Source organism: Mastigoproctus giganteus, chromosome 9 (genome assembly GCF_048544385.1).
Source record: "Mastigoproctus giganteus isolate SK-2022 chromosome 9, ASM4854438v1, whole genome shotgun sequence".
NCBI classification, from domain to species: domain Eukaryota; kingdom Metazoa; phylum Arthropoda; class Arachnida; order Uropygi; family Thelyphonidae; genus Mastigoproctus; species Mastigoproctus giganteus.
This window is the reverse complement of record NC_143583.1, coordinates 214,234,890-214,379,068: the sequence shown is the minus strand read 5'-3', so window position 1 is coordinate 214,379,068 and position 144,179 is coordinate 214,234,890. Positions and strand designations below refer to the sequence as shown.

The window sequence follows — 144,179 nt, the reverse complement described above, 5'->3', positions numbered from 1 at the left end:
CAACTTATCATGCTTTCATCTTTAATATAAATACCATATTGAAACGTTCCCAAATTTATGAGAAATTTCTGGCAAAGAAAATAAAGAACATAGCAAAGACATCTATGTATTAACAGTAGAAGTGGTTGAATCACATTCGGCTACTTGATATCAACGGTTAACTGTTTATAACCCTTCTTGGATAGCTGTGAAACTGAATAATTATTAATCATTCACATTCCCACATGAGCAATTCTTTAAGGAAGGGGATTCCAGAAGTTTATCAAACTCTAACGGGGAGCTAAATGATTTTGTGATAACTATAAAGAAAAGGGAAGATAAATTGTTGAAGCTAAACATAAAAAAAGGCTCCTGTGGTTAATGGAATCTATACAATTGTCAGCAGTAATTCCAGATGAACACACCAGCTGTGTGGTTCTATACTCAGTTTAGTGGAAAATGAAAAAGACGTGAGGGGGGGGTGCAGTCATATATGAAGTTCTCTCAGCAGTGCAGTGCAGGAGGTTTATCAATGATATAGAAAAATTTTACTAGTATGGATAGAGAAGTGAAGAATGACATCAACGCTTAACTTACTCAATCCATTGAAGGCCTTAAACAGCTCAATAAGGTCTTCCCGTAGGTGCCTCTCCAGAAGCTATAATTTGCAGAATTAAAGCCTTTTTTGGTAATAATATCCTTTTGTTCACTTCACAAATTTGGTCTCACATCCTTCCCAAAGTGTATATTTCTCAAAAACCAATCTAACCATTGTCTTGTACAGAGTGATTATTACAGAGTGACCCTTCATGAACTTCATAATTCGTGTTTGGAACCACGAACTATCAGTTGATTATCTTCAGAAATTGATCTTGTCAATGCCTCGATAGTGTGCTGCTGTCATCAGGGCCGGTGGCGGTTCAACTAAATATTAGTTTGCACCTGGTGAACTTTTCATTTTGTTTTTCCATTTAAAATGATAAACTAAAGCAAATTGAGGGCTTCTGATAACATTTCAGCCACAATTGTCGTGTTTACCAAAACTATTATATAAAGATTTAAAATGCTCATTTTGGAATATTTTGAGAGCACCTGTCAAATATTACTTAGCTTTGCCTTAACTATTAATAAATATCTTTTGTTTAAATTTCTATTCGTGATGTTAGTCATTAATGTAACATACCGTCCCGAAAAAGGGTTAGAAATGTGAAATTCCTAGGTGATGCACTTTCTTTGAACACCGGTGTAAGTTAAAATAGCTCACAGGGTTAGTTAAACATAATTTTCCTTTAACAAAACCAGGTTTCCAGGTATTCAGAATGCCCTTTCAATCTAAATGTCCCTGATTTAACTCTTAATCGTTGTCTCTAAAATTTTTCTACCACCGAATTCAGACTATCTGATCTGTTCTTACTGATTTCCCTCTTAGAACCGCCTTTATGTATTGGTGATACGTTGCCACTTCTCCAATCCAAAGGAATCTCTCCCGAGTTTAGTGATTGCTCTCATATTTAACTTCATGGTTCAGCGCAATCTCTGGTCGTCCTCCTTAGAATTACTGAGTATATGCCGTTAACTCCAGGAGTCTTACTTGCTTTCCCAGTTGCAACTTTTTGCGTTCCTTGGCCTTTAAAATTTACTATTTCAGCTAACAATGGGTATTCTGTATTACGTATCCCTTCTTCGAATATTACAGAACACATTGAAATATTCAATATTTCAGTTATTGGCTAGATTCCGATTGGATGAGTTTCTCGCCCGTTTTGTTTTCTGACGGAAAACTTGGTGAGAGCTGTAAGATAAAAAAAAAAAAAAAAAAAAAAAAGATATTCCCTTTCATTTTTTTTTTTTTCTTCTTCGGGGTATCATTCGAAGTTGGAATTAAATCATTCTGATCATCTTTGGATAACCTGTATATACATAAATTTAAATTCATAAATTCATTAAAAACATAAATCAGACATTCTCTCAGATATGCCAGACAAGCTGTTCTTGCTGCCTGGGAGTCTAAAACGCTGATGGAACTGATATTCGGGTGACACTCAAGTCAAGTGGACCCAATTTCGGCGAAGTCCGGACGGTCTATGACAGCCAAATCCTCTGCTTGCACCTTCACGATGGTGGGACTGTTAGTAATCCTGGGTATAACCTCCATGCACAAGTACATGGTGGGTGACCACCCAGGTGTGAACCAACGTAAGCTGGGGTCGAGGTGTGGCGCCCACACCACATGGAGGAACGCAGCCCCTCTATGTCACCAGGCAGTACTAGGTGGTAGATGACTCTCATCAACCGGTGAAATACCACCACTTTGCTTATTGGAGGCTTGAAGTGGTGGAACCCATCTTTCTCTAGAGCTAAGTTCCGGCCAACCCTTCCCTATCTCTTCCATCATGCAGTATGATTGATGACTTTTGAGGTTATGATGAATGTCGTGGCAAGATCCAATATTCCTTACATTTCGAGGGTACAGCTCTAAAACGGTGTTCGCAGGCCGGCCGCTAGATAGTACACCGGGCCAAACCTATTGGTAACTCTCTAGGAGGCTTCCGGATCAGCTAGTGTATAATCTTGCTACCTGTACTCTGCCAGATAGTGCTGGAGGGAGTCCGAGCAGTGTGTATTCAGGGAGCATTGTCGAGGCCACTTTGTGTCAAGGATCTGGGTATATTCTTACCATGTGTAAGCCCTATCCAAAAATTTCATTACTTCATCCAGCATGTCCCACCCACTTTTTATTACTATTGAATACACCATGAATTGTCAAACTAATAGAGAAATGTCATCTGCGAAAAGATCTAAACCTCCCAAGCACTTCCTAATTCATTTCACAAATATACGTGGTCTCAATTCTAATCTCAACGACGTCCATTTCCACTTGCAATCTGCCAAACCCCATGTACTTTTTCTGACAGAATTTCAGTTATCAGTTGATTCAACTACTGCTCATCTCAGATGCCCAAATTATTCGCTGTATGATCCCTTTTTCCTCAAAGGTGGTACTTGTGCATATGTCCGTTCTGATATTCCCTGTCAGAGACTTGGCAATTTAGAATCTTTTCTCTTTGATCTTCTCTGGCTTAAAATCTCTCTACCTCATTGTGACAAATTCATCTGTTGTGTCTACCGTTCTCCCAACTCCACTAATCACTTGGAGCTCTTTGACTTCCTCTCTTTGCAACTTGACTTTCTCCAGTCCAACTTTCCTAACAGTGAGGTAATTTTCCTTGGTGATTTTAACGTTCACAACTCCAGCTGGCTTCCGTTTTCTAGTCACACCGACCCAGCAGGTCGAGATGCTGAGGCTTTTGCAATTACTAATGACCTAGCACAGATTGTTCATTTACCTACAAGAATACCGGACAATCCTAATCATACAGCCAATACGCTTGATCTTTTTCTCACAAACAACCCTTCTAAGTACGCGGTTGAAGTGAGAGGTCCTTTAGGCACTTCAGATCACAACTTGGTGATTGTCTCTTCTCCAATGGAACCTTTATCTCATGGGTATTCCCAACCTCGTATTGTTTGGCATTACAAGAATGCAAAATGGGATGACCTGCGAGACTTCTTTTCTTCTTTTCCTTGGTCTGATTACTGTTTCAAAACTTCTGATGTCAACGTTTGTTCAGATCGTGTCAGTGAAATTATTCTTGCAGGAATGGAATCCTTTATCCCACACTCCACTTTAAAATCTCGTCCCTTATCTAAACCTTGGTTTTCCAATAAATGTGCTAAGGCTGTCCAAGAGAAGAATGTTGCATATCGTAATTGGCTTGTCTCTAATTCTTCAGTTTCATTTTCTGCCTACACCAAAACTCGCAACAATTGTAAAGCAGTTATTAATCAGTCCAAACTAGAGTTTGAACAGGCTAAGAGTAGAAAACTTGCTTCTTTCCCTAATGGTCTCTTGCCAAAGCTATTGGCCGCAACTTTTGCCCATCTCTGCTCCCACCTCTGTCCAAACCAGATGGTTCTGTTGTCACTTCAGCCAAGGATAAAGCTGACCTGCTAGCATCCCATTTTTCTTCCAGCTCTTGTATTAATGATCTTGGTAAAACACCTCCCACCATTCCTAACACGCTCCATTCAATGCCTCCTGTGGTCTTCCGTCAAAAGGATATCAGAAGGATTTTGATGAATCTTGATGCTAAGAAAGCTCCAGGTCCTGATGGTATTTCTCCAGTTGTTCTCAAAACCTGTGCTCCTGAACTTACTCCTATTCTTTCCCACCTTTTTTCACATTTTTATTTCAAAGGTGTTTTTCCTTCTGCTTGGAAATTTGCTCATATCCAGCCAGTTCCTAAAAAGGGTGACAAATCCCTCCTATCCAATTATAGTCCCATTGCAATTACTTCTACTCTTTCTAAAGTAATGGAGAAATCAATTAACCGCCAAGTCCTAAACTACCTAGAAACCTTCCGTCTGATCAACCATCGCCAGTATGGATTCCGTCAGTGTCGATCCACTGGTGATATTCTGGCTTATGTTACCCATTTATGGACTAATTCAATGGAAAGGTTCGGTGAAACACAAGTAGTTGCTCTTGACATCTCAAAGGCCTTTGATCGTGTTTGGCATAAAGGTCTTCTAAACAAGCTTCCATCTTATGGTTTGCCAAATGTTTTTAGTAATTGGTTATCCAGTTTTCTCTCTGATCGCTCACTGAGGGTGATGGTAGATGGCTCTCTGTCTTCTAACTTCTCCACTAATGCCGGTGTCCCCCAAGGTTCAGTTCTTTCCCCCACTCTTTTCCTCTTGTATATCAATGACCTTCTTCCATTGACTGGACATCCTATCCATAGTTTTGCCGATGATAGCACATTGCATTCAACTTTCCATTTTGAGAAACCTTGTCCTGCTCAATCAGCTTCAAGTTCTCGAAAATCTGCTGCCAATTCCTTAAATGCCGATCTTCAGGTAATTCTCCAGTGGGGCAAAGACAACTTAGTTGATTTCAACCCTTCTAAAACTCAGTCTTGTCTTATATCTCGCAAAAAGGATTCTTCTGCTCCTATGCTTATCTTTAGTGACACTCCAATTTCTAGGCAAAAGGATATATCTCTTTTGGGGATTACCCTGACTTCTAATCTCTCTTGGCACAAGCACATTACAAATATTGCTTCCTCTGCATCTAAAAAACTTGGTTTTCTCTTTCGCTCTCGGCGTTACTTTTCTTCCAAACAGCTGCTCGCTCTGTATAAATCGCAAATCCGCCCTGGCATGGAATATTGTTCCCACATCTGGGGGTGGTGCCCCCAAAACCTCTCTCAGGCTTCTTGATTCCATTCAGAAGAGGGCAATTAGGTTAATTAATGATTCATCTCTAACAGAGTCTCTCCACTCGCTTTCTCATAGATGCACTGTTTCTGCTGCATGCCTCTTCTACAGATACTTCCATGGGCACTGTTCGTCTGAATTGGCTTCTATAATTCCCGCTCTCTCTTTCAAAATGGTCCAAACAAGTGCCGCCACCAGCCAACATCCATTTACTGTCCAACTTCAAACCCACAGAACCAACTTTTCATCTTCCTCGTTTATTCATTCAACTGCCGTTTTCTGGAACAACCTTCCTTCATACGTATTTCCTGAAAATTACAATCTACAGAAGTTTAAGTCCAATATCAACAAATATCTTCTTTCGTCTTCTCAACCTCCAACCCAAGCACGGTACTAAGTATTATAGGTTCTAATAAATCTCGTGTTTGGGGTTCACATTAAAAAAAAAAAAAAAAAAATTATCTACTTCCATCTGCCGTTGTAGAAGTTTAAAGGTTAAATAAATCCAAGAAAATTATTTGGAGAGAATTGATAGGTAAAATGCGAAGTGTTTTTTTTTTTTTTTCCTCTGATGCTCTCCCTTTAAGCGTCCTTTCTTGCATCACATGCTACTACTAATACTCATGGTAATGCTAACAGCAACAAGAACAATTCAATGGAAATTTTAAAAACCGTCGTATGTAGCACAGTCACTACAATTTTGAGAGAATTTTTGTAATCAGGTGAGTTCCCTGTGAACTGGAGATTTGTGAAAGTATTCCTAATTCACAAAGGGAGATCAAAGTGTGCCATAAGTAATTACAGACCTATTAGTTTAACTTCTGCTCGAAAGAAAATAAAGGAGTCACTGGTTAAAGAAGTAGTGCAGGACAGTTAGACAAGAATGCGATTATCATGCAATAATAAAGGATATGCATGTAAAAATTAATTTTAATATCGTATATTTCCATTTCACAAAACCTTTTGTTATTGCTGCACATAAAAAGACTTCTAGAAATTGGAGCAACGTGGCATTAACGATATAGAAAAAGCTATGGCTGAGTGGAGAAGACAGAAAGTGATTATCGATGGAAAAATGTTATTAATGAAGTCCTCTAGGGTTCATTGCTGGGCTCATTGTTGTTTTCTGTATTTATATATATATATATATATATCATTAATAAATATAGAAATATCATTAATATTTTAAATAAATATCATTACTTTAAGTCTAGAACAAACTGACAAATGCAGGTACTGCACATGGGTAACAGTAATCCCAGATCAACGTATCAACAGTGTGCCCTTGTGGGTATCACATTTGGTATTATCATCGTCTTACCTTATTACGTCCTATTTGGTATTATTATTACCGTCCTACTTTGGTATTATCACTGTTCTACCGTAGGGTAGAAAAGATTTGAGTTTCAATCCCGACAAAGACGAGGGGAAGTTTTTATAGATCTTTTACACAACGTGTCTGAGTTACTCGGTTTCAGACGAGGGTAGCATGATTTTTTCTCCCGGTAACTCGGGGTTTTCGTCTAACAGATAGTAAATCGACCGCAGAACACATGCAATTTACACTCGAAATATGTAGCGTTATATGACCTAAGTTGCTGTTGCACCTAAAACCTCACTATATTTTAAATAAATATCATTACATTAAGTCTAGAACAAATTGATAAATGCAGGTGCTGCACATGAGTATCAGTAATCCCATATCAACAGGCTTGGCAAACCCAAGGTCCTGAGCTGGACATTATCATTCTTCTCTTTCTTGCTTTCTTGGTGATTCCCTTCTACTTCTGACTCTCTCTCTCTCTCTCTCTCTCTCTCTCTCTCTCTCTCTCAGGGAAATGCGGGAAATTTTTTTTTTTTTGGCTGGAGCAGCATAAGCCTCAGGCTTCACTGCACGACATGGATAATAATAATAATAAGATCACATCGACACCATTGCTTCCAATGGATGGCTCACAAGCGGGATGCTCTTCCCCGAGACTGAAGGATTCATGCTGGTCATCCAAGACCAGGTAATCAACACCAGAAACTATAGAAAATACATCGCAAAGGAGCCCGGAATGTCAGATGATACATGTCGACGAAGCCACCAGGCCCCAGAAACGATCCAACACATCATCGCGGGATACAAGGTGATCACCCAAACTGAGTACACTCATAGACACGACCAGGTAGCCCGGATAATACATCAGAAGCTAGCGAGGAAATACAGTTGACCAAAGAAAGTGTACCCTACTACAAGTACGAACCCCAGGCAGTACTAGAAACTCGAACCCACAAGCTGTACTGGGATCGCGCCATAATAACGGATAAGGTCTGTTGTGCGGGATAAGACCATCCCGCACAATAGACCGGACATAACTCTTGTGCACAAGATTGAAAAGGCTACCTACCTGATTGACATAGCGGTGCCGAACACTAGCAATGTCCAGAAAACCCATGAGGAAAAAATTAGGTAGTACACGAACCTGAGACATGAGATCAAGGAGATGTGGCATATGCAAGAAGTATCAACTATCCCAATCATCGTGTCAACCACCGGTACAATACCAAAGACCCTACATAGCAGCCTAGCAGCAATAGGTCTCCCAGAAAACACCTACCAGTAACTCCAGAAAGTCGCAATCCTGAACATCTGTAGGATAGTCAGAGATTTCTTCGACCGACAGTAACACCAGACATTATAACCACCCTGTGTACGTGGTAGCAGTACCAGTCACGGAGTGGAATCGCACAATCAGGGAGAAATAACATAAGAGCAACAACAACAACAACAACAACGACAACAATAACAACAATAATAATAATAATAAAAATACAGAGTAATAGAAGTAAGAAATAGATTGGAAAGGTGAAGAGCATTCTCAAGAGAGACAGCGTCCACAACAAACATGAAACCAGAAATCAGAGAATAGGAGAATACTTGGACACACTGAAGCAGAACCTCCTCGCACTCAGCAAGAGACTACACCAATACAAAGAGAGCTCCCAGAGGAAATTAAACAACCGAATCTTCGATGAGGACCAAAGAGCCTTTTACAGGAAACTGGGTGAACATGAGAAAGCAGGAAACGGACCACCCGAGAAGAAGACGATCGAAGAATTCTGGGGAAATATCTGGAGCAGTGAAGTAAGACATAACAGCAGAGCACACTGGATAGAAGTAGAACGGAAGAAAACGAAGGACATACAAGAGATGAGAGAGTGGGAAATTCGAGAAGAAGAAGTAAAACAGTCGATCAGGAACACCCACAACTGGCGAACCCCGGGAATTGATAACATCCACAACTACTGGTTGTTGTTTGGTTTTTAGGAGCATTAGCAACTAAGGCCATATTGCTCCGGGATATGCGGTGGTCGTTCCCTGACCTTTCCGCATCCTTCATATTTGGTGGCGACGGGCTCGAACCCCGGTCTAATCAAGAAGCGTGTGCTATGCACTGCTGCTCCTTCCCACCTGGCAACGGAGGCGCCTGACACAACTACTGGTACAAGAAGCTCACTGCACACACACACACAAGCACCTAGCAGAACAGTTCACTCGAATAATAAGGCACTCGGAGACAATCCCGAAGTTTCTCACTGAAGTAGTCACATATCTGAAGCCTAAAGATGAAGATACAAAAAACCCAGCAAAATACAGGCCAATCACATGCCTCCCAACGATGTACAAGATCCTGATCAGCTGCATAACTAAGAAGATATCAGACCACTTAGAGAGTCAGAACATAATGGCCGAACAGCAGAAAGGAAGCAAGCGGAGGAGCAAAGGATGCAAGGAGCAATTAACCATAGATGCCACAGTTATGGAACAAGCCTTCAAGAAGCACCGCAACCTATACGCGGCCTACATCGATTACCGCAAGAAGTCCTTTGACTCCGTACCTCATAGCTGGCTAATAGAGACTGAAGATCTACAAGGTCAATCCGATAGTGACAAACTTCCTAGGAAAAACAATGGTGAAATGGAGTACCACCATTAAGGTTGAGAACATGTGGACATGTGTGTGTATAGGTAGGGTGGCTCCTAGAACGTCCGTTCAAATCCACCTCGTTGAGAACATCACAACCAGGCCAGTTCCCATTAGAAGAGGAATCTTTCAGGGAGATGCTCTGTGCCCACTATGGTTCTGTCTAGCACTCAACCCGCTATCCACCATGCTCAACGGCAGCAAGTATGGATATAACCTCAAAGAAGGAAGAAAGAACCTGTACACCCTCACCCACCTGATGTACATGGATGACATCAAGCTCTACGCGACAACCGAGAAGCAACTCCAGCAACTACTCCGGATCACCGAAGAATTCAGCAAGGACATCAGGATGGAATTTGGTCTAGAAAAATGCAAGACCCCCACACACACTGCACCAGGGAAAATTAGTTGGCCGAAACTACCAGCTGCTGACTGGTAAAGAGATCGAAGCTATGACAGAAAGAGAGACCTACAAATACCTAGGGATGATGCAGGCTGAGCAGTTAGAGCACAAGGAAATCAAGAAGTGACGGACCGAAAAATATCATCAGAGACTCAGAAGCCTGCTGAAAGCAAAATTGAACGGAGGGAACATGGTTAAAGCCATAAACACCTATGCAGCTCCAGTAATAACATACACATTCGGGGTCATAGATTGGACTAACACCGAGCTAGAAGATATCATGCGAAAGACAAGGACAATGAAGATCAAGAGTCGCCAACACCACCCGAAGTCAGCAGTGGAGAAAATAACAATACCTCGGAAAGAGGGAGGAAGGGGCCTGAGAGACCTGACAGAACAACAGAAAATAGCAATAGTTAACATGAAAGATTTCTTCGAGAACAACACAGTACCACTCCAACAGGCCATAAGGAAAATAGATAAGTGGTATACCCCACTCAACCTAAGCGAGGAAAACCCCCTCCCACCCAGACAGTACAAGAAACGAAGTTAGAAAGATGGGCAAAGAAGACACTCCATGGCAGACACTGCAATGACATCCATCAAGTTCACATCGACACCATTGCTTCCAATGCATGACTCACAAGCGGGACGCTCTTCCCCGAGACTGAAGGATTCATGCTGGCCATCCAAGACCAGGTAATCAACATTAGAAAGAATAGAAAGTACATCGCAAAGGAGCCCGGAATGTCAGATGACACATGTCGACGATGCTACCTGGCTTCAGAAACGATCCAACCCATAACCGCGCGGTGCAAGGTGATCACCCAGACTGAGTACACTCATAGACACGACCAGGTAGCCAGGATAATACATCAGAAGCTAGCGAGGAAATACCAGTTGACCAAAGAAAGTGTACCATACTACAAGTACGAACCCCAGGCAGTACTAGAGACCCGAACCCACAAGTTGTACTGTGATCGGGCCATAATAACGGATAAGACCATCCTGCACAACAGGCCGGATATAACCCTTGTGGACAAGATGGAAAAAGTTACCTACCTGATCGACATAGCGGTGCCGAATACTAGCAATGTCCAAAAAACCCATGAGGAAAAATCTAGGAAGTACACGAACTTGAGATATGATATCGAGGAGATGTGGCATATGCAAGAAGTATCAACCATTCCAATCATCATGTCAACCACCGATATGGTACCAAAAACTCTACATAGCAGCATAGCAGCAATAGGTCTCTCAGAGAACACCTACAAGGAACTCCAGAAAGTCGCAATCCTGAACACCTGTAGGATAGTCAGAGATATCCTCGACCGATAGTAACATCAGACATTACAACCACCCTGTGTACTTGGTAGCAGTACCCATCACGGAGTGGAACCTCCCCCCCCCCAATCAGGGAGAAATGATATAAGAGCAACAACAAGAATAATAAATTTACCTATTTTGTCTGAGTTTTATTACCAGAGACCACTTGAGTTGAGCAGACTATCTGATTAGTCTCGTTTTTTAAACAAACAGCCAATTAACCGTTTTGCGAGGTTATAAAAATGCAAGTATACTTTTCTATGGGGCCATTGTATTATACGTATATGCAGTTTTAAACTCACATACTGTATCCATGATTATGGACTTGGATAATATTGTGTTTAATGTGCTATACTTATGTCGGCTTTGGTATTATGTTTTTCTCTTGAGGTGTGTATAATCAAATCAAAGTAAATTACATTTACTTTGATTTGATTATGTGATTAATTTATGTCATTTTTATTAAAATTTAGCTTAATTTATTGGTTTGTTTTGGATTGTGGGCCACTATTTCTGGTTTTTCCCAACCTCTTTTGCTATTTCGTCCACTAGTTTTTTTTTTTTTTTTGTTAACCCCGTCGGTAGGAGCAAGATTTTTCCTGGCTCTCAATTTTTTCTAGAGGTCAGGAATTGTCCTGCTGGTCCCTTTCCTTTGGTGGTGGGAATCTTCTGTTGGTGCCGTTGGCATTGGCTGTCAGCGGCAGTGTTTTATCTGCCCAACAGTGATTTAGTAGTTTCCAGCCCGTCTCCTCGTGGCATGGTTGGGTGCCAAGTTTAGCAGCTTGAGATCCTTGGGATTGCTGTCCTTGGATGCAAAATGGTCGGATAACAACACAGTCCTCCACTACATCAACGCAGAGCCAAGTTAACACTACGTCCGGCCTTTACAGTGAACTGTATTTTTATAATAAATGTTACACTAGGGCCACCCGGAATATTAATTCATGCCTTGAATAATGGACGTAGTAGTAGTGCAGGATTTTAGGAGCATTGGTGAGTAAGGCCATATTGCTCGGTGTAAATCGTCTATAAATTGTGTGTGTTCTGTAGTTGATTTTCTGTTTGCTGGTCGAAAAACCCAAGTTTCCGGGAGAAAAAAACAATGGTACCTTCGCCTGAGACCGACTAACTCAGCTACGTTGTGAAAAATGCCCATCAAAATTCCTCACATCATCGACGGGAGTCGAACTCAGGTCTTTTTCCACCTGTTATGGGGGAGGACGGCGATACTATCACCTGTGCTACACACGAAGGGCTACAATGGACGAAAAAAAAAAATGAAACAGCGATCGTTGTTATTAGTTGCGAGAACTTGATTGAATTTCTCATATATTAATAAATAGTATTAATAAAATATCGTGTAAATTGATAAAGTTGTTTGGTTTTTATGACCATTAGCAATTAATGCCATATTGCTCCGGGATATGCGGTGGTCATTCCCTGACCTTTCCGCATCTTCCGTATGTGGTGGTCACGCGCTCGAACCCCAGTCTAATCAAGAAGCGTGTGACTATGCACTGCTGCTCCTGTCCACCTGGCTACGGAGGCGCCATTGATAAAGTTGGCTCTTATCTCGTTATAATTATTCCTTAAGAAGACCAGTTGTCTTTTCTTTCTTTTTTTGTTCTGGAACAAATTCATTGACATGCTATCTGATGCTGTACCAGACTGAATTCAAAGTCGTAATTGCTGTGGCTGTGTGCACTTACGTTATCCAATAGCTCGCGTACAACGGTAACCTCTAATTGACCTGACACAATAAATGCACTGAATTTTGTATCTGGTGCTGAAATTTTTAAATTTCTTGTATTAATTTATTTAACGGACATTGGATAAAGTACTCCAAGCAAATGGAGAAATCAAAATTTCTGAATTGCTTGTTACAGACAAAGTTAGGCTGGAAATGAAATCAAGTTGCTGTCTGTGACAAATTTTTCTAATTAACACTCACATCAATGCTTCCAGAGTAGCACCTCATGATCACAATAGAAAATAACTACATTTTCATAGCAATTAAAAGCCATTTTATGCAACATTTACTTCATCGAAGTTAGTTCATCGCTGTCCTATCTTAAGAAGAGTTCGTGAATTACAAATTAGAACTGCATCATAAAGACGTACAAAGGTTTATTCCTCTCTATTGCAACCTCATAAAATAATTTCCCACTGTATTCATATATTTATCTCGCCCTTTATTTGAAAAATGATTTCAGTGAAAAGAAGCGTCACAGGGTGTTTGAAAAGCACATGAAAAGAATTCTAGGACTTATTCTAGGGTCAAAAATAATAAACAAGTTAGTTTATGTACGCAATATGTTATATTTCAGGCGCGTTCGATTTTTTTTCTTAAACTTATTGTTTTTTTTTTAAGAGTAGATGTATGATAAAACTTTAGTATAAAAGTACTAGGCGGGCCATTAGGCTAAAAGAATCTATAGAGACTAAGAGAGCCTGTGCTGGTTTACTTCGTTATACCATTAAAATAAACATAATTATGAGAGCATCCTCGGACTCAGGGGAGGTCCCCACGGATTGTAGATGTGCAAATGTATCCCCCATTCACAAAGGGGATCGAAGGATGACACGAGTAATTACAGACCAGTTAGTTTAACTTCTGTTCCGGGTAAAATAATGGAGTCCTGGTTAAAGATGCATTGCAGGATCATCTAGACAAGACCGCAGCAATAATTCAGACACAGCATGGGTTTGTTAAGGGAAAGTCTTGTCTGACAAATTTCATAGAATATTATGATGTGGCTACAAAGGAACTGGATGCAAAAAATAATTTTGATATCATATACTTGGATTTCAGGAAAGCTTTTGACACTGTTGCGCATGGAACACTACTGTACAAATTGGAGCAGAATGGTATTAAGGGTAAGTTGCTACAATGGATAAAAGGATGGTTGAGTGGGAGAAGACAGAAGGTGGTAATCAATGGGTGCTGCTCTTCTTGGACTAATGTTATTAGTGGAGTCCCACAGGATTCGGTGTTGGGTCCACTGTTGTTTTATATATTTATCAATGATATTGATGAGGGTATATCAGGCTTAGTATCGAAGCTTGCAGATGATACAAAGGTTGGCAGGGTTGTTAATGACAGTAATGGCAGTGTGCTACTGCAACAGGATCTAGAAAATTTGGGTAGATGGGATAATGTTAAACTGAAGTTTAACATTGACAAATGCAAAGTACTGCATAAGGGTAGAAGTAACCTCAGAGAAACGTACCAACTGTGCGGGACTACACTTAAGGTGATGGAAAATGAAAAATACCTGGAAGTAATTGTGCAGTCAGATATGAAGAGTCTGAGCAATGCAGACCGGTTTCCAGGGCAGGTCATGGGGTTTTGTCAAGGAATTTTGCTAGCAGGAAAAAGGAGGTGATTGTCCCTCTGTAAAAGGCAATGGTCAAGCTCTCCTTGAGTACTGCGCACAGGTCTGGAGGCCTCATTTTAGGAAGGATGTAGATTTGCTTGAGCGTGTACAGAGACGGACAACAAGATTGGTGAGGGGAATGAAGGGATACTCTTACCAAGAGAGGCTTAAGTTCTGCAAATTGCGGCGGCTGGAGACTAGGCACCTGCGAGGTGATCTGATTGAGGTGTATAAAGCCTTAAATGGTTTGAGCATTTGAATTCTGATGAATTCAAATGCTCAAATTTGAATTCATTAGAATTCAAGATAGGATTCTTCAATTCTGAAGAATCCCATCTGAATTCCGATGGGATTCTTCCACTTGTTCAGATTACGAATCTAAGGGGGCATAAATTCAAATTGAGGAAAGACAGATGTAGAATAGATGTGCGGAAATTTGCCTTTAGCCAGCGGGTGGTTAATTGCTGGAAAAAACTTCCATCTGTTGTTGTGGAAGTTGATAGGTTAAATAAATTTAAGGAGGAACTGGATAAACATTTAGAGGGAATTGTTTTGGAAATTTTTTTTTTTTGGCTGATGCTGCATAAGCTCATATACTTGCTTTCTTGCATCATATGCCACTACTACTACTATATAATTAGCAATAAAATAATAAAATAATGATTATGAGAATAATTATTGATAGTAGGATCCCCGAATGGCACTTTTTCGCCGGCTAGCACCACAATATATCCCATCAATAATTAGCAAGGTTATCTGTTTCTGATATACATTTTACCAACCACTCTTCCTTTTCTACCATTCCATTATTTCATAAAAAATATTAAAATGTTAAATATACAAGCAAAGAGACACCACATTCACGAATCGCGTATAATATACTCGCGTATGTTAGTTATTAATAGTAAAGGATTATTATTATTATCCGGATTATTAAAGGTTGAAGGGTCATTACTTGAATCTAAAAGTGGCAGATTCATTTTTAATCTTGAAATGCTGAAAGGAAAACTTCTCATCACAGAATTCACAAAAGAACGAACGTACAGCAATAGGCCATTGCCGACAAACGTGTCTGTGAAGTAAAAATCGTCCCTCCTTTACCGAAATAACAAGCCAGGCCATATTTTCATTGACATACTGTTTATATAATGAGAGCTTATATAATGAGTTTATATAATAATATAATTCATCAAATCTTCAGAGAATATTGGAAGAAGCAAAGTTATTGTGATTTCTTTTCATCAATTCCTTCTGAGAAGCAGGCAGAAAAAATCTAGCACTAATACACCAGTGGAATCCAATAATACAATCGCGTTCATAAGTAATGAGGCGTAATGAGTAAATCACCTTAAAAAGATTTACTATTATTATATATTTTTGAATAAATATACAATGGTAACATAACAGAAAGTACAATTTATACAGATTTCAATACTGCGCATATTATTACATTGCCTTTGTAAAAATAATGTTTACTAAATTTAATAGTTCAATGATGCTTAATAAATTCATCAAATTTTAAAAGTAACAGCACATGTGAAAGATAAACAACACTGAATCAAACTTCAGCGCCAAGTGATGTGCACTTATAACCGTAAGTGTGTGTCTATAAAACTACACTGGTGTGCAAAACTTAAGGACCACTCAGGTTTTCACCTGTAGCTTCTCATAGGAGTGGCCTGAATATGGGAAAAGCATGACAAAGGAACACCGTGAGGTACAGAAATGCTGAAGAAAACAATACCGACACAACGAAAACGAAAAAAAAAAAAAAAAATACAGAGGGACTTTATTCAAAAATGGCAACATAGCATTGGCTGCCATGATACAGATGCATCACTGTCAAAGATGGAACAAAGGGAAGAGGTGGTCCTCAGTAGGAGATATGGCCACCCTTAATGTCGATGCAGGCTTTTCACTGCCTGTTCATATTTAGAACAATGTTGTTGATAAGTTGATAACATCTTCCATTCCTCTGTCAACGCCATCTTCAGCTAGTGAACATTTTCTGGTGGGTGTGGACGTGCCGCTAGGCGTCTCCCCAGAGCGTCCCATATGTGTTCGATGGGATTTAGATCGGCGGATCGGGCAGACCAATCCATACGAACAATGTCCTCACTTTCCAAAAGCATATCAACAGCTGCAGTACGATAGGGTGTGGCGTTATCATCCATAAACACGAACTCGGGGCCAATGGCACCTCGGAACAGACGCATATGGGGAAGGATTACCGCAGTACAGTAGCGTGCACCGGTTATAGTACCGCCTTCCGGTATTTGGAGTTGTGTACGTCAATCCAAGATAATGCCTCCCCGGACGAGAACACCTGGACCGCCATATCGATCCCTTTCAGTGATGTTTACGGGGTGATACCGTGTGCCAACCTCTCGGCAAATTAGCTGACATCCAGAATCGCTGCTGAGACTGAATCTACTCTCATAAGTAAAGAGTACCTTACCCCATTGCGCTGCTGTCTAGTCCTTGTGTTCGATGCACCACTCTAAACAGTGTCTCCGATGGGCAGGTGTTAAAGGGACACAGCGTACTGGCCGTCGGGCAAACAGTCCACCTTTGTAGAATCGCTTGGCCACAATAAATCGCGATATCATGCGTCCTGTGCTCTTGTGCAGCTGGTTTGCAATGGATCCCGCTGTTTGGTGTCGGTCCCTCTTGGCCTGTAGGCGTATATAGCGGTGATCATTGGGCGTTGTTTTTTCTGGACGACCACCACTAGTCCTTCGAACAGCTGTACCTGTCGTTCTGAAGGCCGACCACGCACGTGAGACGATTTTATGGGTGATACCGAACCCTGCAGCCATACTCCCCGCACTTCGAGCTTCCCAATTATTCGACCCCGGGTAAAGTCATCCAGATGTCTACTGGCCATTTCTTTGTCTGTAGCACTGTATGAAACCAATGGAACGTCTGTAACAATCGTGCTCACCATTCGGTAATTTGCACATAACTGCTGAACTGCTGCTTTTAATCTGTTTCTGTGATCTCTCTCATCACGATTCAGATTTTTGCATGTGCACCAGCTTTCTACTGAACGGCCAAAGTTATGCAAATAGCCACAGACTGTTTCGTTTGATTTTGTGGTTTTAACCTGTAGAAATAACGTTGGTCCTTAAGTTTTGTAACCTTTAGAAATAGCGTTGGTCCTTAATTTTTGTACACCAGTGTATGTTCAGCGGTTGATTTGCACGTGGTGTTGGTTGAATAAACTGGAATAACTGAAGAGGGGGGAAATATCAACTAACTATAATTTCAAATGAAGAGGACTTATAGAAATTCTTCCAATCATGAGTTTGTCTGTTTGCTGGACGAAAATCTGAGTTTCCGGGAGTAAACTTTGCTGTCCACAACTGAGACCGACTAACTTAGCCACAGACTGCAAAGAAGCTCATAAAAGTTGTTCGCATCATTGATGGGATTCAAAGCTGGACCTTTTCCAACCGGTTTGAGGATGACTGTGATTATAATCACTGTGCTACACGCGCAGGTGCTTTTTGACAATAATTATTTCAAAACGAGTCAATAAAAAATTTTATTGATTCTTTTTTAGGTACAGAAATTCTTGTTTAGTAATATTTTACGAGCTACCCTATTCAAAATTTACTCCAAATCAGACAAAGAGAAATTCTAAAATTTCTTTGGAATTTTTTAGGATCGTAAGTTATTTATTAATCAGTTTATCTATATGTTCCTTTTTTTAACATAGGTAATATTTTTATGCATTTTTATTAATTCATATATGTTTCGTTTCGTTATAATGCTACATAAAAATAATTAAATAAACGTAACAAAAAAAATAAGTTAAAACTTTCTGTAGCAGGTACAAAATGTGTTCTGCCGCTATCATATTTAACGTGTTTTGCACTTAAGTCTTCGGCAGGCCTCGAACACGTATTAATTTTCAGATATTAATAAAATTCATGGACAATAATATAACAATGTTTTTATTTTATTAATAATAATTACATCTCGGTTACTGAAAGTATTGGTCTGTGATAAGTAAAGTAGGATATATAATTTTTACATTGAAGAGTTAGTCGCGACTAAATACACCATCTATAGTTGTTCCATTACGTGTAGTATTTATCAAAAGATCTGATGACATGTCCAAGTTGAAGAATGTTTTCACAAACTCTTTTCCAGCCTCACAGTTTAATTGCAAATAAAAAAAATTACATTCGATCTGAAAACAACAGGTCACTTAAAACCAGATGCGTTTTCGAATTAATGCATTTTCCAGTTACCGAAAGTTTTTTTGTGTCTTAAAACCTAAATTCCTTAGCTTTCCAACGATACATTAAATATACGTCAACATTATTCCATTAATTACGTGAGAAAATTTCCTTGATCACATGTTCATATTTTCCACTATCCTGGAAAAACTACTGCAATTTTCAGAGATTTGAAAGTTTTTCCTCTAGTATAGAGTTAAGATGAAGCTCCGTGCAAAATTTCATTAAATTTGGTGCAGTAGAAGATAAATTAAACTGGAATAAATTTTCGTAACACTTTTCGCATGACGGTTTTTCGTTACGCCAGTTAAAACGTTTTTAACGTCAAAATAAAGATCCTAGTGAACATAAAATTAATTCAGGTACACATTACCTACGTGTTTGAGTATGAATTCACGGTAGTAATTTATACGCGTGATTTTTAAAAATAATGTGATTGTATAATGATTACGATCAGTGCTTTCCACCTCCTCCTAGGGAATAAAATATCTTAGTTCAAATCCTGTCACACAGGAAACAATTTTTCTTTTCAAAACGTGGCCAAGTTAGTCCATCAAACTTACTGAATAACGCATAACCTGCTTTGGCTTAAATACAAATAGATCTCAATATCATCCTTTCGCTACTCTGCGAAGTTATTTCTGCTGAAATTGCTGACTGAATATATTTATAATCAAACGCTATATTCGGACCAGCAGTACAGAATTGTGGCTAACTGGAATCTTCTTCTGTTTTAAACGAAAAAATGAAAGCTGTCAAATCATTTTCCCACTAGGAGGATTTGCTCTATTTTTGTGCTCTTCGGTTAAAAAATAAAAAAGTGGTTTTGCTATTCATTTTGCGCAAGTATCTCAATTATTAATTTGCATAAGGTCGTTCCACCTACGGTGTTATATCACACGGAAGCTTCATTTCCATTAGTTATTTTTTGTCTGGAGAAGAAATCGATTGCAGGCATTACTGGGCATCGTTTCTTTCGGTTTTTTATAAAAAGAAAACTATCAATTTCGTTTATGTTTCTGCCATATAGTGTTCAGAGAAGTTCTAGGTGCCAGTGTGTTTTGGTAACATCATCTTCAAAGAACATTCTTATTTCATAGGACCTCTGGACATGCTGTAAATTAAATTTCTGTTGATCTTCGGCTTGCCTGCACTCCCGCCTTCGGCTACAATCGACGCTTCACTGCCACGGAGAAACTCGCCTTCTCATCGTAGTTACTTCCTTTTGAGCACGAGCATAGATAAGTGTTTACTGGATGTCTATGCCTGTCTGGCATCTACTTTCGATAAACCGTTCTGGCCACCGTTATGTTTGCTTAAGTCAGAATCAAAATCTCCATTTCAACTATTCTGCCGGCATTAATGTTTTGCAGAAAATTCATAACGTAGTTGTCATTTTCCAGATATCCCTTATAAGATGGAAGAGTACTGACTGCCAGTAACTCTCCGTTCAAAGAGCACAAGACACCAAAGATTTTTGAACAGAGGATTGTCAATCCACAAAAACTGTATTTTCCGATTGTCGTTATGTAACTGTCCATTAAAATTGCATAATGTCTTTAATGGTTTTAAATATTCATTTGTAAATAAAAATAGATATCTGTAAATATTTTTAGATATCTGTAAATATTTTTAAATATCCGCAGAACCAGAAAGCAATACTAAAGAAATTATAAACTATGTTTACCATCAAACTATGATTATCGAGTATTAAACAAAATCTTCGAATTAAAACAGTAAGTCATAAAGACTCCCAGTTTTTCATTACATTAACGGAATACTTCAAAGCTTCAATTGAAGTTTTCGAGATTCAGGAAGGGCTACCGGGGAGATATTTGGAAGAGATCATATGATTAGACAAATCTTCAGAAGAAATAAATGGATGTCTGATTCGGTGGCCATAATGATTTCAGAACGCACACTGACAGCTTCGGATGGTTACAGAGAGAGTGTTGGTAGTCTATGATTATGATCTTGTTAAAATTCGAGAGTGTTTTGCAGAAACGACATGGTCAGTGAGTTCACTGATGTCGATGAATTTCGAAGATATACGCTCTTATTTCATCTATGGGACTATGATTTAATTAATTACTACCTGTAATTACTGACCCGTGTATTTGTACTGCTCAAGATAGTCCCTCTGTAGGGATCGTCCTCAGTGGTATATAATGCATATAACAAAAGTTATTTGAATTTTGTAGTATGCAGATTTCAACATTTGTCACTCATTTCGAGGTGTCTGCGTTCGGTGCCAGCTACTACTGGAGAAATTTCTAATGTCTAAGTCGAGGCTGTAATTAGCTAATCTCTGGCGAAAGGCGAGTTTCCCTGTGAGTTATTTCAGGTTTTTAAGCTCCACACAACATGCAAACACCCGTGAACACATCTTCTGCCAACATAATACATATACACTAGTGGATAGAAATCATGGGATACCTACCTTGTAATGGGTACACCACCTTTAGCCCGTATAAGGGCAGTCACACGGCGAGGCATTGAGTCCACTAGTTCACGAAAGCGTTCCACAGGTATTTCCATCCATGCTAGATGCACCACTGTCCATAATTCCGTGGCATTCGTGGGTGGTGGATCCAAAGCTCGAACGGAACTTTCCACAGCAACCCAAAAATGCTCCACAGGGTTCGTGTCCGTGAACGGGGAAGCCATTCCATGGTGGTAAAATGCGGAATCCTCTTTGAACCATGTTATAGTTACCACGGCTCTGTCGGGAGGCTCATTGTCCTGATGGAAGAGTCCATTGCCCTGTGGGTGCACGATGACCATGAAGGGATGCAGATGGTCTGCAAGGATGGACACGTAACCTGGACCATTCAGAGATGTGTCTAGACGTACCAGAGGTCCCAACGTGTGCCATTTTAAAACGCTCCATTACCGATCGTCCACCTGCCTGAACAGTTCCTTGTTGACATGAGGATTGCATAGCTTCGTGCGAATTCCGCCAACTACGCATCCTCTCGTCGGCTCGAAATAATTGGAAACGGGACTCATCGAACAAGGAGACCCATCTCCAATCATCCATAGTCCAGTGCCAAAGTTCTTTTGCCCAGTTGAGGCGTAGAGTCCTGTGTCGTGGTGTTAGCAATGGGACTCCGGTGGGTCGGCGGCTCCCATAACTTATTGCAGCTAATCATCGCCTGGTGGTTTTGGTGGAGACGTTTCCTCCCTCGTTGAAGTCGGCTGTGATTTGTGCCACTGTCGCTCTCCAGTTGGCTGAAACAATGCCGGACAGATGTCGACGGCGCCCACAGCGCTGTCCACGATGAGATGTTATTCCGAAAATGGCGAATTGTATCGCTATTGCCAATACCGAGACCAAGGTGCAGTCATCCGACTGGCACAGAAAAATGTCCACACAGCCCAAAACAGTCTCGTGCAACAAAACCCAATGTCAAAGTCTTGCTAATCGTTTTTTTCCGAAGATGAGGGCATAATGCACCACGAATTTGTGATTTGGGGGAGGGAGTAGAAGCATTACTGCTGCTTACTTCGTTGAGGTTTGACACGTTTGCATGAGAATGTGAGACGAAGACGAGGAATGGCTGGATCCTGCACCATGACAATGCGCCCAGTCACACGCCGACGGCAGATCACCATTTCTTGTCTACAAAAAAGCATCCTCAAACAATGGTTTTTGAAAGCTTGGGAAGGCCTATGGAGCAAGCGTGTGAATGGGGAGGGGGAACTTTTTTATTGTACCTTGTATGTACGCATGTATGTATTTTTGTTACTGCTTGTAAGGCAAGGTACCACAAATTTAGTAACAAAGATAGGACTCCCTTAAAACCTGCCTTATGAACCATAAGTGATCGATATCGCTAACAACAATGGTGGATTTAGAAAGTCCGGAGCCCTTGTGTTCACCAACAAACTAAAATACTTTTGTACACTGTAATTGCGTTAGCCTTGGGCTCCCCAAGACTTTGGAACCATTGAGGAGTTGTACAACTGCGTTCCTCGCTAATTTTACTAGGCTATTTTCTCCCTTCTGTGACCTTGGTTGGGAGTCGCGTCGCAAACATATCAGTTTCACCGTATTGTGCCTTGTTCGGGTGTTTACTTCCCTCCTACACTTACCGTTGACGAGTACCAACGGTGCTTGTCTTGCGATGAGTGCTAGCACGCACTCATCGCAAGTTTTCACCATTCGCATAGAGATCATTTGCACCCATTTTTTGCCAATATCAGCTACCAGACTGACAGCTGTGATAGCTGATTATTTTTTCAAGATTTTTAGTTCAGTCATTCCAGCATTGCTAGCCGACTTTATTTCTCGGCGCTAGAACTCCCGACTGCCAAGAGTGACACATCGCTAGACCCGTGGCATCCTGCTATTTCGGACTGTTGAATGAGCAGACTGAATTTCCGGCTCCTTGATTATGCGACATTATCTACAACCTTCAGTCTAGTTAAACGTCTTGGTGTCTTACGGTGAGACGGAGATCATTGAGCGACAACCTACTGCACTAGGAGTGAGCTTTCTCCACGCTAATGGACCCGAGAACCGTAGACCGGGGACGACGTGCAAAAATCGATCGCACCAAGAAACGAAATGCAAAAGTGGATGATGACCTTCCACAAATCTCTAACTAAAACAACCACCCTGACTTGACTACCTAAGCAAGACTTTCCTGAGGTTGAGGACCTAGTGCTTCCCGTAGGGAGTATCACAGAACAGGCACTAGCACTCCGATTCGATCTAAAAGAAATCATGAATGAAACAAGCAATCGTGTCACCACTGCGACGTGTGGTGAAATTATCCATGTATGGAACAAACTAGAGCAGCCTTTAATGAATCCTTTGATCACCAAAAAACTAAAGCTAAGCTTGAGGCTTACATGGAAGGACGGGAAAACTAATTGCCACAGCGCTCTCATTCCTACGCTGATGCGCTGAGGCAACAACCAACGGATCTTGACAAGCCAACCAAATCTATCCCACAAAAGAAGACTTTGCTGAAGGAACCACACCTCGTCTTACTAAAACCATCTGGAGAATCTGTTACTGGAACCAGCGAGGCATTGAAAACTGTGGTAGTAGAAAAACTTGCCAAGGACTTGAAATCAATACGCAAACGACAAAACACTGGTTTGCTTATAGAGAGGGTACACGCCAGGAAGCACAGTCTATATTCAACAATCTGACTCTTTCTTCCATTGGCCTAACTGCTGAGGCCCCTAAGGAGAAAGGGCCACGATCATTGTCTATAATGTGGACAAAGATCTTACATCGGACGACCTTGTACAAGAGATCTATTAAGGCAACTTTCAGGCGAGAACAAGGCCTGATGTAGCTGAGTCGTCAGGAGCGAGAGTGCAGTAGAGTGAATTTTGAGTGAACCGTGGTTCAAGCCCGTGACTGCTGAATATGATTAACGTTTGTATTGATGATTTGTTGTAAACTCTACTGACTTGGTGGTCGTGCCGGAGTATAAACAAGAACATTTCACCCCAAAATCCCATTCAAGAGGTCAAATCCAGATACAAAACAAATTGAAAATTTTCCTATTGAACAAATTTGGGTGATTGAACTGTTCCACCTGCCGAGCAGGTACTCATGAAAAATGACAGTATGTATATTCCAGTCCCTAAGTGCTTATGGTGCTGTCGCTTTGAGCACACCCGCGCACACTTGTTCACAAACCGAACCGAACCGATGTATTTGTTATAGTCGTGTCCCCGCTGGGCACAGTGTGACCACAACGTGCCCAGCGGAGACACGGCTATAACAAATGCCCCTATAAATTAAGACTGCAAAGATGGGCTACTGACATTAGTAGTCTATCCGTACATCAAAAGGTAAAGAAAGCTCAACAATTCAAGACTAATTATAGCTCCACACCATAGATTCTATAACCAATGGCATCCGATTCCTAAAAATCAATGCATAGCGCGCCAGAGCAGTGTTCGAACAGATGAGACTCAAAAGCAGATGAAGAAAATCTGAATATTATGCTCATTCAGAAATAGTACACGCCCGCCAAGCAGGTCGAGGGTAACCTCTGATTTATATGATTATCTAAACCTAAAACCTTCACTGGGCAGCTGTCCTGGTCAGAAACCCGGCCATTTCTGTCAGTAAGGTTCAGTCCCTCTGCTCCTCCTGGACAGTGTGCCCAGGTGTGGGCCTAATGGTTCTCTTCACGTCATCTCGATGCTTGGCCTTGGAGCAGACATCGCCCCAGAAATCAGGTAACAAGGGAACTTTTTGGACCTCTTTCTACATTAGTAGCATTAATAGAGGCATACGATGCAAGAAAGCGAGCTTATGTAGCATCAGCCAAAAAAAAAATAAATAAATAAAAAAAAATAAAAATAAAAAACCTCCCATTCCACCCCGCCATTCGTTCCAAATACCTGTCCAGCTCAGCCTTAAATTTATTTAGGCTATTAGCTTCCACATCAAAAGATGGAAGCCTGTTCCACCAATCAACTACCCGCTGGCTAAAGGCAAATTTCTGCACATCTATTCTACAACTGTCTTTCCTCAATTTGAAACTGTGCCCCCCTCAAGTTCTTAATCTGAGAAAGAGGAAGAATCCCATCAGCATTCAGCTTGCTCAACCCATTCAAGGCCTTTAACACCTCAATCAGATCACCTCGCAGGTGTCTACTCTCCAGGCGCTGCAATTTGCAGAACTTAAGCCTTTCTTGGTAAGAGCACCCCTTTGTTCCCCTCACCAATCTTGTTTCGCCTTCTTTGTTTTCATTCTACAACTCTACATCTTTCCAAAAATAAGGCCTCCAGCCCTGTACACAGTACTCTAGGTGTGGCCTGACCATTGCCTTACCATTGTATAACGGGACCAGAGCATTGACCATTGTATAACGGGATAATCACCTCCCTGTCCCTGCTAGCAAAATTCCTATATATCATTGACAAGACTCCATGATCTGCCCTGGCAGCCCGTTTGTACTGCTCAGCGAACTTCGTATTTGACAGCACAGTTAACCCTCCCAGGTCTTTTTCACTTTCCACTTCCCTGAGTGTAGTACCACACAGTTGGTACGTTTCTCTTGGGTTCTTGCTAACCATATGCAGTACTTTGCATTTGTGAATGTTATACTTCTGTTGTCACTTTTCAGCCCATTTTACCAACTCATCTAGATCCAGTTGGAGTAGCATACTGTGTTTACTATCGTTAACAACCCTACCAACCTTTGTATAATCTGCAATTTTGGACATTATGCTTGATACCTTCATCAGTATCATTGATAAATATAAAAAACAAGAATGGACTGAACGCTGAACCCTTGGACATTCCACTAATAACATTAGTCTAAGAAGAGCAGTGTCCATTAATTATGATACAAACTGATTCTTCAGCGTGTTCAGATCTGTGATTTCTCTTATCCCATTGCTCCATCGCCACCTGCAGTCTTCTGAAATACGCTCATCATAAAGCTGTTCTATATTTTTCATTATATCTTATTTTATATCAACCGTATTATTATGTTGACTGTATCTGTCTTAAGTTATAATACCTGAAACTCTTCCCTAACGTGTCTGTCGAGAATAGTTGTTGCATATTGTTTAGTAATAAACAAAGATCAGTTGTTTACTTATTTAATTTGAACACTAATAACAATACAGGGAAACTGCCGCGCGCGTGTTTTTGTGTCTGTTTTGCTCCATTTTACAGAAAGAAAAATATCGTCCTCCATATTGGCTATCACTCCACTCTCATCAAAAACATCCACCTCTTAAGTTTGTCCTCACCATACCTTCCAATTTGTCGTCTACGAACAAACATAACTTAAATTGTGAAGAAGAGAAGAGAAGAGAAGATGGCGGTAACTGAGTGGAAAATTTTAGAAATTTACCGATATTTAATAATTAAAGAAATATTTAAGAATGAATAGGTTAACAGTCGTACCTTTCCTCACTCGTATGAACTTAATGGCTTGCTTGGGGCTAATTAAACGTTGGCCGAACACTAGATGAGCGCAGTTGACTGATCGCGAATAACATTGGAGAAAAAGTAGTTTGCAGAGAAGCCCTCAGCTTCATGGATTCGGAGGAAACAACTTGTTGAGAGATCAGATAAAGGTGAATTGATCAAATTATATTTGAGCTGTGTTCGTACATCCGAAATTACAAATGTTTACCATTGGCTAGTCATTCGAAGCAAACAAGGCTAAATGGCGAATGCCTGGTGGCATCCTTCCCCAGAGAGCCACATTAATGCTTCGACATTTTCTGTGTTCGTTCGTGGAGGTGTGTATGGGAATAGCCGTTAGACCAGTTTCTTTTTTGTTTTTGAAAATTATTTGATAAGATCATGATTCAATATTTTCTTAAGAAATGGATTAATTTTCTATATATTATTAATCTTCTAAAAACATTCATTTAGGCAATAAATTATGCCTGGTATTTACAAATGATTTATTAAATCGTTTAATAAATCTTAAATAAAATCCCACTGAAATTAGAAATAAACCAATAATAGTTGAATAAAGATGAGAATCGTAGTTTATAAAGTCTCAATAGATTACACATTGCCTACCATTATTCTCCGAACACCAGCGTATTTGCAAATAACTTCTTTTTACAGGAAAACTAATAAGGTGTGCTGATTTACCCATTACCACATCCTCTTTTCTCCATGGAATACTCTTTACCAGTGTTATGCGAATCTCTTCCTATATTTTCTGCCATTTGGCTTTTAAAGTGGTGACCAGTCCAGCTGTGTGTTTTGAGCAGTATTTCCTTACACGACTCGACGATCCAGTTCGTCCCAGAGGTTCTCTGCAACACAGGTCAGGGATCTGGGATGACCAGTTCAACTTCTCAAAGTTCATGTCGTCAAAACGCGAGTAGTGACATGGAACGTTGCCTTGCTAATACAGGTATGGACCTTTTCCCCACGTGCTGCTACAACACTTATGAATAAATTAGGAATATCTTCCATAAAAAGCAAAAAAAAAAAAAACTGACGGTTTTTTAGGGTAATTTAGATTACAGAAGACCTCCTATAGACGTTAAGCAAATCAGAACCCTTCGTACCTTAATTAAAACGTTTGGCGTAATTTTAGATGATATATTAACCTGTTAATTACCGTCTAATGTTAATTACCTTGAAGATTGAGTTTACTGCAATTATCCGCATTTTCAAATCAAACTGGGGTCTAAATAGGAAGACTCGCATATTATACAGCAATATTCCTTCTAATAACAACAAATGCTTCGAGAGTCTGGTTTCATGGAGTCGTTAATGTTAGACTTCGTTCCAAGCTTCGTTCCACGCACTAGACCTGCGTGTTATCTTCAAAGAACAATGTTATCGTCTAAAGCACAGCGTTCCTGTAGATATTTTCGTGTAACCCAACTGCTGACATGAAAAACGAGAAACAGAGAATTTGGAATGAACTTACCAATGTGTGGAAACCACGGTGGAATTACAGTACTACTGGTCAAGTCACCCGCTCTTTTGTACCTGTAGCTACTTTCCCTCCCAACAAGAACGTTCGCAAATGGTTTTCTCTCAGCATAACAACGTCGTATATACTTAACGGACACGGCTCCGTCAACTCCAGACTATTTCAATTTGGCTTGTCTGACACCAACGTTTGCTTGTGTGGTGCTGAGGAAACCTGGACGCACATTTTGTATCGCTGCAGCCTGTACCACGACGCCAGATTTAAACTACAATTGCTGTTAGCAACTTTTCTGAAGGAAATTAAGTTTCACTGACGGAAAATTCTCTATCGTTCTCAGCTCTACAACAATTCATCCCTGCTGCTTTCACCACAAGAAAGCAACTTTTCTCGAATCTGTCGTCATCTCAACAAGGAACCAACCCAACTCCTGCAAAGTCTATCAATTGCGCTTTATCTGCCATCTTATCATCTACGTAACAGCATCCTTAATGCTTTAAATCTTAACGGTTTCAAAATGCACTGATAAACTCACTTTCCATTCCTTTTTTTATAATTTTTCTATTTCTTTTTTCCTTTATTTTATTTTTATTTATGTTCCCCCTTTATTGTTTTCTTTTCCTATTTTTTTATTTAATTTTTATTTTCTTTCTTTCTTTCTTTCTTTCTTTTTTTTTGCTGGTACCCCATATTGGGCAGTTGTTGGTACGGTATTTGCTGGCACCCACTGGTATTGTACTACTTCCAGTTGCTGCAATTTTCGTCTTTCCCAGGAGAGACAAATGTTGTAGGGACCACCTCCTGGTGGTTAGGGATACACTTAGTTGTGGCCTACTATTCCGTGGTGTAGACGGACATTGGGTAGGCTTTCTAGGTGATCACCTTCTGGTGACAAAGTGGACAGACAAACAATACAACAAAACACACGCACACACACACTGCACAAACATGAAAAGAAACAACCAAACTATTATATTACGGTCGCCAAGTAAGTTATGACATATACCCATGTGTATTATGTAAATTGCGTGTTCTCTGGTCGATTTGCCTGTTTTGCTGGACGAAAAAAACCAGTTTCTGGGGGTCCTGCAATTTACGCCTGAGAGCGACTAACTCAGCCACCGAGTGAAAAAAACCCATAAAAGTTCTTCGCGTCATCGACAATATTCGAACCGGGCCTTTTCCACCCAGTGTGGGGAGGATGGTGACGATATCACAGTGCTACACGCGCAGACACTGCACAAACATAATACTACAAATATTCCTCGCCGATTTACAGTGTTTCTGTGTCATCACAAAGTACCTGGGCCGGAGTTGAACTAAAATGCCGGAGCCGTCGTACATAAGATGCAAAAAAAATTGCATCACTTGTGAATTTTGCAAATAATGTGCTTTGCGCTGCATTGTGAGTTGCAGAAATGATCGATATGCATTTGTTAGATGAGATATATATATATATCTCTGTGGATGAAATCTAATAAAAAGACTCCATCTGATATACCTGATATACCTAATTGCCATACATATCTTCCCAAAGGGTAAAATGCGTAATTAATGGAAATATGAGAAATTATGCAAATGGAATCATGACAACCAAACATACATTTTATTGCATTTAAGGGTACAAACTGAAATGACAAGTTAACGTAACAGTATTATGTACTGTAAATCAGCAAAATAAGTCCTCAATATTTTGTTGTTCCTCCTCGAGCTGCAATTACAGCCTTGCAACGATCTGGCATAGAGTTAATCAAATTCTGGATATACGGTTGCCCAATTTCGTGGTACCATACCCTTACAATGCTCCCCTGCAACTGAATCTTACTTGTTGGCTTCTTCTGAGCAATTTTGGACAACATTATGTACCAACAATTTTCAATAGGGTTCGAATCTGGCTGTTGCCAGGCCAGTCCAACGGTGCAATGCTTAAGGGAGAAAAACGAGGGAAAACATTGATGTAAGTATCTTTTAAGTCTTGTGAGACAAGAAGACAAACTCATCATTAAATTTAAAAAATAGCATAAAACTTACCAATTTTGCTGTGTGGCAAGGTGCTGAATCCTGTTGAAAAATGCAGTTTCGGACATCTGTGTGGTGATCCCTAATAACGGGTTTCAGGCACTCCTCCAAGATAGCAGTGTAGGTTTTTGCAGTCACCGTTCCGTTAATAAACTTAATTCGTCCCACCCCGTTTCTTGTTATGAATCAGCAGACCATCTGACCGACCGGCGGGGAACTTTACAGTTGGTTTTATGCAGTCAGGATGGTATTTCTCCGATTTTCGTCTTCTGATATATCGCTTCCCATCCGAGCCATGCAGGTTGAATTTCCATTCTTCAGAAAAGATGACGGTGTCCCATTGCTCTTTTGTCCATGAAACAATCGTTTTAGCTCAAGCAAGTCGCTTCTTCCTCATTTGTTGGGTCAACAAAGGCTACTTATTGGGGCATGCAGACCACATTCCGAAGCTGTCTTGGATAGTTTGTGCACTTGGTTCAACATCAGAGTCCATCTCAAAATCCAGTTTTAGATGAGGAGCACTAGCATGGCGATTACGAAGGCATAGCCGTTTCAAATACCGATCTTGGGAAGACGTAGTCACTCTCTTACGGACTGATCCAGATCTTCTCTTCACATCGCCGGTTTCACGCTTTAATTTCAGCACCGGGGATAATGTTGACTGGTGGCAGCCTATTTTAATAGGATACTAATGAGCGTGTATACCCTTCCAATGCCGTATTTATAGAAACGACTGATGCAATACTTTGAAATTGCTGTCTGATGCAATAGAAGCGTTATCTGACGCAATAACTTTGCTTTGCGATATTTTTTTTTGTCATTTATTAACACACAGCTGTATATACATTCTCAAGATACATATTAATCAATTTATGTACAAGATTTATATACAAATTTTATACACATACTCATATATGCTGTAGCCTTTCTGTACATTTGCTTTTGTTTGTCCTGATATGAAGGTTGGCTCCTGACAAACAAAATTACTGTAATCAAACAATATCTTATACGTTTCACTACAAATGTTACTTTTTTTTTAAGGTGATGCAGTTTTTTGGTCCACCACTGTATATGTGTCTACATGTGCACTGTACTAGTGCTGACATGTGTGCCCATCGTCTGACTTGCTTGCAACAACGTCGAATTGTGTTACGAGCGGACGATTCTTTGCAGGGCTCTCCTCTAACGTTACATCAGCTTCTGAGATTTTTCTGGACGTTTATTGATGGTTTCATCACCAGTCCGTTTCCATTTGCAGATAAAATCACCAATTGTCGACCACAGGTACTTCAGTGCCGTTCAAATATCACGTATAGACTGATTGCTTATGTGGCACCCTTTATCATTCCACTCAGGAAATCCGTTAACTCGTGGAATCCTGCATTCACAGCAGTACAGTAGTCTCGTCGAAGGCCTACGAGCATAGTTGTGTCTGCCAAGTGGTACTTGGATGGCACTTGACCAACTATTAATGTGTCCGGACCTTAATGACAGGGCAATGAACAACAAACTAATACTAAGTAATCTTTAAGAAGATCTTAATCGTATTTGATTGTTGTAAAGCAGCATATAATTAACATTAGCATTAGTTGAGGCATATGATGCAAGAGAGCAAGCTTATGCAGCATCAGCCAAAAAAAAAAAACCCTTTCCCATTTCACCCATCCAGTCACTCCAAATTTTTGTCTAGTTCAGCCTTAAATTTATTGAAACCATCAACTTCCACAGCAACAGATGGAAGTCTATTCCAGCAATCAACTACCCGCTGACTAAAGGCAAACTTCTGCACATCTATTCTACAACTGTCTTTCCTCAATTTGAATCTATGCTCCCTAATATTACTGTGGAAAAAGCAAAGGTGTTTTTCAGTTTTTCAATGAATTTCTACCTCAATATCCTAACAGGTTACCAGCAAGTTGTGAAGATTTCTTCTACATTCCCGCTGAACGTTTATGAAAACCTATTAGCTAAAAGTAGTCACTTCTTTTAACTTAATGGTTATTGTGCGTAGAATATTATTCTTTACACTCAGTGATCACTGAATTATGAACAGCCCATTCCGTAATGGACTATGTCGCAGAATAGAAAGTCGAACAGCTTCGTGCGCTACAGCAGTGTAGAAGTGATAAAGGTTATGGGACGTAATAAAGATATCACGGAGTTTCAAAAGACCACGACTGTGGGAGCTCGAAATTGATCTTTTAATTTGCAAAAAAAAAAAAAAAAAAAGAAAAGAAACCCCACCTGTAGGTTGTTTGTATTTCGATTTGGAGAGGAGCTCCGTCTTTCGTTAAGATTACTTCTGGATGCAATGACTCAACGAGAATGACATTCAATGACTATAGTTTGAGGTATGTGTGCTGCTTCTGTCTGTAAATTGCGAGTGTTCTTCGGTCGGTTTGCCAGTCCGAAAGATGAAAAAAATCTGAGTTTCCAGAAGGGAAGAACTGCGCAAGCCTTTTGTGAGACAGACTAACTACGCTACAGTGTTAAAAAAATTATAAAAATTCCTTTCTTCTAAATATCTTAAATATGTACAAAACAGGCAAGTGAGAATGAAGAAATATATAAACAAGAACGCAATAAAACTAAAGATATAATAAGGAAGGCTAAAGCAGAGCCATGGGATAGATTTATAAGCACAATAGAATGTTCATGGAAGACAAAATTTGGCATACAAAATGATGAAAGACTTGAATAGCACAGAGAAAGACACTTCAAGAATAAATATAATAAAGGAAGAACAATGGAAAAACATTATGAAGAGTTGTGGAAAGACCCAACATATCAAATAGAAGAGATACAGTTAGTGACATAGATCCGACAATGAAGGAAGAATTGGAAAAGCATTGGAAGCTACAAAAGTAGGAATGCATGATATAAATGCAGAACTGATCAAGTATGGAGGAAGTTTTTTAAAAGACAGGATACTAAATTTATTTAATAAATGTTGGGAACGATATAAAATACCAGAAAAATGGATGATAGCAAAAATTATTTCAATATTTAAAAAAAAGAAATAGCAATGATACAAAGGATAGAGGGATTAGCGTACTAAATACAGTACATAAAAGTATAGCAAAATAATAGGATTAAAATTACCTCCGATGAAATATTAATAGGAGAACAGGCAGGATTCAGAAAAGGAAGATCGTGTACAGATAATATATTTATATTAAAACAAATGGTCGAAAAATGAAAAGAGTTTAATTTAGAAACGCATTTAGCATTTATAGATTATGAGAAAGCATTTGATCGAGTAAACAGACGAAAACTAGGGAAATATTGAGTAATAAAGGATACCCAAAGTATCTTAAAAAAATAATACAGAATTTATATCAAGGAACAAAAATAGTAATAGATACAGGTAAGAAATTAACAGAAGAAAGAATAATAATAAATCAAGGAGTTAGACAGGGATGTAGCTTGTCACCAACATTGTTTAACATATATATCAAGGATATGATATGTAAATGGAAAGAAGAAATTAATACAGGTATATATTTAAATACAAAGAATAGGATTAATACACTGTTATTTGCAGATGATCGAGTAATTATTCAAGATAGTGAAGATAATTTACAAAGAGCAGTATTTAAATTAAACCAAATAACAGAATAATATTAAGTTAAAATATCAACGATGAAAACTAGAACAATGGCTTTTAAAGGGAAAAATTCGGTGAGAACAAAAATAGTTATAGACAATAAAATATTAGAATAAGTAAAACATTTTAAATATCTAGGATGTGATAAATATCTAGGATAAATGATATCTAGGATAAATATCTAACATATGATGTCGAAATTTCAAAATATATGTGGAACAATAAAAAGAACTATCGCTAAGAAAACAAGGAAAGATACACAATCGAAATTTTACAAAGTAATGGCAATACCAACACTTCTTTATGGTTCTGAAACATGGATATCGAAACAAAGAGACATTAACAGAATACAAGCTGCAGAAATGAAATTTTTAAGATATGTTAAAGGATGTACGAAATTATATAAAATACCAAATAAATAGTGACAAATGGGCCTGGAGTACTGGGGTCCATAGTTTAATAATTTTCAAATAGATATTTACAGTATACCCAGTATAAAATAAAATATAAGTACAAATTCAGTAGCTTTCGGAACACGTGTCCCTTTATCAACTGACAAATTTGAATACATTACAAGCAAAGTGTGGCACGTTACTCTTGCGTCATTGTTGTAGCACGGAAAATGACGCAAGAGTAACGTGCCACACTTTGCTTGTAATGTATTCAAATTTGTCAGTTGATAAAGGGACACGTGTTCCGAAAGCTACTGAATTTGTACTTATATTTTATTTTATACTGGGTATACTGTAAATATCTATTTGAAAATTATTACCAAATAAATATTAGAAAGGAATTAAAGATTTACTCGATTAATGAAAAAAATATAGAATATAAACAAAGATGGAAAGAACATGTAGAAAGAATGGAAGATAAAAGATTCTCTAAATTAGCTTACACATATAGAGCAAAAGGAAAGAGAGACAGAGGAAGACCGAAGAAAAGATAGGCAGAGTTCTTCGAGATCGGAACAGACGGATCGACTAATCCGTGAAGGAAGATAAGATAAGATAAACGTTTTTACTGGCGTTATTTGTAACGAAAAACCGTCATGCGAAAAGCGTTACGGAAGTGATATCATCTTCAGTTTCGGCCAGAAGCGAATTATTGTAACTTGTATCATTGCAATCATACTTGTATTATGGCAACAATAATTTATCTTCTAATGGACCAAATTTAATGAAATTTTGCACGGCGCTTCATCTTAACTCTGTACTAGAGGAGAAACTTTCAAACCTCTGAAAACTGCAGTAGTTTTTACAGGATACTGGAAAATATGAACATGTGATCAAGGAAATTTTCTCACGTAATAAACAGGATAATGTGGACTTATAGAATATCGTTGCATTGCTATATTTGCAATAAATGAATATTTATTTATTTATAAGGAATTTAGAAACAGAAATATTTAGGTTTTAAGATTCAAAAAAACTTTCGGAAACTGAGAAATGCGTTAATTCGAAAACGCATGCGGTTTCAAGTCACCTGGTGTTTTCAGATTGAATGCAATTTTTTTCTTTACAATTAAACTCTGAGGCTGGAAAAGAGTTTATGAAAACATTCTTCAACTTGGACACGACATCAGATCTTTCGATAAATACTACACGTAATGGAACAACTATAGATGGTGTATTTAGTCGTGAACTCTTCAAAGTAAAAATGATATGTCCTACTTTAGTCATCACAGACACAGTAACCGAAATGTAATTATTATTAATAAAATAAAAACATTGTTATATTATTGTCCATGAATTTTATTAATATCTGAAAATTAAAACGTTTTTGAGGCCTGCCGATGACTCTTAAATGCAAATCACGTTAAATATGCTAGCGGCAGGACACATTTTGTACCCGCTACAAATTTTTTATGATTTCAAGCATGCAAAGAAAAATCCAAACTCTCAAGTTCACTGTTGATCCTTTTCTTTTTTTTCTGGAATCGCTTCCGTGTGGTTCACAATGTGCACATACTACATCTTATTTTAATCGCAAAGCTGGCTCATTTCCATGAACTTGAATGCATCAAGTTTAATTTTGGTCACCCTGTACATTAAATATTGAAAATAAAGATTGGGATATCCTATTAATTTAGGGATTAAACGTTGATGCATCAAAAGGTGAGATTTGAATAATAATAAAGTTTAAGCAAAGCTATTTGCTAAGGCAAAGTGAGTGCATGAGCACGCGCGCGGCTTGTGTGTGTGTGTGTGTGTGTGTGTGTGTGTGTGTGTGTGTGTGTAGTCATAGTGATACCCACAAATAATTATGCGCCATTCAAGGTCACATTCAATGTCATACACAGTTTTGTAGCATTTGGAACCTTTCACGTGCCAGTGATCATCATCTTTCGTCGTGACCATCTCCTTCAGCAAAGAACTTCCGAACGAAACTAAGCTTCTTAACCAGCTTATCTTCCTTTCTGAAACGGCATAACAGCTATTCAGCAAATATTCGCGTCCTCCTTTATCCACAGAAACTAATCAGCTGAATTCACATGGGCAGAAATTCCATCCAGTTCTCTCTGCGAATCATTCGATTGCCCACAGTTGCTCATCGCTAAGCTGAATTACAGAAATGTGTTAATCTTACAACCCACTCGATTTTGTTTTAGTAATTAATATTAGCATTAAAATTACATCTTCCAAAGAAGACGAAGTTTGCTCATTCATCGCAGGTGCATTGCCAAAATAGACATTTGGTGCATCGGGATAATGGTGGGAAATATGAGCGCGAAATATTCTTATAGAATCAACCGAATCAAAATTTATCCATAAATATTAATGCCCCTGTTGGAGCACGCGCACTGAAGAAACCATCCTGACCAGCGTAAAGCACAAAACAAAAAATATATATATTGAAAAATGGTCTAAATTATCTGACAGCTGCCAAAAGAAAAAAGCAAATTTTACACTGAAACGTTTTCGCACGAAGTTTGAATTACTATCGATCGACCAGAATACTTCTTTTATTTCTTTCTAACTCTGAATATTAACTATTTCGCGGATCAATGCGTAAGGTATTTGTTCAGAAAAATTCTCCAACATATTGCTCTCGGAGGAAATCACTACGGGGATTCGTGTAAAACATGCGTTTCCCAAAACGCAGTGGGACTGCGGGCCTTGTGGTCAAATCAAAAATGCATGCTCCACCTTCCTTATGAGTTGTTCAGATGTGCGTCATTGGGAAAAAGAACGCACTCTTGGACAAGGGGAAGAAGCACTTGCTTAAAATATATACCCCAAAGACTGCAGGCCGTCTGTAATCCTTGCGTACTGCTAACAACCAGGTGCAATATGGTTTCTATGAGCACGTGAACTGTAAATTTGGAAAAGCACTCGTCTAAGACTTCAGTTAGAATCAGAACTGCCCACTGAATTTTATTTTTTTAAGATAGCTCTACGATTTCAAACAGCCATCAAAAACAAAAGCACCATCACCGTTTAAGTGACCAATTAATTAAGAAGTATCTCATCAACACATATATATTGACAAATTCTTTTTCAGATCACAATATTATAATAGCAACTGCAATAAAGAAAACAATTGAATCACGGTTAGATAATGATAAAGTCCATCAGAAAAGAAGTCCTGGATTTATTAACCCTATGTTATTAACATTATTGGCTGGAAATATCTTACAAATTGATTCAGGTTATTTTTATCTTACGTTGCATGACTTTATGAATAGAATTTTTCAAGCCATTACCAACCCTAGAACAATAAGGTCACGAGATAAAAATAGACGGTACAGATCTCAATCACTCATTAATTCTAAAGACAAACCTTGAATAACTTTGGAAATAAAACAGAAGAACTTATATTATGTTAAACTATTTGGTAATAAATCAACATCTCAGAAACAGAAATGGAACGAGATTAATAAAATAATTCATAAAATAGACTTCTGTTGTTCTTCCTCTTACATTATAAGATTGCTGCCTTCCGTGCAGCAGAAAGATATCTTTGCATTAGCAAATAAATTTGCAGTAACCTTTAATGATGTCTCACATTTAAATCATTTAAATCAGTTGTTGTTCTCAACAACTGATTTGCAACTTTAATAACTTTAGTACTGTAAATTGCTGTTCGTTAATAGTACCTAACTTTGATGAAATGTATAAGAAACCTTAAAGTTAAAAAATCTATGGGAGTAGATGAATGTCTGTACATGATGTCCATGTACTGATGGACATTATGTACATACTGTTTGACGTATTTGATGTACATGTTTTTTGCTAAATTAATTGTTTATCTGATTGACAAGATATTATTAACCGGTCATATCCTACATCATTACTTATTTTTAAAATTATTCCTGTATATAACAAAGGTTCTTATACGAGCTCATGAAAATTTATTACTGTCACAAATATCTAATTATTTTGACATTTACGTTAGTTAATTAATCCTAACTTTTACTCATATCAGAAGAATAAGAGAATATCAAACACTGCTTGTTGAATTAATGCAAGAATTTAACGCTCATCTGAACAATAATAATTACAAACTACTTTTGTTCATATACCTAAAGTAAGGGCATTTGATCTTGTGAACTGTGAGCTGTTATTAAAAAAGATATATCAATATGCAATTAGGGGTAACGTGTACAGTCTTTTAAACTACTATCATAGCAACAGAAAGATCACTGTTAATATAACTGGTCAATTAAGTAAAAGACTTAAAGTAAAAAAAGGTGTCCCTCAGGGGACTCATTCAGGTCCTATTTTCTTTAACATTTTTATAAACGATCTGTTCATATTATTAAAGATGTTTCTGTTAGAGTATATGCTGATAATATTTTACTTTGTATTATTGGAAAAGATGCACAATGAGCTTATTAATTCAGCAAAACGTATTAAATTTACAGTTATGGGCTCATGACAACAAATTACTTTCGAATTACAAAAAACAAAACAAAACTAATGTTAAGCACCCCTTCACATCAAATTACACAATCTATACCAAGAGTTAAATTTCACACTCATCCAGTTTGAATATTTGCAAATGTGCTCATATTGATATTGCATTTAAGCATCAGTATCTTGGTCTTTCGATTAAGACTATTCTCTTAACTGACCCACTTAACTTCTCTTAACTGATTCACTCACATTAGTTATATAATATCTAAACTTAGGTTCTTTCTTTCTTTATTTTATTATCCGAGAAACATTTTTAGTATCCAGATTAAAGTTCAAATTTATTTTACTCTGATAGACTCTGTTATAAATTATGTTTTTGATATCTGGACCAGACTAATCCTTCTGAATTGAAGCCAATTAATAATTTGATACTTAGATTGTTTAAATTAATTTTTGGCAATGAAATTTAGGAAAATGTCTCTAAAAGAAAATCCATGTTACTGAAATATAAGATTTTGCTTCCAGATAAGAAACTGAAATATCACCTCTTTTGTAAAAATTATTATTATTATTGTTATACGATTTCTCCCTGATGGGGTTCCACCTCGTGACGGGTACTGGTACCAAGGGCACAGGATGGTTGTTGTTACGTCTAGTGTTGCTGTTGGGCGAGGAACTCTCTGATTTTCTACAGGTGTTTAGGATTGCAACTTTCTGGAGTTCATCTCCTGGGTTTTCTGGGCGACTTATTGCTGCTGGGCTGTTATGTAGGGTCTTTGGCACCATACCTGTGGGTGACACAATGATTCGGATGTTCGTTACTTGTTGCGTATGCCATATCTCTTTGATCTGCTGTCTTAGGTTCGTCTGCTTCCTGCTTTTTTCCTCATGGATTTCTGGAGATTGCCAGTGTTGGGCACCGCTTTGTCAATCAGTTAGGTAGCCTTTTCCTTCTTGTCGACAAGGATTATGTCCAGCTTACTGTGCGGGGTTGTTTTGTCCGTTATTATGAAGAGGTCCCAGTAGAGCTAGTGGATTGGTGTCTCTAGTACGGCCTCTAGTGTGTGTTAACGGGCCGATCTGCATGTTGTACGTAAAAAACATGAAAAAACTCAAACGACGAAACTCTGCAGCTTTCGCTAATATCGACTAAGTACTGCTTCTACTGAACAGGACTTCAAAAATTCTTTTAGTTCTGATGGAATCGAAATAGGACAGTTACAAACGAGTGGCAGGGGACAAAGTTAGGATCACTCCATATTTGAGAGATATCCATTTTTGCATAAACGATTAATACTGTTTTGTTCATTCGAAGAACTTATATATTTCGTGGGCACAAGGATATGGAGTTCATATCGAAGTTTGTTAGCATGAAAAGTTTATCTTTTTTTTCATAGTCACAATAAAGTTTTGAGAATTCAGGATTTAAACAAACGTTGAAATATGAGTTGCATGTGATGCTATTTCTACAGAAGAATTAACCATCATGAACATTATTAATCATTGGCTGTAATGTCCAGGATGGCGACGTTAATAACAGCGCTGCTAGGAAAGTCTTTCATTTAACACAAATCAAGATGTGTATTTCTAATACATCTTTGTGTAAAGTTCGACAACGAATCTGCACTTCTTCTAGTTGCTAAGTAGCAGTCCCAGTGATTAATCAACTATCAAAACTTACCCTCTACTAATAGAGAACTTGTCTATGTTAGAGACTGAACTGCAGTGGACCTATAATGCGCGTGACTGTAGTGCTCAGCAGGTATTCTTCTCCCTGAACTGTAAATCTTCTTGCAAAAGCCAATTTTGAGAGAGTTTGAAATGAATTAACCCACAACAAACTTCAGCCGCTTTAGACGCAGATTGTGCGTAGTTGCCAGGAGACCAGAAATGGTATATTGACCAGGATTCAGACAAACATTCAATAAGCTGATAACAGTGATCTTCTCTAGAAGAGCCATTCACAAACGACTTAACGTTGTTAGAAAGACCTGGATTAGCAACTGTCCTTTTGTCCTTTACTTCTACGCCGATTCTTTTGAGTTAACGAGCAGATAAACTTTGGTAAAAGTTTTCGTCTAATCTTCAGTTGTAGATCGATAAATTTTAATTACTTCAATTTAAAAGGACTGAGAACCAAAGTAGTAAACTACCATGTAAGTTCTGCAAGCGACTCAAATAACTTAAAATACCAAATAAAACACCTGAAACAAATAAAAAGGACACAAATTCTGTTGCTTATTTTATAAAAGAATTGCAACAGGATTTCATAAAACACGAATATAGAATTATTCTTTCCTTAAGCACTAAACAGTTCTGTGTGTAAAATACGAGGTGCATTAAATAGGTTATCAACCTACTTATTAAAAACACAAGGTTATTTTTCTGTATAACCAGCCCTTGATCTTAATGTACCTAACCTATATCGTTCCTAAGCTACTTCTGCCAAAGTCTTCAGCATCAACCCACAGAGAAATAAAAGCTTTAGATTCATCATCATGGGCAAAATAACGTTCACGAAGAGTTACAATTCTTTTATTTTTAAAGATTAAACAGATATTGATTTCTGCTAGCCAGATATGGGCTAAATAAAGGGTTGTGAAGTAAGGTTTTGAATCCTGCTCCTTTAGACAGTCCCATTGGAATAATATAAACATGCCATCATGATCTTCTCAGCAAATTGCTGTATCTTAAACTTTGGGCTGAGGATTCTTGTCACTGTAGAGTGACAAGGATCCTCAATCCTCTTGTCAATATTTGACTTATCTGACCTCTAGATCCCAGTGATACCTATAGTTTTCGTCTCCAATCATTGATCCGGACAAAAAAAAACTTTCTAAATCTTCTTTAAAAATGTTCAAATCATTCTGTGAAATTGCTCCTAATTCCTTTTCTGAAGCAAAAGCAACGTCTTTGGAACTAAGTGAGAACGAACCTTGAAAAGGTTCGTCCTCTAAAATATTTGTTTTAGAGAGTCCAGTTTCAGAGGCTGTCGGTGCAACTTTTAGTCGTGTCTGTAAACTGCTCGTAGTTTAAGTTTATTTGTAAATCCAAATTAAAAGAAAAAAAAGAGACCAGAAGAATTACTTTTCTAAAGAACTTTCTCTTTATAAAATAAATTTTTCCATCCTTTTACAGGAATCGTGGTTAAGAATTTTTCCAATTCCTTTGCAATTTCCTTAAAGAGAACGTTGGACCTCAACCTCAGTCATCATTCAAACCTGGTAATCCCTTTTTATTTCACGCCTGAGATTATTTCGACAATAAAATCGCAAGTAGTGCAATTAGTTTACGAAAGTTTTCCCATAAACTAATTGCACTACTTGCGATGTAAGATTAAAATTAACAATTAAGCAAGATCTATATCATACTTTATTAAAACCAACGAGGGACTTTTTTTATTTCTTGGGTAAGGACGGTTCCCAGCCATTTTATGGCAACACCACCGCCTTGTGTATGAGGAGATACTGTATCCTTCAAGGCCGATCAGTATAGTGATGAATATACTGTATTTCCGTAGTGTGATGTTGTCTTGTGCGCGTTGAGTGATCGGTTTCTTAGACCAGTGTTGTGCAGAGTACCACCCTGCTGCCCTCGTGGGTTCCACAGTTGGGGGAGAGGATCGCTGTCCTCTCCACACCAGGTGGATAAAGACCTTGTTTTCGTGTCCCGTCGATAACGGGAGGAATTTTTATGGGCCTTTTTCACAACGTGGGCGAATTAGTCTGTCTCAAGCGACAGTATCATGATTTTTTCTCCCGGAAACTCGGATTTTTCGTCCACCAAACAGAAAATCGACCTCAGAACACAATCAATTTACAGATAATATACACTAAGCAATATGGCTTTAGTCACTGATGATTTTAAAACTCTACGACAACAACTCTGTTCTCCAAGCAGCAGGGTCAGGAAAAAAAATTTTGAATATGTAGCAATGAGCCATGATAAATTAAAAAGATTCAACTGTGATTCGGTAATAGTCACAGATCAGATAAAATCATAGTTCAGCGGATCACATCACGATGGAATGCAGATATCAAATCTATGAATTAGCTAGAGTCAATGCTACCCGAGTATTAGAAGTAACAGTTCAGAAAAACATCGAAGTTCAGGAAGAGGTTTGATTTGATCAATCATGACGAAATGCAAATAATATATCCATAAAATACCCAGGGTCAATGCTTCCCAAATAGAAGTTTCCTCCGCAGCACCTGATGAAATTGACTACACTTAAAGAGGTACCGTGTTTGGATTGAAGGTTGAGAAGACGACATATGCTAGTTGACATCGGTCCTGAATTTTCTGTACATTCCAAAGAACAGAAGGGAAAATTTCTTCTGATTTTTGGAATGGAAGGAATAAATAAGAAAAAGTAAAAGTGAGTCCAGAGTTAAATATTGAATAGATTTTGACTTTTTGAACAACGCGTTAGAATTGTTAAGAAGGAAGAACCGGAATTACAGATGCAGTTCAGTAAAAGTGCTCTCTTGCCGACAAAAGAACAGGTTAAGTGAGGTTTTGGTGGTACCACTCTAAGTGAGGAAACGATATTGTACTCTGCAGCGGAATTGAGATGTGACAGAGTGAGTACTTCTTTAAAACAAAAGTAATACCAATAAGTAAAAGAACTTTCGCTTTACCCAATACAGAAGAAGAAGTATTTGTGTTATACTTATGCCAAGGAAGGCTATAAGTCAGGTTTAGTTTTTATTCCTGGCCAATAACGATATCTGACTTCGTCACAAAATCTGAGCGTTATTGATGGTGAGCATGGAAACAGCAGACCTATAAGAGAGTATTTTAGAAGGATTGAAATTAAGTGAATGCTCCGTTTAAGAATTACATAGATTTTCATATTTGGAAAATTGAAGCTATTAGTGCAGCGCAAACTTTCTCGAATTGGAAACTAAATGTGCAGAGCAAACTTTCTGGGTGTTAATGACCGTCTTCTGTAGAAAAAGGTCATTAATAGGCAGAAACAAAACAGTGGAAGAAAGAACTGAACCTTTGGGGGGTCACCGTTATTATTGAAGAAGTTATAAGACAGCGAGTCATCTGAAAAAACCGGAAATAAGCTGTCAAAGAGGAAATTTGCTACGCAAATATAAAAAAAAAAGTGAAAACCATAAGATGAAGCTTGTTTAAGAGAGATATATACGAAACACAATCAAAAGACAGAATTTCAAGAGCTAATTCTTGAGTTTCATTGAACTTTTTCGTTCAATTTTTCCCAAAGAGGAGTAACATAAAAATAAATATAAAACCGTTGGATTGACACTAGTGGTGAGTATATTACAGATCATTGATCAGATGGGAGACATGCCCGCGGGTACCACAGTTTGTAGAATCGCCGTCCACCCCACACCGAGTGGAAAAGGCCTCAGTTCGAGTCCCGTCGATGAAGTGAGAAAATTTAAAGGACATTTTTCACAACGTGGCTGAAGCAGATCTCAAGCGAGGGTAGCATGGTTTTTTCTCCAGAAATTCAGGTTTTTCGTCCAAACAAACAGTAAAATCGACCACAAAACCACTCAATTTACAGACAGTATATACGGAGCAATAGGGCTTTACTCGTTGATGTTTCTAAACCCTACTACAACAATATTAGCATTAGCAGGAGCAAATGATGCAACAAGCATGCTAATACAGCATCAGCGAAAAGAAAAAAAAAAAAAACAGTTTCCCATTTCACCCATCCATTCGATCCAAAAGTTTGTCCAGTTCTGTAATGATAACTGTGTCCTTTGAAAATTATTACATTTTAAAGCTGAAAGCCACAGACTATGCTTTAATTTTACAAGTGTAGGGTGAACGAGTCGGAAAAGCTAATGAATGACCTTCACCTGCCTGCAAAAATACTTTCTACTGCAGTAATGGTATGCAAATATGTATCAATATATGTAAATTACTTAGTTGTATAACAAATGGTTTGTTATTCTGTGTGCCAATCTCAGTTGTTCACGATTCATCAGTAAGAAAGGATACGAAAGGCAGTGAAGAGATATATAATACAAAAAAAGCAAAAAATACATATAGGTACACTGTTGTGCAAAACTTAAGGACCAACACTATTTCTAAAGGTTACAAAACTTAAGGACCACAAAAAAACTAAAGGTTACAACCACAAAATCAAACGTAACAGCCTGTGGCGATTTGCATAACTGTGGCCGTTCAACAGAAAGATGGTGCACGTGCAAAAAATTGAATCGTGATGAGAAGGCTCACATAAACAGATAAAAGCAACAGTTCAGCTGTAACGTGCAAATTACCGAATGGTGAGCACGATTGTTTCAGACATTCTATTTGTTTCATACAGTGCTACAGAAAACGAAATGGCCAGTAGACAACATCTCGATGACTTTACCAGGGGTCGAATAATTGGGAAGCTCGTGGAAGGTCGAAGTGCGATGAGTGTGGCTACAGAGTTCGGTAATGCCCATAGCATCGTCTCACGTGCATGGTTGTCCTTCAGAACGACAGATACAGCTGTTCGAAGGACCAGTGGTGGTCATCCACGAAACACAACGCCCAATAATGACCGCTATATACTCCTGCAGGCCAAAAGGGAACGACACCAGACAGAGGGATCCATTGCAAACCAGCTGTACAGGAGCACAGGACGCACGATATCGCGGTTTAATGTGGCCAGGCAACTCCATAAAGGTGGACTGTTTGCCGGACGGCCAGTACGCTGTGTCCCTTTAACACCTACCCATCGGAAACACCGTTTACAATGGCGCATCGAACACAAGGACTGTACAGCAGCGCAATGATGAGAGTAGATTCAGTCTCAGCAGCGATTCTGGATGTCACCTAATCTGGAGAGGTTGGCACACGGTATCACCCCACAAACATCGCTGAAAGGGATCGATATGGCGGTCGAGGTGTTCTCGTCTGAGAAGGCGTTATCTTGGATGGACGTACACAACTGCAGATACTGGAACGCGGTACTGTAACCGGTGCACGGTTACAGTACCTTCCTCATGTACATCTGTTCCGAGGTGCCATTAGCCTCGAGTTCTTGTTTATGGATGATAACGCCACATCTGTTGATATGCGTTTAGAAAGTGAGGAAATTGTTCGTATGGATTGGCCTGTCCGTTCCACCGATCTAAATCCCATCGAACACGTATGGGTTGCTCTGGGGAGACGCCTAGCGGCACGTCCACACCCACCAGAAAAATGTTCACCAGCTGAAGATGGCGCTGATAGAGGAATAGATTATGTTATCGCAAGAACTTATCAGCAACATTGTTCTACGTATGGACAGGCGGTGAAAAACCTGCATCGACGTTAGGGGTGGCCATATCTCCTACTGAGGACCACCTCTTCCCTTTGTTCCATCTTTGACAGTGATACATCTGTATCATGGCAGCCAGCAGCCAGTGCTATGTTACCATTTTCGAATAAAATCCCTCTGTACCGTTTTGTTTCCGTTGTTGTGTCTGAGTTGTTTCCTTCATCATTTCTGTACCTCACGAGTTCCTTTGGTGTGCTTTTCCCATATCCAGGCCACTCCTATGAGAAGCTACAGGTGAAAACCTGACAAGTCCTTAAGTTTTGTCGAACGGTGTATAATAAGGATCTTTAAATTATAAACCGACCCCCAATGACTCAGTATTAACAGATATTAGCTCAGAGGATTTAAAGCAGTAATCCAATCATGGAAAAGAGGAACTGAAATCACGCATATCATGTCATTTCACATTCTCGTGTTTCCAAAGATCAAGAGGCTGAAAACGTCCAGAAGAGAAAGTCTCAGTTGGAAAGCTGGTAGTCCTTTAAGTACTTTAGATATCTAGAGGACTAATTACACATCAACCATGTGCTTTGAGAGTTGTTGGTGAGGGCAAGATGAAGGGCATCAGGGTGCTCTCATGAGTAGCATTTGGTATAATCACCATTCTCCCCACACCGTCAATAACGTGAGGAATTTTTATGCGATTTTTATACAAGGTCGCTGCGTTAGTCGGTCTCAGGCGAGAGTAGCATGGTTTTTTCTCCCGGAAACTTTGGTTTTTCGTCCAGAAAACAGCAAATCGATCACAGAACACATGCAATCTACAGATATAGTATAAACGGCGCAATACGACCTAAGTTGCTGGCATGCCTAAAACCTTACAACAACCCGGGTTTCAGGGAGAAAAATTCATACCGTCGCCTGAGACAAACTAATCCATCCACGCTGTTCAACAGGCCCATAAACTTTCTCAAGTAATTGATGGGATTCGAACTGAGGTCTTTTTACTTGGTGTTTGGAGGAGCGCGATTATACTGACCGTGCTATCAGCCAGGACTAGAAAATAGTATTTTATTATTATTTGTTAATACGTTTAATACATTTAAATATTCATATATTATTACAGAATTAGAAGATTAAATGCACAAGGCATAATGTGTTATGGGTTGAAATTAACTATATAATATCGGTGCAGATTATCATCATCATCATCATCATCAGCCATTTTCAATCCACTGCAGGATGAAGACCTCTCCAGCAACTTTCCAGTTCCTTCTGTTTCGAGCACTGGCCATCCATTTACTTCCCAAAAACTCACGAATTTCATCTATCCATCTCCGCCTTTGTCTTCCAGGTTTTCTTCTAGCTCCTCTTGGGTACCATTCTGTTATTTTCTTAGTCCATCTGTCATCATGTCTTCGAGCTATGTGTCCTGCACAAGCCCATTTTAGTTCTTCAGTTTTGATAAGAATATAGTGGACATAGTGGACATAGTGTTTTTTGTTATGCGGTTCCCGTGGTTTCCCACAAATCCGCGTTAAATACTCTGTTAACATAGCAAAGCCAGTCAGTGTGGGTTATGTGTGAGTAGTGTGTTGTTTGTGTTGTTTGACTGGCCTCTTCGTTACTGGGAGGCGCGATCACCAGGAAGGAGCCTCCCAGCATCCGTCCACTGGCACGAGGAGCCGGACCAGGGAGTAAAAGACATCTGACGGGCCGTCCACACTCTTGCAGGAGCGAGAGTGGGGAGGGCCAAGGAAAGAGCGGAGAAGAGACAGGAAAGTGGAAGACAGACAAGATAGCGAGGATGACAGAGCGTAGGCATCCTCCCAGGCGAAACGGAGCAGGAAGAGTGCTAGGTGCCGTTGTGGGAGTCCTGGAGAAAGACTGTGGGTAGTAAGAAGAGAATAGGTAAAGTTCAAATTAAAGAGTCCAGGATCGTCACAATGGAGAATCACGGAGCGGCGTCGACAGGGCTGTCCGCCATTTGCAGTTTCATGTCTGGAAGTTTCCGGTGCTGCGTATCAGTTGCTGTCTAGAGGAGGTTATCCAGGAGTAGTGTTCGGGAGTTGCAGGTGATGCCAGCGACGACGAAAGACCTCGTTGGCATAACTGGTCAGTGCACGGAAGGCATCATTAGATTCCAATAACTTGGTTTCTGGCCGAAGTGATGTAGTGTGGAGGTCTAGGAGTAGTTGGTTTCTTAGGTCTAAGTATACGTTGCATGATTGCATCACGTGATCCCAGTCTTCAGGTTCTCCGCAGGTACAGAGGGCATCCTCGACTAGGCCGAACTCTAGAAGGCGTCTCTTGAAGGACCCGTGGCCAGTTAATAGGAAGGAAGCATAGACGTTAGGCAAGAACCAAGTGGAACGTTGCTTGTTGATGTAGGTTACCACAGGAAGGAAAAGTTTAGTAGTTGCACCAGTTGTGGAGTTATTCCAGCGGGTTTGCCATAAGTTTATCAATTCTAGCCACACACGTTTATGTTCCTGTTTGATGTCGGTATCGGTACGGGTTTGAATAGTGAGGAATTCAGCTTCCTTATTCTTCTTGATGGCATGAGAAAGTCCGATAAAAGCGACGTGGAGGTCCAAAGGGAGGCGGCCTGTTAGTAGCTGTAGGGCGGCAGTTGATGTCGTTCTACATGCGCGGGTCATTTGTGGTAGCATAAGTCGTTGAATTTGCTGAATTTTACGTTGAGCATGCACTAAAGTCATTCGGTGGTACCAAACTGCAGCTCCATATGTGACAATTGGTATAAATACTGCTGAATATAAAAGGCGTTGAGTTGGTCCTTTAAGACCCCAGTCCTTGCGGGTAAAGCGTGCTAACATAGTGATGTAATTTTTTATCTTTTCTTTGATAGCTTGGATATGAGGAATGAAAGTTCTCCTGTCGTCCCAGGTACTTCACCGATCGGTAGTTTTTCAGTGGGCGGCCATTAAAACGTATGGTAGGAGGTCTGGAGAAGTCCAGTTTGCCTTTTAATAGGAGGGTTTTGCCCTTCTCAGTGGAGACTGAGAGTTTATTTTCCGTGGCCCATACGGACAGAGCAGAGAGAACAACCGTAGCCTGGGTTTCTATGGTGGCGCGGGTGGGACCCTCAATGATAATGTTCTTTACTTGAGTTTGCTGCCTAATCCATGTGTTTCTCTTCTTATCTAACAGTCTGATTCCCAATATAATTCGTTCCATTCTTCGCTGTGTAGTTCTCAGCTTCTCTTCCATTCTTTTGGTGAGTGCCCAAGTTTCACTTCCATAAGTCGTGGTGGGGAGTATACATTAGTTCATGATTTTACGTTTCAGACAAACTGGGATATTGCTCTTCAGTATATTTCCTGAATGCTATCCATCCAAAATTTATTCTTCTCTTGACTTCCAGCCATTTATCATTATTACAGCTAATAACTTGTCCCAGATAAGTATATGACTCCACCTTTTCAATTACTGCTCCTTCAATCATTATTTCCCTTTCTGTGGCATACTTGTTCATCATTACTTTTGTTTTAGCCATAGTCATCTTTAGTCCAAAATCCTTACTAACTGTGCATAACTGATTAAGATTTTCATGTAATTCTTTGGGATCGTGGCTTATGACCACAATGTCATCTGCAAATCGTAAATGGTTTAGGTACTCTCTGTTCACATTGACTCCTTTCTGCGACCAGTCTAATCTTCTGAAAGCTTCCTCAAGGGCAGCAGTAAACAGCTTCGGAAATATTGTGTCTCCTTGTCGAATTCCTTTCTCGATTTTAAATTTCCTACTCTCTCTCTTTGTCTAGTCTGATAAAGGAGGTAGCACTCTCATATATTTTCTTCAAAATCATAATATATGGGGTATCTATGCCTTGTCTTTCCAGTGCCCGAAACATTGCCTTATGCTGTATAGAGTCAAATGGATTTTCATAATCCACAAATGCCAGGCATAATGGTGTTTTATATTCATTTGCTTTCTCCATTAGCTGTGATATTACGTGAAGGTGATCCATAGTTGAGAATCCTGTCCTAAAGCCAGCTTGTTCTTTCGGTTGATTCTCATCAAGTATTCTTTCTAATCTGTTAGTAATGACCCTTGTGAACAACTTGTAGATGTGGGACAACAAGCTAATTGTCTATAATTTCCAATTTCTGATTTATCTCCTTTCTTATGCAGCAAAACTATGATTGCATTATTCCACTGCTTAGGCATCCATCACACCTTTTCTAATGCACTTTGTGAAGAGCCTTGCCAGTTTTTGTGTTGTGTTATGTCTCTTCCTCCCAATTTTAACAACTCTACAGTAACTTCATCTTCCCCCGGGGCTTTCCGATTCTTCATTTTCTTCAATGCATGTTCTACCTCATCAGGAAGAATATCGGGTATGTCGTATGTGTTGCTACTTTGCAATCCATCTTCCCCACTGCTGGTATCATTCCCTCGCTCCTTGTATAATTCTCTATAGTAGTCTTCTGCTATTTGAATTATGCCTTCTCTGCTGTTTATAAGTACACCATCGCTATCCTTCAGTTTCAGTATCATTTGTCTTTCTGTGTTACTGCTCATGGCTGCTGATTTAAGTCCTTTGTTTTCCATTAATGCTTGTTCTACTTTTCTTGTGTTAAATCTTCTTATGTCCTCTCTGAGTCTCTTTCTAATGGCTTTGCATAACTCAGTATACTCAATTTTCTCCCTGTCAGTGTTTTTCTTGCTCTTCATTTGTCATCATAGTTTGTCCATAAATTAAACTACCTACGCAGTGTGCAGGCATCGTTTTTAATTTTATCTTATATTGCGGCTACCTTCACAACGAGATACCAGGTATTGCACTACTTCGAATAGAGAAGACTACTGTTATTTATTATCAGTGGATACCATCACTCAGACGGTCACCGTTTCAAAGCTGTTGCCCTATCAGCGGTGGGTGGGCAGATATCCTGATAATGCAAACATGCCAAACACAATAGTAGTCTTCTCTACTAGAGAAGCGTTACTTATTAGATTTACAAAATAGATTGACATTTCTGTCAAATTTATGAGATTTTCTTTCATTTTGAAAATTATTCGGGCAAATTTATTTCTAGTACACCCCGGATAATCGGGAGGCCACTGTAGATTTTTAATATGCTAATTTAATTTCTGTACACATATATCAGAGAATAATCTGATTAATATTTATAAATCTTGTATCAGCAGAATAAAGGAACTGTTTTGATTCGTTTATGTGCCCAGATTTTTTGGTGCTCTTGTAAGACTGTAGATGGTGCTTATAAAGTATACTATCTATAATACTGCGTGATGAACTCTGACATCTACTGCAACGTCCATCACCACAATTGTTCATTTGCTTCGACAGCGAGCTGGAATACGCAATTGAAGAATAATTGCGCAGAAAAGTGTTCCACCCTGACTGAATTATTAAATATTTACTCTTTTTTTTAAGAACATCGGTGCACGCCAATCTGTCTAACTCAGGGTATTGTTCCTAAAAAAAGAAACTTGTTCCCGTAGGCAATCTGCAATAACTTCTTTCAGCTAAACTGTCAGGTGGCTGCGGTTGTCCCAGTGTAGAGTGCTGCTGCTGCTGCTGCTGTTATGCCTACGTTGCCCCCGGTTTCGGTCATCTTCTACTTCATTAACCCTCTCGACGACGGTACACGAGGCGTATCTCTCATTCATCTTTTCTTTGCGTAGCAATCAGACTGTCATCTGTCTAGAGCATCGAGGCCAAGGTGGCAATAAATGGACATTTTATAAGGCCTGATGGCACTCTTCTTATATAACTGACACGACGGAGGTTAGCTGCCAAATGGCACCGTTAGATGCGCGTGCAATTTAGGACAATAGAAGTTTTCTTCGACAATCTAATTAGGCGGTTGCTGTCTCACGGCAAACATAGGGTCTTGCTAGCGAGGGCAATCACACGTTGCCTCTTCATTCACTGGAAAAAACTGCGAAGCAGTCACTGCATTTCTGCAATAAAAAGAATTCTGCAAGCAAATCCGTCATGTGGACGAGTGGTGTGGGAGTACACTGAGTGAGAGTACTTAATGTAGGGTCAAAAAATTTCTTCCAAATAAGCAGCGGACATCAGAGTGCAGTAGTAATCTTACTGCACTCAAGTGTCAATAGGTGTTATAGATTTCTACTTACTTATTTCAAAAATACCATTCAGTTTTCTTTTTATTTAAAATATACAATGCTTTACTTTGAGCTCAAACAATTTTGATACATCTTTTGTATAGTATCGATTATTAAAGAGGAAGCTTGGTGTAGCCGAATTATAATATATATTTTCTGTGATCACAACGTGCGCTTTGATGGGCTTGTTTACAGGAATAAATTTATCATCTCATCGTAGTAGCGAGAATTTAATTTCTGGTAATTTGGAGTCAAGAAAATCCCTTTATCGTAAAACTCTTTGGGACTCTGTCGAGGGTGCCACCGTGGTTATAATCGCTGCTTTTTCACACCGAGTGTAAAAGGTCTCAGGTCGAATTCCGTCAGTTACAAGAGTAATTTTTTAGGGCTTTTCTTCGTGGCCGAGTCAGTTGGTCTTAGGCGAGGGTTGCGTAGTTTTCTGTAGAGAAAACTCGAGTTTTTTTCCCACCAAACTTACACTATACAATACTGGCTTCAAACTAAAAACTGAGGTTTATGAATATTATAAAATGAATGTCTAAATGATCGCATGTTTATTTCTGTTTCTGCGGAGATTAAAATTGGATGGGTGAATTCGAGATAAAACTCCATATTCATCTCCTTTCAGAAATTCCATATTCATACTCTTTTCAGAAACGAAAGATCATATCATTTACTGATATGATCTTTCATTCTGTTGTTTTCCCACAATTTAGGGAATTGTCAGACATATAAATTCTGTATAATTTTCATTTTCACTCCTTTTAACAGTTACATAAAATACTGATCACAATGCACATACAGTTAAGCAATTAAGGCTCCACATCAGTATTTCCATAATGCTCGAATATTTCCAACGCAGTGCGATATCCTAACTATTCATCTAATAACACTCTCACGTTGGCCTATCACAGCAAACTTGAGGTCACGCTGTGACATCATGTTTATGATTCTCGAAAAGAAATCTGCGCTGCTAATTGCATGCTAGCCCTCACGAGTAGCACAACGATTATAATCAGTCCTCCCATATGTACAAAAGGCTTTGGTTCTAATCCTGTTAATGACGCGCTGATCTTTTATGGACTTCTTTCTTTATTTGGTACTTTTTTATACTATTTAAAAGGACTAACGAATATGCGTAAGTATTTTGGCGTTTGACTGTTCATATCCAAATGCTCTTCAGAATATTTTAATGTTTTTCTTAATTTTTTTTCTTTCTAGTATAATAGTATCATAGCATAATTTGACATTTCAATTATCGTAATCGTTTATAAGGCGATTGCTACGATTGATGTCAAAAGCTAGTTCTTTCTGTAAGTCATGCGAAGTTGGCACTTTGCCAATTGTTTGCAACAGTAGGAATTGCGCTAACGTTCTGACGTTAGGGAATGCAACCTTAGTCGATTACAGTGGTGAACGGCGGTATCACTGTTTATGCTCCAGTTAGCCACACATAAAGTCAGAAGAATGTTCAGGACAGAGATATTTATTAAGAAAAAATCGCGCGTGTAATTGTACGCACGAAAGATGTTTTATGTATATATATTATTGACGACGTCTACTAAATTTCGAACAGCTAAAACTGAAATCATGAACTATGTAATTTATGCTCATGCCCGCTACTTACTCTACCGAATCAACGTTCGGTAGAGGTTAGGCCAATAGCCTAATTACCCATTTGATTGTAGCCATTTGTTAAATAGTATGATTGCAACAATACAAGTATTTGTCTTGTTACAATCATACTGTCATCTTGGATCGTGTACTCTGTCATTCTTTGTTACAAATCACACATGCAGCGCTAACGAGATCTGCAAGAAACGATAGTATCCACGCATAATACGCTATCGAAACTATGACTTGGCTCAGGATCTCAACGAGTACAAGCACGAGATTGTAACGCTGCACATTCCATTCCGCAATGAGGAAACAGAGATACTGTCACAGATGAAATATGTCCAGATCTACGACGACAATGAAAGCTCATACTAGATCGTAAATTGTATGAATTCGACTTGGAAATTCGCAAAACTATTGAAATATGTAAAACGATGTGTCACCTTGACGAAGCATGCAGTAATGACCCACATAGCCTTGTAACGCGAGTGCGAGAAAAGACCCCTTTCGAAACTTTTACAACCATCCAAACAGCGAGATGAATGAGGATCTAAAGCTCTCCACGCTCAACCGACTCTGCGCAAACGCAATGAAACAAGAAAACTTGATGACCAACGAGGACTTCTGCAACTTAATGAGAATGGCCAATGACAAGCAAAAGATTCTACTCATGCATGTAATTTGGAGTCTGTTATCTCAGTCGCGAACCAATTCAAATATTCTTGACCGGCCCAGCTGGTTGCGGAAAAACGGTTATGATTCGCCTCTTGATCGAAATATACAACCGCTGCCGTAGTACAGACGGGTACTGTATAACACCTACATCAATGCGCTTCAATGGTAAGGCTGCCGTTTCGATAGACAGAACTACTGTGCACAGTGCCCTCAAGATATCCATTCTCTGGTTACCAAAAGGCTTCTGCCACGGGTCGCAATGGCTATCCGAAAGCCACTCAGGTGGCTTTGGGCTAAGCCCCGAATAATAAACCCCGAATCAAAATCCAAAATCCGAAACAAAAGCCCCGAATCATAAACGTATTTCCGCAACCAGCTGGTGTTTCTAGGTTGTTGTAGTTTTACTGAACTCATTTGCATCAACAAATTCTTTGCTAATATGGCATTCCATGACGGCTTCCCTTGGAAGTCTCTAAGCTAAACGCCTCACACCATCTTCTGTATTTCGTTGATCTGCTTAATTCCAGCATGAACGTATTTGCTATTATACCTGTTTTAGACACGTGGATGGCGGGCGTGGTTAATTTTCCGCAAATCTCAAAGCTACAAAGATTTTCATGATTCTTAATAAAGCTATACTTATGACAGTTAACAACTTAATTTAAGCGAAAATTAAATTAATTTAATCAAGGTTTTATTTTAAGTATAATCAAGGCTTTATAAAAAGTTCGCAGGATATTGAACTGTGTGGGTAACAGCAAAGTAGAGTAGCTGTTATAACTCCAATAGCAGCACTACTACTTCGCTCAGTTATATACCAGATTTGGAAACTGTTTTCAGGAAGACTTTCCTGGACAGTGACTCTCCAATAATTTACTTTTTATACTCATGGGCAGCTCCACACGAAGTCAATTTCTTCTGCTTTGATTTATAGCATTTCTGGGAATTGTTAGCTATCATCATTTTTAATCCTCAATGTACACCAATGGACTTGCTCCAAAGATCAAAAATATGTTTCAGATGGAACAAATAAAAGAAGTAGGAAGGCGTTCTGTCTGAAGGGTCTGCTTTTTCTGTGAGATATTTCCTCTCCGGCGTTAGTGAGACAATTTTGGCAAAAAAAAAAAAAAAAAACTAATCCTTCAGAAAACATCTACCCTACTACTCCGATTCGACTCCTTCTGACCTCTTTTTGTTGGGGGAACCCCCGGAGCCGCATCACAATTAACACTGTACTGACCTCTTTTTATTCTCAATTGAAACTGTGCCCGTTCTAGGTCTCTAAACCAGCAGCGAAAGTCGAGGGTACGAAAATTGTATCAGTAAACGAGTTCCAAAAATGCTTCCAATCGTGGCAGGACAAAATGGATTCGGAGGAAACAAAACAGATGGTAACTTAAATTTTAAATTCATTCATCGAAATTTCTACATCTTGTATTAAGGTCATTCTCAGTGTCATTTTAACACTCTTGATTAATCAAATGTATTAAGCAAGTGTATTTCCCTGTATTAAGAGTAACATTTGATGATAGATGGAGCAAAGGGAAGAGGTGGTCCTCAGTAGGAGATATGGCCACCCCTAATGTCGATGCAGGCTTTGTAGCTCCTGTCGGCAACCAGGCTAGCCAGGTGGGTAAAGTGCTTGACTGGCAACTGGCGGGTTCGAAACCCGCCTCGGGCTGGGGTCGGAGTAAAATGCAAAAACTTTGGGAGGTGCATTATAGTCACAGAAGCCCGATGCGCCAACAACTAACAAACAAATACCCCCATCCATACTTAGAACAATGTTGTTGATAAGTTCTTGCGGTAACATCGTCCATTCCTCTGTCAGCGCCATCTTCAGCTAGTGAACATTTTCTGGTGGGTGTGGACGTGTTGCTAGGCGTCTCCCCAGAACGTCCCATATGTGTTCGATCGGTGGCCAATCCATACGAACAATCTCCTCACTTTCCGAATGCATATCAACAACTGCAGTGCGATGGGATTTGGCGTTATCATCCATAAACAGGAAATCAGAGCCAATGGCACCTCGGAACAGACGCACACGGGGAAAGATTACCTCAATACAGTAGCGTGCACCGGTTACAGTACCGCCTTCCAGTATCTGGAGTTGTGTACGTCCATCCAAGATAACGCCTCCCCAGACGAGAACACCTAGACCGCCATATCGATCCCTTTCAGCGATGTTTGCTGGGTGATACTGTGTGCCATCCTCTCGCCAGATTAGCTGACGCCCAGAATCGCTGCTGAGACTGAATCTACTATCATCAGTAAAGAATACCTGAAGTAAAGATTTTGTGGTTGTAACCTTGAGAAATAGTGTTGGTTCTTAAGTTTTGCACACCAGTGTATATGGCGGCAGATTCTTCCTCGAAAATTTGTCATTCATTTCTCAATGCCCAACATTCCAGCTTAGTTATCGCAAGCTGGAGTTCTCGCTCTGTGGTGTTCGCATTCTGCAAGTGACAGGAGAAGCTAAGATCATCTGTTGCACTAAGAATGTGTGTGGTTACAAACCTGAAAAGAAAAGTTCTGAGGGAGGTAAAAAATGCGCAAATCTTGAAAGGTGCCACACCTCTATGTAGTATCAAATTCTTTCCTAATATTTACAGTTGTTATTAACAAATGCGAATGTTAGCTTCCTGTTGTTTAGAAAACTATACTGATGTTCATTCATAATGTTTTGTGATTCTAAGATGACCATTCGATATACTACCCTTTCAAAGATCTCGTTTAAACAGCTGATGAGAGAGAGAGAGATAGTCTATAACTATTTCAAAAAGAAGGATCTTTCCTCTGATTTCAGGAAGGCTAATATAAGTGAACGACACCAAGAGTGGACAGATATTTTTTCGAAAAATGTAGAAGAAAATGAAGAAGTTCAAAGCTTTATGATTAGAAGTTATAGCATGAGGTAGCAGATAATATTCGGCCCACAGAACTGCAGATCGTAGCTTAACGATACATTAAGCTGCATTAATGTAAAAGATTCATTATATGGATAAGAAACAATTGTAGCTAAAACTGATGCTGAATTCAGTACTCAGGATCAGTTTAATTTTACAATCGGATATTCATCTAAAACTGGTCGTTTTTCGCATACCGTATTAAAAATTTCGCTTAAGAAAACTGTCATATTAGGGCCACCCAAAAGCTATCTTAATTGCCCATGTCTATAAATTGCATCTGTTCTGTGGTCGATTTGCCTATTTTGCTGAACGAAAAATCTAAGTTTCCAGAAGGATAAAACACATCGCTGTGCACGCCTGAGATCCAACTGACTCAGCCGCAAGGTGAAAAAAAGCCCATAAAATTACCTCGCGTCATTGACGGGATTCGAACACAGGTCTTTACCACCTGGCGGGGGATAGGGACGATAATTATAACCATTGCGCTACCCGCGCAGACAAATTTTAGTTTAGTGAACATTTTTAATACTGCGTTCGAAAAACGTATCGTATGCAGAAGATTTCAGAGAAAAAAAAAATCAGCTGGTGCTTCTGTCCTAACATTGAAGATATATTGTACCTCTCCACAGGTCGTCTTTTGGTGCTCGTAGTCCCTAGTACTCTTCATTCCGAAGCTTCGCTTCATTAATTATATAATTAATGATGCTAGCCATTGCGGGAAATTTCCAGAATTGATTTTAATCTTCCTTAATTTAACGAGGTAACAGTCTCTGTTCCACGAGTAGTTGCAGAGTTATCGTCTACCTATTTCTGACTTTGGTATCAACAGAGGCTACTATTCTATTAGGTCTGCAGTGATATTTTCACATAAGTATGGAAAACAAAATACATCACATTGGACGTAATTTAAGAAATTATTCCAATATGCCTCTTGGACATTCCAGATAACGTGACCTGAAATCCAATTACACTGCATGTAATAATATGGAGAAATAGCATAGTCAGAACAGAAAATCTAAAGTGATTCCAGGTTCTAAGTAAAACTTAATCAGAAAGAAGTATATATTTAGATATAAGTATGTCTAAAATACTGAGAAATCGTTGGGTTACGAAATCTTGGCACAAGGGGTCACTTTACTAATGAATTAAGTTTAAAATGTCTTTATTTTCGAATTTATCTTACACACCCTTTCTCATATTCATTTACCGCAGCCGTTAACGATAATGAACGTATATTATCGTATTAGATTACAAATTGACGAGTATTTCTTTAAATTTTGGCCATTTTTAAATGCACAATTCAGTCTTAATGGAAAATTCAATAACTTTAAAGACAGCATTGAAAGAAAAAAACATTACTGTAAGGAAGATAAGTTTCTAGTTCTCAAAATTACATTTGGGTAAAAAAAAGTAGTCCCCATCTCCTCCAAAGATGTTTTAATGCTCAATAATTTCGAAAGCCTCCTGCCTTCAAAAACAACTTAAACTTAAGCGGTTTCACTGTATTTATTCGGTTGCCATCACCATCATATATTTCCAATTACTGGAGCTGTCATGGATACAGTCTCGCACAGCAACAACATTCTTTCAATGACCTGGACTGTTACTAAAAATATATTCGAAACCTAAATTGAGGCTAAGCTGCGATTCGATTTTCCTGCTTTGTTGGATTTCATAGTTGAACAGGCAGGCACTGGGAAGACCTGAACAAGCCAATTAAGAAATGCATCCACAATAATGTTAGAAACGTTGCTCCATAAATAAGTAAACGATTGAGTTTATAGCAACATGTGAGAAAAGATTCCACTAAAGTACTACTTTTCCACAAAAGATTGGAAATACTTTGATTTCATTCGTATTACTCAGTCTTGAAAGAACTGAGGATTTCAGCAGGAAACAGATTCTCCCGACGACAGTAGTGCTGAGGCATTACAACGCAAGGACGCATGCAGTTCGTGGAACTCAAAGAACCATTAATGATCGAGAGTGAGAAACTCCTGATCATCATTTTTAAGCCCTGACCTCGCTCTTATAGATTTCCATTCGTATGGTGTATATAAACACCAGCTTGGCGTGTGCGTTATTGAATACGACAACAACCACCTCTATCTACGCTGTGGGTTTCTATCATTTGATAGAAACGCGATCATAACGGGAGAAGTGTATAATTAGGAGTCAAATAAAAGTAAAAGACTAGTACACCACCTGGGAATTTGTTTTAAGATGTTTATTGATGATTAACACATCAATCTGTACCTACCAAGGCTGGTTAATTTTGAAGGTTCTAATCTCGTCTTTGGGCATCCAAAATAGAATTTCAACAGAGTTCTTGACAGTTTTGTAATCCTCTCGGAATTTTGGTCGTTCTTATTATAATGTCAGCATTGTGATCACTTTCCGATATTATATTCTTTCGCAAAATAAAACAGTCTGCGTACAGCATTTATACATTAAAGCGTGGAGTACAATTGGTCAAAAGAAAAAATAAACTTCTGCCGTGATTAAATAGCCACAGAAAAGCTTTCGGTGAACTGCACGAGAGAGAGACAGAGAGAGAAAGCAGGTAGGCAGTTAGTAATTGGTGCTTGTTTATTAAAGGAGGGGGAAGGCATATCAGAGCTTTTTCGAAAAATCAGATAATTCTGCGGGCAATTAATTAACCTATGTGGGAAATGAAGAGGTAAGTACACATTGGAGAGGCACGTGTGCTAGAAACAAATCCGCTGCACGATGTTCGCAGGGGTTGTGCAGAATAGCAGCAAAAGTATGTGTATTAACTTATCCTTCATTATCGTAAGGTTGTCTTCTGTATTAATCCCAGTAATCTACTTTTAATAGGCAAAGTAAAAGCTCTTTTAATGAGTCCTGAATAAACAAAGCAACCCTAACATTCGCTGGTCAAACTGTCAAGCAATGCTATTATCGGAAGTAACGCGAAATCTCCTTCCTAGACCCTGTCGCTCGAAGCAATCCGAATGCACGTCGCAAATAAATCTTCCGTTTCGCTCCCATCTGCGTCCATAAATTCCTCGAGTACAGATCAATCAATCACTTTTTGCCTTTTCAGATAGAATAGATGTATGATGGAAATTTAATTTGTTTTAGAACTTTTTTTTAATTCATTGCATACCTGTAACTCTCTTTAGCTCGATAGGAACTTTGCTTCTTATTAAAACCGAACGAAATACACCGAAAAATATCGGTCTGACTTCGGAAGATGAAAATACGTATTTATTCTCCAGAAGGTCTTTCTATTGTAAGCGACCATCGTGATAGCTTGGGCAGGAAGATAATCTTAATTTATTTACAGAGTAAGGAGATTGCTAATCAGGGCGACCTGTCCATCTGTCTAAAATGAACTACTTCATTTCTCCCTCCGCCACAGCGCTAGTGTTAATTACTTGATAGTGATTAATGGAGCCACCCAAGAAATACAAATCGTTCAAAGTGATGAATTCTCAGACAGTCCTTTGCTAACACGACGGAATTTTGGGTAATCTTGCTCAGATTAGCGATATGCCAAACAGGACACAAACCCATGTTGGTTTCAGAGGGAACAGAATGAGAGCAAACACCAGAAAAGAAATGAAAGGGGTCTTGGTTTTACAGAATGATCCTGAAAGCGCATTCAGAAAACAAAACTTTCTTCTGACATTTTGGCACCGATCAAAAAGATTATTAGAATTGAGCTTAAGAGAAACCCCTCTAAGGTTCGTCTCCGTTTAAGCAGACATCGCCTTAGAATTTTCATTTCGCTTTTCATGGGGTAGCAGCGGAGTGGCAACATTCTCTAATAACAGGAGACCCCCGCAATACTTTCAGCGTGCAAACAGCCAATTAAAATTCCGATGAACTGTTAAATTCGTGCCAAGCAGCGGATGGAAACACGACGAGAAAGGTAGCGCCAGCCAGAGATGGAGAGAAATTACCCAGGCACGTGACACTCCCATAATGAGCAGCTGAGGTCCAGGAAGCCGAAAGTTAACTCTTATGGCACCCAGTAGACATCCAGACACGTTGTGAGGACTGTCTGTGACAATAAAATGATGTTTCCACAGAAGAGTGAACTATAAATGGATGAGTTCCTAGGAGAGGAAATTCACCGTATATAATGTGCAAGAGATATTGTTTCTATTAACGCGAGGAGTGTTGATCACGCCTATATCCCATTTCTTCGTGGCTACGCAAGGAATATACATTAACTCGAATATTACCAGTAGAAGAAGGCGCGCCTACGTGTGAGGAATCTTTCTCTTTAAGCATCATTTAGCAAAATTATTCGTTTATCCCAGCTAGCCGTTATCTACCACCATAGATAAGTTTTCCAATTCCCGACTTGTGTTCTGTAAGAATAAGGTGACTCATTGTTATGAAGTGTCCATTTTGTTTTGGAGATAAAATTAGTCTTCTCATTTCGGGAAGTTCCAAAGTTGACTGCAGAAAAAGAATACAAAATTCTACGTCTATATAACTACAGTGCCAATCACACAAAAATAGAAATTGTTCACGACACCATTTATAATGGCATTAAACTATTTTCTTAAGATATATGTAAAGTTTCCAGCCATCTTCAATGCTGCCAATCATGAGCAGCATCGAAGATAGCTTTTTTTTTTTTTTTTTAACTAAAAATATACTCTTAAGTATTTCTTATGTTCTCGCAGTAGACTCATCATTGCAATGGGGATTTTATAAAATAATATTTATTTATTTCAACCTTCATTGCAATTTTTCTTAACTAAGAACAATTATTTTTTGTGTTTGGAGAAATTGAAATGAGAGAAAACAGCTAAAATAGTTCTGTGGGGTTTATTTCATTGTTACAAGGAAGTACACAGAGCATGACAAGCTCAGAAAATACATGCCGACTAATCAGTGAACTGCGGAATGTTTCACTTTGGAAGTCCACATGAAGAGCTTTTGGCAGAAATATTTTCACCAGAATGATACCAAGCAAAAGGATTACAGACTTTTATTGGATGAATCAGCGACGTCACTCCAGAACTTGGCTGCCTGCAGTGTCATCTTTCCTAAAAGGAATAAAATAAATGTAAATTAGCGATCTATAAATTATAGATATTAAAAATGGCGTTTTCAAATTCCTACATTTGCGTTTGCATAGCAGGGAGGGATATTATGGAAACTGGTACTTAACTATAGTCCGAAGAAAACAATGAGCGGTTAGTGTGATCATAGAATACCGAGTACGACAAGAAAATGACCTTGAACCACTAATTGTGTTTCTCCTTACTATAATCGAGAGTTCCAAGACTTCAGATGACAAGTATAATTTTAAAACATCGATACTTCACACATAAGAAAAGTATAACAATAGCTAAAGTTACTTAAAGTTAATCAAAAAAAATCAATAAAATCATCAAAATCTATCAGAAATTACCAAACAATTCCTTGAGCTTCGATAGCCATCACCATTTCCTTATAAAATACCTAAACAGCAGCCAAATTATTACTACTTTAAATATACACTGTGCTGCCACATTACTAAGTACACCCCACCTAGTAGCGTGTTGAGCCTCCATTAGCCTTCAAAGCATCCTGAATTCGTCTAGGCATGGATTGAACACGATGCTGAAAACGTTGTGCAAGAATTGAGTACCATGCAGACATGAGTGTGTCACGCAGTTCCTTGAGATTCGACGGAGATGTAGAAGATGGAGATGAGCTGGAAAGGGCTGCAGCGAACAGCCCTTTCCAGGTCATCCCAAAGATATTCAATAGGATTGAGATCCGTGGACTGAGCGGGCCACTGCAGCAAAGAAAAGTCATTGTCGTATTCCTGGAACCCTTCCATAGTGATTCGGGCTTTGTACACCGGCGCATTATCCTGTGGAAGTGACCATCTAACTGACAATAAACTGTCAACATGAACGGATGCACTTGGTCAGCAACGATGTGGCATTCAAACGTGAATCTATGGGTATCAATAAACCAACATGTACCAAGAAAACATTCCTCACACCATAACACTGCCCCCACCACAGTGCACAGTAGTTTTCACTCGTCAGACATGAAGGGTCCATGGAAGTAGTCGTCACTCGTCAGACATGAAGGGTCCATGGATTCATGTTGTTTTCGCCAAATTCTGAGCCTTCCATCAACATGATGCACCAGGAACTTCGACTCGTCAGACCAAGCAACTGTTTTCCAATCCTCGATAGTCCAGTGCTGGTGTTGCTGTGCCCACAGGAGGCGTGCTCTCTTCTTCTTCATTGATAACAAAGGTACGCGATGTGGCTGTCGTAGCCCATTCGCGACAAAGTGCGACTAGTGGTCCTTTGCGATATTTTGTTCTGCGCACCAAGGTTGTATTCTGACGTGATGTGCGACATTGTGGCCCGTCTGTTTGCTTGCACAATTCTAGCCATCCTCCTCTGACCTCTCTCATCAACAAGCGATTTTCTTCCACAGGAGTGCCGTTGAGAGGATGTTTTCTGTTCGTTGCACCATTCCCGATACACTCTTGAAACTGTGATGCGTGAAAAGTTCAGGAGAACTGCCCTTTCAGAGCTGCTTTGTCCAGCACGTCTTGCACCTACTATCATGCCAAGTTCGAAGTCCGTTAGATCACTCCTTTTCTCCATTCTTGCTACGGTTTGTACGCTTAACTGATACTAGAAAGGTTGTTCTGCTGCATTTATCCACAACTGTGGTCATGTGACGTGCAACGTTGTGACAAACTATTTGTGTGCACAGCAGGGGTGTACCTAATAAAGTGGCAGCACAGTGTATGTATTAATTCAACTGATTATGAAGAAACAGTAACTTAGAAAACAGATTCAAAAATTGAAATTATCCTGATTGGATCAGTAAATGCAATCATGAAAGTTACTAACCAATATTAAATACTCAGCTAGAAGTATTAACAAAGAAAGCACGAGTATATGCTGTTCCCTGTAAGTAAATGCAATACATAAGCAGCATAATACTTTGTTGATTAAGATATCGTATAACCAACTGACTCGGTTCGGACTGTTATTGAAATTTAATATTTTGTTGGTAGGTGGAAAAGAAAGAATGAATCTCCCTCCCAGCAAATCGAGCATCGTTCAATAATCAAATTGATGGTCGGCGGAGTTCGGAAAGGGAAGAGTGTCAGTTGATGAGGGATCCAAGGTCTGTTCGGCCACCGGAAAAACAATCAATTCTGAAATAATTTCCATCGTTAAAGAAGAAAAAAAAATGAGAAAACAGAAGAATTATAGTGTCTTGAACAAGTACTTGACGTTTCCCATGGAAACATTTTTATAATAATATATAAGTACTGTATTTGAACATTTCAAAGTTTTTGCAAGATGAGTTCCCAGAAACCTTTCCATTCATGACAAACATCAGATAGCGGAATCAGCAAAAGAAAATTTAAAATAATTATTACTAATTTAGATAGACTTGATAACTGCTGATGAAACTTACATAGATACAAGGATTTGATACATTTTACAAAGATACATTTTAGTAACCTGAATCCAAATTATAAAGCATGTAGTGAAGCACTAGGGATCTCCAACCTCCGAAAATGATTCGAACCCATCCATCAGCTGGAAAAGTGTTGTTCTCGGTTTTCTGGAACCCAAAAGGATCATTGTTAATTGATTACCTTTCACCTAAAACCTCAATAACAGGAAAATGTTATGCCAGCTTTATGACAAAGCTGTAATTCGGTTATTGTCCTAGTAAGGATTCAGGAGCATCAGCAATTAAGGCCATATTACTCCGTGTATATTGTCTGTAAATTGCGTGTGTTCTGAAGTCGTTTTCTGTTTGCTGGTAAAAAAACTCAGGTTTCTGGGAATAAACATCATGCTACCGTCGTCTGAGACCGACTAACTCAGCCACGTGGTGAAAAAGACCCATAAAAATTCATCGTTACCGATGGGACTCCAATTCAGGTCTTTTCCAACACGTGTGGAGAGGACGGCAATTCTACCAACTTTGCTACCCACGAGGGCACTATGATTCGGGGAAAAAACACCAGGAAAATTGAGTCATCGGGTTTTGCTTCCCCATGACAATGCACCCGTGTAGAAAGCCAGATTACACTGGCTAAAATTCATGAACGTGGATTTGAAAAATTAACCAATTTCCCGGTAAAATCCAGATCTGCCCCAAATGGCAGATCTGGGTTATACCGAGAAGGAGATTAATTGCTAAATGTTACAAATTCCAGGATATATGTGAGAAACTTACTCATAACGGTCCAGGCTCGGACAGACGCGATGCAAACATACTCTACCGATGGTGTGTGATTTGACAAGATGCGCCGTCATCAATTAAAGTTAAAAAATTTAAATTTAATCGATGATGAAATGTAAATTTTATCAATAATTCAATGTTAATTTAATGTAAAACCCCTGGATGACTTCCTTTGTTATTAGGGCATTATAAGTTTCGTTTTAAGATAACAGTTCTGAAGAAGAATTCAGGTAACTATTTTAAAAGTCCACCTGCACACACGTTACAATTTTTTATGGTGATCCCACACACGAAAGGTATTACAGAGCGGAGTACTCCGTCCTCTCATTTTTTGACTGGTTGACATTGGACTTGAATTTCAGTACATTGAAATCCGAATGGGTGCCGATTTGTCGAGACACGTGTTCGGACTAATTTGAGAGAAAGAGGTGGAATTATAGATTCTAATTCAGAAGAACGGTTAGTGTCAGGGAAATATCTATTGTATAGAAAAAGCATTAGCAAAAATAGTCTCAAGAGATTAAATGATATCGATAAAACACGCACAATGTGAAGAGAAGGCTCTATACACGTCACCCCTATACAGCACAAAAATGAGGTCAAAAACCAAATTGACTATATCGTGATTAATCAGCGTTTCCAGAGCATTATTAAAAGCACCGAGACAGTGCAGACATTGATTCCGACCACAATCCAGTCATAACGAAGATCAAGCTGAGATTGAAGGCTATTAGGAGAGAGTAACTGATGAAGAAAGTTGACTTAGAGGAGTTTAAAAAAATCAGAAACCTTTGAGTTAATGAAGACGTGCCTTAACGAAAGAATGTAACACATCCATAGGCAGGAGGAGAGGGGAATGGAAGTTCTTTGGATGAGTTTTAAATCTTTTCTGACTGAACCGAGCTAGGGAGGTCTGGGTTATGAGAAATGGCTGAAGGACTAGATGGCAGATGAAATTGGCACTCATGAAGCGGCGCAGAGCATATAAGAATTGCAATGCACTAAGGTACAAGAGGTGAATAGACTGATTAAGAACAAAATTTAAAGAAGCTGAAGGGAGCTGGATCACAGAAAAATGCAGAGAATTAGAAGCCAACGTAAGAAAGGCATGATGATTTCAATCATCACAAAAAGCTTAAAGAGATTTCAGGAATTAATAGAAGGAAACAAAACTTCAATCCGAAATGGCAAAGGTGAGATTATCTCGGAAGAATCAGAAAAACTGGACATGTTCACTAAATACATAAAATACCTCCTCGCCGACAGTGAACGTGAGTAAGATGACAACAACGATGCTGTGGTAGGAGCATCCATCCTAAGATTCGAGGTGGAGGGAGTGATTAAATCAGTGAAGAAGGGAAAAGCCAAAGGACCTGATGAAATCACAGCGGAAATAGTAAAACTGTTCGACTGCAAAAACACTGACATTCTTGTTGAATTATTTAACAGGATTTACGATACGGGCAGCATCTTTCAGGCCAAACTGACATCAATGTTCATCACTCTTCCCAAAAAACTAAACACCAGGACCTGTGGAAACTTCAGACCAATCGGCTTGATGAGCCAAGTCCTCAAAATATTCTTAAAAATAATTCAAAATCTGATTTTCAAGAATTGTGAGGAGTCATTGGGTGATGCGCAGTTTGGATTTAGTGAAGGACTGGGTACAAGAGAAGCACTACGTTTGCCCAGGTCATGATACAAAAGTGCAGAGAACAACAGATCGATGACAGTCTTTGTTTTATTGACTTTGAGAAGGTCTTTAATCGTGTACAACACACCGAGCTCATGAGATCCTTGATGAGTCCCGCCTTGATGAAAAGAACATCCGAATAATTAGAAATCTCTACTGGAACCAAACGGCATCTGTTGTAGTCGACGGCAGAAAGACAGAAAACATCAACGTTGAACGTGGAGTAAGGCAAGGATGTATACTCCCCTACCTGTTTAGCATTTACTCGGACGTCATCTTCAAGAGAGCGTTAGACGAAAGAAATGAAGGAAAATCTGTCAATGGTAGAATGATTAACAACCTTCGCTATGAGGATGACACTGTACTTTGTACAACTAATATACAAACTTACAGATACTCTTCACTCGTGTGAGAGAAGAAAGTGAAAGAATGAGCCGCGGGATTAATGCCAACAAGACTAAGCTCATGGTACTTAATGGGGCGATGCCAATACCACCTCTTATTTTAAAAAGGGGGGGAGGGAGAGTTGACAAATTCAAATATCTAGGCTGTTGGATCAATGACAAAAATTAACTGGATATGGAAATAAAAGCAAAGATTGAAATGACCAGGCAGTATTTCCTTACAATGAAATCTGTTTTGTGCAATGAGAACCTGGATCTCTACCTTAGAATCCACATAATAAGATGTTACGTTTGATCAGTTTTCTTGTGTTGCCTTGGAAAAACCCGTGAATTGCTTAAGAACGTTAAGGAAACAAAAACGGCGTATTTTGGACACCTGATGCGCAATAAAAATGCAATACTACGGCAAATTATTGCGGGGAGAATGGAGGGAAGATCCATGATAAAAGACCCATATCATGGCTAGAAAACATCAAGAAATGTACGGGACTGAACACCGAGCAGCTGTTCAGAGCTACCAGAGACCGAGCAACATTTGCTGTGGTGGTTGCGGACCTCCGTTAGAAGATAGCATACAGAGCAGATGCATAATGTCTTCATCATCATCAGTTGAAGTATTTGCAAATATTATGTAACCTAAACTTCATTAATCCTTATTGACTGCGTAACTCTGATATCGGGAAAGTTTACAACAATCTTATGCAAAGCGGCGAGCATGTAGTACTGTTTTATGATTTCATTTCTTTACAAAATAAAAGTGCCAACGTACTGGCATCAACAGTTCATTTGCATGTCATTGCCTGAAGGATGACCTTAAATCTACTTAATTAGATTCTAATGGACCTCTCATTTCAGAAGTTAAAGTTATAATGAGAAGTAATGAAGGAATTACAGGAAAAACACATTGCGGTGTTTCTATTTCCTTGTCTCATCATGCCAATCCATAAACCTAGTTGTTGCCTAAATTCTTGTTGAATTCATGTTTTATTTGGCTGTACTTCTCCTCCTACAACAGATTATCATTTTAATGGATATCAATATGACAACCATTATGTTATGAAAAAATAATAATAATTTATGGATTTCTATTAATCCGGTTTTAATGAAATTTTTGACGAAGGTACGACGAGTCTTTCTAAAAAAGCCAAATGTAAAACTTTATGAAAATCCATCAAACTAGAGTCGAGTTATTACATGTGGACGGATAGACAAAAATAATAATAATTTTCAAATATCTACTGGTCCGATTTTAATTAAATTTGGCATGGCTCAAAAAGAAATTCTTTCTGAAAGAGAAAAATGTAAAATTTTTTGAAAATCTATCTACTAGGAGCCCAGTTATTACATGCTCACGGACGTACGGGCATGGTGAAAACAATCAACACTTTATGCATTTATGTTAAGGTGCCTAAAAATAAATATAAATTTGTCATTAAGTTTACAGAATTTAATGTTGGCATTGATCATAAAAGTGAGAAATATTAAAAAATTCTGCACAATTAGCAATTTAAAATATGGATACGAAAATTACCACCCGATCATTTTATGTTATGATGTAGATTTTCATTACTACAATCTTCATCCTTGTTACAAAAGTGTCATGTAAACTGCTCTGGAGTGATCTCATTTCGAATTCTAACGAGTCTCTTTAATGGGGCTGTAGTTAGCGGATCTCTGGAGGAAGGAATAGGGTTCATCCAGGAGGTTACAGTTCATAACTGTACGAACTGGAGTATAATAACATTTAGTGCACCACGGTTGGAGTCTTCCATGAACCAAAATTTCCTAAGGACCACAGAGTAAATTTATTTTAAACCAGAAAAAAAAAAAGGATTCATTCTTAAATAATCAGACGCAGAAGCATTATGTGCTTATGGCATCGAGTATGAAATCGGCAGCGGGAGAAATCCTTAAGGGTTTCTTGCAAAAATGACAGTAAAGAGAGCAGCTGATCATTTTAACAGCTTACACATTCAGCCATAATTCCATAAAATTATAATTTGCATCCCTTTCGATTAGTCTACAGACTGAAGCATCCTTGTGTATGCTTTCTTGCTTTAAGGAAAGACATGTTAGAAAGAAAAAGAATATGTTAGACAGCAAACTCAAAACCTCGAGTGAGAGCCAGATTTTTTTTTTATAGAAAATCAACGATTTTCACCATTTTGCGATCATCTGACTGTCTGAGAAAGGATCATGATGAAATATATGAGACTCAGAGACAAGATCCTCGAATCTTTCCAGAGATGCCATTAACACCAAGTTTCATGGACAAAAAAAAAATTCTTCACATGAGCTGAGCTTGTAAATGAATTCCTTCAAAGTAAAGATTCTTCGGAAACAGTGGCCATCCAGCTCTTCGGACCTGAATCTAACTGAACATATTAAGATGCTTTGGGGAGACCAAAATGCAGAATACAGACTTCCTTCCACAACTTCGAGGCACAACGTTCTGCTGTTGTAGAGGAGTGGAGTGTATTATTACAAGTCCTTATCATCAGCCTTGCATGCACGACCTCTCATGCATGCAATGCTGGTGATAAGGGCAACCTACGAAGACAGATTTTGTGGTTAGAACTTAACTAACTTCATGCACTTATCCCTGATACCAGGGTTAAGTGCATGAAGTTCACGATAGCTAAGAGTTTGAATTTTTTTTCCACGGTATAATATAAAAAAATATAAAACGTAAATTTATGTAATAAAAACAAAAAAGGCAGCCACGAATGGAACTGAACCCGTAACTTAATCAAAAAACAAACACGTAGGTTTTAAAAATATTAAACAGTATTTGTTTATCCAGATAAAAATTATCTGTTCTTTCTAAGATTAATAGGGTGAAAAACTTAATGTTTTTCATCTCACAATTGAAAGAGAGAGAGCAGTGCATTTGTTTAAAGTTAACTTTGGTCTAGTTCTGTGCGATGCGAACAGTTCTCCAGAAGTAGCAATTGTTTGCGAGTTCTGTCCACTTTCCAAAGACTTTGGACAAAGAAATCAACTGAGCGCTCCCGTGACAATCCTTTGAAAAATCTTTAATCCTCTCCTGCCACTTTCTAATAACGCCTCCCGAGTCTCCGACATTCCTCTTGAGATTAATGTAAAATAAATAATGCTGACATTTCTCCTCCCGAAAGAAGTTCGTCGCTTCCAGAAGTTGTAGTGTGCAGAGGAGTTTTTAATCCGTTAAGGTTATTTCTTCAACTCGAGTTGGACACGTTTTCCGACAAATACTGTGAGCTATAATAAGCTAATCTCAGATCAGCAGCCATTTGCCCCATGGGTAGACCGCAATCTCGCTTATTCCGACACTTTCCTCCATTGTAGTAAATCCTTGGGTACAAAGCATTGGTCTCCAGTGTCTCATAAACCATCAGAACCCGTATTGAAACTTGAACGGTGTATGGTGTGCAAAATAGACAGACAAAAAGAAGTCGTCGCTTTATTGATCTCAAATTTTCTCCACGAGTTGGAGAAATTCTTCATTCAATTTCTTTCACTTGCCTCTGCTCACAGAGTAATCAGCAACTCCGGGGCAGCCAAATGAATAATACATACTTCTCGTGAACATTGGGAAATTACACGAAGGGATCCAGTTCGTCACGTACGTCTCAAAACGACGGAATACTTAAGTCACGGCCTGATGTCTGGAACACGTACATTAAATCTAAAATTATGACAAAGAAAGTAACCACCCGAAGCACGCTTCCGCTGTCATTCTAATCCCCGTGCATGTAGAAACATCGTAGTTACCTTGTTTTGTAAATGAATTCCGTTTCACTCAATTTTAAAAAGAGAATACATCCCGATATGTATCTACGAACTTGCATAAACAGTTTTTGCGCAACCCCTGTTGTACTCCACGGACACTAATGTGGAAATATCGATGTTCGCAGCACTACGTTGACTGCTAATTTCATTACAGCTTCGTTCTTCGACGAATATTTATTTATTTTTGGTCGGGTTATTACAAACTATAAAATAAACCGAATCGCAAATGCAGATTAGTGTTTCCTTTCTTTTATTTAAAATATTTCGCATAAAATGCAAAGTCGGCTTAAAGAAGAGGTAGAAGAAATAATGGCATAAATGTTTGCGAAAAACAAAAGTAGTTTTTTCATCAAAGCAACTGAGGCATCACTGTACGGCATATGTATTACTAATTTTATAGTACTGCGAAACCATAAACTGAATAAATGCTTTTTTTATGGTGTTTTGGTGTAAGTTAGGTCGATTTTCTGTTTACTGGACGAAAAACCCGAGTTTAAGGGATGAAAAACCATGCTACCTTCGCCTGAGAACGAACAACTGAGCCACGTTGTGAAAGAGGTCCATAAAAATTCCTCCCGTCATCGACAGGACTCGAACTCAGGTCTTTTCCATCCGGTGTGGATAACGGCGATCCTACCATCTGCGCTACCCACGAGGGCCATAAAATCTACGAACAGCGTGGCTAAAGTCAAACTTGAATCGCCAGATTATGAATGGCTTGTGTGAGATCTCCAGCTTCATTTTCGGCCAACAAGCAATTGCGGATTTCGAACACGATTTTTAAAGTTCGAGGAGTAGAAAACTTGCCGTCCCAAATAAATCGGTAGCTGCTATCCATCTTTACTTTCATATCTTTTATGTTCATCCACAGAAAAAGATGACCTACTAGCATTTTACTTTTACTCTACTTCTGGTACTGATCACCTTCATAAATCTCGAGCCATACCGATAACTTCATAACTCCTTTCGTTCTTGACAGAAAGAGATTGAAAGAATTACGGTAAAAAAAAAGACTTTTATAGAAAGTCTCCAGTTGGTCCTGATGGCATTTTTGAAGTTCTTCAAATGTAGGCTTCCCAGTTATCCTGCTCTGAATTATTTTTCAAAGTCATTTATTCTGCAAATACTGGCCTTTTTCTTTCTGCTTAGTTTGTCCATACCTGGCGAAGGGTGTCAGTGGCCTACGAAAGCTTGTGCAATTTGGTGGGGAGGGAAAATTACACACGCCTCTCCGGTTGATCATTGTGTGCAATATCAGAAGAAATTCTGCCTTCTCTTCTCAAGCAATATTTCAGCATTTCCAGTTTTTGCTTTCTCATTTTGCTCCTGAAAATAAATCATCCTACTGAGGGGAAATCCTGGCCATAGATTTCTTTTCGAAATTCACATGAGGGTACAGCAGCGAATTCGTGCATAGGCACGCTAGAAAGCGCCCCTAGGACACCGAATATCGGTAACGCTCCTTATTTCAGTGATCACGTACGAATTATGTTGCAAATTGATGGACTGAATTAAATTACATTACGCTTAACCATTCTTATCAGCAGCCATAAAAATGTGGAAGAGAAAAATTCAGGAGCTCTTCATATTAATTCTTCTAAGAAAGATTCCATTAAAAAAAAAAAGAATCGACTGATTCTGAAGAACCTGCAGGTGGGGCCTCATTTAACGTGGAAGCCACTAAATACAGGCATCCACTCTCAAGGCAGCAAAATCGTAGTAATACTAGTATTACTTGTAATATCTTTGCTCCAGTTTTAATTTATGTGGCAGGTTGAAGAGGGTGCGTCTGTCAAGGCAGTGTGAGAAGTTTCTTCCTTTCGGCACAAAGGTTGGCTCTTCTGGGCATTGCCCGAATCTGCCGTACAGTTGTCACGGAAACATTCTGTGTTCTCCCAGGGAAGATCCCTGCATACCTGCTCGTTGCTATCTGATGTATGCTCTGAAAGAAGAATTCACAAAGAAATTTTGGGTGTCCAGTCGTGCCCGGTGGGACAGGAGGTCGATAGTCTCACCTTAACCTCTGAGCGGAGGCGATTCAATTATGATTTAGATACCATTTAGCAAGCTCAGTGACTAAATATACGCTTTCCTGTCTTCCTTTCATACTATTAGCTGTACTTGGCTACAGTTCTGACTGTCGGCCTGTTGCACCCCAAGCGAACTTGGGTTGAGGTCCAGCTTTTTCAGCAAGGCTTAGCATCTTCAGACATTTGCTTGGAGATCCGGAGTCCGGCTTCCACATTATGATTTACTGTCCATTATATACGGACCTCGGTACACGGCTCGAGCGAGGGACTTTCGCTTTTTATGCACTCAGGGGGCAACAAAATAGTAGTACTCTTATTACTGTACCCTTTTTCATATTGCGAGCAGCGGCATTTACTCTTTGCATCTAGATGTTTCGATAGTTTGACACGGCCCTGGTCACAGAACCTGCTATAAATATGCACACCGGCTTCGAATAGACAATTGCAGAAGTGGGCTGCGTGCAAGATGACACGATAAACAGAATTACCTCATATCATCAAAGTTTCTTGCGACGACCGACTAACTGGTTAAAATAATTTATTAAAATAAAAATTATATATACCGTACATAAGATAAAACAGAAATGAGGAGACAGTCTCCTCCCTCCCCCGCCAGGGAAGGGAATAAAAAGGAATCAAGTCAGAGTGCTCGATTCATCGCCAACATGGCGTGTCGGCAGCGAGGCTACATGGTCTCGATCGATGTGTTCCAATCCGGTCACTGGTTCAGTTCAGAATTGTCGTCTTTCATGCAGCTGAGTTCTGCGTCTGTTTCTCTAGATTCAGATGTAGTTCTTTGTTAGAACTGAGTAGTCACATTTTGTGATGGTGTTTCAGCTTCCGTGAAACGCGGGATTAATTCTAGTTTCCGTGCTTAGTCTTGTCATAATATAGCGTTGCTACGTTAATCCTCTGCAGTTTTCTTTCATATTATCCAGTTTCCGTCTCTGAGTCTTGATCTGTGTTTTGATTGGGTTGCGGATTCATTTCTTGAGATTGTATGGTTTGACGCCTAGCGAATAATTCCTTGGCATAATCAGTGAAGGCTGTGTATGATTCTTTGTCATCCAGGATATATTTTCCTGGTCTTTGGGAGAGTGTTTCAATTTTGTCACCAGTTGACAGCGGAGGTCGTCATATTGGTGGCAGTCGAACATTAGGTGAGCCCAGGTTTCTTGTTCGCAGCAGGTGCAGTTTGAATCGTCGCTATTCCCAGTGCGGTTAGTTTGGCATTTAGGGTGTCATGTACTGCAGGTAAGTTGCAAATAGACCTGGGGCATACTAAGTTGGGAGCTTTGGATGGAATCTGTCCACAGTGGGGAAAAACTTCCTGGTTATCCTGGTTCTTCTGAGATAATTGAGGTGAGGTTTGAACGATAAGTGGGTATCCAGTATGACTCCCAAGTATTTAAGTTCTGTGCTTAGCCGTACGGTTGTGGTGCCAATCTTTATTTGGGGTGGTCTGCGGGTGTCCAGTGCTCCCTTTAAGAGTATAGAATTTTGTTTTTGTTTGTGAAATCTGGAGTAGGTGCAGTCTAGCCCAATCCTGGAGGATTTTCACGGCGCGATTTTCCAATGTTTCTAGTTGTGTTCTAGAATTAGCGCCTATTGTCAGGACGAGGTCGTCCGCAAAAGCCTGCGAGCGGACACCTTCCAAGTCTTTATGTAGGAATTCATCCATCAAGAGGTTCCACAACGTTGGTCCTCGGACTGATCCCTGTGGGCAGCCTCTGAAGATTTTCCTTCTTATTTCTTTGTATGGAGTGTTGACCTTTATTTCTCTATCAGTGAGGTAGCTCCGGAGCACATTGAACATATAATGCATGATATAATGCAACCCGACGCACAAGGCCTGTTTTCTAATAGAATTACCTCAACAGTTCAACTGAATTGATCACCTCAACAAATGCTAGACGCCGATTAACATGGTGTAAGGAGCGCGAATCCTGGACTTCAATCAGTTCCTTCCTGACTGATTGTATCCTCACAACAATGGAGGAGTGTCATGATATGAGGACTCCTTCCATGATTTGGAATAGGCCAATTAGTCGTTATCGACAAAACCATGACTGATGTAAAATACCAGGACAGCCTGGACAATTATGCACTTCCAACATTATGGCAATACTTCGGGGAAGGCCCATACCTGTATCAGCAAGACAACGCGCCATGCCATACTGCTCGGGTCGTAACACAGTGGTGCGAGGACATGGATGTGGAACAGTTGGATTGGCCAGTACAGAGTTTTGATCTGAACCCAATCGAGCATCTTTGGGTACGTGCACGTCGACATAGCCGAACTGGTGACTGCGTTAAAGGCCGAGTGGGGGACCATATTATCTGACATTTATAAATGTCAGATAATATAGTATGCCGCGAATAATATTGATGACCATCATAAAAGCAAAAGGTTTCAGCACAAAATATTAAATAACACAATAAAAACTTTTTTTTTTGTCTTAAGGCAGGTGTCCGTATATTAATGATAGGGCAGTGTATTTCCAGCTGGGGAATTTAGCCAAACAGGCAGAAGATTGGTGCATTGATCCATCTACATTGAGTGTACCAGTCCATTTGTTGGGTATAGAATTTTATCCCTGTAGGAATGACATTGCAAATTTATCTAGAACAACATCAAGAGGAGCCTGTTCTGAGAAACATGCTTGGAATCCTTCAACAACCGGTCTCCCTAATTGGGGTTTGCGTGATTTCTACGGAGAATTCGATTGGTCTTCAATCGGTGCAGTTAGCTTTGACGACTGCCCTAGCCAAAATTATCTTCATGGTTTTGCCTAGGGCAGTCGTCAGGTGCAGAGATGGGTGCATGTGCTTCCAATATGCCCGTTTTAGGATATGAAACTCGGCAGAGAAGATAGATTTATTTTAGGGAATTTTTAAATATCAGCGACATGCGGCAGAAAAGGGTAATCATTTTGATGTAATTGCTGTTAATGTTTTGTCCTCTGTGTATTTGCAGATGTTACCTCAAAATCTATCTTATGAATCGAGCGCACCACAAGTTCATCGAAGTGATCCTTGAAGTGAAGGATCAAACACGCATGCATTGGAAACTACCGCACGATTTATGTAGATGAAAAGGTTGGGAATGTGTAGACAGTAGGGTATCGGCATGCTTTCGATCATGGGTTGAAGTGTAGCAGGACTACTTCAACGAGGACATCATGACTCCGGGTGAGGGGTTGGCATCTGGGCGAAAATGACTGAAGTAAATTGCAAGGATCTTAGGCTAGATGAGGGCTTGAATGATTTGATGCACTAAGGTTTGTACTAAGCTGCTCGGTGTGAACACCTTGACGTTTTCATCAAAATTAAACAACTCATTAGAGTTCTGCACGAGTGGAGCAAATTAAGCTCAAAGAGGATTTCCCTCCCCCACACAGATCATTCTCATGAGTATGTCTCGTTCGATGGAAATGTTAAATTAGGTTCCCGAGAAGTGGTTACAAGAAGTTGAGAATGTCACCACAAAAGGGCACCCACTTTCACTATACACTGCTTCCATGTCCAGATAAATAATTTCCATCTGCTGTTTCTGTTCAAAGAGAAACATAACGCTGTTCGCAGTTGCAAGAGGGTGGTTTGTGATTGTTCATCGTTTAGGTAGCGAGAAGTAAATCTGGGGAGGTTCATATGGTGGGATGTTGCTTATATACTGGGAGCAAAGTCTTCTTCATCAGTTTGAGAAAGCAAAAGGCATTCGAAATAGGGACGTAGTGCTTCACTAAGCTTGGGATGCATACTTTAGCCAGTAGTACGCCGATTCATCTAGTCATTAGAATTCAGAGCAGGGTCAACCTCATACGATATCAACGGGTCACTAGGTATGAGGATCGCTGTTGCTTTTACACATTTTTGTAGGCTTAAGAATTTGGGGATGAGGATAAATACTGACGTGGTTCATTATTAAAAGCCAAGGTTCGACACTGTGAGCGGCAACAAAATTAGGATGATGACGTGGTTCGAGTCAACTGCTGTTTCCGGTAGACTCAATTACAAAAATTTGTTTTTATTTAACACCACATTTTGGGCTCTCTTTTTATTGTCTAGGTACGACTCTGTAAGAGCAGCAACTAAGAAGGACACAATAAGTCAAGTCTTTGAAGAGGTGGTCTCTGAAAAGAAACAGCCGTACCTGGACATTAAAAGGAGAGACCAGAATATCATTAACCTACATGTGTTCAGGATTGTGGCTTTCTGAAGTTCCTTGAATGTTCTCTGGGAAGCCTATTGCTGCTAGGTTCTTATAGTGGTCTTTTGGCATCATGCCGGTGTAGGTAGTCTTTTCCTTCTTGTCAGTGAAGGTTATGTCCGGTCTATCGTGGAGGACCATCATGTCCATTCTTATGGCGCGGTTGCAGTTCAGCTTGTATGTAGTGGTCTCTAGTGCGGCCTAAAGTTTCTACACTGGTGCGCAAAACTTAAGGACCAGCACTATTTCTAAAGGTTACAACCACAAAATCAAACGAAACAGCCTGTGGCAATTTGCGTAACTGTGGCCGTTCAGTAGAAAGTTGGTGCACATTCAAACATACAAATTTGTATGAATCGTGATGACAGGGCTCACATAAACAGATAAAAGCAGCAGTTTAGCAGTTATGTGCAAATTACCGAATGGTGAGCACGATTGTTACAGATATTAGATTGGTTTCATACAGTGCTACAAATAAGGAAATGGCCAGTAGACAACATCTGGATAACTTTACCCGGGGTCGAATAATTGGTAAGCTCGAGGAAGGTCGAAATGGGGATGCAGAGTTCGGTATCGCCCATAGCATCGTCGGCCTTCAGAACGACATGTACAGCTGTTCGAAGGATCAGTGTTGATCGTCGTCGAAAAACAACGCCCAATGATGACCGCTATATACTCCTACAGGCCAAGAGGGACCGACACTAGACAGCGGGACCCATTGCAAACCAGCTACACAGGAGCACAGGATATCGCGGTTTACTGTGGCCAGGCGACTTCACAAAGCGGACTGTTTGCCCGACGACCAGTACGCTGTGTCCCTTTAACACCTGCCCATCAGAGACATTGTTTAGAGTGGTGCATCGAACATATGGAGTGGACAGCAACGCAATGGGGTAAGATACTCTTTACTGATAAGAGTAGATTCAGTCTCAGCAGCGATTTTGGACGTCAACTAATCTGGCGAAAGGTTGACACACGATATCACCCCACTAACATCACTGAAAGGGATCAATATGGCGGTCGAGGTTTTCTGGTCTGGGGAGGCGTTATCTTGGATGGTCGTACACAACTCCAGATACTGGAAATTGGTACTGTAACCGGCACACGCTACTGTACTGAGGTAATCCTTCTCCATGTGCGTCTGTTCCGAGATGCCATTGGCCCCTAGTTCGTGTTTATGGATGATAACGCCACACCCTATCGTACTGCAGCTGTTGATATGCTGTTGGAAAGTGAGGACATTGTTCGTATGGATTGGTCTGCTCGTTCCATCTATCTAAATCCCATCGAACACATATGGGACGCTCTGGGGAGGCGCCTAGCGGCACGTTCGCACTCACCAGAAAATGTTCACCAGCTGTAGATGGCGCTGACAGAGCAATGGAAGATGTTACCGCAAGAACTTATCAACAACATTGTTCTAAGTATGGACAGGCAGTGCAAAGCCTGCATCGACATTAGGGGGTGGCCATATCTCCTACTGAGGACCACCTCTTCCCTTTGTTCCATCTTTGACAGTGATGCATTTGTATCATGGCAGCCAGTGCTATGTTGTCTTTTTTGAATAAAGTCCCTCTGTACCGTTTTGTTTCCGTTGTTGTTTCTTTCATTTCTGTACCTCACGAGGTTCGTTGGGTATGCTTTTCCCATATCTAGGCCACTCCTATGAGAAGCTACAGGTGGTGAAAACCTGACTGGTCCTTAAGTTTTGCGCACCAGTGTATTTGTAATCAGGTATTCTTTCTCTGATCAAATGGTATTTCTTCGTTAGCTTCTGGTGTTGATTCTGATTGATTATTCGGTCTTGGGGAAGAGCGTCCTGCTGGTTAGCCATGCGTTGGAAGCCTTCTTTATCTCTGTAGTCTTGATGGAGATCATTGTAAGGCCTTCATCGCCCGTTTAATAAAAAAATAATAATTATGATTAAACTAATGCGTTTCGAAAAATTACTATTACCAGACATCTAACTTTTATTTAGTTATCTGTCTGGAAATAGTTCTTTAGTGCTGCTACTAAAGCAGTTCTTGCTTTTCGTCAGTAGGCGTGGATACCGAAATTCTGACTAGGCGAACATCCACTTTTTTCTTATACCCCCTTTGGTTCATTATGAGCATCAACGGTTTTAAGTGCATTACTTTCGACAAAAGCAGGTCTGCGTCTTTATTTGCGGTGATTATTTATATTTACTGAGAGGCAGAGTAAGAATCGGAATGCCCAATTTCTGACTTGACTACGGTTTATCGAAAAGCGCCGGTAAGGTCATGACCCTCGTTATGAAACTATCCCGTGCTCAGCCAGATCACCAATACGAAATCTCACCACGCTTAGGCGGACAGAGAGAAGATCGCAATCTACAGCAGATACGCGCAGCCACGAGACGGGGATTTTCTCTCGGTTAAACGAGCATGTCCTCGTTAATTACTTGGACGAGTTTGCCTACAAACAACCAGCTGCCTTATCCTGTTTAATTTCTACAGCGTCGCCCGGTAATCCATGTGATTGGATTATAAGAGAGAACAACAAATTGGTTATGTGTAATGCGTTCTTCCCTGTCGACAGTTGGGAAATATCCTCTCAAATTGTGGAATAAATCATCTTTCCCCCCATCCCTGCCCCCTTTAGTGAGTTCGGGTGATATGGAATAGTGCGTCTCTCAAACAAATTAAGAGTTACTACTCCAATACACAAAATAGCGCGCATTAGTCGACGTCCAAGGTTGGGGTTTGCCTGTCAGGAGGTCTAAAGCAATTCACCCGCCTCTTTCCTTTATGGATAAACCACGAATATTGCAAAAAACCTAATCAAAGTGTTTCCAAAATGCGAAGGATGAGTTAGAGCCTTGGGTGTTTCCACATTAACGAACATTTCAGTTTGGACACTGCAGTCAGAAAGGACTTATTCCCCTCTAAAACTGCCCGTGCTGGAAATTTAATTTTGTGTCCACGATATAATGGTGTAAGCTGTATTAACAACGTGATAAACAAGCCCTTCAGTTTAAAAATATGTATGGGCAATTTTTAAGAATATTCTAAAGAAAAATAGTCCTGAAATTTTGAAAAAAGATCGGAGCTGTTGTTTTTCTTATTGTTTTTGTGGGAGGGGACAAACTGGGACTTTGGGATTGGGAATTGGACTTAATCTTCCCATGTCCAAAACATTAATTTATTAGCAAATTATTCTAAAGTATAAGATTGTATAAACAAGATATTGTGAGCATTTATGATCCACCCTCGTAGCCTTCATGGCTGTGCCTGGCTGTTTCTTAATAAACAGATAAATAAATTAACAATAATCCGTGGCTGCGCCAATATTCTTTATGTAGAGTGGCTTCCCTTTTTCTTTCTATTTCATATAATGATATATTGCGTGCATCTTTAAACGGAAATAGCAGTTGCGATAAAAAATTCTCAAATTTATTTTTACTTATTGAAACCGTAATTACAAATGGAATCTTATAATTGCATTTAATATGAATATCTGTCAACTGCTTCTTGAATCTATTCAGCTGATAACCCACGCCTGTTCAAACCTTTTTTGTGTCAACCAAATTATATGCTGTCCACGCAAGTATAACATTAGATCAGTATTAGTATCAGCCGTACAGTGCAAGAAACCTTTTTCTGAACCGGCAAAAAGAAATAAAAAATAAAGAAAGAAAAAGCAGATAAGAAAATACAAAAATTATGCGCTTCTCTCTTCACTTCGATAATTATATAATTTGAATTTATTCCAACTGTCAGCCCCAACTACCCGCGGAGGTAACTTGTTCCGATAATCAATGATTCTCTGGTAGTCTGCAATCTAGTCTAAACTTATTACCCTAAAATTTGAATTTATGGCCCTTGGTTCCAGATAACTGTAAAAATCCCACCTTCATTCATCTTTAACTAATCCCTCTCAGAGCCTTATAAATCTCATTCGGGTCCACTCTTAGGTGCCTGGTTGCCAAGTTCTGCAGCCCACATAATAGGAGTCTTTCCTCCTATTATACGGGTCGTCCTTCTGCCGATCTCACCATTTCATTTGCTAGTCTTTGGACCCTTCCAAGAATCTCGATGTCTTTTTTTAGATGAAGTCTCCATACTTGAGCAGTATTCCAAATGTGGACTTACAATTGCTTATACAGTGGGTTTATGACCTCCCTATCTCTACAGGATAACGTTCGATAAATCATCGATAGGATACCATGGGCTTTCCTGTCCGCCTCTTTACATAGCTCAGAAAATATATCTGCCCAGTTCGTAACTCTCAGATCCCTTTATTCCTCCACTATTCAACCCCCACGAAGTCTATAAGTTATTTTGCGCTACTGTTTCCCCAAGTGTACGACCTTATATTTTGCTGCATTAAAACACAGCTTTTCTGACTATTTCTGAAGTCTATTCAAGTCATCCTTCAGGATGACTTGAATAGACTTCAGAAACGATCTACCACTCTTTGTAGGCTGCGAATTTTAACATAAAGCCGTCTATCTTTTCGTCGATATCGTTTATGAAAATTAAAAACAACAGTGGTCCAAGTACCAATCCTTGTGAGTCCCCACTCCTGACGTTACACTAATCTGAAGAATATCCATTAAGAAATCTTTATTGCAATAATAATAGAATTCATCACAATCCTCTTCTTTCTGCCCTGCAGCCACTCAAGTAAGACATTTCAGAATCTTTCTAGTAATCCCAATACGTTCCAGCTTATACAGTTTCCTCTCGTGAGGGACCGAATCAAATTCTTTGAATCAAATCCAAATAAATTATGTCAAAATTGTTCCCTAAATCCAGCTCATGAGTAACTGTGTCAAAATAGCCTACTAAGTTAGTTAATTTTGATTTTCCCTTAACAAAATATTTTGTGTCCTTTAGAATGTCATATCTATCTAAATATCTCAGGATTGCAATCTTAATCATTGCCTCTAAGATTTTCCCTACCACTTAATTCAGACTAACTGGTCTTTAGTTACGAACTTCAACCGCCTTTATGTATTGGCAATACGTTGGCTTTTCTCCAATCCAAAGGAATCTCTCCGGAGTCCAAAGATGCCCTCATAATTAACGTCAATGTTTCAATACACTCCCTGGAAGCCTCCCTCAAAATCATTGGGTATATGCCATCAACTCCGGGAGCCTTACTTTCCTTTATGCCGAAACATTTTTCTAATAAACAGCCATCTGTAATTTCGAAATCACTAATTTCTTATGGCTCTGCTTCACTCGCACAGCTTCTTGGAGAAGTCTTTCCTCAGTAAAGATCAATGCGAAATGCGTATTCAATTCATCAGCAACATCTTCCAAGTCTTTCCCACAACCAGATAAATGTAAGTGTACGGGTTCGCCCAATTTAAAAACATCCTGCACCATAATTTCCACTCAAATTTACTATTCACATACTCTTTGATAAACATATGTTTTATCAAGGTTTGTCAGAGGCGCAATCTCGATATAAGGGAAAAATTATTCAAGCAGGGGGAGCTTTTCCAGAACCCTTACTCTCACTGGACGAAACAGACATGTTTAGTTATTTGTTTAAACAGAGGGAAAAACTGCAAAGAGATTAATAAAGAAATAAACTTTTAGAAGATTACTGCTTTGGGCGATGAAAGACTAATAATTATTTAATTAAGCAAACAAACTGAATAATGAAAGCGATGGGAAACCACATTCGATCTGCTGGATTATTCAACCAGATATAGAAAGAAGTAAGCAAATGTTTGTTTGTTGAAAACGGAGAAAGAATTTCAGCATCGATTAATTCTCTAATAATGCTGTCAGTTTACATAGCTCTCAGTCTATTATACATTATCAAAACCGCTCAAAACCAATCATTCGAAAAGACTCTCCACCAGGAATCGTGTTCATGATATTAATCACATTTAATTTGCTAATTTTTAAATGCGAAATTAAGTAATTGATGGGGCCTACAGATCATTAACTGAGGATATTAGAAACGAATATTAGAGATGGAGCGAAAACAATTGAACTAGTAGTGCAGTGGATAAAAGAATTGGTGAGTTTATTATTTTGGGTATACGTGATGAAATCTAGATTTAGGCTTTTCCTCCCTATCTCTATTCTTTTGACAGAAAAAAAATGAAGGAAGTGATGTAAGTGAGAGATAAATAAACAACATGTCAGCGTGAAAATAATTTACTGATTAAGCACTTCACTAAATTGGAACATTTTTTCTTAACCCTTATATTACTCTCCATTATATCTTTGGATACAACGAATTTTCAAAACATTCATTGCCAAATTAAATCGCCATTCACTTTTTTTTTGTTCCATATTCAAGGCAGTATTTTAAATTTTACGTGGAGATGCACCCGGTAAGAATTTAAGTACTTGTTAAAGTACTTTAAAGGTGACCTAACCCGGTGGTGCGCTCGGTTAGATCAACTTGTTTTCTTTAATATTAAAGAAAAATAATTATCAAAAATACGTAAATGAAGGACAAAAGGCACAAAAAATGAGAAATTTAGGAAGCAAATTGAATGGGAGGGGCGAGTTCAACTGGATGGGAGAGATCTCATGATCTGGTGTAATCAAGAGCCTTAAGGGAAGTTGCACGGAGCACATGGTATTTAAATACAGAATCGGCAGAAGACATGCGAGGATATTTATTTGAAATTTCATCCACGCATCCTCGTGGAGCAATTCGGTTATGGTCGTCTGGCTGCGAAGTTCCCATTGCCTTGTAAAGCTGGTAACACGCCTTCTTTATCCCGCTGATAGCTCAGAATCACGTGTTCGGTTCCCACTGCTGCCTTTACGATATTTTCCACTGGTCTGGAACTGCGACTGTAAAAGTTTTCCCTCGGGTAGTTGTGGTTTTCCCGTTACAAACACAAACTAATCAAAATGTTTTTATCATTTTACTCACGCATCTTCTCATACAGCAAGGAGCTGTTTCTTGGAATTTGAGTCAGGAATAAAATAGGCACGAAGGTCAGCTAACAATGAACTTAAGCAGTAAGAGATAAACGAGAATACTGATATATTGCTCCAAGAATGAAAGTTAGCAATTTTTAAAACAGAAAAATGTAGAGGGGATGAAGATATTATGATCTTAAATAGCCCTTCTTATATTTCGAGTTCCCGGCCCTTGGTGTACCATACTTCTTTTAAAAAGGTCTAGACCTAACCATTGCACCACTGCTTGGAGAAAGAACCAATGCATCACTAGAAAAGCCTTCCTGGATGCTTAATAATGAAACAAGACTCCAATCCTAGCAGTAGGTTAACTCTACAAGAAGGTGTAACCACCCATTTGACTTCTCGTATTGTCCTCTTGCCTTCATTGGCCTTGTAGGTAATACTTGTGTTCTGCATGATACTTGGAGTTGTTTGTTGTATTTCAGGTTCTTTAGCGACTTAGGCCATACTGCGCAGTATGATGTCTGTAAATTGCGTGGTCGACTTGCCTGTTTGGTAGATGATAAAACCCGAGTTTCCGGGATAAAAACTATGCTGCCCTCGGCTGAGACTAACTAACTCAACCACGTTGTGAAAAATCGCCCATAAAAATTCCTCCCATCACCAACCGGATTCGAACTCAGGTCTTTTCCATTTGGTGGGGGGTTGGATGGCGATTTTACCAAGTGTGGCCATTCCATCCGAGAGAGCTGGGTACTTGGAGCAGAGTTACATTTTGGTGATATATGAATTGAACGTGCGATAGCTAAATAAGTAGAGCTGTAAATGATAGAGCTTTAGAAGGAAAAAGCAAGAAATGGTTTAAAAATTATGGAATGGGCATTACAAAATTTCCTTTTAATATCCCACAAATTAAAATAACTTTTGCACGATTCATTACTGGAAGTCAAGAAAATTTTGGTCAGTTTATTAACCTACCAGGTTTCTTAAATTTATGTATACGGAAATATTTTAAGCGTTTTGTTAATTTTTGACCACTATGACAATAATTTTACTAAGGTTAAAGGAAATATTGTTTACATATTCACAACAGTAGTTGCAATAAATCTCAGCAATGGGTGAAAATTACTGACGCCCGTGCACCTCTTGGTTATACAATTAACAGAAGAAAAAGCAAAGACAAAACCCCAAAAGCATTAGAAAATTATTAAACGTGCGCCTTCTAAAGTGGATTTCTGATCGCATAACTTTGGACGAGTCCGCAGCTCGAAGAGAAAGGAAATAAACATTACGGAAATCAGGACGCCCGTGAATCAACGGGGCCACTGGTTAACTGCAGGATGTTAGTCTTCAACAGAACGCATCTGCTTTTCGTCATGCTGCTATCCATGAAGACAGTTGAGAGAAATCATTCTGATGTCGAAATCATTATTACATGGCATTAAAGGCGATTATCTCTCCTAATCTACCTCTGTCCGTGATTGGTACTTGAGTCTAAGATTATGATTTATGGAGAAGTCTTGCTGAAATTTTCTCCGAATAAAGTCGTGTCACCTTCTCTTATTTCGTTATCAACCATCTGCACACTTAGCTAAAAAGTGGAAAAAGATAGTCACCGAACAGACGTACGGAAACTGCAGAGTAACTTGATGTTGGAATAAGCTTCCACCTAATGGTGTAGAGGTGGCTCGTTCGGATAAATTTTTGATTAGAACGAATTATTGAAGGTAATGGGAAAATTAAGCCTCAAGCCAAAATCTGTACTGTCTAATACTAAGGGATCATCTTCACTCCTTAACATATTAAGGAGTGAAGACGATCCCTTAGTATTAAAAGAAAATATATTTTTTTATCCATTAATTTTGTTAAATGCATTCACGCCGATTCTTCTCATAGATAGGTTGGAAAGCGAGTACGTTCTATTTCAGCATAACTTAATCCACATGGTAATACCTTTAATCCAGATAAGATTATTATTAACTCTTTTTAACATACCTACTCAGGTGAATAATTTGCTTTCCCACGAGGAGGATTGATTGAGGTTTGGGTCTGACAACTGTTCGAAGACGTTACAGGTACTAATTAAGCATTAATAGGAATGACCACAAATAATGCTGCGTGGTTAAAAAGTAATAATTGTCAACGACAGATTTGCAAATAATTACACATTCCCATCCTTAGAATGACTGAATTTCGTGGATGCAACTTACCCAGTCATACGAAAATCGTCCTATTGGGTCATGAAAAGTGAGAATTGTGTAACACGAGAATTCAGAAAGACCTGCGACTCCAAACCCAAAGTAAAGAAAGGTTTAGATAAAGCCCTTCGTTACTACTACATATCACATTAGCATTTACACTGAAAACGAACCCCTGCTGAAGAAAGAGCAAATGACAGACAATAAAGACCTATCACTCAATAATAATAAACCTCATGCACGTGGTACGAGTATCCATCGCATGATGGGGAAAACCCATTAGGAGAAGAAAGAAATAATAACCATCTCCATAGATGGATGATGTTACAGAGCATTAATAATTATATTGCATCAAGTGTGGCGCAGGATAAAGTCACTCGCGTTCATTCATTAGGCAGAGGGGTCGGTTCTAAAAGTCGGAGACAGTCTCCCAAGGCAGATAGTGGAGCTGTGCCCCGTATGGCTACCAAGAGAAGGGCAAGACCATCCAGCCCCACAAAATGTAAGTGCTTCCTTCGCAACTGCGCTAGTGACCACCCAAGAAGGAAGAATACACCAACACACGAAGGAGCATACGTTCATCATGCGAGCTTGCTACAAAATAACCAAGCTAGAGACCGATATGACAATGTACAGGTCGAGACTACATACCAAGTTGTTGGAACAATTCGGATATTGAGCAGCGAATCGCAGACCAAAGAACCATCGTCACGAAGAACCTGATAGCCGCTGCAATCTTGGAAAAAAATCAAACAGGACATGAGCGATCAAGTACAAACAATATGGTCAATACGGAACCAGAGGTGGAAGAGAAAGAAGCAATACAACCCAGAGCAGCTGAAGTGGAAAGAGACAAGGGTCATGATATCCAGAAGAGAAGACGAGTGGAAAGAGACAAAGTCATGATATCCAGAAGAGAAGACGAGTGGAAGGAGGCCCTAACAGAATTCGAAGGACTGGACCCCACAAAGACCCACGTGATACTGTGCTGCCATATCAGTCACTACGATTAATGGAAGCGAGAACAGTAGCAGAAGAACCGAAAACAGAAGGAACCACCAGCTTAGGAAAGTCAGCAGAAGATAGCAGAATTAAGAGTCGAGAGGGCCAATTTACCCAGTACCAACAGGATAACAGGAGTAAGAAATTGATTGAAAAAGTGAAGAGCATCTACAAAGAGAGAGTGTCCACAGCAAACAGAAGACCAAAAATCAGAGAATAGGAGAATACTTGGATACACTGAAGCAGAACTTCCTCACACTCAGAAAGACACTAGCCCGATACAAAGAGAGTTCCCAGAGGAAAATAAACAACCGAATCTTCGATAAGGACCAAAGATTCTTCTACAGGAGTCTCGGAAAAGACAGGAAAGAAGAGAACGGACCACCCAAGTAGATCTGAGGAAACAAAGGGAGTAGGACATAACAGCCGAACCCCCTGGATAGAACTAAAACGGAATAAAACCAAGGATGTACAAGAGATGAGAGTGGTAGATTCGAGAGGAAGGAGTAAAACAGTAGAATTCCCACAACTGGCGAACCAGAATAGATAACATCCATAGCCACTGGTACAAGAAGCTAACTTGTACACACATCTGGCAGTGCAGCTCACCCGAATGTTAAGGCACCCCAAGTTCGAATCCTGTCGATGACGCGTGGAACTTTAATGGGCTTTTTTCACTCCTGAATTAGTCTCGGGCGTAGTGGCTGAGTTACTCGGTCTCGGGCATAGATAGCAAGGTTCCCGCTCAGAAAATGGAGTTTTTCGTTCAGCAAAACAGACAAATCGATCGTTGAACATCATTAACAGACATAAGACACGCAGCACGGCAGAGGAATTTAATTATTCCGGTGGTCTAAAAATAAGTTTTTTTTTTTTTTTTTTTTTTTATGTTAAGGCACCCAGAGACAATCGCAAAATTTCTTAATCAAGGAATCACATAAAGCCTAAAGACGAAGATACAAGAAACCCAGCGAAATACAGGCCAATCACCTGCCTCCCAACGATGTACAAGATCCTGACCAGCTGCATAACCAAGAAGATATGAGACCACTTGGAAAGCTAAAACATAATGGCCTAACAGCAGAAAGGATGCAAGCAGATGAGCAAAGGATGCAAGGAGCAATTAATCATAGATGCCGCGGTTATAGAGAAGCCTACAAGAAGCAGCGTGACCTGTACACAGAGTACATCGATTACCGCAAGGCGTTAGACTCGGTGCCTCATAGTTGGCTAATAGAGACGCTTAACATCTACAAAGTCAGTCCAGTAGTGATAAATTTCCTAGGAGCAACGATGGCGAAATGGATTACCACCATTAGGGTTGAGAATATCACAAACAGAAGATTCCCCATCAGAAGAGGAATCTTTCAGGAAGATGCTCTGAGCGCACTGTGGTTCTGTACTAGCACAGCAGCAAGTACGGATATAACCTCAAAGAAGGAAGGAAGAAGCTGTACAACTTCACCCACCTGATGTATACGGATGTCATCAAGCTCTACGCGGCAACCGAGAAGCAACTCTAGCAACAACTCCGGATCATCGAAGATATCAGGATGGAATTTGGTTTGGGAAAATGCAAGACCCCATGGATAGCATCATGGAAAATTAGTCGGCCGAAACTACTAGCTGCAGACTGATAAAGAGATCGAAGCCATGGCAGAGGAAGAACCTACAAATACCTGGGGATGATGTCTCAGCAATTAGAGCACAAGGAAATGAAGACCTGAATGACTGAAAAATACCATCACAGACTCAGAAGCCTACTAAAGCAAAGCTGAACGGAGAAAATCAGTTAAAGCTGCAAACACCTATGTATTCCCATACTCCTTCTGTGTCATAGACTGGATTAACACCGAGCTTGAGGATATTATGAAAAAAGACAAGGACAATGGTGATCAAGAGCCGTCAACACCACCCAAAGTCAACCGTGGAGAGACTGGCAATATCTTGGAAAGAAGAAGCCTAAAGACCTCATCGAGCAACAGGAAACAGCGATTGATCACCTGAAAGGTTATTTCCAGAAACGCACAGTAGCACTCCACCAGGCCATAAGGAAGATAGACAAGCGGTATTCCACACTCAACCTAAGCTAGGATTCTCCTCCCACCCAGATGGCACAAACAAAGCTAGAAAGAAGGGCAAAGAAGACACTCCATGGTAGACACTACATGATCTCCATCAAGATCACATAGATAAAATTGCTTCCAAGAGCCGTTGTGATTAGAACATGGTTCGAAGAGTATTCGGCAGATTTTACCACCATGGAAGGCCCTCCCTCTTCGCTGGACATGAAACCATGTGGAGGATTTTTGGGATGCTGTGGAAAGGTCCGTTCGAGCTTTGGATCCTTCACCCAGGAATGCGACAGAATGATGGACAGCGGTGTAGAAAGCATGGATGGAAATACCTGTGGAACTGAACTCTTTCGAGAATGATGATAATAACTAGAATGTTCACGAAAGGATGACTGACAAAGAATGAATGACTCAATGCCTCGTCGTGTGTCCTTATCCGGGCGAAAGGTGCGCCTAGAACATGGAACCAGAGGAGGAAGAGCAAGAAGAAATACAAGCCAGAGCAGCTGAAGTAGAAAGAGACAAGGTCATGTTATCCAGAATAGAAGACCCTAGCATAATTCGAAGGAATAGACCTCACAAAGACCCACGTGGTACTGAAGCAGAGACCAAATAGAATCCCGTGGAGAGTCACAGCAAACCTCATTTGGCAAATTACACCATATTTCCTCGACAAAAATTGTGCAACACTGGAGGCCATCCACACAGCCATATGCTGTTCTGCCATGCAGTCATTACATTTAATGGAAGAGAACGAGATGCCAGCAGCAACAGAACCAAAAAAAAAAAAAAAAAACCGCCAGCTTAGGAAAGAAGACTTTAGAAGCGTTGTTTGTTTGCGATCTTGACTCTTAATTAAGAGTCATGATCGCAAACAGACAACGTCCACATCAAACATGAGACTAAAAATTCAGATAAGAGAATACTTAGACACACTGAAGCAGAACCTCCTTTCACTCAGCAAGAGACTGCGCCAATACAAAGAGAGCTCCCAGAGGAAAATAAACAACGGAATCTTCGATGAAAACCAAAAAGTCTTCTACAGGAGTCTAGGAGAAGACGAAAACGGACCAGCCGAGCAGAAGACGATCGAGGAGTTCTGGGGCAACATATGAAGAAGTGAAGTAAGACATAGCAGCTGAGCCCTCTGGATAGAACTAGAACGGAGGAAAACCAAGAATATGCAAGAGATGAGAATGGAAGATTCAGAAAGAAGACGCACAACAGACACCTTCGGGATCATAGACTGGACTAACACCGAGCTGGAGGATATCACGAGAAAGTAAGGACAATGATGACCGAGCCGCCAACACCACTTGAAGTCAGCCGTTGAGAGACTGACAATAGCTCCGGAGGGAGGGAGGGAGGAAGGGGCTTGATAGACCTCATCGAGCAAAAGAAAACAGTGATAGCCAACCTGAAGAATTACTTCCAGAAAAATGCAGCAGCAGTCTACCAGGTGGCATAACCCACTCAACCTAAGCGAGGAGCCATTCCTGCCCAGAAGGCCCGAACGAAGCTAGAAAGATGGGCAAAGACGACACTCCATGGCAGACATTACAGTGACCTCCATTAAGACCATATAGATAAAATGGCTTCCAACGCAGGGCTCAAGAGCGGGATGCTCTTCTCCGAGACTGAAGGAGTCATGCTTGCCATCCAAGAGCATGTAATCAATGCCAAGAACTATAGAAAATGCATCGCAATGGAGCCCGGAGTTCAGATGACATGTCGATGATGCCACCGGCTCAGAGATGATCCAACACATCACTGCAGGGTACAAGATGATCATCCAAACGGAGTACACTCACAGCGACGATCAGATGGCCAGGACAATACATCACAGGCTAGCGCAAAAATACCAGCTGATCAAAGAATGTGTACCGTATTACAAGTATGAACTCCTTGCCGATTTGTCACTCCATATGTTTACCTAAATTCACGAACAAGTGTTGTCGCGAAGTCGCCAATAAAAGAATATTACAAATGTATTCCACAGGTCTTCTCATGTGCCAACAATCGACAAACTTTACCAACATAATAGACAGATCATACAATTACCAACGTTCAAATCTGGGTTCAATTCTGTATCGAACCACTTCATTCTACACCACTGTCTCCATTTTGCAACTCGGATAATAGGCTACAAAGTGCATTCGGGGTGATACATTCAATTCCGGCATGAAACAGTTTAATTGGAATTAAAAACTGTTTAAAACTCAAACAGTAACTCAAAAATTCGTTAACCTGTATAAAATCTACAGGGACCCGAAATGTAGTAATTCCGGTCAAATCTTGCTATTTCTAAATTGGGTGTTGCTACTGCTTATTGTGAAATCCTTCAGAATCAACTTACAAATCAGGTAAGTGACCGTAATATTCCACGATATAACTGATGAGAAATTCGCTTTGTTTATTTTTTTATTTATTATTAAAATTAAACGATATCCTCATCAAAATCCTTCAATTCCTAGATTTTGCCTTAGAACAACACGTAAACGCTATGCTATCCTTCTGAAAGAAAAAAGAAAAAACAAAAAAGTGAATATCCTCAGCAAACCACTTTTTTGTTTTTTCTTTCAGATGGATCAATACAATGACAGTCTTTCCAACTAAAACCATTTAGTTGTTCCCGGGGTAAATAGTATGGCGGAGAAAGCCCTAAATGAAGGTCCCACACGCAACTAATGAAAACGGTCTGGGAACCATCAAGAGAGGATTATCGCATCATATGCCAGAGGTAAGCTTTAACGTTAATTGAAAGAAAAGATTAAATAATTTCCAAAATAAAGCTTTTCCACTGCCCCCAATCAACAGGTACATCATAACACAACCCAGGACTTTTCTGGTTGACCATACGCCTCGGTTTGCCATTCAGGAATCATCCTGAATTCAATAACAGCATCAACCAACCAATGAATCAGACCCAAAATTACATTAGCACATAAATCAATTCATTCTTACACTCCCTATATGGAAGAGCAACGCAATAAAATCTTTCAGAATGTTTAGGAGTCAAATCTCTGCAAGAGTTCAAATCCATCTTATCTGCATCCAAAGAAATGAAAAAGTGCTTCTTCCTACAGTTATCTACCAGATTCGGGGCAGCTCTGCCAAACAACCTGCATCATTTTGCCCGTATTGACTACACTGCCGCAACTACACAGATTCTACACGTTATATAGACAACACAGAGCTTGCAATGACGTACGTTAAAAAAGGTCCCTCTTGGGAAAATGCCCTCTCAAGCATTCTGTTTACAGCTATCGTTGTCCCCTCAAACTTACTTGTAAAGATAACTACTCTAATAAACATCTCAATAAACCAAAAACATTGGGAACTTCAAGATTACTTAAACATCTTTCAGCTATTCGTCAACCTGTCTGTCCAAATGGTGTTTGGACATTGAAATATTATCAAGTTCAGTGGGCTAATTAAAGAACAGGTATATATGCAATTGAGAAACTGTTCTTACCTGGAACACCTGTAGAAGTCAGAGTACCCCGTGTAGATACAGTTAATACTGTTGTCTCCGAAGAATGTCACTGCCATATCTTGGGTTGTTCCTGAAAGAATAATTAATCCAGTTAAATTTTCTTCACAGTGTTAGCTTCAGTGAAACGCATATTCTGCATTGATGAAAGTTCTTAGCAAATATTTTGTGATTTTTTTTCAGCTGCATGTGCTGTTTTAGATGCATGTGCGCAAATTTCAAAAAGGTTACACGAAAAGTGATTACTGCCTACTTGAAAAACCCACACCCTTTTAAACACTCACCGGATAATTTGGAAATGATTACGTTACAAACAACCCCAGGTATAATTGTAATCTTACCGATAGCAGGTGGGATAGAACTCCTGCGTCCATATCTGCCATTTGGATAGAACTGCTGAGCCGTTAGTTCCACCATTAAGCAAGACACGATGATAGCCACCACGAGCACCCTTGTCACTGTCGATGTGATTTGGCACGTCATTCTGAAAATAAAGATTCCTTTCTTAGAATCGAACTTGGCGCAGATGTAGTTTACCTCTAAACAAATGAACTGGTAACAGAGGATTTAAAAAGAAAAAAACTTTTCTGAAAATTTGGGATTTTTTATTTTAAACATTTAACTGGATGAAAACTAACAGTAATTTGTAGACCTTAATCTTTACTCAGAACTATTTCTTTACAGCAACATTGGAAAGAAATAGTTCTCATTTGGTCTTCATTAAATGATTAAGAATCTTTCTATGTACGGGCATTGCGACTCGTTAATCGAAGTCAAATTGAATGAAATATGATTAGAAAGGAGGTGAAATTACAGCAGGACACAGTAGAAACTGTCTACGTGATAGAGTGGAGATGGTTTGTAAGACACGGACAATTAATTCAACTTACTTCTCTTTAAGATAGTGTAGGAATTTAAGAGCATTGTTGGGGTCAACGCCCCTCCAGTACGGAGTTGTTTAGAAGAAAAGTATCACCGAGAGGAAAGGTGAAAAACCAAATTTTCTTTTCGATGCAGAAGAAGCATAATTTACAATAAGTTTATGCAAAGAAAGGGAAGAAGACAGGTTGTCTTCCACCTCGATGTTCCCATTGAAGAGTTGTGATCTTATCTAGAAATATGATGTTACTGATTGGGGCAAAGAAGGTCATTTTTGAGAGAAATAAGATAGGCGGAATTTTTAGATAGTATTTTATTAAGTTTTCCTTTATCCCATTGGAGAATTATCTGCAGATCGCAATTTAAGGAATTGTTGATTGATATTCAGAAGGCAAAGCTATCTGTGGAGAGCAGGGTTTCCCAAAATTGAATCTGGAATTACAGTGCGCAGTCTTCGAAAAAAAACCAATGGACAGGATTTCCAGTTAGTGAACGAAGTAACTAATATAAGACGAAAACAGTAGGAGAAAGAACAGATAACTGGGAGAACACAAGCATTAGTGGAGATATTAGAAAACAAAACTATCTACACTGAAAGGATAGAATTCATCGGATACCTGGTTCCGGGCAAGGTGACGCTGTCACCCCTCTCGCTAGTGGACGAACCCACCACTTGGCAGGTATATAAGTATGCTACATCACTGCATTCACCGAAGACCGAAAATAGCACAACTTCACCAAGGCCATCAGGCGATCACTAGCCGCAATAGGTTATGGGAGCCGCCGAATCACCAGAATCCCATTGCTAACACCATTCTACACCTCAAATGGGTGAAAGAACATCGGCACTGGACCTTGGATCGTTGGAGACGGATCTCCTGGTCCGATGAGTCCCGTTTCAAGTTATTTCCAGCGGGCGGGAGGGTGCCTTATCTGGCGGAAACCGCACGAAGCTATGCACCAGTTATGTCAACAGGGAACTGTTCAAGCAGGTGGAAGGTCGGTAGTGGTCTAGGACGAGTTCAACTGGCACACGTTGGGACCTCTGGTACTTCTAGACATCTCTGAATAGTCCAGGTTACATGTCCATCCTTTCAGACCATCTGCATTCCTTCATTGTCATCGTGCACTCACAGGGTAATGGACTCTTCCAGTATGACAATGTGCCTCCCCCACAGAGCCGTCGTAACTACAATATGGTTCGAAGAATATTCAGCAGATTTTACCACCATGGAATGGCCTCCCTGTTCACTGGACATGAACCCTGTGGAGCATCTTTGGGATGCTGTCCGTTCGAGCTCACGATCCTCCATCCAGGAATGCGACAGAATTATGGACAGTGGTGCAGCAAGCATGGATGGAAATACCTGTGGAACACTTTCCTCAAAAATTTCCTTATCCGGGCCTACTCGTTACTCGGTAGGTGTCCCATGACTTCTATCCAATATTACACTTATTTGAATGGTTTTGAGGAAACTGGCTACCCAGTTGAAAAAAAAAAAAAAAAAGGCAAACTATAAGATGGAAGCTTGTTTAGAGGACCTTTGTCTAAACGCAATCAGAAGTCTTAGAAATATCAATATTGCTAAGTTCCCATTTATTTAGGCTAAAGGTGAGTACTATACAGCAAGTCAAAATATCGCCAGTGCATATCGGTAATCATTAATCACATGTAAAGTTTCGAAGTAGTATAAGAATTGCCAACCGATGAATTTATTCATTGATCAAAAAAAGTGGGATGTTAATTGAAGAGAGGGATCAGTCACCATTTTTAAGAATTGGCTACATATAAGCAAATTTCCATGCATGAGGAAAAACATCAATGGCAACATAAAACAGAAATAAAATCCGGTGCACAAGGTTTTATTGAGAAAGTGGAAAAATGCCTTAAGTTCCTCAACTATTCCTCTATTATCCTTCTGTCTGAAGGCACTGAGCACCATCCCGCCCTGTATCATGTTAACCTCCCAAAACCTCACTTTTCGGGCTGCTTTATGTCCCAAAAGAAGTTGTGCCATCCTCCCCCGCAAGCTATCAGTTTTCCGACCAACCTAACAATGCCTCAATAGGATTAGCAAATATCCTTGCACCACACTTCTATTTGACTCCATCCTTGCAAGAACAGTCTCTGCTTAACAAGCAAAGACGACGCTAAGAAAAATTCTACCCCAGAAGCCTTGCACGGTCTCTCCATGGTCGAATTCATTGACAAGGCTCTCGTCATGTAATTCCACCTGTCTTACCTGGACAGAATTGCAGACACTTTGAAATTTATACCCAACTCACAACATTGTGCTCAAGTTCATCTGGATTGGGTGCATTACTAATAAGATTGTGATAAATGAGCTCGACCAACTCAGCTTTGCCTGTTATTTGGATGAAAATCCAAAGTTTCAGGTGGAGTAAAGCAAGTGTTAATGACGGCACTGTTGAATCCAAATGCAAAATCGAAGACTTAGATTACTTTAGGCTTAGTGTGGTGTATCTTAATCAATCAAGATTGAGGCTCGAAATTTCTTTCTGTACCCACTACTGGTATAATCTCCCTATTTCTAAAATATAGACATTTTAAGAGATTTGAAACTCCAGACTAATATAGTCGCAAAAATCCTTTTGCGACTAGAAAAAAATATATATTTTTTCTCATCCCTTACAAAAAAAGGCAGTACAGCACACCACCTGTAAACACTCTAGAAATTCTTCACGCTACCTGCGTAATTGTACTTATTTTTAAAAATAAAAATCCGCTTCTTTCAAACCTCTCTTCTCTCACATTTCTACAAAGCAGTTTCTCTTTCGTGCTTTGATCGCGCATTTCCTGAGAGAAGAGAGATGACATTTTCGCGAACACTGTGCGTATATCAAAGGTACAGAGGAAGAGCGGGATTGGCTCTAAAGATATCCGATGCAAAAAACGTAAAAAAAACTAACGAATAATAAATAAAGCTCGCCTACATTAAAGTAAACATGAAAGTTCCGCTCAGGTTCATCCTAAATTTTGTTTGCCTAATGACGTACAGATAACATCGGATTCTCTTAATACTTAAGCATCATTCGGCTCGAAAGAAAAGAGTTTGTCTTTCAATAATTATTCCAAACGCGAATCGTTACAGTGATTAAAAGAAACAAACTGCTCTATTCTTAATTTAGGCGTTATATTGCGTCTATTAAATGAAAATGACGTTATAGTTATCCATTTGATCTTTAGAGAAATAAAAGAAGCAAATGTATTCATTAGCACTAACTACATTTTTCTGTCGCCTCTGTGATGTTTCCTACATCAGAAGCGACCAAGGGAGGCGTTGAATGGAAATCCAGTGTAAATTGATTCGTAAATGAAAATATTCGCGTCATCCTCAAAAAACTTCCCTACAGAAGACAAGTCACTGCATCACTATCTTGAAATCCATATATTTATATATAAACGATTATTTTTGAATCTTTCAGAAAAATTCACCAAGAGTCCTCATTTGAATGAATGATGATGTCGAAATTTAACGCACGACGAATCTAACTAAATAGAACCTGTTCTGCCTCTGTATTCCTTTGGAGCTCACCTAGCACACGAGTTTAGTTCACGGATCAGTTGAGCATTCCAGTTAAAAACTTTTCTGACCAGCTATTGATGGCAAAGATAATCAACAGTCGAACATGGAGAATACAAACACAACGAAATTTAATATCAATTTATACACTTCAAAGGACCATAAAGTTTAAATTAATTAGCAGGATGGAACAAATAACCAGACAACAGGATGACATTTTTGATCATAACATCCCGATGTATCCTATTCCCACTGCCTTCTGAGGGATCGCTTCAGAAACTTCCTTTTTCATTATGATATACCACAATTTCTAGACAGATGGAAATTCAACTTCAAAGGTGAAACTTCAATATATATTCCTCAGATCTGCCTCAAAAGAACGTGACATAGGGATTGAAAACAAAATTAGCCACAAACAGATTAATATGGTCCTCAATTTCATATCTGGAGGAGACCGAAGCAGTTGGTCAATGTCATTTGATATATTACAGTTATCATGTAAACGGTGGTTAATAGCTTTAATAAATTGATTTTACTATTTATTTATTAATTGTGATAATTAAATAATCTTGGCAGAACTTCGTATGCGGCAGTACACGGACTCCTTATGTTCTGCGAAAAGTATTATCTGGAATGTATTCTGTAAAAGGAAATCAACCAGGTAAATCGCATAACGATTTAATACCTCTAAATACTAGTTTCACGAGTGGTCGTGTTGTAGGTATTAACGGAACCACACTCACGAAAAGGTCCACTCTTATACTCGATTTAGGACTGAGGTGGATGAAGAGCTGAGCATCAGGAACTAGTCGTCAGTATGGCGAAGAAAAATGCTCGCAACTCTGGGCAATCCGAAAGGACCAAGGCCCTTCACAATGCGTGCGTCCTACCGAGTAACACGGTGGATATAATCAATATACCACCCCCCCCATACCGGACAGAAAAGACTGGCTCCAATCCCGTCGATAATGCGAGGAATTGGTGTTTTTTTTTTCCCCATAACCTGGCTGAATTAATTGGTCTCAGGTGAAGATAGAATGATTTTTCATCCGGCAAACAGCAAATCAACCATAGAACACACGCAATTTATGGCGCAATATGGCAAATTTTCTGATGTGTCGAAACTCCTAAAACTAACCAACTATCTTATCTTTCGCAAAAGAAATGTAAAAATTCTGTTGCGAAGTTCTTTGTTTATTAAGTGGAGACCAGTTTAAAAATCAGTCATTTCACTAATAAATTAATCGTAGCCCGTAAAGGTCAAATATGATTCTTCTTCTTAATAGCGGCACGCGCTTAATTTGTGAGCGACTCCTTAATAAATTAAAATATTTTTCTTTCTGTTTACTGAAGAGAAGACCGAGTTAACTTCATGCAAAATAGCAGAATAACGGGAAAAGAAACGGAAGGAAATTGAATTGTTTTGCACTGTCTGAGTAAATGCAGCGAAGTTATAAGAAGGATACTTCGCGAGACTGTTTTAAGAAAAGTTTTCTCGACAAAATGAAGCGGTGATGTGTTGCCAATACGATCTCTCAATATTATGTTAACGGATTATAGGGTAAACAGTTCTCTGGTCGAATCTTATTAGCGTAAGAATTGAGTGGCTTAAAATGTTCTCATGAAGAGAGACTTCGCTCTGGAGCGGATTAAACATTAAGTGTTATGACGCCGTTCAAGAGGGTAATTTTCTTCTAGATGGAAATTCGTTGTTAGCTTCAGCACATATTCTGGATTACATATTCAGATATTTTATCTTCCGAATTTAAAACACTTCTTGAAGGAAAGGAAATTCATACGAAGTGTTCACATTTTCCTAAATTGCTGAACAAAACAGTCTTATTTAAAACTTAAAAGCAAATCTAAATTGCAGAAATCCGAACATCTCTTATTCACCTTGATTTTCTAACCTTGCGAATAGATTTTTTTGGTTTCTCCATCACTCTAAGTTTTACATCTCAAAGTTGCTTTATGATAAATTTGGTCCATTCCAGGCGGAGTAATCAAATATCAGACTTTCCTAAGACCCTTTTGAGGATTTAACTTCAGGCAGTCAGATCGTCAAGTGTCCATGAGGATTTAACTTCCTTGCTCTTGTAAATAACTGTTCTATTAATCGACCAAAGAATGGTTTCATTAAATAACAGCGGTCTTAGCAATGTCCATCGTGACAATGGTGTGGTTATGACATTTGCCACATGTGAAAAGGGTTGGTCGATATCATTAGACCTTTCAATAAGGCATTATCAAATGGTGGGCGAGTTAATCGGTTTCGGCGAAAAGTTACGTTTCATTTTTCAGAAGACTTTTTTCCATCCAGTAAACAAGTCAACATTAAGCATAAAAATTTATAGATACGTTATACATTTATCAATGCATAATATCATTTAGAAGCATCAATTCCCTCATGGAGAACTAAACAAAACAAGAAATCTCGAATTATCTCATTCTTTTCAACGTTGTAAGTTTGATTTCCAGAATGACATCAATATTGCTCCTTTACTTGTCAGCCAATTTTTTATTCAGTGTCTTCACTGCTCATCTAGACCCGAGTGATTTCAATCAGTGCATTCGTATGTGGAACACCATAATTGCTCAAACAATTTCATAATACAATTTTAACATTTTCTTAGTCTAATTATTCTATAAAAGCATCTTTAAAATTTAAGACGACGTATACTAAATAAATTTGGAGTTTATTGATGTAATGTAGCACGTGAAGTACTTTTGGATTTTAGGCTACGTCTTTTCTGGGTCTCTCCACTGAACCAATGAGGAATGGTCCTAGATAATCCCTGAACAGCACTCTACATGCGCGATATAAAAAATAAACTCGTTTAGAACGAGAATGGGAGCGCCTCCGTAGCCAGGTGGGAAGGAGCAGCAGTGCGTAGCACACGCTTCTTGATTAGACGGGGTTCGAGCCCGTCACCACCAAATACGGAGGATGCGGAAAGGTCAGGGAATGACCACCGCATATCCCGGAGCAATATGGCCTTAGTTGCTAATGCTCCTAAAAACCAAACGAGAATGGGAACGGATGTGCGCATCCACTTAAGAGATTGCAACTGGATCTCTTCCAGAGATGGAACAAACATTCTTTTCGATGTATGGGCTCGCAGAAGTACTCTCCAAGGATTTATTAGTGTTCCATATCGCTCTGTGGATGAGTTCGTAGAGGATTTAAAGCAGAATGAAACTATAGCAAATGAGTCCGACAGGAGTTCATCCGTCTTGCAGGTATTTTGCAATAAACTAAAGATTTAACAAGTCAGAAAAGCGTGTCATTCAGCTGTTAAATGATTCACCAATCAATCTTTATGTATATTGTACTAGGTGGTTCCGATAAAACCTTGGCCCGGACCACAGTATCTTTACAAAAACATAGATATATATTTACTCCTAAAAATTTTAAAAAGTTACAGTAAGGCCTCCACGTCTGAATCGTATAAAACAAATACTCTCCAAAGCTCAGATAGATTCAGCAGTTACTTTTTGAAGATCAATATGGACAGATCTTTTTTGAAACACGAATTTCGTAAGACACCACTAGTCGTTTTGTTGTATAGTAGTAGGATTTTAGGAGCATAGGCAACTGCGGCCATATTACTCCGTGTATATTGTCTATAAACAGCAAATCGACCTCCTCAGAAATGTGTTCTGAGGTCGATTTGCTGTTTGCTGGACGAAAAACCACCCGAGTTTCCAGGAGAAAAAAAATTGTGCTACCCTCTTCTGAGACCGACTAACTCAGCCACGTTGTGAAAAAGAACCATAAAATTCCTCGCTTCATCGACGGTACTCTAACTCGGGTCTTTGTACCCAGTGGGAGCAGTACAGCGATTCTACCAACTGTGCTACACCACTAGTGGCACAAGGAACCGCACGCAGGAACTACATGAAGGAGCATGATACAAGGAAACGCAACAGATTACACCCAAAGAATACAAAAAAAATCGCAATTTCGAGCCTATAAACTATTGTCTCAGTATTCTTGGATCTTCTTCTTCGCAATCTAAAGTAGAAATAATCAGATGAAGCAGTCAACTTTACCAGGCACTATGAATGAGGACAGTAGAGAGACCCCCCCCCCCCAGATGAGATCCCGCACCATGAGACCCCGACACTGAAACGTCAGATGACTTGTCACCATGAACCAAGACAGCACAGAAACCCCAGACGACTCAGAAGCATGAGCTAATCCTTCACCCAGCAGAGGAGATACCACCCAACGATAGGAATATATAGCTGCAAAGTGCAAGTGGACATTCATCCTATACTAAATACAGAATGCTTCATCCGTGTCCACCTCTTCCACTTTGTAGAGTTTTGTCTTTAAATATCATACTGCCACTCTCTGAACTCCAAACTGGTCAAAGGCCATCTGTGCCCAGTTCCGAAGACAACTCAAAAATTCCACTGGCCACAGAAATCCAGTATGCTGCTGCATTCTACTACGCTACCAGGACCCCCAAGTTTCCTTCAAGCAGGTTGGACCACATATCATAGCAAAAGATAATTGAGAGAAACGTATCCCCGAAGATACAGATCAGCGAGACTATTCATTCAAGATATCCATGTTCATCAATATCGGTCTTCCCCTGAAAATAGCCACAGAAAAAAAATTCCCTTAATTCAACGACATCTTCTTCTGACTGAATTAGTCGAGGTTCAACTCCCACCTCTCTACTAGTCAAAGACAGAGTCCTGAATATCAAATCATCCCTGTTATTCTTCTCAGTGATACTGTTAGTAACAGTATTTGCCATATAGTGCAAGGAAACCACAGGCGTTTTCTGTACTGGCAAAAAAAAAAAAAAAAAAAACCAAACCAAGTTGATAAGAAAACACAAATTATATGCTTCCCTCCTCACATAAACAAGCACATAAACAGCCTCAACTACCTGCGAGGGCAACTTATTCCAGCTATCAACGACTCGCTGGCAAAAGAAAACTTCCTACAATCTAATCTAAGTCTCAGGCCCTGTGATTTTAATTCATGACCCCTAGTTCCGGAATTATTTATAACAGTGCGAATTCCACCTTCATTCATTTTACTAATCCCTCTTCAGAGCCTTATGAACCTCAATCAGGTCACCTCTGAAGTGCCTGTTTACCAAGCTCTGTAACATATAATCGGAGTCGTTTCTCGTAGAGCTGATCTCGCATTCGAGTTGTTCATCTTTGGATCCTTTCACGAAGCTATTTTTTTTCTTTCAGATAAGGTCTTCACGCTTGAACGTAGTATTCTAGAAAATGTTTCCAAGTTTCAATTTCTCCACTATAACAAATACTCCTATCCCTTGCTCCAAGTTGATTGAGTTTCGCATGGAAGGAACCATGCCCTGTTAGAAGGAATGTAACATGGATGTTATGCACGAATTCGGTCACAGTACTTGCCACTTTTGAGTCAACACATCCCATATTTTAACTTTTTCCTTTTTCACCTGCAATATCAAACCTGGAATGACCGTACCATACCTTAACTCTAAAAATAGCAAAGGCCTCTATACGCTACCTGTATATCCAATGGCAGTTTTTCCAATTTTTACTTGCACGCCCGCGTTGAGCCAGTCCTACACACCACACTCATTCGGGAGATCATTATCCTATGAGCTGAACTTGGCTTCCTAACTATCAAGCACCCACCAACACGATGAAACTATAATGATGCACCATAACTCACCATGGACAAAAATACACAGATATAATACTCTTCCACGTACCTCCACATTCAATTCTGGTAATCATTACAACAAAGCGACGTACATTCTCCCTAATGTACTGCATATGGGAATGAACTGAATCACTGCCATTTATCACAATGCTTAGGTACATCAATTTTGATTCCCATTTCAAGCCGTTTTCATCCATTCGAACCATTGACGACTTAGCTCTGGATAAGCATTAGTTTATTAAGAAGGCTTTTATTTTCGTAGCCGTAACTGACAGATTATGCAAGCAACCCCATACATTTAACTCCAAAAACTCTGCAATATTTCTTCGCCTTAATCGATTTAATTAGCAATATAAATACTACACAAAAACAGAATAATAATGAGGACATTATTTGGCAAGACCGTCCGAATCCTATCAGAAAATCCCAGAACAACGAATTCAGTCAACAGATTTCCATTGCATTTTAACGTTGGACATTTTTAAATATAGATATTTAGGGAAAACGTTCAGAAATTCTCATTCGAAAGATTTCTGAAGATGAAAAAAAAATTCCATAGCCTCTACAGCGCGTGGTAACTGAGATTTTATTTTTTAATTATTATTATTACTTCGGTTTGGAATAACCAAGTTAGGTACACAATGTTGAGCTCTTAGCTTTCGATCTCACTAATGCAAATGTCGATTTTTATAGAAACCCGCTCAGTTACACATATAGGAGGAGAAAAAAGAAATAAAAAAGTGTCTTTCGTAGTTTTATTGCGAGTATTAAACGAATTATCTTCGAGTCCCTAATGAGGGAGTGTAAACAGTGCGCAGAGGGCGAAACGAGCTATGAAATCGAATAACTACTGCTTAACTGGTTTTTCACGTGTCTGCTTAGCGAAATAGTAATTAAATCTTATTCTTCAGAGAAAAAAAATAATAATCCGCCGATATTTATACCCTGCACTGCATATTTTAGCATTAAGTTCGAACAAATAAAAACAATAATCGCATTACCCTTCTCAGCTATCCTTAGTTTTCGTCCAATATCGAATTATTCTGCTAACAGCTGAAAGTTTAATTAAATTTCGATGTTTTGCTTAAATTTTAAACTCTCTTAATAGTACTGCGGCGCATATTTTGAATCTTAATTCTTTGGCCAATTGACAACACTTTCCATCCTTCGACAACCTCAAAATGACTGATTTCGCAGATTAAAAACTCGTAAAATCAGGGGCCAACTTTCACAACATTCACAAGTCCAGGTGAATGGAAGCACTCCCAACAGTCGTACAGATGTATACGATAAAAGTGGCTGTGACCTCACGAATTTTTGAACGGAAATGCTTGTAGAGTACACTGAAAGTATTAAGGGGTTCTTGGGCAACGCGACGCTGTCACCCCTCTTACTAGTGGACGAACCCACCGCTTGACAGGTATTTAGGTACACTGCATTCAAGTAGACTGTAATTCGATGTCAGTATCGATAAACGTCTTCGAAGCAAAAGATATGAAGCCTATATTCAGCTATTTCAAAGCAAAAAATCAAAATGCGGCTGTAAACACGCTAGATATTCCCAGTGATTTATCATCTTTGTCTGAGGCAGACTACCTTGCTAGCAGCTATGAAGAAATTTACAAAACAGATACAGCAGATGACGGGATGGAAGGTAACGAAAATTTTCCTCTCAACTACATTGACACACTAACAGCATTTGAAATCAACCAAGCAGAATTGTTGAGCACAATCCTGAAAAAGGACCTCACACGAGGCTCGGACGGTATCCCCTACTGTCTTATGGAAAACATGTGGAACCACACTTGTAAAGCCATTACTTCACTTAATAAAATTGGTATTTGAGAGTGGAATCTATCCAGCTCAACTGAAAAAGGCCTTTGTTACCCCTCTTTACAAAAAAAGGAGACCCATCCTCACCCAACAATTACAGACCAGTTTTGTCAATTGAATACACTCTCAAAGACAATTGAATCCATTGTAATGAAGCAGCTATTTAACTTTATGAAACTTAATTTGTCAGATTACTCCCACGGATTTATCAAGGGTCGTTCCACCTGCACAGATATGATTTCGTTTGTTTCAAATATATCCCAGGCGCTTGACGAAGGAAAACAAGTCAACTCAATCTTTCTTGATTTAAGCAAAGCCTTCGACAAGATCGTCCATCAGAGACTAATCAACAAACTGCATTACTATGGTCTCAGAGGACAGGCACTAAGCTGGATTGAAAACTACTTGAAAGGTGGAGAAATGTCCGTGACATTTAAAAGGTAAAATCTCGTATCCTTTCAAACCTGAAATTGGTGTCCCACAGGGTTCATCCGGACGTCTACTATTATTTCTTATCTACATTAACGACCTGCCAAGTACCCTTGGAGACTACCAAATCAAAATTAACATATTTCGACATAAATATTTATAAAGCAATTCGCATTACAATGACTGCATCATCCTAAACGAAGCTCTTCAACGAGTTATTCAGTAGCTGAAGGAGAACAAAATGGCAGTCAATGAAAACAAGTGTGAGCTGATGAGCTTTGCTAATGCACACAAGAAAAACAAACTTAATTTTTCTTATTGTATCAACAACAAGGCAATCAAAAAAGTTAGTACAGCCAAAAATCTAGGTATCTTTATTAAATAATCATTTTCCTTTGATGTCCATGTCTCTAATATTGTGAAGGCAGCTAGCAAAAAACTAGGTTTCCTGAAAAGAATTAACCGAGACTTCAATCAGTTGGCACTTTTCATCTTTCTTTACAAAATCTACGTTAGGCCAGCCCTAGAATTTGCCTCATAGGTGTGGTCCCCACATGTTGCTTACCAAAAATTAGAAATTGAAAATATTCAAAAAAGAGCAATACAGTACGTCTGCTTTAAAAGTGGCCTTGAATACAATGAGAAATCATACCAAGAGTTGTGTGTATTCTTTGGACTCGAAACGTTGGAAAAAAGAGATGAAGCCGACTTACTCCTTCTTAACCAGCTGTTAAATGGTACCCTGAATTGCCCTCATCTCGTCTCACAAATAACTTTCAACGTTCCGACAAGAGCGTTAAGAAACCATCCACTGCTGAAACCATCCTATGCGAGAACAAATTATGGATACTACAACTTCTACAACAGGACTGCAAGATCAATGAACAAAGCAAATATGGAGATATTTGACACCCCAGGACACTTCAAGAGGCAACTGAAATTGCTAACCTCATCCGTTACCTGACCTAAAATGGACTCTTCTTGCAAGTTCTAAGACTCCGATTGTGTAATGTGTGTGTGTGAAGAAATACCAGTGCTCTGCCTTACTCCTACCTGTTCACTTAAATAGGACGGATGAGTCCTACCTTTATTTATTTAGTTTTATTTTATCTGTACATTTCAATTCAGTAGTCTTCTTATGTACATTTACTTTTCTCTTTACTTTGGGAAATGTATACTCCAAGCTTCTGCTTTGAAGCTGTGTAATAATGCTTTGTAGCTGCACCCTCAGGCACGTTTGTTTGCTGTTTGTAGCTGTTAACAATAATAATAATAATGAATAGTTGATCGATTTTGAAGAGGGATAATAGTGGGTACACGACACATGGATCACTCTATCGCGGAGGTGACGCAGAAATTGCACTATCCCCGTTCGACAGTAACAAGTGTGCATCGGGAATACGCCATTTCCGGAATAACATCTCATCGTGGACAGCGCTGAGAATGGAGAAAGGTGGTGGATAAATGTGGCTGTCGACGTCTGTCTCGCATTCTTTCAGCCAACATCTCATCTTGAATAGTAGCATAAATCTCCGCCGACGTCAACGAGAGAAGTGCCCGAAACGTTTTCACCAAGATCATCAGAAGATCATTAACCGCAATAGGTTATGGGAGCCGCCGACCGACCAGAGTCCCATTGCTAACACCACGACACAGGACTCTACGCCTCATCTGGAAGAAAGAACATCGGCACTGACCTTGGATGATTGGAGACGGGTCTCTTGGTCCGATGAGTGCCATTCCAGTTATTTCGAGCGGACGGGATGGTGCGTATCTGGCGGAAACCGCAAGAAGCTATGCACCCGTCATGTCAGCAAGGAACTATTCGGGAGGCAGGTGGACGGTCAGTAATGGTCTGGGGCGTGTTCAACTGGCACACGTTGGGACCTCTGGTACATCTAGACATCTCTGAACTGTCCAATTTACGTGTCCATCCTTGCAGACCATCTGAAACCCTTCATGGTCATCATGCATCCATAGGACAATAGACTCTTCCAGCACGACAATGTGCCTCCCTACAGAGCCGTGGTGACTAGAACATGGTTCGAAATGCATTCCGCAGATTTTGCCACCATTAAATGGCCTTGGGGATAACCGGACATAAATCCTGTGGAGCATCTTTGGGATACTGTGGAAAGGTCCGTTCGAGTTATCGATCCTCCAGCCAGGAATGCGACGGAATTATGGACAGTGGTGCAACAAACATGGATGGAAATACCTGTGGAATGCATTTGTGAACTAGTGGACTCAATGCCTCGCCGTGTGACTGCCTTTATCTGGGCGAAAGGTGGTCCTACCCGTTATTAGCTAGGTATCCCATGATTTTTGTCCACTCAGTGTAGGCGCCAAATGTCAGAGAAAAAAAAAGGAAAGGAAATTAAATAAATAGCCAGCTGGAGAAACGAAATGTGGCTGAAAAATGTCAATCACTTTTCAGCCACAAAATACTATTTTGGGAGACAGAAACAAGAATAATAAACGAAAAAAAGCTAATTCTCTGAGTTTAGCGATAATATTTCAATGAAGGATGACTACCTGACGCATGTGTTATCTCTGGTTTAAAAGGAGATATGGGGAGTTAAACACAATTTCAAAGAAATACCTGTAGCAGAAATATTTAATATCTTTACGCTAAAGAAATATGCTTATTAAAAAAGACATGATGGTCGTACAAACCAAGCAGTCAGAGTTGAAGTGGCTTTGAAACGCATGTCTACTTCGTAATTCCGGTCATCCTGATCTGCCAATTAGTAGTTATAATCATTTTTCAACTCTGGCAAGAGTAGCATGGTTTCAACACTGGAAAGTTGGGTTTTTCATCCAAAAAACACAAAATTACCAGAGGGCACAAACTGCACTGCTCGAAAAATTAACAGAACACGTAGAAACTGGAGTAACTCTTGCAGGCTTGCTTTGAAGATTAACAAAACTTGGCATGGTGGTGTGCTATAGAATACTGATGAAATGAGGAGACAGCGAGAAACGTCGGACAACCGTAAGGGACATTTTATGGGGCTGTATAAGAATTGCCAAAGAGGTGATATTACAGAAGATACTATGCTAGAAAATGTGGTCACATGATATTGATACGGCGAATGATCCTCTCCAACAGCTAAACAGGCCTGACAGTGGTGAACCATGCATGATAAGGGTACTTACAAGATTCTGTGGCAACAAATCCCATTCTTCCATTAGTGCAGACTCCAGCTCATCAAGTGACCAATCCCATACCGACTAGTAAAATATTTCAGCATACTACACTTCTTTGCCATTTTATTAGATCCATGGAGGCTCGATGAATGTGCAACAAGCTATGCCACATATGTGTGGCTGAGAAGTGTAGTTGCGTTGGCGCCAAAAAGGCAAAGCATAGGAGGAGGAGGATTGGAGGCAAGGTACGTGATACAATGAGCATCGATTAATGCTTTGCAGCACCAATGGAAGAAACTAATATAGGTTCACCGGACCCATGCTGTTGTGAACCGACAATACAGACTAACAGCGGTGGTGTAATACGCAAGTTTCCGTAGCGTACCCTTTGTACCTGGATCCCACCGAGGGAAGCTGTGAATACTAGGCATATCTAACATCGTTGCAAATCAGTTACACTTCCAGTGACAGGGGTACTTTCAAGATCATAACGCTGCAATCCACAGCGTCAAATGAAAAAGAGTGGTTAGAGGAACACAGGGATGACTTCAAGCATTTCTCTTGGCCAGCACAATTTTTGATTCAACCAAAAGATGCTCAATCTACTCGGCATTTTCTGGGATGAAATGAACTGTGTTCATCAACGCAATTTTCTACTGCAGCAGTCGAAGGCAGTTTTGTTACATAAATGGTTTCAACACCTTTGTTTGCTCCACGTCATCTCAAAGCAATGATTAGGACTGACGATGGTGCAAATCGTCATTAGCTCATGTTCCAAATAAAGTGGGTGGGAAGTGTGGTTTATCTCTACTATTTTATGCTTTCTCTAATTTAACTCAGAGTAGAACAATTTTTGTAAACTTTTATTTACTCTGAAAATCCCATTTCTATTCAACTTGCACAAAGACTAATGCATCAATGAATACACAGCTAATAGGTGTATTTTATAGTCTTATTTTATAATCTGTTACCAAAAAGATATTTGTTATGAAAAGTTTTTATATTATGATTTAATAGTAAAGATTATATAAATTATGATTTTAAAGTATGTTTTCAATCCAACAAGTCTGTTTATCATTCTTAAAATCGAATTTCAACTTTGTAGATGACAACAGTTCCAGTGAATTATTTTTTCAAAATGGGCCCTGTCTGTTACAACATTCCCGATTTGTTAGAAGAGAATGGGTTAAAAGAAGAATGCAGGAAGCTCTACTTTTGCAACACCCTTCAAACTGAATGCAGTTTGTTTTGTAACAAAATAAATTCAGTTACTCATATCTAGCTTTGCCACTTTCTTCGGAGATGCTGGGGCATAAAAATGCGATATGACATATATTTATGAACACGCAGTGAGGTTTTTTTGTTTCTTGCATGTAGTACTGTAAAGGAAAGACAACAGGGGTAATACAAAACGGCAAGTAAGAGAAATGACAAAAGGTCAAATTGTAATGAAAAGAGGCCAACTTGTTGGTGCACGTTTAGCAGAGGCATCGATGAATAGAACTGCTTATTTGGTTATTGTATTCAGAGCAATTGTATCGAAAAAAAACTAAATTATTATATTAGAGTCACCTAGAAACTTACTTTCAGCTATTCATGTGGATTGTGTCTGTAAATTGCGTGTTCTATAATCAATTTGCCTGCTTTTTGTGGATGAAAAATCTTGCTATCTACACCCGACTAACTCAGCCAAGGAGTGAAGAAAGCCCATTAGAGTTTCTCGCGTCATCGACGAGATTCGAATCCGGGACTTTTACACCCAGTGTGAGGAGGACGGTGATGATACCACTGTGCTTCTCGCACAGTTGTATTGAAAACGAAGTCTGCATTCACCAAGTATGGAAAAACAAAATCTGATAAAAATGTGGCAGAAAATGGAAGCTAAATGAAAGAGACCGCCACGCACTGAAAGAACTATAACCCGAAAACAAAACTATTGTCTCAGAAATAACTGCAGAAATTAAAAAGGTTCAAATGCACACTCTCAAGTCTGGGTACTACTTTGCCTTAGGAAGTAGGATAACGGCATTAATTGACGTTTTCAGACGAGAGAAGTTGAACTAGGGGGAAGGGGAAAATATCATCTTTGTTGATTTGGAGGAATGAACAGTTAGTTTTAAGTATTTTCTAGGTTCAGCTAGTATCCGGCTGGTGAAAGTACTGATATGGATAAGATGGACCCTCGATCTGAACTCCATGATATCGTCGGCGTAGCAGCTGATATCTTCACTGTTCATAATGAAGTGGATAAGGACCACTATAAACAGGATCCCCCGATAGTATTCCATTGGAAAACCAAGAGCGACTTCATGGGATTTGGTGATGTAAACGGGAAACATTTCGATTGTACTTTAAGTAGAGTAGTCAGGAACCAAAGAATATTTCCTTGAACGACGTAGTCTTTGAGCAGATGTATCAGTGTTGGAATATGAAGTTGACTTGTGGTGATTTGTTAGGAAGCATCTGTAAAGAGGATTTATCGAAAAGCTTCAGTAAGCATGCTTTGTACGGGAAATTGGCCTATGGTAAGTCGGATCAGTGGGTCTTGAAATTTTAGGTCGGTGCCAAATGGAGTCCAAGCTACAATAAAATGTCTTAAAAATTCAAGGAAAAAATATTTTCCCCGTAATGATGAAATTTCGTAACAGAGTGTGTAACTTTATTTAAATGGAATAGACAACTGAAGCAAGCAAGGAACGGTAGCGAATAAAAAGTTGATTTCAGGATAATAGACTCCTACATTTTATTTAGCTATCTCAGAAATTGGAAATGCACTTCCACAAATATGCTGTTACCAGTTATTATGACAACTGTTAACGTCATGTGGCAAAATAATAATAATCTCATACGGACATAGATAAGATGGCTTCTGACGCATGGCTTTCTAGCGGAAGGCTCTTAGAAGAGCCTTCGAGCCTTTTATGCTCGCCATCCAAGACTAGGTAATCAAAACCAGAAACTACATCTCCAAGAACATCGGAGTGACAGATGAAGCATATCGATGTTGCCACCTGGCCCCAGAAACAATCCAGCACATCACTGCACGATGATCACACAGACGAAGTACGCTCATAGACACGAACAGGTCGACAGGATAATACATTAGAAGTTAGCACAAAATTGACTAAATTCAGTCCGTACTAGAAATCCCTACTCACAGACTATAGTGGGACCAAGCCATAATAACGGGCAAGATGGTTCCGCACAACAGACCAAATTTATTAGCCGCATCGACAAGAAAGAAAGCTCTACCTGCCTGGTCGATACAGCGCTGCCCAATACCAGCAACCTCCAGAAAATCTACAAGGAAAAAAAAATCAGGATATACACAGACCTAAGACAGGAATTCAAAGAAGTGTGTGGCATACGGCACAAGTAATGACCATTTCGATCATTGTATCAACCACCGGCATGGTGCCAAAAAGACTCCATTAGAATCTAGCAGCAATAGAGATGAATTCCAGAAATTGGGATCTTAAACCTGTACAATAGAATGGTCAGAGTTCTTCGACCAACAGTAATACTAGTAATAACAGTAATCGGGCAAACAACCACTTTATATTGGTACCGTCACGAGATGGAAAAAAATCTCATAAGGAGTAATAATAATAGTCCCATAAGGAGAAAAAGTAATAATACTAAAGATAAATTTAAATAGCGCCTCTTTGCCCCCCACTCCCACACTTTTGGTTTGCTTCTCTGTCCCACTGTGAAGTAATGGCCCAGGATTGTCCCCCAGTCTACGCCGAACCCCACTTCCAACACAAACTGTTACTTCTGGAGAAGTGCATAAAACACAGCATTAAACACAGCCTTTAAAGCTGTGACCAGTTCAGTTTTCTGGGTTAGAATCTCTTCGTATGCACGAGACGAACCAGTTCACTCTAAAGTTTCTCTACAGAATTGAGGATGTGGTTATGAGCTGGCCAGTCCAACTTTTCGGCACTCATGTCCTCAAACCAGTCCATGTCAACCGAGAAATATGAAATGGAGCGCCAACCTGCGGATACAAGTATACTGTAGACTTTCCTCGACCTGCTGTCAAGACGTAAGTAAATGCATTATTGTCTACAACTGCTAGACAGATCTCAGAATTAATGGTCCAAAACGCAAATGTTCTCAGGTCATACCATGAAAAACAGCCCAAGATCATCAACGCTGCCTCCGCCGAACTTTATTGTTGGGATGATACAGTCCAGCAGGTAGCTTTCTCTAGGCATCCGATACAATGAATCACGACCGTTAGACTAGTAGACCATGTAGTGTACTCATCACTACAAAGCATAGTTTTCCATTGGTCTTCGGTCCAAAAACGGTGAGCCTTACACCGAACTAGATTGCGAATGGTATTAGTCGAGGTGGCTAGTGAATTACGGGTGATTGCATGACCATGGAAATCCATATAATGTATCTTCCTGCGCATTTTACTTATGGTGACATGTGCCCTAATCGTCTCATTAACGGCCCTTGTAGGCTAAGGATCTTCAAGGCCGTTAAAATGCCACGTAAAGACTTATTGCTTATGCGGCATCTTGCATTCACAACTATAAGTATGCTATGGGCATATTTATAGTTGTCTGACACGTGGCGCTTAGAAGGGTATGGCCAACTATCAACAGACTGATGTGCGAATAATAATGGTAGAGAGGTGTATATATTGTAGTTACAGAGTGCAACTTTAATAGAACGGAGATGACGCTCCACTGCAAAACAGTGAAGTAATACGGTAGAGCCACTGAAAGTCAGCTCTGCTGCAATACTTCCACGTAATGCTAGGAAGTATCATCTTAGGTATAATAAAGTTTGAAATTTTTTCATTTGTTTTATTTTCTTTTATTATCCGTTTATTTAAACAGAAAATTTTTGCGACTACACAGCCCAAAGGGAACGAGGGTGTAATATAAGTTAAAATGAATTCATCTTCGTCTTCGAGATGCGTTCGTGCATTCAGGAATTTTAAACTAACATAACATCATGGTAACATTTATACATTTTTGTATACTTAAATATATATTCACGTAAATGTTTAGAGAGCACATGAAAACATTTTATAGATTAATCTGTACTTATGACTATCGCCAGATCACATTTATACTTGTTTACAGTTTTAAAATAAGGGTTGGACTACATAGTTTTACAGAATGTCCATCTGGCATATTCGCTATAATCTCTTTGGAACACTCAATGGGTGCTTCCTCACGATTTTAATACTACAAAAATCTGTACTCCGGAGGACTATAGGGTTACAAGCGTTCCCAAGATACGGAGAGTACATCAACATCACTGTATTAGTAGTCACATGGGCTTGAATCCTGGTCTCTCAAGCGCGTACTTCCGCTCCTCCCGGTTGGCCACTCGGTTACACAACTACACTAATTTATCTTTGTGGTTAAGAGTTATTATCCTTGTATTGTGATTAATGCAGTTTTACTGTTAATGTCATGAACCTCAGAAAGCTTCTTCATATATAAGATCTAGTGCATAGGACTGTGGTTACTACCTCCATGCTCAAATACCATGAGCAGAAAAATCTGGATTCCATTCCGTGAGGATGGTGGAACTTTTATACTTTTTAAACACAACGATCAAATTAAAATCCGCCTCCCAGCAGATTTGCATTACTTGTCTCAGAAAACTTGGATTACGTCTTTCCAAATCAGGTAAACGGATTATACAATACATATCAAAGATTATGAAACGTGCTTTTATTTTATTCCGCCATACTCAAACAATTATACATAACAAAAGTCATCGACCCCCCACTTCGATTAAAAAAAAAATGTGCATGACTAAGAAGTATTCAAATTTTTTGGCTTATAAAGGTGATTAGCAGTTAGTCGATTCATTTCAAGCGTATTCTTCTTGTTCATAATGAAGGGGATACGGAACCCTGTAACCAGTTTCCCCGATAGAACCCCACCTTATGAAATACTAGCAGCGATTTTTACAGGAATCCGTGGAGTGATTGTGAGACATTTAGATGGTTCTTTCATTCTTTAAGTAGGGAAGTTAAATACCAAAATATACTACATTGCACGACAAAATTAACAGAACAAGTAGAAAACGTTGTGTAATTAGTACAGCTTGCGATGAAATGGGAAAAATTTGGTATGGTAGGTTACCATAGAGTAACAATGAAAGGAGGTTACAGCAAGAAACTTCGGACAAGTATATTATAGGGGTTGTATAAAAATTTGCAAAATACGTCACATTACAGAGGTCGATACAAGATGCTCGAAAATATGGTCACAATATTTTCGGTGAGCGATGCTCTACATACGGGGTCTATAAGATTCTGTGGCGACAAATCCCATTCTTCCACCAGCATAGACCCGAACTCACCAAGTGACCGAGGAGTTGGGTGTCGGCGTGCAATGCGACGCCCAAGGGCGTCCCACACATGTTCGATCGGATTTAAGCCTGCTGATCGTGCTGGCCACGGTAGTTGTTGGATATCTTCAATTTCAAGATATTCCTCCACCACGAGCTCTATATGCAGTGGCGTTGTCGTGCATGAAAGGAAAATATGGACCATAATCTGTTTTTAGCCTAAAATGGGACTTATCAGAGACCAGAACTGTACTCCATTTGTCAGGGCTGCAAGCCACATGTTATGACTGCAGTTTCAACGAGCTTTGCGTTGGTTTAGGGTTAATGGCATACAAACCACTGGCTTCCTTGCGTCGAGTCCACTTAGAAATGTTTTTACCTGTGGCAGCAGCAGCAGCAACCTCAAGAGACAGTTGATGACAGGGTATCTTAGTTTTCCGCCTTTCTGTTAGAGCCAGGTTGCGGTCTGTTCTGGTTGACCTAACTCTCGGGCGACATTGGCCAACTCTTCTTGTAATGGTTGCTGTCTCCTGAAACTGCTTCCCTAGTGCAGAGACGACAACGCGTGGCACATTAATCCAACTTGCCACCAGCACTGCTTCAAATCGTCCAACGGCCCGCCATCTCAAACGATCATCTAAATGATGATGACTTCCCATCCTAAGTACTGGAGATGTGGCTGTCCCACTGAGCAAGCCAAAAAAACGGGAATGAAGTGATGTGGTCGTAACCCGTATTTTTATAGACAGGAATAATTTGCATAATATGCGACTCTGTAAGGTGGTAGATCGATTTCTACTGGATTCAAATAATTGCTTTCGGCGACACTATGCACGAAAAACATTTTGTTCTGTTAATTTTGTCGAGCAGTGTACTTCAAATGCAGAAGTGGTTTCAGTTAGAATCTGTAGACAGAATTTGTCTAAAAGCTTCAATAGGGTTGATGTACAGGAAATCGGTCTATAGTGAGTTGGTTCAGTGGATCTTATAACTGTAGGATCGTGCCTGAATTTTTGAGAAATTCGGAAATAAAAAGTATTTCACCGTGTTTAAGAAATTTCGTAGGATATTCGAAGCACGTTTATTTTAATAAATAGAAAAATGAGGTGAGCACAAGAACAATACGTTGATGTCGGGATTAACGTCACTGGTAAAATAATAATTTTAGCATAATTGCTCTTTATATTCCACACATCCACACTTTTTCTTTCGGTTCGCCGGAGCCTTGTGAAGTACGAGTCCGGGGCGTATCTCGGTGCACAGCCCCTAGTCCCGGCACTGAAGCAGTTACTTTTTGAGAAGTTCGTAAAAAATATACGGTTTGCAGTTCATATAGCTTTGTTACACACTATATTACATATGCAACAAATGTGTGTGTATGTGTATTGCCGATTTACATGTTGTATGGGCTGAAAAACTTGGAATATCTAACGGAATGGTTTATTGCTTCATGGCAGTACTGACTAGGCGTAATAATGCCAAGGCAGCTACTACTATGAGGCTTCAGTGTGCACTGAACTGCACACTAGAAACTGGATCCATACCGAATAGTAAGCTGGATCCATGCAGTACCATGGGCTGTATCGTATCTATTGCCAATACTATGATCTGCATAAATATTTCAAAATGATGTTCTGATTGCAGTCTTCTAATTCTCAATATACTTTTCTATTATTATGTATTCTTTGTAAAAATATTGCTTTATGAAAACTAGTTAAATCTCTCGTTAAAATTAAATGCGTTAAAATTAATTCTCTTTAGCCACTGTTTCATGAGCCATGGAACAAAAAAGTTTTAAGGTTAATCATCCACTTTTTGTTCAGCCAATGATTTATGAACAACGGATAAACTTCAGATTAAGGTCGTATGCCAGACACTGCATTAAACGAACAATCCAAGTTAAGAAGGAATTTGAGACCAATTATGAATTCTCAATACCAGAGACTGCACATCAGCAACCCGAAGCACTATAAGCTCTGTGCAATACAGGTGGGCACTGTCTCATAAGGATATAAATAACGCTACATGGATAAGATGGTTTCCGACGCATGGCTTACTAGCGGGAGGCTCCTCCGCGAGCTCGAAGGTTTTATGCTCGCCATCCAAGACCAGGTAATCAACGCCAAGAATTGCATTTTCAAGAACTTCGGAGTTACATGTCGACGATGCCACCTGCCCCCAGAAACAGTCCAGCACATCACCGCGGGATGCAGCATGATCACACAGACGAAGTATGCTCATAGACACGAACAGATCGGTAGGATAATACATCAGAAGCTAGCATAAAAATACCAGTTGACCAAACAAAGTGTACCGTATTTCGAGACCGAACTTCAGTCCGTAATGGAGACCTCCTACTTGCAGACTATGGTGGGACCACGCCATAAAAACGGACAAGATGATCCTGCACAACAGACCAGATTTATTACACGCATCGACAAGAAAGGAAGACCTACCTACCTGGTCGATACAGCGCTGCCCAATACGAGAAACTCCACAAAATCTACAAGGAAAAAACATCAGGAAATACACAGACCTAAGACAGGAACTCAAATAAATGTGTGGCATACGGTACAAGTAATGACCATCCTGATCATTGTGTCAACCACCGGCATGGTGCCAAAAATGACTCCGTAAGAACTTAGCAGCAGTAGACATGGAATTCAGAAAGCCGCAATCTTGAATACCTGTACAATAGATGTTCAGAGTTCTTCGACCAACAGTAATACTCGCAATAATAGTAATCGGACAACCAACCACTTGGTACAAGTACCGTCACGAGGTAGAAAAAAATTCCATAAGGAGAAATAGTCACATAAGGAGAAAAAATAATAATAAAGATAAATTTAACATAACGGCTCTTTCTGTTCCCCACTCCCACACTTTTGGTTTGCTTCTCTGTCCCACTGTGAAGTAATGGCCCGAGGATTGCCCCCCAGTCTTTGTCCAACCCTAGTCCCGACACTGAAACTGTTACTTCTGGAGAAGTGCATAAAACACAATATTAAACACAGCCGTTAAAGCTGTAACCAGTTCAGTTTTCTGGATTTTTCTATATATCATTTTTTAAATCAGTGAAAATCAGTAAAAAAATTATACGTGTGTGCCTGATGCAATGCCCATAACAGCAACAATTCTAGGGGTTGAACATGGATTATTCTCTCTTCGTATGCACAAGGCGGTCCAGTTCATTCTAATGGTTCTCTACAGAATCGAGGTCGTGGTGCTGAGCTGGCAGTCCAACATTTCTACACTCATGTCTTCAAACTAGTCTGTCCCCGAGCTGCTGCAAGGGCATAATTAAACGCATTATTATCTAGAACTGCTAGAGAGACCTCAGAATTCATGGTTTTGTCCAAACCACCAAATGACTCAAGTCCAAATCATGAAAAACAGTCCCAGATCATCAAGCTGCTACTGCCGAACTTTGTCGGGATACTACAGTCCAGCATGTAGCTTTCTCTGGGCTCTGGGCATCCGATTCAATGAGTCACGCCTGTCAGACTGGTAGAGCATATTCTGTAGTATATGCTCTACCAGTCTGACACAGCATATACTGTAGTAATCACTACAAGGCATAGCTTTCCATTGGTTTACGGCCCAAAAACGGCATGCCTTACACCGACTTAAATTGTGGCTGTATTAGTCGAGGTGGCTAGGGGCGAATGCATGACCATGGTAACCCATTTCATTGTATCGTTCTGTGCACTCTACTGATGCTGACATGTGCCCTAATCGTCTCATTAACGACCCTTGTATGCTGACAAAACGTAGACCCACGTTTCGCGCGGACGATTCTTTGTAGGGCTCTCCTGTCAAGTTCCGTCAGCTTCTGAGGTTCCCGGGTTGTTTCGTGACGATTCCAGCAGCAGTATGCCTCCATTTTCGGAACACATCAGCAATCATCAACCTAGGGATCTTCAATGCCTTTAAAATGCCACGTAAAGACTTACTGCTGATGCGGCATCTAGATAGGTATGCTACCAGCATATGTACAGTTGTCTGACACTCGCCGCTTTGTACGGACGTGACCAACTATCATCAGATGGATGGGCGGATATTAATCGTAGAGAAGTGTATATATTGTAGTTGCACAGTGCAACCTTAATTATAACGGAGATGACACTCCACTTCAATATAGCGAAGTAATACGGTACAGCCTCCGAAAGTAGACTCGACTAATACTTAAAGTTTGAAATGTTTTTATTTGTTTTTTTTTTTTTCTTTTTATCCGTTTATTTAAACAGAAAGTTTTTGTGACTGCACAGCCTAAAGAGAATGAAGATGTAATATAAGTTAAAAAGCATTAATCTCCGTCTACGAGATTCACATACGCATTCATGTTACTCGTAGAATAAAGACAGGAGTTTTGAGCTAACATTTATACCTTTTACAGATGGCATACTTAAATAAATACAGTGGCGGACAAAAAACTTCATCACCTCAAAAAAAGTAAAATTTGTAGTGAACCATATAACATTGTTTGATTGCAGTCGTTTTGTTTCTCGCAAAGCAAAGGTATTGCGTCAGATAATGCTACTATTGCATCAGACTAACTTCAAGGTATTGCATCACCTGTTTATATAAATTCGGCGTTAAAGAAACACGTTCATTACAATCATGTTTTTCGGAGGTGGAAGCATGGCTCCATGTGTTCAGTTTAAACCAAGAAAAATTAGTGTAGCTGTTGCTCTGTCCAGGAAGGGCTTTCTACGCATACTACCGCTGATAAAATAGGCTGCCACCAGTCAACAGTATCCCTGGTGCTGAAATAAAAGCGTGAAACCGTATCCACTCTCTTACGGCCTGGATCAGGCCGTAAGAGAGTGGATACGCCTTCCCAAAATCGATATTTGAAACTTCGTAATCGCCATGTTAGTGCTCCTGATCTAAAACTAGATTTTGAGATGGCCTCTGGTATTGAAACAAGTACAAGAACTAACCAAAGACGGCTTTCGGAATGTGGTCAGTATGACTATCGGCCCAAGAAGAAGCCTTTGTTGACCCAACAAATGAGAAAGAAGCGATTGCTTCGGCTAAAAGGCATGTTTCATGGACAAAAGAGCAATGAGACACCGTAATCTTTTCGGACGGATCGAAATTCAACCTGCATGGCTGGGATGGGAAGCGATATGTCAGAAGACGAAAATCAGAGGAATGCCATCCTGACTGCATAACACCAATTGTAAAGTTCCTCGCCGGTCACATGGTCTGGGGATGCATAAAAAGCAAAGGGGTGGGCCGAATTAAGTTTATTAACGGAATAATGAACGGAGAAACCTACACTGCTCTCTTGGGGGAGGGGGTGCCCGAAACCCGTTATTAGGATCACCACACAGATATCGAAAACTGCAATTTTTCAGCAGGACTCAGCTCCTTGCCACATAGCAAAATTGGTAAATTTTATGCTATTTAGATTTAATGACGAGTTTTTCTTGCCTCACAAGGCTTAAAACATACTTACATCAATGTTTTCCCTCGTTTTTCTCCCTTAAGGCGCAGTTATACCTCAGAAATGCTAGCATTACACTGTTGAACTGGCTCGGATTTAAACCCTATTGAAAATGTCTGGTATATAATGTCGTCTGAAATTGCTCAGAAGAAGCCAACAAGTAAGATTCAGCTGCAGTAGAGCATTGTAAGGGTGAGGTACCACGAAATTGGGCAACGGTATATCCAAAAGTTGATTAACTCTAGACCAGATCGTTGCAAGGCTGTAATTTCAGCTCGAGGAGGAACAACAAAATATTGAGGACTTATTTTTCTGATTTACAGTACATAATACTATTACGCCAACTTGTCATTTCAGTTTGTACCCTTAAATGCAATAAAATGTATGTTTGGTTGTCATTATTGCCATTTGCATGATTTCTCATATTTCCATTAATTATGCATTTTAAAATCATTGGAGGCATACCATCCTGACTGCATAACACCAACTATAGTTCCCCGAAGGGGAAGATATTTACGGAATTAGGTATATCCGGTGGAGTTTTTTTTATTGGATTTCATTCACAGAAATATATCCCATCTATCAAATCGAACGTTTCTGCAACCCACAATGCAGCGCAAAACATTATTTGCAAAATTCAGAAGTGATGCAGTTTTTTTTGTCCGCCACTGTATATATATTCAACAAGAAAACATTTACTTGCATGCATATATATATATATATATACATTGCTGAAGATTGTTGAAGACAGAATGTCCATCTGGCATATTCACTAAAATCTCTTCGGAACACGCATGGGCTCTTCCCTCCTTGACAGTTTGGTATAAAAAAAGTTTACATCAGTTTTGATGTTGGAAACTATAAAATAAATACCATGGAATTCGTTGATGACCTCATCCCTGTGGCGTCAACGTCCTCTGGGCTCAAAAATTTATTGAATAGAGCTTACAAGTTTTTAGAAAAGAGAGGCCTGCAAATAAATATTGCTAATTGTCGGCCTTTACCTATAGTCCCTTTTGGGAAGGAGAAGCTGAAGATTGTTGATAGAAGCTTCTTTACTTACTCCCTCAGGGAGAGCGTTGGCATGTGCCTCCTTGGTTGAAATATTGGAGCGGTTGAGGAAAGCTCCACTCAAACCGCAACATAGGTTGTTTATCTTCAGGACCTATGCCATCCCTAGGCTGTTTCACAGTCTAGTCCTGGAGAGATTAACAGCCGGCCGACTTAACAGATTGTATTTCCAAACGAGGTGCGCGGTCAAACAGTGGTTCCGTCTGCCGCAAGACACTGTTACGGCTTACATTCATGCCATCATTCCAGAGGGAGGTTTGGGGATCCTATATTATCGGTGGACTATCCCTCTGTTTAAGAAGAACAGGCTGGAAAAGCTCCAGTACCCGTCTTCAGTTTTAACTTGTCACATTGCTAACTTACCTTGTCATGTCAGAGATGGGGAAAATAGGGAAGCTACAGTTAGATGAATCTGTATGCTTGGACTCAAAGCAGTCTATGAAGGGGCGGTGGACTCGACTCTTGCACGAGTCCTTCGATGGTCGGGGTTTAAAGGAATCAGCCAAGGTCCGTTCTCAGCACCGGTGGGTGGGTGATGGAACCAAATTGTTCTCCGGCCATGCATATATAGACCTCATAAGAACGAGGATAAACGCTCTACATACCCTCTCAAGGACATCTAGAGGACATAGTACGGAGAGGATATGCAGAGCTGAATGCAATACGGTCGAGTGGCTCGCCCACATATCACAACGGTGCATAAGAGCTCATGGCTTGAGAGTGCGACGCCATGATGCTGTTGTAGATATTGTGATGAACACGCTCCGACAGAAGGGCTGGCAGATTCGAACGACGTTTTAACACTACGGAAGGGGTACGTATGCCAGACCTTATGTGTGTGTGCAAGAGGTGGGTCCTTGTTCCTTCTCGAAGCACAAATCGCAGGAAAAGGTGATGATCTGGAAGTATTGCATAGAAATAATTATTATAATGATAATATTAGAGTTTAAAATGCAATAGCCTTGGAATATAACAATATTCAACCTGTAGTGTCATCTATTACTATTAATTATAGTAAATAGTAATAGATAAGAGGTTTGGTGCCGCACTTCTGCGGACCAACTCCGTCTTAAGGGAATTAAGGCGTAATATAAATTAAAATGCATTCATCTCTGTCTACCAGATTCACATATGCATTCATGTTACTCGTAGAATTAAGATGGGAGTTTTGAGCTAACATAACATCATGGTAACATTTATACCTTTTACAGATGATATACATAAATATATATTCAAGTAAATGTTTGCAGACAACATAAAAACATTTACTTGAATATATATATTTAGTATGCCAGTTGGACTACAAAGTTTTATACAATGTCCATCTGGTATATTCACTAAAATCTCTTCGGAACACTCAATGGGTTCTTCCTCGTGCTTTTAACACTGGAAAAATCTGTTTGTACTCCGGATGACTGCATAAGGTCACACGTATACCAAATAGGAGAATACAGCAACATCGCTATATTAATAGTCACGATGGCTTGAATCATGGTCGCTCAAGCGCGACCATGATTCAAGTGGTTTTCGAGCACAAAGTGTATTTGTGGCTTTAGGAAGCATCTGTAGACAGGATTTGTCGAAGGGCTTCAATAAAAGCTTGATATACAGGAAATTGGCCTATATAGCGAGTCGGGTCAGTGGGTCTTGTAACTTTAGGGTGGTTCGAATGGAGTATCTTATGCCTGAAGTTCTGAGAAATTCGCAAATAAAAAGTATTTCACCATGTTGAAGAAATTTCGTAGGAGATTCAGTACAAATTTATTTCAGTAAATGAAGTGAGCACAAGAACAATAGCAGTGAGTTGATTTCGGGATTAACATCACTGTGATAAAAGTAATAATTTTAGCATAATGGCTCTTTCTATTCCACGCTTCTCTTTTTCGCTTCGCCGGACCCCCATAAAGAACGAGTCCCGGGGCGTGTCCTGGTGGTCGGCCCTACTTCCGACACTGAAACAGTTACCTTTTGAGAAGTTCATAAAACAAAACAGTATTTTATGATGTAGAAAAGCACATTGTTAGAGCAAAGTAATTCGTATTGGAGATTACCTATGAAAGGTGAATCTTGCAAGGATAAAATCCCTAGAAGCACATTCGCCATCCAGGTTCACACTTCTTCCCCCCTTAGGATTTCCTGAAGAATTGGATTATCACACTGTTGTGTACTTGCTATAGCGCACTACGATTTGCAGTTCATATGGCTTTGTTATACAGTATATCACATATGCAACAAATGTGTGTATTGCCGATTTACATGTTGTAAGGGCTGAAAAACTTGGAATATTTCGCGGAATGGTTTATTGCTCCATGGCAGACTGTCGTGGCGTAATAATGCCAAGATAGCTACTACTACTATGAGGCATCAGCATACACTGAACTACGCACAAGAAACTGGATCCATACCGAATAGTAAGCTGTATCCTAGAGCAACATGAGCTGTATTGTATCTATTGCCAATACGTCTTTCAAAATGAGGTTCCATGACTGCGGTCTTCTAATTTTCGATAATGTATTATTTGTTATACTACTGCTTTATGAAAACTAGATAAATCTCTGATTAAAATAAAATGCAATCAACGACTGTCCGGTTTTAGCCACTCTTTCACGAGTCGTGGAAAAAAGATTAAGGTTAAGAGCAATCATCCACCTCTTGTTTATTCAATGCTTTATGAACAATGGACAAACTTCAGATTAAGGTCATGTGCCCATCCACACTAAATGCCATATCTAACATATTGAAACTGAATCTAATTTTGTACAACATAACCCATCATTATTTCCAGTTGTGTGAGTTATCCAGTGAGAGAAATCAGTTTACGAATCAAAAAAGGACAAATAAATGCCATAGATTAAGAATTTTCAGACTAAAAAGAAACATGGATAGCGAAAATGGGCGAATAAGAAAATGAGTACCTCGTCCATGTTCACCTCTATAATCAAGTATTCTCTGTTTCCTGGGAGACAGGCGCCTCCGTAGCCAGGTGGCAAGGAGCAGCAGTACGTAGCACACGCTTCTTGATTAGACCGGGGTTCGAGCCCGTCACCACCAAATACGAGGATGCGGAAAGGTCAGGGAATGACCACCGCATATCCCGGAGCAATATGGCCTTAGTTGCTAATGCTCCTAAAAACCAAACAACAACAACCTGGAAGACACCAGTTCAAAATTCCAGCAAAAGTCTAAGAAAGAAAAAAAAACACTACCCTCACTTCATCCCAAATAAGCCTGTAAATCAGTCTTGAATGTGATGATGTGAAAACTTGTCACAGCGCACTACAAAAGACATTAGCAGTCTCTAAAATGAGCTGCGTCTCCCCTCAATCTAGGTAGATTGAGAGGAGACGCATCTTCGAGAAATCCCAATCAACCATCTTAAAAGTGTTGGTAAGCGTAGCCAATTAGCGAACGAACGTGTAGCCCGATTGAACATGTAAGAGAACATACAGAACAGAATAACATGTAGCCCATGGTCACCAACAATTAAGCACTAGATATCTTGCACCACGCCCTTATGCAAGATATGCTAGTTGATTTTGTCCTTGAAAAGTTCGCTTCATCAGTAAACAATACTCGAGACACGAACCCAGGTGTCTCCGGATAACAGAAGAGCCACTAAAATCAGTTATCACAGATGGGAATTTTCTAGATTCAGTGACTGCACTTTCTACAGATCAAAAGAAGAGCATTTACTTTTGCTGAAGAATTCACCAAATAGACGTGGGAGGAAATCACACGGCACCAATAAACGTATAAATTTTATGAAAAATGTTTGTACTATATTTTATATAATCCACTGTTTGCTAAATAAAATTTCGTTCCTTTTATGGTTAAGAAACACAGATTCAACAGTTTCGTAATCTATTTTCGAGAAAATTGATTAAGAAATATCCTTTTTGTTTACAGAATTCAAAGGAAGCCAAAATTTCTTTTACACAGACCCCAAACTGGATGTGATGGAATTTCTAATACAAACAAATCGAAATTTTGTATTATTATACAGATCTTTCATTTCGTCTTTTAAAATATTCATAACAGATATCCGATAAATAGAAATTGGTTGAAATTAATTTAACCCAAATGATTCTTAATTATTTTTTCATATCTGACGAGGAGCAAAACATGCATTTTTAATATTTTTTTCATGTAGACAACTTAAAATAACAGCCTTCATTTTCCCTTCTTATAAGATAATCATATTGACGATGCACCAGAGAAGACACTCCTGTACAATTTTCGAAAGGTAGAACAAAAGAAAAACCACACATCTATGATTCAAGAATGGCTGCTGCAAACACTTAAAAAAATGGAGTTTATCTAGAGATTCCATATGGTTAAACTTACTGGATTGTGAATATCCAAGTAACCACCAGAGATATCATGGATGGAAAATTCGTTAAACGTTGGGTCCATATAATCCAGTTATTTCAGTGGGTAAACCCATGGGAATGTTGTTGTTTTTTGGGTTTTTGGAGCATCGGCGACTAAGGCCCTGTTGCTCCATGTATATTTTCTGTAAATTGCATTTGTTGTGAGGTCGATTTACCGTTTGCTGGACAAAAAAAAAGTTTCCGGGAGAAAAACCATGCTACCTTACCCAAGAACTGGTTAAATAACAATGCATATAATAGCGGTATTTACGAAAGGGGCATTGGGGAGCCATCTACCTCATGTCAATTTTAAGCGCAGTTGCGTACATTTCTCAAATAAACAAAGTAGTTGTTGGATAACACGCCGATTTCTGTTAGAAATTCACGTCTGATTCAAGAAATTAATTCCAAGGGTCGAAAGGAACTGCTATTGGAAATCATTAAAACCAAACTGCATATTATAGGGAAAAAGTAAACCAATAACGCTTTCATTTAAGAAAAAATAGCGACCACAGTAGTTGCTCGATAATTAGCTCAAGAAATATAAGTGGCAGCGCCGTACCGGTTTCGGTTGAGTTGTGTTTTCGGCAGGCAGATATGTCGAAGAGATGGGGCAGCGATACTTTGAGACAAGTCATTAATCACTCAGTGACAAGCAATCGACTTGCTTCCTAAATCACTTAACTTATTTAAGCATTCGATCCAGAGGCTTTAAGAGCGTTCTTTTTGTTGTAGAAAGAGTTAACCCTGTACTGAATCCATTCTTTGGCAGTATTTTATTGGAGGGTAACCGTCCCAAAATCCATCTGCCCTAAATCAAAGATTGTTCTAAACAGGAAGTAGAAATAAAGAGTCTAATCCACAAAGTATAGACAAGCTGAGTTATCGTTTAAAATCCATCTTCCGAACTGGTAAAAAATATACAGGCAGATCCAATTACGAATAAAACAGCAAAAGTGTAAATTAAGTGTAACGTATAGGTAGAAAATAACTGTACATTTCTTCCTACGGTTCGTCGAGGATCGCAGCGTTAACTAAAGGTAGAACTGAAAAGTTTATAAAGATTTTTTTGGATAAAATCAGATAGTCATCAAATAGGAAAAGAAAAGAGTACACGCCAGAAACGGTTTTTAAGCGTAGAAGTGACGATGCCCAGAAAAAAAAATTGAGAATAGCAGCTAATAACGCGTGGGACCTTCAAGCTTTGATAACTACTGTTATATTGAGTGTCAGTGAAGTAATTAGAGGCTGAACGTTATTCGAAGGAACCTGGGACCATTCCTCCAATAATACATCACACAAACAACAGCTAAAAGTAGGAGAAATTTCTGTCGATTGTTATTTCCAGGATGCCTCACAATGTGTTCAAAAGAATTGAGATCAGGCTACTACAGGGACTAAGACGTGTTGGCGTACACCATCATGCTTGTTGAACTATTCAATAACCTTTTATGATCTATGGGTAGTACCATTTTCCTCCTGGCAGATTCCATTATCTGAAAGGCAAAAAAATGTCATCATGCATCATCTGATAAAATATCCAGGTAGATTTGGGAAATCTCGTTATCAAGAAGGTACTGTAGCATGTTCACCTTTCCAACAAAAACACCCCAATTCATTACAGAGCTACCATCTGCTGGAACCATATTAATAACGCATGGTGGATATAAAGTTTCCATGCACCTTTCTCCAAATTTTCGTCCTACGACTAGCATGAATTAGATTCTTTAGCCAACACAACTTACTGCCATTGGCCAACAGCCCAAAACCTACGATGCAGATGTCAACTTTGAGCAGTGTTTTGTATTTATTCACGGGACAAATACGGAGTGTACTGATTAAGTAGACTGCTGTGAATTCAATTCCTGGCTATGCAGAGAATTCAGCTCAATCGAAATAGTCATTTCGGAATCTCTGTTGAATTCCGTTGTCAAAACATCTATCAGAGATTGCCTATGATGTGCTTGCAGTTCCATATTTGTTATCCCCATTTCCACACGAGAAATACCTCAGAGACAGTCTTCACTCATAAACCGGCCAAATTCGCTGCAGCCTGTAGAATTCCCCCGAATGCACGAACCCACAAATTAGTACGTTTGAGCATGCCCAACAGAAAGCGATTCCATTTCGCGCAGTTCATAACTGGAAGGCAGATTTTCCAAAATCCTAGAATTATTAACGTGTAATTATAAGATTTAACTTGATGTATATGAGAAGTTAATTATAGTAATGAAATTCTGCTCTAGTTGTTGAAATTATCAAACTAGAACACCTGGAGGATAAGCTGCCCAAAAACTTGACATTAGACTTCAGGGCACGTTATTAGGTAAACTACAATACGAGTATATTTTAGTTAAACGAGTACATTGTAGTTAAACGTTTAACTTGCAATTAGATACGAGTGTCTAGTTGTAAATTAAACTAGAAGTCTAAGACTAGAGGAATCGGGTCGCAGACTAGAGGAATAATCCATAAAGGCTATTTTTTAAGTGTATACAAATAAATGCTGTTCACAAACTACTGCATCATGGCTTCGGTTGCTTGGCCGGTTATTTTAAATAAACATCGACTTTCCACTCTGTTTAAACGTACTTTAATTTTTAATATTTTTCCGTAATCTGCAAAATAAGCCGATTTTTCAAATCGGTGGACAGATTTGAACCTTTCCAATTGTAATGATGTAGAATCCATTGTGATTCGACTTAATTAGGTGTTTTTCTTGACTTTCATGCCGTTCGACGATATTTAAATCAAATATCTATTGACTCTTCTTCCATGTTGGAATTTAAAGACTCCCAAAGTGTGCTGATTTCTGTAAACTTGAATTTCCTTACGGAAACAAAGTTTAGTTTGCTGAAGATTTGTGATCAAGACCGGTGATTGAGAACCTTCCTTAAACGTTGCCAGTATGTGAGTTTCCGTGCTTTTATTTTATCCCAAACGAACACAAAATTTAACGTCAACCAGCTGTGCTCCAACTTCCAATCCATGGCAATGTAAACACTTGCTCTTAGACTCGAAGACTGCTCGAACGATCTGGATTTAGCCTGGAGAGAGAGAGAAAGCATGTTTGCACTCACACTCTGCCATAGTGTCTTCGATGAGTCATTGAAGACATTATTTCCTTCACTCGAGAAACGTATTTCCCTTTCGTAATTATGTAAAACTTCACTTTGATCTACGTTGCGCAATTTCACCTCCTGGTAGTTCACACTACCTCAGTTACACTCTCTAAGATCCAATTACAGTCATTACAGCATCCATTTCTAACACGCTCATATTAAGTCGCAAATAGCGTGATCCCATTATTGTTGACTACATCATTAAGTCGCGTAATTAAAGGGAGAAACAGATGAGAAATTAATCGGCCTTGACAAAGGGTCAATATATCACCTTGTGTCCCTTAAGTTCATTAACGAGGATCACCTTTTGGTCCAGCAGTGCGTTTCGCTGACCGCTGCAGGAAATTTCCCATAAGAGCGCTGAATCTAGAATCTGCGAGTGTCACATTAACTCGCTCTAATTATTCATAGCAACTACTATCGTTTTAGGTTTTTTTTTTTTTTATTTACAAAGTTTTGTTATTTCTAATTTTGTTATTTCGAATACTCGCTTGAATCGAATCGAAAATTGAGAAATGTAAGCCCGTGAGTGGATACAGTGTAGGTGTCAACTCAAATATGAGAATGACCAGCTTGAATAACTATTCTTATTTTCAAATGAAATTTTCAAAAACTTCTGGAATATGTGAATGGACTTTTATATTGAGATGGGTTCCCAAACAGCAGAATCGGATATTTAACCATAGCAAATGGGCAAGTTGATCTGAGAACTTGTCGCCACGGGTGCTGCTGTAAAAATATTCCCCTATATTTCTCTAACAACATTTCTCTAATAGCAATAGATTTTTTCCCCTGTGGGATATTGCATTGCTTCTTTTTAGTTTGATAATCGACTCCAACAAAACTCAATATATTAATTTTGCCCTTGAATTCCAGTTCAGTGAATTCATCTAGGTGCCAAGTTGCAGTTTGTCATGTAACTGAGTGGATTCTTGTTTCATCCAAACACCGCTGTTCGGTAATGCACGCATGATATCATAGATACTGACACCTAGTTTCGGGATCCATCCTCCAAGAAAAGGATCACATTCACCCGTGGGAAAAGTTTGGTTTTTTTTTTAATCTGAGAAATACGAAGCAGTGAAATTAGTTACTGATTGCTCAAAGACAAAGATGTTATCTCCAGACTTCCAGTAAAGTCTGGAGATAAGATCTCAGTTTCTCCAAGTTTCAGTAAAGGAACTTGGAGAAATTAGTTTTCAATCATTAAAAATGCTTACTGAACACGATTCTGATGGAGTTAGAGAAGTCATCGTGCTGAAATCTAAGAAGAACCTCTAAAAACAAGGACTAACTCTATTAATTAAAAGCATCCTGGTATAAACGGCGGAATTACCAATAAATGACTAAGTTCTTTTAGATCTGAAGACACTAGACCATGACTGGGTATTAAGTGATTTGGTTTTGTTTGTTCGTTGGTTGGCTGGCTGGCTGGTTTATCTCAAAGTGCCATCATCTTGAGTTATTTCGAAGATATCGCTGTATCATAAACTGCAAAGAATTAAGATAGAGAGAGAAAGAGAGATGCCATACGGCACCCGAAATTTTAAATCTAAAAAGAATTAGGCATAGATGAGCAGCAGGCCAAAGGAAAATATGAAAATATCCAGAACAGAAAGAAGGGTATTGATTTCACAAATATGAATTTTCGTTGAGATTGAATTGTTTTGCTCAATTACCTTCCGATAAAAGTAGGAACGGCTTTCACCACAAGTGTGAGTTCATTCTTAGTTTTCGAAGTTATTTTAGCACATACAAGAACTACAAATTACAGGAACTTTGCAAAAAATACTTAACAGTTCATAGTGATTTAATAGTTTCATTGTCATTACATATCGATTTCTCGATTAATATCGTGCATTCAGTTCAAAATTTTATTTTAAAATTTCTTATTTAAAATGTTCTTGCAATTATAATGGGATATGTAAAAATAAAGTGGAAGCAAATATTTACTTTCATTAATATTAACTCCCAATGCGCAGCAATCAAAACTGTATAAGGATGCCGGAACAACTTAAAAACTTCTATGCGATCCCAAGTGAGCATGTACTCACCAAAGTTATGAATGTAATTCAAGCTCTAGATTGGTGATTAAAGATAGATTAAGCTACGAAAACGTTCACCAATTAAAAGAAGCAGAAATTATCATCGATCATTCCAAGTTTGTAAGAAACAGGTGGCATAAATTAACTCTTAAATACATTTGTATTAAGTATAAAAATATACTCATAGCCATACTGCTGCATAAAACACATTCGAGAACCATATATTATACAAATTACATCAAGAATAATTTAATTACATAATGTAAATTTATGAAAAAGCACCCAACTAACACACAGTTCTGCTCTGCGTTTCTACCATTCATGGGATTCGTTTACAAATAGAATAAAGTTTAAGAAAGCAGTTCTATGGCGGATTATTAGCAGTTCTAATAACTTACAGGGAATATCCTATTCCTCCAACTGAGATCGGCTAACTACAGCCTCGGTTGAAGAAGACTTAAGAAATTCCTCCAGTTGTTGACTGGACTAGAACCCAGACCTCTCCAAGAGAGTGACAAGTGGTAAACTGCTTCTGCCACTGAGGATTCTAAGGAGATTCTCGGCAAGATCCAAACTGTGGTGACTGTGAATCCAAACTATGCATGAAAGTATTATTACCTTGTGTATCTTTTCTGTTGTGAACCCCTGGGATCTCCCTGTGAGGGGTATTATATATTTATTTCCTGTATTCTTTTTAGTTATTCATTCAATAATAATAAAGGATTATTTATTTAATGTCGAAAGGGCTTCACCTTTAGAAGACTTAAGAAATTCCTCCAGTTGTTGACTGGACTAGAACCCAGACCTCTCCAAGAGAGTGACAAGTGGTAAACTGCTTCTGCCACTGAGGATTCTAAGGAGATTCTCGGCAAGATCCAAACTGTGGTGACTGTGAATCCAAACTATGCATGAAAGTATTATTACCTTGTGTATCTTTTCTGTTGTGAACCCCTGGGATCTCCCTGTGAGGGGTATTATATATTTATTTCCTGTATTCTTTTTAGTTATTCATTCAATAATAATAAAGGATTATTTATTTAATGTCGAAAGGGCTTCACCTTTAGAAGACTTAAGAAATTCCTCCAGTTGTTGACTGGACTAGAACCCAGACCTCTCCAAGAGAGTGACAAGTGGTAAACTGCTTCTGCCACTGAGGATTCTAAGGAGATTCTCGGCAAGATCCAAACTGTGGTGACTGTGAATCCAAACTATGCATGAAAGTATTATTACCTTGTGTATCTTTTCTGTTGTGAACCCCTGGGATCTCCCTGTGAGGGGTATTATATATTTATTTCCTGTATTCTTTTTAGTTATTCATTCAATAATAATAAAGGATTATTTATTTAATGTCGAAAGGGCTTCACCTTGGGGGAAAGATTCAGGCTGCTTCGAAGCACATATGTGGTGGACTTCTAGGGAAAAATTAAAAGTTCTGCGAAGGAGCAACTTTCTGATTAAACTCAAGTAGTGGCCAGGAAATACAGTCAATTTTCTGTAGAAGTAATTTATTTCTATTCTGTTTTTTATTTAAATATTATTTTAATGAATTAATTTTGAATAATCTCTATGGGTTCACTGTTCTGAAAACAACATTTTTCGCTATCTATGTACGAGGGGTATCAAAAGGTTCGTACCTTGACCCAGATGAAACATCAGTAGGAAGATGACGTTTTTAATATAAGTTTTCTACATATTCAATAACTAAGATGTGAAAATTCATTCCCGTACGTGATCGTACACCAGAGGTGGAGCCCGGAATCTGAATCTGATGAGGGACGCTATGGTTGACAAAGCGTGTCGAGCAGTGATCAAGTTCCTGCACTTTCAGGGCAAGAAAGCTCAGGAAATTGACGACGAAATGTGTATGAGCAGAATTATCCATCCTGTAACGCTGTAAAAAAACTGGAAACGGGAGTTCCAGTGCGGTCGTACAAGTGTCTTTGACGAGCCAAGAGAAGGAAGGCCATCAACATTCACAGACCGTGAGACGGTTGAGCAGCTGGTGCTGAGTGATAGACGTATGACAATTTATTTCATGGCAAATGCAGTGGGAATTAGTATGGGTCTGCTCACAGCATTTTACATGACCATCTACACATGTCTAAGGTCTCTGCACGATGGGTTCCAAGGTTGCTGACGCCTTTGCAGAAGCAATGTCGAATGCAATATTCTTGCCAACTGTTGGATTTGTGTAATGCTTCGAACTACTACAGCACCCACCCAATTCTACTGACTCAGCACCGTCAAACGTCTTGTTTCGAGAAATGAAGAAACCATTGGTTGGACGCTGCTTTGATTCGTCTCAGGAAATCATCAATGAAGTTGAATCATGGTTTCAGGCAAAAAGTGCGGACTTCTATGATCAAGGCATTAAATAACTGATCCATAGATGAGAGAAATGTGTTACTATATTACTATACGTGGAAAGTACATAGAAAAGGATTAAAGTTCCTGCGAAGTTTCACCTTTTTAGGGCTATTATTTCTAGGTAAGGGTACGAACATTTTGATACCTCCTCATATATAATAAGATTTAGTCCACATTAACTGCTTCATCTCTCTTCGAATCGGAGGAAATTTTTTTAAAGTTTCCTTATCAAAGTTGGAAACTGAAGTTAATTAAAACTTTTATTTCCGTTTTTCTGGAACCAAAAGCCTTTGTACGACTACCATCATTCTAATTTCCCTCGCAAATAGTAAATAAAAACGCGGATGATGAATCTGCCAACCAATGCAACATAATTGACAAATGTTGGTTGTATCTGACAGGACAGTGACTAACTTCACAGTTAACATCAAGTTTTGGAAAACTTGTCTAAAACCACTGTGAGAGTGCTGCATTTCGATTATTATACTCTGGAAAAAGAGACGTAAACTACATGTGGAGAAATAGTTCAGCCTGTGGACGCAATATAAATGACAGATTAACCCGCTGTTCAGACTACAAAGGACACAGACTTGGCAGCTGGAGAGGGGACACTAACTTTTAACTGGTAGGGTTAATAATTCAAACCTGAAGCCGTCTAAAATCTGACCGCTTGGCGAGCGTGAACAAAATTCAGGAGAAGTCAATCTTCCGCTAAACACACATTTAAGAGGAAGCGAAAACATACCACGACAGGACTTCATTGGTTTCTTTACCAGCGAGTTTCTGGAGTGGTCAGTATCGTTGGAATCCGAGAAATTTCTTCGAACTGAGCTGAGTGACTGTCGAAGCAATCGAAATGGAATTTTTTTTAGAAAAGAAAAAAATAAATTCAGAGAGACTACATATATTCATAAGCCTAACGAATTAGCAAAAAAAATCGAATTATTATTTCAACGGTATTCGTCCGAAAATGTTCAGGGCTAATTTGGGTGTTTTATTGACCACAAAAACACAAAATAACTCGGAAGTCTTCACTCCCTACGATCGGCCGATTATAGCTTCGATTAAAGGCTTTAGAATTCCTTCCAGTATTCCATGAAAAGTCTCTCGCGTCATTGACTGGATTCGAACCCAAGCCATTTCCACCCGATTTGGGGATGACGGCGATTATAACCGTTTTGCTACCCAAGCAGACATCCTTAAGTGACCAAGCTTTGTCCTAGAAACTACAAGGACTAAATATTGTCAGTTTGGTGCATCGAAATCAAAGTTGAAAAATGTTTTCTAGCGAGAGAGCCATCAGCCCTCATGTTCTCTAAAACACACAGAATTTGTTCTGTCACTGCGAGATCGAAGATGATACTGTATCTGTAAAATAAAAATGGTCAGATGATGGTTATTCTGTATTCGTAGAATAAAAGCGGTTGAATACGCAGTTCGTAAATATTGATTCAAAAATGTTTATTCTGTAATTAGGTAAAATTAGTTTCAACTCCGTAAATCGCATACATAAAACTTTAATGACTCTAAAGCGCCAATTTTATGATACTCGTGCATTCAGAAAATGATCTCTGCGGACAGAGATGAAAGATACTGATAAAGCTGGAGAAGTTTTTCCAAAAACTTTCAAATTACTCAAGAATCGTATTTAACAGAGATGCAGTGTGGTATTAACAAACGAAGACTGTCGTAACTCACCTGTTGCAGGTTATGACCTACAGAGAAAGAGAAGAAGGACACTTCCGGTACTCGATAGATGAGGGGAGCTTGTGCGGTCCCGAGTTGTTCTCCTCTAGTCCCGGTTGCAGTCTGCAGTAAGTGGCCGCTCGCTAGCTGTGATCTTAATAGCAGCTTCTGTGTGCGCTACGGATGTTTATATCGTCCGGAGTAGATTCCACCCTTTCGCTGCATTAATTATTCATACCTCACAGATTGTGTCGTCTTTTCCAGGGAGTGTGCGTTTCATCACGGACAGCTTCGTGACAATCTCAGAGGTGATGCATGTGCGTGGGAGAGTCACGTGGCCAGCGTAGTGTGCACTTGATGGTAGAGTAAAAGTCGAAGGGGGATGCAATCGAACCTTTGCCTTCTTCTATTGGCTCTCCTGTCCTCCCACCATGCGCTGTTCGTCGGAAAAGTGCACAAGTTAATTTTCTGCCTTCTCTGTATTTTCCTCGCTGCCGGTGGGCTTCATTACTGCCAATATTTGCCTTGCTATAAAAGAACGCTGCCAAAATCAGTTGATAAACTGTAAGGAAATGTATGAACTGTTCCGGCCACTGAAGTTTCCATAGGGATAGATATAAAATGATCGTTGCTATGTGTTCAAACGTTATCATCAAGGGCGCCTATTCTGTCTCTCCTTTCTTCCCTTCTAACGCTATAACACCGAGACGAATGGCAAAAGAGGTGGGCTCTGTAATCATAGACTTTTCATCTATCGTAATTGGTGATATTTTGCTACAATATAGTCTGCACACTGCGAACCTCTTAAAATGAACAAATTAGTTTCAGGGGCACTAGGAACCTGAACTTTGTGCCAAGGGTATAGGATAAGAATAATGGTTTTAGTATTTGTTTCGAAATGAACGAAACAATTTAAACCATGTAGTAATCGCCTCTTTATCAATCAAGGTTTTTAAAAAACTGTTTATACGTTAATAAAATACAAGTAAGACCGAAACCCCAACATTTAATGCACAAAGAATATAATCTTTCCATATGGCAGTATCAAAAATGAAATCCTTTCAGTATAAACTAAGTTTATGCTGAGCAACAGTAATTACAGATTGACTATCACAAGAATACGGATGTTGTTCTCATGTCCAAAGTTCAATATCAGATAATAAATTATTTTATGCAACTCTTAAATAGGAATAATCTTGCTCTTCTCGATATAAAGGGGCCAAAGAATATAATCGGCATCGTTGACATTTCTTCTTATTTTAAAACTGCGAGAGAAGCTCCATTCGGATTCACTCAAATTAGAAAAAAATTTAAGGCATTTCTTGTTTTCTGCATATGCGTGAATCTTTGATTATATTAGTAATTAAAATATAAATTGTTTATAAGCATCCCACTGAAGGTATCACTTATGAAATTATAATATAGATAATTTATATTACCGATTCCATATTTCTAATAGTTATTTTAAGTCCACACGAAGTTCAGCGGCTACTATGGATACTGATGATACCAAGTGGGTAGAAAATTAATAAGGATGTACAGAATGTACTGAAATTATAACAAGACCTAAATAAATGCATTCGGACGGGATGAAATGGCAGTTAAAGTACGACATTGATAAATGAAAGGTCTTGCATTCGAGCAGTAGTAATCCTGGATTAGCATGCTATTTGGGGAGCAACACGCCTTATGTAGTTAATAATGAAAAAGACTGGGAAGTAATTATAGAATCTCATATTAAATTCCTCATCAGATCAGACTGAGTGCTAAGGCAGCCCACGAGGTTCTATCAATATGAAAGAATTAACTGTAGACACAGTGAGTGATTCTTAAGGCGAAGGGCTCCAGGTCTACTCGTGTAAGTTTGTGCTTGGACAAAATACGTCAACTTGCTGAAATTTAAATAAACTGGGAATATCTTCTCTCTTTTTTTGGGGGGACATATGTTTAAAATAATATATTCTGGCTAGATACAAGACGTTACTCCTTACTCTAACCCTGATTGTCCGATGGAATAAAGCTCCATCTTATCACAGAGAAGTGACAATGCAGATTTAAAGAGTGAGTGGATACTTAAATGAAACAGAAGGAACTAGGTTATATATTTATAAGTTTTACGCCAATACTACATAAGGTTTACTTCACTGAATCATTTTGTCAATCATGTCACATGTCTCTTTATAGAACTAATCTAATTTGTCCCACAAAAGAGTAATTTGTTTGTGATTGTGAAATGCTAAGTTGTTTCTTCGCAACCTGGAGTAAAGAACGGAAAAACTAATTACTAATCAGACCACAGTTTATCAACAAAAGATAATTATATAATTAAATGCGACACTTATTTAATTACATCATTTGTCGGCATAGAAGTTGATTTTCTCAAACTACTATGCTGACGTTTCTAAATTCATCTGTCTTCGGGCAGGGATTGGCGGTCCTCATTTATTTAATTAAATTTGTGTTGTGTGGTTGCAAGCACGATGCTGTTCTAGTAATGAGAACTCCTCCGGCCTGAAGATAGAATAGATTATTTCTATAGATGAATTCAGAGCCGTCCTCATTTTGAATACTTCACAAGATTAGGAAATTTGCAAGAAGTTTCTCACTCTACTGTTCTAATACTCTATACTTATCATGAAAAAGTTTTACTTAATTATATATTTACCATTAATACTCCATGTAACGTTGGCCTTTACAAACCAAATAAAAATGGATGAATTTTGAATTTGTACCAGTGAATTGCATCATGATGAGATGATTCGAGTAAAAGATATTTTTTAACCTCAGAAATAATGAGTCGTTGTCATTCCGTTGTAGGATTTTGTCTTACTAGCTCGGCTGCTGCCGCCAATTTCTGATATCTTCCCTAGATTAACAATTATCAGTTTAAATTAAGTACGTGAATATTTTAAACCAAGTTATGATATTTTCACTCTCATTACAATTGCATATATGGCCGTGTGTTCTTGGTACCTCAGATATAAGCCCGGTTTTGATAAACACAGCAATAACTTTATTGTAGTGATAATATAGCCCCCCAGTCAGCAATTAAAAATGATATTTTATCGATAAAAGCGAACAGGTGTTTTTAAAACTAAAATAACCATGGGAAAATTATCTGAGCTCCTTTAAAAAGTCCAAATTCGTTCTCCTAGTACTACTTATATTCTGCATTTAAACTCACATTGAGGAAAGATCTGAAAAACAGCAGCAGAGCTAAGTCGAAATCCCACAATGGAAAGAGTTATGGCTGCTGTATAGAAGTCAGCCAAATTATTGATCATCCAATGGCGCGTGATGTCAGCATGATACAAATTCTATCAAACACTAGCTATAAACGGAAATAAATTTATTTATAATATAAAAACTCAGTGAAAAAAAATTTATATATTGCAATAGCATATTACTGCAGAGCGAGAGAATGAGAGATAGAATTAATTTGACTTGGCCTATATTATTCAATTGTTTTCGGTTAAATTTTGTTGCAATAATTGACTAAATCTTGGCACATTCAGCCTCCACAAAGCTGCTGGACCTTAAATTCTCAGAAGAAAATAGTTTTGAAATTTCACACAAGGACAGAAAGCTAAGTTTGAAAAAAATTCAAAACTGAGCCTCGTTCTGCTTTTTAAATTTAGCATTTTATAGTTAATGTGGAAGAAAAAACATTGAATTTCGTTGATCCTGTGAATGGAGCTGAGCATATTAGGCGTCAAGTTCAGCACACGCTGTACGATGTTGTTCTTTTCAAGTTCGCAACGGTACCTATTCCGTATGACAGACCGAAGCACTACAATCCAAATCACAAGTATTCAGATCTAGAGAATGAGATATTCTATGATGAGAAGCTGACGATTTGGCTCACCTTTGGACCATATCTCAATCGCCTTACTATGTTTCTCATAGTAAAAAAAATTCATTAGTAGCGCATGCTGCTTATGTTGCGATAAAGTTTTCCGAGAACAAAGAATTTCTGAAATAATTTTTCCTGCAAACCTATTCTGAATCCTTTGAAACATATGCATTCTATTCTCCCACGTTGGATGTGTATTTCAGCTCTCAATGCAATCCACTCGCTTCTTTCAGTGAGCAGAGGCCTTAGAATATGGTAACTTTAATTATGCAGCTGTAAAATTGCCTGTTTTGATAGAATGTTTTACATCCTGTTCGAAGTAGTACCGTTGTCAGCTGAAATCACATTTCTTCGGTGTCTCCTTCGTAGCATATTCAGCCTATTCTGCATATCTGAACCTGCATCACTTCAGAAAATATTTCATTCAGAGAACAGAGTGAACGGAAAGATATAAATCTGGTGAGCAGGATTACTGGAGAAAAAAGGGACACGCTAAATTTGTTTAAATAAATCGAAAGCTCTCTCCAACGTAGTTTGCGTGAACTTCTGCCGCGCACGCGAACTTCTTTTCTATCCTCCGAAAACTAACTGAGCGCACATGGCGAAAGGAATTATCGACTATATATATATATATATATATATATATATATATATATATATATATATATCCACAGATGGTCCTTCATTTTAAAACACGAAGGGTTTAATTAGAGCATTGGTTTAAATTATACCTTAGATCCGATATTTAGAAAAATGTGTCTGAATAAATTAACACTTAAAACTGTGGATTTTTTTAAATAAAAAAGGTCACATGAAAATCTACGAACACTACTCGTCAATGCACCTACCCGGGTAGTGCAATCACTGTCCTTTCAGACATTTAAAAAGTAAATGGGTTTAAATCCGATCAACACGAGTTTTTATGGGCTTTTTTCCCCCCATCGTGGTTTTAAATCGCAAAAAGAGTGAATAGAAAAAATTTAGACACATTACATTACGAATGACAGCCTTATGCAAAAAATCAAACAAAATACCCGTCAGCCAATGCATGAAGTACAGTCGCTTATGTTTTATAAAATGTATATACAATACATACGAGTAGCTGCGTATAACCTTTGGAGTGCAACCCTACTCATACCAGAGATGATACTCCACTACAATACAGCTAAGTCATACAGCAAAGCATCTGTAAATTGGCTCTGCTGTACTGCTCTCTTGCAATGCGGGGAAGTATCATCTCCGGTATAATAAAATTGTTAAAAATGTTATCATTTATTATTAAAAAGTTAAACACAAGATTGCTCCTATACAGCCTGAAGGGAATGAGGGTGTAATACAAGTCAAAATGCATTTATCACTGAGAAATATTACAATTAAGATGGGTCTGAACGTCACGTATACTTTTAAAAAGTATAAATGAACTTCATTCTCTACTTCTTTTTAGAAATGACATATTTAAATATATATTTATGTAAATGGCTACAGACCACGTGAAAACATATATAAATTTTTACACTAACCTGTGTTTATGACTATCACCAGGATAACATCTTGTTTATTAGTCACAACTTTTATAGAATGTCCATATTGACATATTCACTAACATTTCTGATTAAGACGCAATGATTGCTTCATCATGCCATTTAACACTGGAAAAAATGTTTGTAAAAAGAATATAGAAGGTAAAAAGAATATAGTACCATCACTGTATTTAGTAGTTACGAGGGTTTCAACACGGTCACTTTTTTTCATGAAAACCCCAAACACGAGAGGCATTAGAACCTATAGTACTTAGTATCGTGCTTGGGTTGGAGGTTGACAAGACGAAAGAAGATATTTGTTGACATTGGACTTAACTTCTGTAGACTGTAATTTTCAGGAAATACGTACGATGGAAAGTTGTTCCAGAAAACAGTAGATGAACGAATAAACAAGGAAGATGAAAAGTTGGTTCTGTGAGTTTGAAGTTGGACAGTAAATGGATGTTGGCTGGTGGCGGCACGTATTCAGACTGTTTTGAAAGAGAGAGCGGGAATTATAGAAGCCAATTCAGAAGTTGGTTGGTTGGTTTTATTGGCGCATTAGCTACTAAGGCTATAATGCGCCAAGACCAATTCAGAAGAACAGTGTCCATAGAAGTATCTGTAGAAATGGCATGCAGCAGAAACAGTACATTGCGACAGAGTGGAGAGACTGTTAGAGATGAATCATTAATTAACCTAACTGTCCTGTTCTGAATGGAATCTAGAAGCCTGGGAGAGGTATTGAGGGTATCACCCCAGATGTGGAAATAATATTCTATAGTAGGGCGGATTTGCGATTTGTACAGAGTGAACAGCTGTTTGGAAGAAAAGTAATGCCGAGAGCGAAAGAGAAAACCAAGTTTTTTAGATGCAGAGGAAGCAATATTTATAATGTGCTTGTGCCAAGAAAGATTAGAAGTCAGGGTAATCCCCAAAAGAGATATCATTCTGCCTAGAAATCGGAGTGTCACCAAAGATAAGCATAGGAGCAGAAGAATCCTTTTTGCGAGATAAAAGACAAGACTGAGTTTTAGAAGGATTGAAATCAACTAAGTTGTCTTTGTCTCACTGGAGAATTACTTGGAGATCGGCATTTAAGGAATTGATAGCAAATATTCGAGAAGTTGAAGCTGATTGAGCAGGGCAAGGTTTCTCAAAATGTAAAGAGGAATACAATGTGCTATCATCAAAACTATGGATAGGATTTTCAGTCAATGGAAAAAGGTCATTAATATACAAGAGGAAAAGAGTGGGGGAAAGAACTGAACCTTGGGGGACACCGGAATTAGTGGAGAAGTTAGAAGACAGAGAGCCATCTACCATCACCTCTCAGTGAGCGATCAGAGAGAACACTGGATAACCAATTACACAAAACAGTTGGCAAACCATAAGATGGAAGCTTGTTTAGAAGACCTTTATGCCAAACACGATCAAAAGCCTTTGAGACATCAAGAGCAACTGCTTGTGTTTCACCGAACTTTTCCATTGAAAAGTTCACATAAACGCTCGTTTATGTGTGACTTTACGCTTGACAACTCGGCTTCTGTACTTCAGCATTTTTTTTAGTTAAGAGTTTAAATAAATGTTTCTTTTTTCTTTAGTTAAAAGTTAACTCCTATTGTGATTGATGTAGTTCTATTACTTTTAATGTTATGAACCGCAGAAAAGTTTCTTCACATAAATTCTGTGTGCCTGACATTTTGGCAATTTCATGGAAGCAACGCTAAACTTTCTAACACTAAACGTTCCACGTCACAAAGCAAGGATTGAGAACGTGTGTTTTTAAAGGGATAACATCGGAACACTGCAGTGGCCAGTACATGGAGGATCTCAACACTAAAAATTTCGGTATTCAAAAATAAGTGAGAATTATGACAAAACCAAGGCAATCCTCATCGGCTGAGCACACAACCATTTTCTACTAGAAAATAGCAGGACGTCTTCGACAATACATTGAAGCAGTTATTACGGCTAAAGGGAGATCTCCATATGTATTAATTTCACGATAATAAGTGTTTTGTTGATACTAAAAGTGACTCAACTTTTTCTAAGGACTGTATGTGTTTGCGTACACACAGAGAAACGTACACATCTTAAAACCCACAACCCTATTTAAACTCTGCTTACACAAATATTACCTAAAATTCTAAAACTCTATTTTGTGAAGTAATTTAGCAAAATAAATCAGTTTTTGACATCATAGACGTAGTAGTATACTCTTACTAATATTAAGAATATATTAAGCTTTCATGTAAAAATGAAAGCTTGGAATCTCATTAAACTCTTGTAAAAAAAAGATGGTTAATGTCGCGAATTTTGAAACCGGTGAAGATATGCGAAGAAATGCAAAGAAAAGGTACGGCGCTTTAATCAGAACATTTTTTTTTTGTGAATAACTATTTAAAGAAAGGAATTATTTCATCAGCTGCAGGAACTCCTTTTTCGTTTCAGTATGTAATCTCCCTTTTTGAATTCATGGCCGGATTCCAAATGAGATCTAGAAATGTTAATAACACGGGTCGGTCAACCTTCTCCGTGAAATAATTTCGACAGATTCTCGTAAGAAATATTTTCAAAAACTCAGATGTGCTTAAAAAGTTCTCATTGCCCTCAGTTTTCAAACATCCTAAATTAATGACCGAAAACCAAGACCTGTGGTTGGTGTAAACATCTTTTCCATCTATTTTATCTTTTTATTTTTTTTTCTAGAACGTTCGGGATATTTCTAGAGCATTCGGGAATTTTCCGGTACAGATGGAGACTTTTGATGCTGCAAAGCCGTATATAATCACTCAGGCAGAATTGAAAGATTTGATCAGAGATTTGGACATTTCAAAAGCCAAGGCTCAACTACTAGGATCATAGCATCAGCATTGAAATCTTCTGGAAAAGGGTGTCAAGGAGTCTTTTTATAGGAAGAGGCAATCTAACATAACGTTATCTATTACTCCATGGACGATGCTTTGGTTTATTGGAACAATATCGAGTAATTAATGAAAGAGTTACATCTGGAGCAGGTCGCCGAGCAATGATGGCTTTTCATTGATTCATCCAAGGTCAGTTTGAAAGCAGTTTTACTCCATAATGGAAATAAGTATCCATCTATAACATTGGATCATACATTTCACATGAAGGAAACGTAAGAGAACCTATAGGTTCTTTTGCAAAAAAATATGCTATCAAGAATACAAATGGAATGTCTGTGCTGCCCTAAAAGTGATAACTTTGCTGACTGGATTTCAAGGTGGATACACAAAATACTACTGCTTTTTATGCGAGTGGGACAGTCAAGCGAAGGATTGCCGCTACAAAGTAAAAAAAAAATGACTAGACCGTTCAGAAGACACTAGAAAAACGTAGCACATCCTCCTTTAGTGGATAAGTCAAAAATCTATCACCATTGCACATCAAGTTAGGCTTAATATAAATATGTTGAACGCTATGGATAAAAAGAGAAGGATTTTTGTGTTTGAAGCAAAAGTTTCCTCGAATCAGTGAGGCCAAGATAAGAGGGAATTTGTGGGTCCTCAATTCAAATTGCTATTCCAAGATGAGGAATTCACTAAAAAATTAAATGCTACAGAAAAAGGAGCCTGGAAGGAAATCGAAAACGTCAGCCAGAATTTTTTAGGCAATAATAAATCACAAAATTACAGTGAAATTGTGGATGAGCTAATTTTAGCGTACAGAGAGTTGGGATGCAATATGTCGTTAAAGCTTCATTTCCTACATTCCCACTTAGACCTTTCCCCCCGAAAACTTGAGAGCGGTCTCTGATGAACACAGTGAAAGGTTTCACCAAGATATTTCTCAAATGGAAAAAATATACCAGGTACAATGAAGTCCAAAGATGTTGGCAGAGTGCTAC

At 39.2% G+C, this 144,179-nt stretch overlaps 1 protein-coding gene across 1 annotated transcript; it reads right to left on the bottom strand.

The window, feature by feature from the left end:
* Positions 1 to 61,819: 61,819 nt before the first annotated feature.
* Positions 61,820 to 135,220, bottom strand: LOC150081116 (uncharacterized). Its single transcript, XM_090381363.1, has 4 exons — positions 134,948 to 135,220; positions 93,321 to 93,463; positions 92,962 to 93,052; positions 61,820 to 62,056 (listed from the first exon to the last, which is right to left on the bottom strand). Exons 2-4 carry the CDS (start codon positions 93,460 to 93,462, stop codon positions 62,020 to 62,022), a joined length of 270 nt encoding a protein of 89 aa, XP_090237489.1. The 5' UTR covers position 93,463; positions 134,948 to 135,220; the 3' UTR covers positions 61,820 to 62,019.
* Positions 135,221 to 144,179: the final 8,959 nt, after the last annotated feature.

Bases quoted from the DNA above. Each gene is read 5' to 3' on its own strand.
- LOC150081116 (XM_090381363.1), bottom strand. From the start codon at position 93,462: ATGACGTGCCAAATCACATCGACAGTGACAAGGGTGCTCGTGGTGGCT. The intron at 93,053-93,320 runs GTAAGATTACAA...TTATTCTTTCAG, and splicing joins TTCTATCCCACCTGCTATCG to GAACAACCCAAGATATGGCA. The intron at 62,057-92,961 runs GTAAGAACAGTT...TATTCCTTTTAG, and splicing joins GACTTCTACAGGTGTTCCAG to GAAAGATGACACTGCAGGCA.